The sequence below is a fragment of the Pelophylax lessonae genome, assembly GCF_965119305.1.
Source record: "Pelophylax lessonae genome assembly, chromosome: 2".
Taxonomy (NCBI): Eukaryota; Metazoa; Chordata; class Amphibia; order Anura; family Ranidae; genus Pelophylax; species Pelophylax lessonae.
The window spans coordinates 152,148,824-152,293,002 of NC_138769.1; the positions used below are offsets into that span (position 1 = coordinate 152,148,824).

The 144,179-nt window shown below is 43.7% G+C and overlaps 1 protein-coding gene across 1 annotated transcript; it reads right to left on the reverse strand.

Annotated features, from left to right (window-relative positions):
- Nucleotides 1-29,761: 29,761 nt before the first annotated feature.
- RILP (Rab interacting lysosomal protein) lies at nt 29,762-108,126 on the reverse strand. The gene is made up of 8 exons (XM_082244289.1): nt 107,713-108,126; nt 57,229-57,352; nt 54,632-54,753; nt 44,935-45,129; nt 39,968-40,128; nt 36,551-36,673; nt 31,516-31,599; nt 29,762-30,240 (listed from the first exon to the last, which is right to left on the reverse strand). The coding sequence occupies exons 1-8, from the start codon at nt 107,980-107,982 to the stop codon at nt 30,132-30,134; spliced, it is 1,188 nt and encodes a 395-aa protein (XP_082100415.1). The 5' UTR covers nt 107,983-108,126; the 3' UTR covers nt 29,762-30,131.
- Between the last annotated feature and the right edge of the window lie 36,053 nt (nt 108,127-144,179).

The following is a 144,179-nucleotide window of genomic DNA, read 5'->3' on the forward strand; positions in this document are numbered from 1 at the left end:
AGGGCTGTAATTCAGTTACAGCGGTATAAATATTTTATACTAAAGTTACAGTATATGTCATATGTGTGGTCACATTCAAACACATCACTGAAAGATGCAGATTATTATTATTTTATAACTTCAATAGTTATGGGGTTGGCCCCATACATCCTGTACAGAAAAGTTTGTTATCATCATAAATACAGTAAACCTATTCACTTGATTGTTAATAATTAACACCTACTTGTTAATGTGTAAGAACCATACTTTTTCTGTAACCTTGGGCATTGGGGAAATCCACTCATACCTTTTATTTGTTTAATGTACTAATATAAAGAAATCATTATTAAGGGGGTAATTTATAAAAAAAAATTGCTCTTTCCCAAAGAGTATACTTATTAATATTTAATATACAACGTGTATAGGGGCTGTCACTATGGGTGTGATATATACAGTGCCTTGAAAAAGTATTCATACCCCTTGAAATTTTCAACAATTAGTCCTGGTACAACCAAAAACGTGAATGTATTTTATTGGGATTTTATGTGATAGACCAACACAAAGTGGCACATAATTATGAAGAGAAAGGAATATGATAAATGGTTTTCAAATTTTTTTACAAATAAGTATCTGAAAAGTGCGGCGTGCATTTGTATTCAGTCCCTTTTGAGTCAATATTTTGTAGAACCCTTTTACTGCAATTACAGCTGCAAGTCTTTTTTGGCTATGTCTCTACCAGCTTTGCACATCTAGAGAGTGACATTTCTGGCCATTCTTCCTTGCAAAATAGCTCAAGCTCTGTCAGATTGGATTGAGAGCGTTTGTAAACAGCATTTTTCAAGTCTTGCCACAGATTCTTAATTGGATTTAGGTCTGGATTTTGACTGGGCCATTCTAACACATGAATATGCTTTGATCTAATCCATTACATTGTAGCTCTGGAAGTATGTTTAGGGTCGGTGTCCTGTTAGAAGGTGAACGTCCGCCCTGTCCCTGCTGAAGAAAAGCATCCCCACAACATGATGCTGCCATTATCATGCTTCACGGATGGTGTTTTCAAGGTGATGTGCAGTGTTAGTTTTATACCACACATAGCGTTTTGCTTTTAGGCCAAAAAGTTCTCACCAACTGAAAACAGGACTTCTTGTAGCTTGTTTTCAACAATGGCTTCCTTCTTGTCACTGTTCCATGAAGGCCAGATTTGTGGAGTGCATGACTAATAGTTGTCCTGTGGACAGATTCTCCTACCTGAGCTGTGGGTCTCTGCAGCTCCTCCAGAGTTAGCATGTGGCTCTTGGCTGCTTCTCTGATTAATGTTCTCCTTACCTGGCCTGTCAGTTTAGATGGATGGCCATGTCTGGGTAGGTTTGCAGTTGTGCCATACTCTTCCAATTTTCGGATGATGGACTGAACAGTGCTCTGTGAGATGTTCAAAGCTTGGGACATTTTTTTAAACCCTAACCCTGCTTTAAACTTCTCCGCAACTTTATCCCTGACCTGTCTGGTGTATACTTGGCCTTCATGATGTTGTTTGTTCACTAGGGTTCTCTAACAAACCTCTGAGGGCTTCACAGAACAGCTGTGTATATATACTGAGATTAAATGACACACAGGTGGACTCTATATACTGATTAGATAAGATATTTGTAAAAAAAAATTGAAAACCATTTATCATTTTCCTTCTACTTCACAATTATGTGGCACTTTGTGTTGGCCTATCACATGTAGCACCCTCCTAGTTAGGTTCTAGGAAAAGCATATTTGTGGCCCTGTCTGCTTATCAGGAGTGCCTGATCTATTCGTTTAGCCTGTTACATGTTTCCAAGTGTGATTCACTGGGTCTGAGGGAGTGTCCCCACTGCAGCCAATGAGGGAGCTCATTGGACAGTGAAGGAAACCTAGCCAGTGGCACACTCTGATATTTAAGCTCCAGTGGGAGGGCCTTCCTGCTATGCATCTTGGGATTGGACATAAATTGGAGGGGAGCATGTGACAGAGTGCCTTTTGGCGGGAGCATCAGTCCCAGGAGGAGGTGACGGCTGTCTCTCTTCCTGCTGAAGTGAGAAGATGGTCCAGGCAGTCGGCCTAGGGGCCAGAGGTTGAGATGGACTGCAGAGGATCCAGAGTGTGCTGACCGAGTGGAGCTGCTGGGCAGAGATCTTCAGGAAAAACAGTGTTGTGAGTATTTAAGATCTGCCCAGGGGTCTGCCTAGGAGAGGGGATCACTCCAGAGAAGTCAAAGGGGATCCAGGAGTCAGCTAACCAGGAGTGTACAGAACCAGTCCAGTTTCTTTGGTTTTTAGGGATTTGAGGGTCCCAATGAGCTCATTGGGACCCTCAAACCGAATATCAACAAAGACTTCTCGCACCAACATCAGCTTGAAGCATGTATTGTTCCCTTGCTAGGGATATATTTCTGTGCTGTTGTTTTTAATGTGTTGGTGAATATATGGGGGATCCCCTCCTCTTTGGCGGTCCCTCATGTACACACTATATATTTTTATATGGTTTACTCAATAAAATGTTTAATTTTTAGTTATGGTTTATTGGTTTTCCTTCTTCCAAACGGCCCTGAAAACCCATACTTTCTCTATATTTTTTTGAAATATCCCATTTACATTTTTGGCTGTAACATGACAAAATGTGGAAAATTTCAAGGGGTATGAATAGTTTTTCAAGGCATTGTATGTGTGTATAAAATTCAGAATGTAGAAGATGAAACATCATTTTCTATTTACCAACAACAATAACCTAGATACAACTGACAGTTCCTGTGTGTGCTACCTAGGTGGTATCTAGGGGTGCCTTGTCCCACTTTGGATCCTAACAATACCCCTGCTTCTACCTGTAACAAATTTCACTGGAATCTGACCCTTTGTATAGGTTGCAGAAACCCAAGGAAAAAGACAGCATTCTATTTAGGGCTACTGTCCAAAAAGTCAGCAACTGTTCCCTTCACAAATTTGTGTAAAACCCCTGCTTTGCAAAAAAAAAAATATTGAACCAGATTTGCATGCTTGTTTTTCTAACCAATACTAGAAAATGGCAGCTGGAGAGTGATTTGTAGCTATGGGCAACACAGGCACTTTTATCTTATAGTTCAAACACATATATCAGCTTCTGAGTATAATGCTTCTCACTACAAGGTTCCAGGAATGTTTAGATATTTAGGAATTTAGGCTGAATAAGCCAGTGTGTCCTTGTCTGGAGCTGACGGATGGCTGCTAGTAAATTTATGAACTTGTGTTATGTGGCCTGAACATAGTAGAGATAAGAATACAATGGAACATTTAAATTCTAAGTACAAGGCAAGGTCATTGACAGATTCATGTACTAGAATCTGAGACCAAAGGGATGCCCATAATCTTATGCAGGCTAATTGGTTAAAAGCCAGTTTATTATATGTATTGTATATGTATCGGTGTTAATCTCGCGCTGTCCTGAGAGATATAGGTGTGAATGCCCTTAATGCCGCTTGTACTTATTACTGTTAACCACACAGTTAAAAGACAAGAAAAATGGGGGGAAGTACCGCTCTTCAAGCGATATATATAAAGTGTAAAAATAGCTCAGTGATGATAAATAATAAAAAATGATTGTGGAAAGTATGTTGATAAAATTATTGAACAATAAATTGATAACGTTGATATTTCATGTGTTGTATAAGAGTATAAAAACAAATATATCTTTATACTCTTATACAACACATGAAATATCAATGTTATCAATTGTTCAATAATTTTATCAACATACTTTCCACAATTATTTTTTATTATTTATCATCACTGAGTTATTTTTACACTTTATATATATCCCTTGAAGCGCGGTACTTCCCCCCATTTTTCTTATTATATGTATTGCTTCGTTAGGAATGTGGCACCCTAAGATAACAAAACAAGCTATTCTCCTTTCAATAATATGAAGACTGGCGAATCTACCAGTCTGTGTATTACTTAAAAATTTAATATACCTGGAATGACTGAAAGAATACAAGATATTTTATCTTGTATATAACACTGTCCATTCTAATTGCCTAGGCTGCTTTTATAATTTCCCAACTAAATTAGAATCTAAAATTATATACCACTAATGAATGAAACTGTTGAATTCAATATAGATTTAATTTTCTATGAGCACTAAAATTCTTAGTTTGTATGAAATCACAAACCGGGTTAAAGAAGAAATGAAATAAAAATATGTTTGGTAACCTAACAGGGGGGTGGAAGCATACAGGAATCCAAAAGAATGGTGAATAGCTTTATCAAAGTCGCAAGAACAAATTACACTTTTCATTGTAACCATAGGTTAAGGCAGGGTGGAAGGTTGGGTGTGCTTTGCCATCTTTACCTTGGGTGGCAGAAGACCATTGGCAGTAAAGGAAACATAAAACAAGGATGTACGCACTTTCCAAGCATTCTACTAAATATGGCACCCCCCAAGAATACAATTTATGCAGACAATTCAAAGAACACATGGATCAGATTCATGTATTTATTGTAATTTTAAAAATCCATGATTTTTTGAATGTATCATAACTGCATTAAATAGTTCTTTTATATCTGCATGGAGTTCAATGGATAAGAAAAATGTTGGCACCCACCCTTTTTTTGTATTTCTCGTAAAAAAAGAAAAACTGACTCCTAAAGAATGACAATTTGTTAAGTGTTATTGTTGGAGCTTTGTCAACATCATCACCACCAAATTATCAGCTTGCTTCTAAGTAATCTAAAAAGCAGACACAAGATAGCTCCAAGTCCCATCAAACCCCTGCACTTCCCTCATTCCTATTATTGTTACAGGCTTTGCTACTCTTGGTCATATTAGGCCGGCTAGAACAGTCAGCAGTTTTGTAGGAAGCACCTTTTTCCTGAGTATATCAGCAGATCAGCCGGGCTCTTCCTGGCAGCCTCAATCTGTCCTTTAAGTTTGGAAACAGTATTCACACACAGCTTTTTCTTTAGTCTTAGGACCCATGAATGGTCTTAGGTTGGAATATCACAACCAGCAAACATATGAATTATACAAATATAATGAAAATAAATCAAAAGTCTAAATATAGCTAACCTACAAGGCAGGCGAACAATTGCCTGACTAATAGGAAATCAGGCACACATGTCTAAGGATTAAGCTCTGATGAGACAGATTGTCTTTAAGGAAAACATAGGAAGTGTGTACACAAAAGAGGAAGTGGATACCAGCTTTCTACTGGCTTGCTGGAGAATGATTCACTGGTCATTGTTTCTCAGGCTGGGGACCAACATGTAAGCCATATTAGTATTTTGGGCAGGTATAAATGTGTGGAAGGTCAGATTTATTAAATTAAGAATGAATTAATAATAGTAGTAGCTTAGTGTATTACTAGGTTAGCCAATGGTAGACGTTTGCATCTAGGCTGATACATTTATTGGCTAACTAAATAGATTGCATTGCAAGCTTTTGAGGCATTCTGACCTCCTCTGCACATCAGCATGCCTCAAAAGCGTGCACTGCAATCTATTTAGTTAACCAATAAAAGTAGCACCCCAAATCCAAGCTTCCCCTTAAAACGAAACTCTATTATCTATATATTGTGGAGATCTCCTAAATTAACAAGGTATTGGTTCGATGTACAGGCGGTCCCCAGGTTACAAACAAGATAGGGACTGTAGATTTGTTCATAAGTCAAATTTGTTTGTAAGTCGGAACAGGTACATTTTATAAGGTTAGCTCCAGCCAAAATAATCATTTTTAAGTTTTTTTGGATAGCATAGGGAAGGGTTAACACCCCTGTACCATTTTATTTTGCTGTCTGTACCCCTGTTCAGAAGATTTCACCTCACTTTCTGTTCCTATGAAAACTGGATTTTGAAAATTTCGGGTTGTTGTGGAAACAAGAATTAGTGATAAAACTTCAGTTGAGACACCTTTTTCCCATGAGAACACTTACAGGGCTAAATTTCCCTTTCTAGGGGTAGATTTCTCCTCACTTCCTGTTGTCTCCCTCCATTTGTAAGTAGGAGTCGTTTGTAAGTCGGATGTTTGTAACCTGGGGACCGCCTGTACCTGACACTATGGGGTTGATGTACTAAAACTGGAGTGTGCAAAATCTGGTGCACCTCTGGATGGAAACCAATCAGCTTCCAGTTTTTTTTTGTCAAAGCTTAATTGAAGAAGCTGAAGTTACTATCTGACTGGCCACTGTGCATGCACATCTGCACATGATTTTGCACTCTCTAGTTTTAGTAAATCAACCCCCATTTCAACTCTATTTTTCACGCCACTCTTTCTCTTGATAATCTACCATGTATGTTTGGGGTGTTAGATGAGGAACAATACCAACCAGCCATCTTTGTTACATTGTCTAGACCAGTGGTCTCCAAACTGTGGCCCCGGGGCCAGATGTGGCTCTTTGCTTGCCTTTATCCTTGGGCAAGCAAATTGGGGCAATATTCCTCCCACTAATATGAGACATTCTGCTCACTGACTTCAACAATGGTGTACCATTTCTCCCATTGACACCAACAATGGGGTACTATTCCTCCCCTAATACCAAATGCAGCAATGTTTACTCCCACTGATGTGGAAAATTTCCACTCCTGGTGGCCACAGTCCAGTCTCCCTAAAGTCTGAAGGAACATAAACTGGCCCATTGTTTAGAAAGTTTGAAGATCCCTGGTCTAGACCATTATTTATAGCATGTAAGTTGGTGGCACCCCATTTGTTATTCCCACACCCTCTGACTAGACAATTATGGATAGAATAGGTTAACTCCATGTTACTTAAAGAAAATTGGCTTACTAACACAGGGGTACCCCACAAAAAGCAGTTTGTAGAAAGACTGGTTGAAGGCTTAGGGATTAGTACCCCCACAAGTATTATTAGACCAGCTAACTTATTTTTTTAAATTTATATAATTAATACTTTTATAGCTTTTGAGTAAACATCCTCTCCCAATGTTGGAAAGAGCTAAGTAGGGGCCCACAATATCTTCAGGGAAGAATGGCAGACCTAGTGTCTGAGTCTGTAAGCCCAGCAAGAAGATGGCCGCTCACAGGATGGAGACAATAATGCAGCAGGCCAAGGGAGAAGACGTGGCCACTCCGGCGGCCTGTGTCAGAGGAAGCAGATGGACCGGGGAGCTCTCTCTCCAATCAGATAACGCGTTTTAAATCTCCAGGCTTCTTTGTCAAATCTAGTTTGATGCGGGAACAAGAAGGATAAATAGTGGTTGGAGGTCACATGTAGGGGGTGGAGGAACCGAGTCGTTTGTTTTCTTAACCCTTTAGACTCCATGCACATTACATAAGCTCAAAAAAAGCTAGAAAATGCTGATAATAGCATTTTTGTGCCGGCTTCTAGTAGCATTTTAGAAGCTTTTAGAAGCTTTAAGAGCTTTAGCATTTTATTAGCATTTTTGCAGTACATGAACAAAAAAAAAAAGCCCAAAAAAAAAAGTTGTTTGCAGCATTTTAGTAGCATTTAGAAGCAGTTAGGAGCATTTAGCGATTTTTCTGTTAGAAAAACGCTCAAAAAAACAAAAACTTTTTTCTGCTCCTAGACACTGAAGCTCACAAAATGCTAATAACCAAAAGTAGTGTGCATGGACACATAGGATAACACTATTTAGCTTCTAGGAGCAGAAAAAAATGCTAATAGCTTCTAGGAGCTTAAAAAAAATGCTAATGTGCATTGAGCCTTAGTCATCACCTCAAGCGCTGTTCATAAAGATTAATAAACCTTCTACAGAAAAAAATAATAAATGTAAGTTTTTATCCTTCACATACTGTATGGGCATTTTTCATTTTTTTTTTCCTAAACTGACATCAATGGAGATACACTCTATTCAACTATTTCGATGGGCACCTTAAAGACCACAACATACAGGGGTATACAATGTACGGTTAACAGCAAACACACACACACATCATAGGTTGAACTGGATGGACTGATGTCTTTTTTCAACCTCACTAACTATGTAACTATGTAACTCTATCTCCATTGATGTCATTGCGTTCCATGAGATCTACATGATATTTTAATAAAAGCACTTTTTATCTAATCAATTGTAAGTGTTTCTAATCTTAAATAAATTGCCGTTTTTGTATGGTTTTACACTATTTGGAGTCTCTTTATCTTTCATTGAGCCTAACTGGAGAAGATCCTATCCAGACTTTATTGTACTGGGTGGTCCTCCGATTGGATCAGTTTACATCGAAGTAGGATATCCATGTGTATTACCAACAGAGTGGAAAGTGGTGTTTACAACTCTACCATCTTCTCCTTTCCTGGATGGATGTATATATACCAATGCCTATATTGACCCACTAGGCGTATACCAAACTGGGTCCACACATTCTGGCAAATCCCCTACTGTTGTTGGTGGGGGACATTTTATTCATGGTGTTTTGAGAATTCACCTGGATTACGTATTGAAGACTCACCTCTTCAAATCACCTTGGACTTTTTCTTTACTTACTTCCTAAGTATTTTATACCAATTTTTGTCCCTTTTATATGTATCATACACATTATACACTTATATATGGTTTAGCGCTGTACATTTTTGCTTTATAATTTACACGCATTGTTTTCTGTTGTGCTGGCTGCTTTCACAATTTATTAGCGCTGTATTATTTTGTTTTTTCTTTTTAATGTTAATATATGTGTTTACTCCATGCAAAGTGGGGGGGATAATATGGAAGATTTAAATTTCACATAGCATGCCTTGGGTCTCCACTGTAATAAAAACTATTATTACTTTGATTTACAGGAGTCAGACAAAGCAGTTAATATTAATAAGAAAGCTCCCCTACACTGCAGCCTAAGGCCCCTTTCACACATACGGTCCGTTTTTCATCCGTCAACGGATGGATGAAAAATGGACAAACGGACATCAATGCATCTCTATGTAAAAATGGATGATCATCCGTTAACATCCGTTTTTATCCGCTTCCGTCAATGTCCGTTATTTGGAACGGATGAACCTATTTTTCATCCGTCAAAAAAACGGATCGGACGAAAAACTATGTAAACGGACAAATGGTCAGTTTTTCATCCGTTTTTGCATTCGTAATGGATGTAAAAAAAAAATAACGGATGAAAAATGGATGAAAAATTGAAGAAAATGGACAAAAAACGGATGAAAAACGGATGGAAAACTGATACATTTTGAGGTGACTGAACTGATGAACTGAACGGACCGTATGTGTGAAAGGGGCCTTAGTCAGACAGGCGACTGATGTGCATTGTTGGGAAGTGGGACATGACTTTAGCTACACTCTGCATCATGTGACTTGGGTATATAATCACACAATCTAGTGCACAGGGGGGACATTTATCAATTCTGTCACACAGGAGCAGTGAGACGGATTTATGATAATTGGGAAGCTTCATCCATGAATTCCCTCTCAGCTGCTCCTAAGTAGCACTGCAACAGAATAAAAGAAAATTAAGCAGTCATTGCAGTGCACACAAGCATAATGTAGTAGCTTTAATGCAAAATCACTCACAAAGGAAACCTTGTACTCCGAGCATTTCAGTAGTGCAGTCTGACTCCTGCTCACAGCCGCTCATGGCCAACACCACTGGGGTCAGGCACTGTGAAGTAGTTGATACCAGCATTCCCAGTCTACATGCCTCCGCTGCACCTTCTCTCTAAACCTATATGATGACACTCCGGAGTGCTAGGCAATGGTGTACTTAGGTTTTGTGCTGTTCTAGGCCTGACTAAACTCGTGACCCCCTAATTTAAATATGGCACACCCCCTTCCTGCCAAGGCCACACCCCTTCATGTTTAAGACCCCCCTGTCATCTGAAAACCGCACCCCTTCCTCTTTAGGCTTCACCAATGCAACGGCTGGTGTGAATGGACCCTAAGCTGTGTTGAGAGGCTTTGGCTTCCTTCAAGTAGGTTTTCCATGCTTATGCAAGTCTATTGGAATGCAAAATCTGCATTAAGCACAGGTAAATGCAGGTCAGAAGGAGGTCAAGTGCACCTGTCAATGAATTCTGAATGATCACTGAAACATCTCAAACTGATGTCAGAACAAATGCCAGTGCTAATTGATAACAAAAGCACTTCCAGTGGTGGAAGTTCTCATATTCACCTGCTAAAATACCCCTAAATGACATCACATTGGGCCAGCAGATAGGGTTGGGCTAAATTCATATTTGTGGATTATTTGACATACAATGCTGATCTGACAACACAGGTACAGCTCTTGCCTGTCAGTGCCACTTATCCCAGGAGGAACACTGTGGATGAGGACCTGCCCAAATAATGTTCCATTTGAAGGTGGTCATGTGACATGTGACACAAACCAGTTTAATAGTCAAAGCATCAGGCCAAAAATGACCCCAAAATATGTCAACACACAGACTGAAATATCTTTTACCTGTGTATGTTTAATTACAATACATTTTGCTAAATAAAACAGGATTTACTGCCATTAAGACATTCCTATAGAGAAAAACCTAAGACAAATCAGCAGGTTGAAAAAAACCATGAGCAAAAAAAGTATATGTTCCAGCTTTGCGTCTCATTCAGAAGACTATAAAAGCCTGGTATGACACAGAGGAGGGTAGGCGGAGCATTAGGCTGCTAAGGCCTGCTGCCAGTGCCACACTTACTAGTATTGGCGGCTGCCAGTTGTATTAAGTGCGGCCGCCGCCGCTCTGTCCAAACATCAGGTCAGTCATCGACCGCTGGGCAGTATTATCATACTGACAGCAGTGTGGCCGCTTTATGGGGACGCCAGACCGATATGCCTCCTAGGCCCTGCCACCCGGCCCAGTCTGGCCCATAAGATTGGCGCTACACTAAAAGTACAACGCAAGCGGTGGGGACTCTTTTCATGCAGGAGCTGGGAGGAGGCTGTTTTTTTCATGCAGGGTGGCTTTTTTGTCACCCCCCCTGCAAGTGTTTGCCTAGGCCAAGATACAGTGTTGGTGCTAGGGCTGCAATTCTGGGATATTTCCCTTTTCTGCTGGATGGACAAAGAATGCCGGATCCAACTACTCTACCCTGTCTGAACCCAGTGATAGTGGCCACAAACGACTGTGAGAAGCTAGACTGCATCACTGACTTGCTCCAAGTTCAAGGTTTCCATTTTCTATTAAAGAAGCTATTACACTATCCTGCAATATCTAGTTTATGTCTTCTAGTATAAAAAAAAACGCACTTCTCCCTTTATGTGCTAAGTAGCTCAGCAGAGATGTGAGAATATTCTTAAACTATAGATGACTTTGTATAATTGAATATATACCGTATTCCTGGACAAGTTGATCTGTTGTAGACTTTAATTATTACATTGTTTCACTGAACACAAGCAACTGCCAACAGTACTGTATATGAAAATGATTGCACATTACACATTATCATATAAGTAGCTACAATCTCTTTTTGTGTTGTTACTATTTATAATTTGTTTGCTGAAACAGAATAAAACCTGCCCCCGGTCTCTTCTTCAATCTTTAAGGTCCAGCTTGGATCAATGTAAGTATGTTTGTGGCATACATGGCCGATCGATGTGAAAGCTGGAAATCACTGTAATTGGCATTGCTACTCCAGTGTTAGCCACTTGTTTCTTGGTCCTATGTGGCTGCCCTTCTGCACAGTGGACACAGGGGGTCACTCGCTTGGCTCAGGCACCATTTACAGAACGTTTGCATACTCTCAGTAAACGATGTGTTCTTTGGTTGAATTAGGTGGAGAGGCAGGGTGGTGACATCACAATCTCCACCTTCTCCAATCAGAATATGCCTTGCATTCAATGAGAAGATGCAAGCCATTGAGTGAATGGCACTCGTGTTCACTATTGGAAGCTAGCAGCATACACTGGAGTAGCAGTGCCTCCTACAGTGATTTCCAGCTTCCACAGGGGTCTGCTAGAAATGACACATACATGCTTACATTGGTCTACACTAGACTGATGAAACTATGCCCAAAAAAAGTCTTATTTAAATTTCAGATGAAATTGTGCAGCTGTTACAAGTGAAAATCAGCCTCATCTCCAGTGGTAAATCTGATGTAGATCTGTGTAAATCTGTTTCAGTTGGCTGCTCAGTATTACAGCCACACAGGTCACAAATACACAGTAAAACTGCTACACTGACTTTGCTGACAGGAAGCCTGAGCTGTGTCCAAATTTGTTGCTAATTTGCTTGATACGTATGCCTCAGGGTCTGTAGAAATCTATATATATAAATGTAAAGATTGTAAGCTCTAACAAGAAGGGCCCTCTGATTCCTCCTGTATTGAATTGTATTGTAACTGTATTGTTCTGCCTCTCCAGTCTAAGCATTGAAAGTGTGATCTCTATAACTCACAGTTGTGATGAGATAGCAATCACCCGCAATCTTAGCTGAATTAACAAACAGTGACTCCATCCAGACGACACTTTGAAGATCTTGTGAAGTTTAATCCATATAGTGTGAGGATCTTACAACAATGAGCATCGGATAGGTCAAAAGATCATAATGTGATCACTCTATGAGACATGAACCTGAGATGCATTACTGGGAAAAATTAACAAAGGGGGTGGAGCTATCTATAAAGGATAAACTGAGCTAAGAAGAGGGGGGGAACCAGGGCAGGAGAATACATATAACATTTAAAAATGTTTCACAAAACATGTGAAACATGACATGTATTGTCTGCCCTCATGTTGTAAAGCGCTGCACAAACTGTTGGCGCTATATAAAATCCAGTATAATAATAATAATTTAGGTAAAACAATGCATACAGTTATACTGTTTGATTGCTGCGCTTGGCATGGAGACAGCATTCATGCTGTATATGTGGCTACTGTGAATATGTATGTGAAGATTTGTCAGTCCTGTATATTCATCCAAGGCCAATGAGCACGTTGCACTTTGGTTTTCTAAATGTCTTCTTCTAGATTTGTTCTGATTAACAGCTGTTTATCAGCACAGAACACGTCATACTTTGCATTTTAATGTGGTCTGTATATGATATTCTTTATCTGGATTTACAGAAATTAAAACTTTTGTTGCTAAATTGCTGACATTAACAGATGTATATAAATTGGAGAGGCGTTTTATGTGAACGGCAAGTATTTTATGTGAAAAGTGTGCCTATGGCATGTACAGGTTGAATGGTCTGTTTTTATTTTACCTTGTCACTTAAAACCATCCACATGTTTGCTATATAATGCAAGAAGTACATGACTATTTACTGTCTAAGGTGATGCCTCAAGGTGCCGCCAGATTTTCAGAACATTTATAATTATACTGTTATGTAGTACATTTAAAGAAACATCAAAGTGTAACTCAACCTTTTGAACCATGGTACAACCAAATTTAGGGTGTAATGTAATACCCCAAAGCCCCCACACCCCCATGACAGCATGCAGGAGTTCTTCTCCCTCTCAACCACTGTCGCTTTTGAAATTTGCAAAGCTGTGCAGTCAAAGATCGGTGAATTAATGATGAAGTCCCATCTTCCCCTGTGACAAATTAACTTGTAGTTTGCAATGGAATATTAGTGCTGTGATCTCCACACTCATAGTCCATTGACAGTTCCTCCAGCTGTCAAACGGAAAGCCTATAGCTCAGTATAGACATTATACTAAAGGAATGGTCTGTAGGAGATGGCATTGCACATGTGAGATACTGATTGTGAGTGCAGACTGATTTGCAAGAAAATAATAAATGTACTTTTTTGGTCTCAAATATATGTTCAATTTTTTTTTTTTAATTTTAAGATGGGCTTAGCTTATTATAAGGCCTATTGATGACTAAAGCAGTGCACAGTTAACATAATTGTTGAAAACACATGCAATACACATAAAACATGCACAAAAAAAGTGTAAATCTCCCACAAAAGACATTACTATTAGCCTAGTTAATGCAAGTTAAAGCAAAACAATAAATAAATAAATAAAAAGCCTTATTGTGAGATTTATTTTAGATTCAATAGCATTAAAACATTGAAGAATCAAGAAACTACTGTAAAAACATGTGAGAACATAAATATGGCTACCCATAATAACTGATCTGAATTCATCTTGAAAAATTGATAAACTTGCAATCAGCCAAATGCATTTTCATGGAGAATCCAACACTGCCATCTAGGGGCAACAGTAATATTTATCATAACTTTTATTACCTAACCTTTATGTACAGTACACCAACAAATTCTGCAACATTTTACAGAGTATATTGAAAATAGTTCCCACCTATGCAAAGTAACCTATTACTATAATTTTTTTTCTGGATGCAAAGTTGCACTGAGAAATGGGGTTATTTAGGCATTAATGAAATTATACAATAAAAAATATTATAATGGGCAGCACAGTGGTGTAGTGGTTAACACTTCCACCTAGCAGCAAGAGGGTCGCTGGTTCAAATCCCAACCATGACACTACCTGCCTGGAGTTTTCATGCTCTCCCTGTGCTTGCGTGGGTTTCCTCCGGGTACTCCGGTTTCCTCCCACACTCCAAAAACATGCTGGTAGGTTAATTGGATCATGTATAAAAAAAAATTGGCCTTACTATGTGTATGTATGAATGTGAGTTAGGGACCTTAGATTGTACACTCCTTGAGGGCAGGGACTGATGTGAATGTGCAATTTATATGTAAAAGCGCTGCATAAATTGACAGCGCTATATAAGTACCTGAAATAAATAAATCTGGCCACACACAAACTACAATCTAACTATGCAAACTCCTTTGGATTTTAAGCTTTTTCCAATTTCTTTATCGTTCTCTTATAACTTACAGATTGGCACCACACACATATTACATACTGATTGTACAAGCTCTTAGAACATTACCTTCAACTATGTAGCACAAGGGAATACCTGATTGGATATAGACTGAATGGTCTATTTAGAAAGACCCTCGCAGTACATACATTTAATAGACTGCAACATCTGTACAATCAGCATTTAATGTGGGTGACTGCCTTTTTTTAGGAATAGAGATTGCTAGCTTTCCTGTATTATTTTCCAATAACCTACAGAGAGTCACACATTAATTACAAACTGATTGAACAAACAATAATGTAAGGTATTTTCTATGTTTAAACAGCTGGATATGCAGTAGTTACATAAAACTATATTACGCTACCTATGGCACTAGGTACAACTTATCATAGCTAGCACTCATAGCCTCATTTTTACATTTGCAGCTGGCATCTGGGGTATGTGTGAGGGTCCAGTGATGCATGAAAGGGGGGGGGGGGGGGGATTAGAATGTATGTATAGGTCTGCACTCTGCAGTACTTGTACTCTGTATGCGACGGTTCCTTTAAATATAACAAGGTGATATTCATGTATTTATTAAAATGTTACTGAGCCAATATGTTTTGCCAGTACAGATATTGGTGATGCATTCAACTGTCTATCCCAATGAAGCAATCTTTTTTTCAGTGAAACTCGTACATTCAGTCTTCCAGCAAAACTGTATGGAAACAAGGTTATGGTGAGCTAAGATGTATACATATGAGTTTATCGTGGAAAATACAGATGAATGTCATATGTAAACACCTAAATATTTACTGGTAAAAAAAATTGATTCTTTGCTAAATGTTTTTCAGTACAAGATACTGCACATTCATGTATTATATACATTTCCTGTAAAATAAAAGGATGAAGTTTTTTTAACAGTACTAATTTACATGTGGTATCTTAAAAGTCCCACATTTATGGATGTATTTTTGGATACGATGTAGGGGATGTTGATCAGGGCCAGCTTACCGAATGGGCATGCTGGGCAGTTGCCCGGGGGCCCCACCTGCCCAGCAACCCAGCCAAGCAATAGTCACGATTCCTGTTTGCATCCCGCCGCCGAACTTAGCAGGGGGCAAGCGCCCGTCGGCCCTGTGCTGCTGTTAGGCCACTTGGGCCGTGGAGGGGGAACCCAAAACTGCAGGAATGCCTGTCTGCCCCCCACAGGAACAGGCACACACAGGACAGTCGAGTCTGACTACCGTCCATGTGCGTGGTCACTGGACCCAGCCGCTGAACTTGGAAGCTGTCATTAGCCTGGCACTGCTGTATCAACATCGCCTTATCGATAATTTGCATTTTTAGTCTCGTCAGTAATTGTGTAGGCAGGGCCCCAGTGCACTGCATTGCCCGGAGCCCTTTAATGCTCTTAAGATGGCACTGATGTTGATTGTAATGATATCCTGCACTGGATATACTAAAATCGGTCACGGGCAACCATTTTGTTCAGAGCGGCCATGACAGGCAGACCAGATATACTCAGTGATATTTTCTCCCCCCTCTCCCTACCTCAATTAACTTAAAGAATGCAGGGGGCTGGGCCCTTCAAAGGAACCGTTATCTCAGCACAGACAGGAAACCTGGCCAGATGTTGTTCTTCTAGAACAGGACGGTCGTAAAAATGAGCAAATCCATTAGGGCTGACCAGAGCGGTGTCATAAATACCACGCAACCAAGCTGTTCATTAGAAAATGTAACAATACATACACAATTCATAAATGCAGACAGGAATATGACAAATTCACAATAAGTATATATTTGTATGCGAAATGTCATACTGATCGAATTAAGACCATGCATGATCACCCTATCACATATGGAATAGAAGATAGCGATAAGATATTCCCTGTGTGATAAAGTATCCACGTTTAGTATTTTTTGGTGCCAAATGACATGCTGAATGATAAACTAGCAGTTTAAAGAATGTAACCATTACATATTTCGAGATAATAAGAGTGGTATGGCTCTGTCCACAAAGGAGGTCTTGATATTTGTCGTAAACCCAGGACAGCCCATTGCCCCTCTGTTTTAATTGGTCAGGGCTATCTGTCAACGCCCCTTTGATCCTAGAGACAAACTTTGTTATCAGAAGTTCTCATGGTAACATCAAGAAGGAACATCTATCAAGTTTGAGAACCGATCACAACTGGCTCAGCTTCTGAACTCTGGTAACACCAAGGACATTGAATGCAAGTATACTTATTTCTAGATTCTACCTTATTTTTCTAATTGCTGAATTGTGTCTCTATTTCTTTGAAACACCTTTTTCCGTAAATATTTTATTTGCACCAATTTTAACCTTGTTATTTTTAAACTTTTTTTTGAAAAGTGTTAATCTTGTCCCTAAGCTCTTAATGCAAACTAACAAAGAACCTGTCTCTTGAAGAGTGCTACTGTATAGAATAAATCCTCTAACACGCACTGTCACCACAGACAGGAATGTTCAGACGATTATTCTAAAATCATAATTAGTATTTCTAAAATTACGAGCGTCCTCTGGGCTCACAACGTAGAGGTGGTGGCAGTGAAAGGGTTAATTGCTTAATTTGTCCGGTGACAATCGCTCTCAGCCTGCTGGCATCTAGATTGTGGTCCTGCTAGCTGGAAAATCTTTGTTCAGGGTGCAGCTGAGAGTGGCATTGTTACGCAAGTGACGGCAGGGTGTGAGATTGCCTGGTCCTTGGTCACGAGTTAGTGAGAAGGGCAGGGATCTGATACCCACCACCGTCACATTGATAAGTCTAGAAAATTTTGGATTTTTATGGATCTGCTTCAACAGTAATTTATTTTTAGGACAGGATTCCAGAACAAATAAGATTAATATTCAAACCGCTATTTTCTCATATTACATTGCTATTGGTAAATTTCTGGCTGTAAAATTTCCTTTTGGGTTAACAAAAAATGGATTTTTGTAAAATCTTACCGTAAAATCCTTTTCTCTTAGCTCATTGACAGACGTAGTCCTCGGTGATACACCACCTTCGGGTTATGTTGCCTCCACAGGAGCAGGACTAGACAGGAAATTAAAAAGCTCTGGCCACACCCTAGGGGCAGTCCCAGAGGGTATATCCTCTCTCTCTCTGCCTCAGCAAATCAGTTATGTGAAAAAGCAGTCTTTAGAGATTTAACCCAACCCAACTCTAAAAAAAAAACAGAGGGGCGGGGACTACGTCTGTCAATGAGCTAAGAGAAAAGGATTTTACGGTAAGATTTTACAAAAATCCATTTTTCTCTAGCGCTCATTGACAGACGTAGTCCTCGGTGATACACCACCTTCGGGACGTCCCAGAGCAGTATCACAACTGAGGGGTGGGGAAATGAAATCAAATCCCAATCTAGAAGGCCCAACCGGCGCCAACTAGAAGTTTACAATGCTCATCCTTAATGATGAGACTCAACAAAAAAGAGAAAAAATTTTTTTTTTTTTTTTTTTTTTTTTCAAACAGAAAAAAACCCTCGAGGTAGACCACCGGTCTCCTCAAATTGCGGCCTGCAAAACCTTGCGGCCAAATGAGGCATCCGCCGATGCCGTCACATCAATTTTATAGAATTTTGTAAAGGTATGTACCGACGACCAGGTGGCCGCCTTACATACCTGGACCACTGACGCCTGATGGCGAAAGGCCCAGGAAGTACTGAGCGCTCGAGTGGAGTGCGCCGTAACAGGGAACGGAGGACTCTGACCCTTAATAGAATAAGCCTGTACCACCGTTTGTCTAATCCATTTGGCAATGGTCGTGGCAGATGCAGGCAAACCCTTTCTGGGGCCATCCGTGATCACAAAAAGTGAATCCGTCTTACGGAATGATTCCGTAGCTTTCAGGTATACCCTGATTGCCCGAACCACATCTAAGGAATGCAACGCATGTTCCCGATGATGCTTGGGCTGAGGACACAAGGAAGGTAGTACAATATCTTCATTCAGATGAAAATCTGAAACCACCTTAGGAAGAAAAGATGGCTTCGGATGAAGTACTACCTTATCCCTATTAATCACTAGGTATGGGGACTGGCATGATAATGCAGCCAGTTCTGACACCCTGCGAGCAGAAGTAATAGCCACCAAGAAGGCCACCTTCTGGGATAATGTAAGCAAGGGAATCTCCCTGATGTTTTCAAAGGGAGGTTTCTGTAGAACCGACAAAACCAAATTAAGATCCCAGGGCGGTAAGGGCGCGCGGACTGGAGGAGCCAGGTGCCGCACCCCCTGGATGAAATTCCGCACCAAGGACTTGGTAGCTAAAGGTTTCTGAAAGAAGATTGCTAATGCTGAAACTTGACCCTTGATGGTGCTCAAGGCTAGCTTCTGCTCAACCCCTTGTTGCAAAAAGGCCAATATTCGAGTCACCGAATAGGTACGTGGAGGAAATCCTAAAGATTTGCACCACGCAATATAAGTCTTCCATGTGTGATAATAGACCTTGCTGGAAGTCGCTTTCCTTGCTTTAATAAGGGTAGGAATGACTGAAGTAGACAAACCTCTGTCCTTCAGTACTTGGGTCTCAATGGCCAGGCCATTAAACCCAGCGACTGTAAAGCATGATGGTAAATTGGTCCTTGAGACCACAGACACTCCCTGAGACGAAGTTCCCACGGAACGTCTGCGACTAGCATGTCCAAGTTGGCCAGGCCGGCTTGAGGAGGCCAGCCTAGAATTTCTAGGACCACTGGCGCTGATAGAATCTGAACCAGGCGTCCCTAGAGGTATCTGGCCCCGACCATCCAAGAAAGTCTGGTCGTTTTCTGTTCCCACACATTTATCAGATACCTGATAGTTATCAGGAAGGGTGATCTTTTCTGGTTGAACCTCAGGGACCGAAGTCACCCGACTAGAGGCTACTTGGCCTATCTGGTCAACCAGATCCGATTCCTGTGAGGTATAGGGACTAATCTTAGGAAAAGGTAAAGGAAAAGATCTATTCAGGGAACGGTAACTACCGCTTCTTGTAGTACTTAAATGTTGGAAGGGAAGAATCGCACCGGTAGTAGTGGTTGATGCTCGATCTAATGTCCTGAATACCGGTGAAAACGTCCCCCCACCCTGAAACCGGGTGGGGGCGCACCTTCAGGCTGTGTACTCCTTTGCTTCGGGTTTGGCTGGGTTGGTCCTCTGCTTGTCCGACCAGCCCTTCTTGAACCCTCCTGGAGGAGTCTTGCCTTTCCCGCTAGTACCAGCCGGGCGCCCTTTATGGGCGGTAAAGAAAGGTCCTCGCTTGTTGCGAGGTCCCTTAGCTTTAGCAGCCTGTGGCAAAAAAGTGCTCTTGCCCCCAGTGGCATCCTTAATGATTTCATCTAGGTTGGCCCCAAATAGACGATTCCCCTGAAAAGGGAGATTTGTCAAGGTCTTCTTGGAACCTAGGTCAGCTGACCAGCATTTTAACCACAGCACACGTCTGAGGATCACCGCTGACATAGATGCATGCCCTAATAAGGGAGTAGTGTCCAAGGCTGCGTCACAGATAAACTGTAGCCCTTGTATAATCTGTTCCATCAGATGTCTCCTGGGGAATATCTTTTCCCCTAAGGTCTTGGCGTACCATTTTCGCCCATTCCGTAAGTGTCTGGGAAACTAGACCAATAACAATTACTGGTCTAAATGCTGACCCTATCAGAGAGAAGATGGTGCGGGACTCTGCTTCCATCTTTCGATCCACCGGATCCTTAAAGGACGAAGTGTCCTCCACTGGAATAACCGTGGCTTTATTCAGCCTGGAAATAGGTGGATCCACCACTGGTGGTACCGTCCATTTCTTAATGATGGATTCCTCAAACGGATAGCGTCTAGCAATACGCTTGGAAATAGTAAAGGTACGTTTAGAATGCTCCCATTCTCCTTTAATCTTATTACCAAAACACTTGGGTACAGGAAAAACCTTCACCGTTTTGATGGGCTTATTAGTACCAAAAGGAATCTCTGTTTCAGTTGCCTCTGCCGGTAAAGCCTCAAGTTTTAAGGTTTCCTGCACTGCCACAACTAGTGCGTCCACCAATGCTTCTTCCTGAATTATAGCAGGAGAAGAAGCGTCCTCCTCACTGTCTGAGGGGGCTTTACCTGGGATAACAGCCCTTGCAGAGGAACCTGCAACTGCAGTAACCATCTCTGAATCTGAGTCAGAGGTGTCAGATAGTATAGGGGTAGGCGGGGGTCGCTTCCTTGACCCCCGTCCCTGACAGGCCGCCTCCACCCGAGCCACCATAGACTCCAAAATTGCTGTAAATGACTCTACACTCTGTGCACCGGCGGGTCCCGTGGCCCCCTCGAGGGAAACAGGTGGGGGAATATGTGTGGCAGGGTCCATGATACTTCCAGTCACTTCCTGGATAATATAATTCAAAAATAAAAAACTTTTTTTTTTTTTTTCTTTAAGACCCCCAGCGCCACAAAAAGCCCCTTAGTGTTACCTGCTAGGGATCCCTATCGATCGAGAGAGAGAGAGAGATAGACCCCCAGGCTCACCACTTGATGCTCAGAGTTTAACTGCAACAGGTTACAGCGCTGTCTTGACAAACAGGAAGTCTTTTGGCTGGCTGCCCAGGAAGAAAGGAGGCGGCTCCGCCCCTCTGCACGCCTTCCGGCGCCTCCCCAAGCTCCACGAGGTGTTTGGATCACCTCAAACATGGCCGCCCCCATGCTGGAGACACGAGGCTACGCCAAAATGGCGGCTCGTGCGATCCAGCAAAAAAAATGGCGGCGGCCTGTACTGAATAGCGGTGTGCTGCAGGGCACACAACACTCTCTCTGCATGGGGATTTGGCGTGGTTGGCGGTACCGGCCCTGGCGGACCGCATGGCCATTCGGGAGGCCTGCTAATAGCTGGAGATCTGATTAGGAAGGCAGTCTACATGTCCGTGGCTTCTGACTGGTAGGTAGCTTATTCTTATCACCGTAAGATTCCCAGAATGCCACAGATTACAATCTTTTTAACATGTATACAATTAGATTGTTAGCTCCCAAACCAAGCCTCCTGGCTTTTTGCACGTAAAATCACACTCAAAGTAGGAGGATCTGTGACATTTATAGGATAGAGGGGGAATCTATCTTACCATACAGAGAGGGGCCCGCGTTCACCACAAGACCCGTCAGGGGAAAAGGGGGAACATACTACTCACCATACCGGAACCAGGCGGGCACCAACTCCTGACAGTACCCCTCTCCACCGGGGCGGGAGGGCTGTCGACCGATATGGACGCCGTGACTCATGGTCTTTGGCGTTTCAGCGAGACGTTTAACTCGCGGGGTCAGTCCTTTAATGGGACTTTGTCGCGGCCGACCCAGCGCGGAGCTATGGCCTGCACGCGCTCGTAGGCTGAACTGGGGTGACCACCGGATCTCAACATCCAGCCCGTCGCCCAGTTCAGCTTTCTTGCTTGAAGATCTCACAGGAACACTGGAGAAAAAAAGCTGTCTAAAAAATCCTTTAAGAAAAAATTCTTGCCAGGACCTAAGATCCCAGCAAGGTATCTAGGTCCTTACTCCTAACTAGACAGAAAATAACTGATTTGCTGAGGCAGAGAGAGAGAGGATATACCCTCTGGGACTGCCCCTAGGGTGTGGCCAGAGCTTTTTAATTTCCTGTCTAGTCCTGCTCCTGTGGAGGCAACATAACCCGAAGGTGGTGTATCACCGAGGACTACGTCTGTCAATGAGCGCTAGAGAAACTATGCATTACGAGGGCCTACATAAACAGTTCATATAATTTGTATCCAGTCAGGCAGGTCGTTGCAGTGTATTGTCATTGGTAGATCTAAAAGATAGTGAGGCCAAGTTGGTAACGTGTGATCATCCTAAAGGAGTTCTATGGTCATATCATACACTTTTTTTAGAACATCAGGATTGTAATAGCAATACAAACAATAGTTTATTTTTCACAATCCCATATAAAAAAACCTAAAAAAATCACCTCTCATGTTGTGAGTGCTGCCTGTCTGATGGTCATCTCTTTGTTAGGATACAAGTAGTCTTTTGGACCCTTCAATGCACACTGGTTCAGCAAAGCTGCTTCTCTTTTATCTTCCTCAAGCCTGCTCATAGCACCGTAATTCAGCACTCAGCATTCAGTGACCTGAACTAGGAAGTTCTAAATGGAGTTGGGCCGAACAATCCCCTGCTCTGTTTGCACCAGAACTCACGAACATGTAAAATGTTCTGACCCGAGCCATTATTACTATTAAAGTCTATGGGACCCGAATGGGAAAAATCAAAAGTCCCCATTTTGAAGGCTTATATGCAAGGTATGGGGGCCAGGTACTGCCCTGGAGGACATGTATCAATGCAAAAAAAGCATGTGATTTCACCAATCATAAGGGGGCAGTGCCACCAGGTGACATCACCAGGTGGCCCCATCCCTTACCTGTAAGAACTATCAAATTGCAGAGCAGGTAGTTGTGGTTAGCCTTCGTCGCAGGCGGATTTTTTTTTCCTTTTTCCAGGACCGACAGTGGTGAAGGGCGTCGTGATTTACAATGGATCAACATCAGGGGACATTTTTTTATTTTTAATAAAGGAATTGTCAAAAAGTGTGTTATTTTTTGACACTTCTTTTTTTTTAACCCCATGCTCATTTACACAGGGGGTCGCGGGATCTGGGGTCCCCTGCCCACAGACCCCCACCATTACAGCTTAGGGTTGTGAGGAAGAGGCCTTTGTCTCCCCCCAAAAGCACCTCCTCCCATGTTGAGGGCATGTAGCCTCCCCCCCGCACCGGAACACACATACACACACTAAAAACACACAAACACATTTTTAGGTTTTTTTCTATAAAAAAAAAAAAAATGTTATACTTGCCTGCCCTGTTGCAGTGGATTTGCACAGAGCAGCCCAGAGCCTCCTCTTCTCGGGTCCCTCTTCTGTTATCCTGGCCCCTCCCTCCTGTTGAGTGAACCCCCCCCCCCCCCACAGCAAGCAGCTTGCTATGTGGGCACCCGAGCCAAGTCACATCTCCCTATCCAATCTCTCTTCCGATTAGCTAGCGGACTTTTGATTGACAGCAGCCAATGGCGCCGCTGCTGTGTCTTAGACAATCAGGAGGAAGAATCATGGACGGCAGAGACACTTGTGGACATCACTGGACAGAGCGGGACCTCCGGTAAGTATTAGGGGGGCTGCATAGAATGCATTAAGATAAAAAGCCTTCTGTGTGTAGCACCCCTCCCAGCACCCCCGAATACTTACCTGGATTCCCATCTCTGTCTAGTAAAGTACACAAGTCCCTCGGCCGTCCGGGACTCTCCCTGCTGATTGGCTGAGACACAGCAGCAGCGCCATTGGCTCCTGCGGCTGTCAAAGTCAATTAGCTAATAAGGAGAGAGAGGGGGTGGGGCCAACCCGGCAGCTCCATGTTTGAATGGACACACAGAGCTGCAGCTCGGCTCAGGTGCCCCCATAGCAAGCAGAGAGGGAGGGGCTAGGAGCAGCAAAGAGGGACCAGAGCAGTGGATGCTTCCCTGGGCAAATACACTGCACAGAGGTGGTAAGTATAAGTAGCTATATGTTCATTTTTGTTATAAAGACTTTACAATCACTTTAACATCCAGACCCAATTTTACAACTTTGACATATACTAGTATCATTGCAACTACTTTATGTATCCAGGTGGATTATACCTTTTTTTTTTCAGGATAGATCAGGCTTTCATTTGGTGGGAAAAGGTGATGGATTGCTCCTGATATTTATTTTATTGTCAAAAGAATACGGTCCCAAAAAAAAAGAAAAAAAAAAAAAAACCCACAATAGCTCAGCGAGAGAGATCCCTGTACTAAAGTCACATAGTATAGCGAACTCCTCAGTTTTTTTTTTTTGTTCATTCCGCAGGGTTGAACCAAATGAACTTCAGGTGTGTGTACCAGGCTTAACTGACAATTACATTAACATTACCTGACACTTACAGGGCCACAAGCTGCCAATAACTGATATGTACATTGCCACTGACACCAACATTGGCATCTACACTGACACTAACATTTACTACACTAAATCAACCCGTGAACTAATTCATCTTTTTTTTCCCCTTTTTTTTTGTTCTCCAGGGAGGAAGAAAAGATATATTGTATCTTCTCCTCGAGGTAATGTATGTTATTTATCCTCTTCTGAGGAAAAACACAGGAGCAGGCTACAGATTGAATGATCACTGTGATAGCCAATCAGAAGCTATCACAATGACCATGTGATCGAAATCTGGTTCCCTCAGGGATTCTCATGGTTAGTAGAGACCCAGGGGCAGTCACCAACAGTCTAGCCTCAGTGCTGCGGGCGCCCTCTTGGCAAGAACACAAGAACATATATATGCGGTTCCCAGGTTTAAAGCCCACATCCTGGATGCTGCATATATGTGTTAAAGTGTCGTAAGGAGTTAATCAAGCAAAGTGAAATATGCTTAATGGAGGTTCACAGGTATTTTCCAGGACTGGAGGACATCATAAATATCTTTTTTTTTTATATAATCTTGATTTAAGAAAAATAAAGGACAAGAAACAATACAACAATGAAGCAGGATATACAAAGGAAACAAAAGTGGGGGAGCAACAGGAACCCCCGAAATCCGATAACGACACACATGAGCCCAAGGGAAGATGGAGAACAAAAAACAAAAAACAAAACAAAAAAAAAAAAAAAAAAAAAAAAAAAGGGGCACTCAGAATCATTGCTGAAATCTTAAACACATGAAGCTACTGCTGCGTGCACCAACGGGTGGGGCGGTGGCCCACCCACGAGTTTCCCCATCATCCGCCTCCCCCACCCCACAACTGCAGCCACAGATCTAGGCACAAAGTGAAAAAGTACTTACAGGGCAATGTGGGCGGGGAGCAAGGTGGTCTCCACCCATCCAGCATGAGGCAAGGGTAGGGAGGCTGAGGCTAGGGTAGGGCTATGGCAGGGAATGAAATAAAAAAGGAAGGGGGATGGAAGGGGGAGGGGTTGGGTGGGGAAGAAAAACCAAGGGGGGATCGGGAGGAACGTGAAGTAAAGAAGCAAACATCTCAATATTAACAAAGGCAGATGCAACTGGGCCAGGGGTCTCTATGAGTCAGGGGTAGTATAATGTATCCAGAGCGCCCACTTAGCGTAAAACTTATCATATCTGTCTTTACATTTGGCCATCCATTCCTCCGCCGACATGATATCATTCACCATCTTTACCCAGGATGCACGGGTTGGCACCGCCGATTGTTTCCAATAAATCGGTACCAAGCGGCGCGCCGCGTTCAGAAGGTGTGGCAGAACACTCTTTCTGTACTGCGACAGGGGGACGGAGGGAAGGTGAAGCAAGAAATGCTTCGGGTCGTCCGGGACGTCCACATCCAGGATCGCAGCTATCTGGGCCCGGATATCCAGCCAGAAGGGACGCAGGAGCGGGCATTCCCACCAAATGTGTAGGTAGGAGCCCCGCTCCCCACAGCCCCTCCAACAGCGGTCTGACTGGCCCGGGTAGATCTGTGCGAGCCTCGAGGGAACTCGATACCAGCGGGTGAGCAGCTTATACCCATTTTCCTGCATTCTAGTGTCTACTGTGCTGGAGTGCGTCAGCTGGTACACGTGGTCCAGCTGCTGGTCCGTGAAAGTGTGCTGCAGGTCCCTCTCCCACTCCCGAACAAACACCGGCCTCGGGACAGGACCACCCGATTGCAGAAGTTAATAAAGCAGCGCAATGGCATGAGGGATCGGGTCTTTAGATATGCACAATTTTTCATAAGACGACATCTGGGTCGGAGAGCGCACCTCGCCCAAAAGGGGGCGCAGGAAGTGGATGAGTTGGTTATACCTCCAGAAGTCCATAGGGAAGCGTCCATAACGCTCTCTTAGCTCAGGCAACGACACAATGGATCCCTCCTGGACAAACCTGCCGTAGCGGATCTCCCCACCGAGCGCCCAGGTCCCGAAGAAGGATACATCCTCCCCAGGTGGGAACCAAGTGTAGCCCCCCAGGGGAGCCAGCGGGGAGATGCGAGTGGACAACTGGAGGCGCCCATTAACCTCATCCCACACCTGTAGAGTATGCGTGGTGGCCGGGGACGCCAGGGGCGAGAGCCCTCTGTCGGGCGGCAACAACCATGGCGCGTGGGACAAGTTCCTGCCCGCCATGAATTTCTCCATGGGTACCCAGCGCTTGCCCCTAACATGGTGGTGCCAGTCGAGGATGCGTTGCAAAGCAACCGCCTTATAGTACCTACGAACCGCCGGGATCCCCAAGCCGCCCGTACGTTTAGGACGTTGCATACTCTTGAAAGCCAGTCGGGGCTGCTTACCATCCCAGATGAAGCGTATGAACAAGCTGTTGAGGCTCAAGAAAAAGGACCTGGGCAGGCGCACAGGTAGCATCTGAAAATAAAACAGGATGCGGGGTAAGATATTCATCTTAAGCACGTTCACTCTACCAATCCACGTCACAGATAGCTTAGTCCAGTCGGTCAGGTCTTTTCGGATCGTCGTCAGTAGTGGGGCATAGTTATGTTCGTAAACATTCGAGCAGCAGCTGGGCAGGAACACCCCCAAGTACTTAAGTTTAGAGCGACACCAGGTGAACGGGAACGCCGATCGCAGCGAGTCTCCCATTTCCTGTGGAACATTAAGGGGCATGATTTCCGACTTATCGAAATTTATCTTAAAGTTCGAGAGAACCTGAAAGTCCCGCAGTTCCGACATGAGGACCGGTAGAGTTGTCTGTGGCTTAGTAATGTAAAAGAGGACATCGTCCGCATAGGCGGATAGCTTGTGTTCGGTGGGGCCCACCGTGACCCCACTAATGTCCTGGTTCGCCCTGACCCTGGCAAGGAAAGGCTCCAGGGTCAGTGCGAAAATCAACGGGGACAACGGACACCCCTGGCGCGTGCCATTGCGGATCGGGAAGGGGGCCGACAGGAAGCCTCCCGCCTTGACCCTCGCTTCAGGCGATGCGTACAATGCCGCCACCCAGCTGGACATGCGCGGTCCCAACCCCAGGCGCCGCAACACCATCTCCATATACGTCCAATCCACCCTGTCGAACGCCTTTTCGGCGTCCGTAGACAGGAGGAGACAGGGCGGACAGGACGGCTGTGAGTTTACCCAGTGGATGATCTGCAGCGCCCTGTTAGAGTTGTCTCTTGCCTCCCGACCCGCAATGAATCCCGTCTGGTCAGGGTGAACGACCGACGGCAGGAGGGGTTTCAGCCGGTCAGCCAGTATTCTAGCCAGTATTTTGATGTCCGTGTTCAGGAGCAATATCGGACGGTAGCTACTGGGCAGGGTGAGGTCTTTCCCATCTTTGGGAAGAACAGTTATATGCGCGAGGAGGGTGTCCCGGGCCACAGAAGAACCCGTGGCGAGGGCGTTGAAATAGACGCACATCGGGGAGATGAGGGAAGAGCCAAATTTTGAGTAATATGCGTTTATAAAACCGTCGGGCCCCGGGCTTTTACCCTTCGGCAGTCCCTTAATCGCCGCCTCTAGTTCAAGCGCAGTAATAGGTTTTTCAAGGGACGCGGATGCCTGCCCCGCAAGCTGCGGGGTTGCGGACCCCTCCAGGTAGTCCAGGATGCGCGCGCGCCTGGCAGCCAGCGCGGACGGCGACAGAGGGTCGGTAATGTTATAAAGTTGGGCATAATATTCCCGGAACGCTTCCGCGATGCGGGAGGGATGTTGGGTGAGCGATCCACGAGCTGTCTGTAGCTTCGGGATGCGAGTGACCGCCCGCTGCCGTCGCAACGCCCGCGCCAGCATGCGCCCGCATTTGTTACCAAATTCGTAAAATTTATGAGACAAGAACCGGAGGCGTCTCCTAATCTGAGCCTCGAGCATGTCGGACAGGGCCTCCCGAAGGGCACCGAGTTCCCGGAGGGTCTCTGCTGAAAGCGTGCGCTTGTGAAGTAGCTCAGCCTGACGGAGCTTGCTGAGAAGCCGGTTCATGTCGGCCGTGCGCTCCTTGTTCAGCCTGGCCCCCTGAGAGATCAGCTCTCCCCGGACCACTGCCTTGTGGCCCTCCCAAATGGAGGAGGGGGCGACGTCATCCCCGGCATTTTCTCTGAAGTAGTTCCCCAGCGTCTCCGTCACCCTCTGGACGACCACTGCGTCGTCCAGAAGATTTTCATTCAAGCGCCACGTCCACGCCCTGTTGGCGTCAGTCAGGGGCGCGAGGGACAGGGATACAGTGGCATGGTCTGAAAGGGTGCGTGTTCCTATGTCAGCTCCCACCAAGGCGTCTAGGTACGCCTGATCAGTGAGAAGCATGTCAATGCGGGAGTAAGAGTTGTGGGTTGCTGAAAAGTAGCTGTAATCCCGGGAGGAAGGGTGGAGCAGCCTCCAACAGTCTACGAGGCCCGAGGCGTGCAACAGCCGCAATAGGCGGCGGTGGGCCGCGAAAGAATGAGCCGAGTGCCCTGCCGAGGTGTCGGTCTGGGGGTCTAGGCAGAAAATCATAAATATCTTTTGAGCCTAGCTATCCCTGGCCCAGCCCTCTCATTTATTAGACTGCAGTTCTTAATCATGGAGGCTCAGCATCACATGGGGGTTATACCTAGGAATGTCCCCTCTTCCAGAATGATATCCACTCATCAAGGTATTCTGGTACAAAGCTTCCCAAAAAACAATCAACTAGCTTGCATCAGGGTTGAGGGCTCTGAGGAGTACCAAGGCAGGGTGTGGTGAGGTTTTCAGAAACCTATTTACAGTATGTACAGCACTCTGCTGGCCCCTTCCACCAACAATGGCATGCCTGCATTGCATATGGAAGCATATAAATAAGATATGTAATTAAAATGGAAAAAGTTACTTAAAAATGACATGGGCATGTTGATGAGGAGGGTAGGGAGGAACTGATGCAAATGAAATTTCAGCTCGCTTTTTATACTTTATTTTTCATAAAGAAGGCATCCAGGACAGAGAGCATAAATACAGCTTTAACTTCAGCACTGCCTGATAATGAAATCGGATTTTGAGTCACAACCATAAACCACGGCAATTTTGCTGTTCTGCTTTCAGAGTTACTACATTGAAGGCTCCCAGTCAATTAGGGGATTTTTCATTTTTCAGGAAATCAAAGCAGAGAATTTATTTAAACAACCAGAAAACTACCAGATATCACATTGAAATATTTAATTCTGGTGTGTGGACATTACTAAACAAAAAATATACATCAGACTCAAAGTATAAATTATACAGACTATACATTTGCAAAAATAGTTTTTGTATACATATATTTATCTTTTTTTAAAAATCACATAATATGATATTTTATAAAAATGCATTTCAAATAAAATTAATGTTAGAAAAATATCAATATTCTCTTACGGGAAAGTTAATATACAGTTTAAACAGAAAGTGACACCTTGTCGAATAAAACAGATTTGTACGGTCGGTCGGTCACTTCACAAAATGTGTAGTCAGCAATCAGCACTGGACAGTTCCCAGCATTAATTACACCTTTATACAGGATAGAATATGTACAGATTCATGCATTGTTATCTGAATCTTCTTTATTGATCATGTTGATTTCTTTAGAATTGATGATTTCCCAAGGTCCTGGTTCTGTGGTTTGCTTTTCATACCACATGCCAAACCTGATAAAACAAAAATGCAAAATTAGCAAGCGTGTGCTTCAGTTTCAAAAATATTTCAGAGGCCTAAAGACATATTTTAGTGCTATCAGATTCAAACTAACATACCTTTTACCCCAGAAAAACAAAATATGGAAATTTAAAAAAAAGAAAGAAAATAAATTTATAGAATCATTAGGCTGAATAGTCGGCTCACCACTGACTGCGGGAAAAGCCTGGTAGGCCGAGGGGCTCAAAAGGTGTTTACATGGAGGCTGCCGCTGCAAGTAGGTAAATGAACCCAAGATGGTGCCACAATCCCGACTAGGAAAGGACGCTGGGGTGGGGAAGAAGGTATTGAAAGTGCTGCCCCAAGGAAGAGAGAGGGGTAGAAAAAAGAGCCTCAGATTTAATGGTCGGGTCACCATTCACCCAGACTATGGAGAAGGAAGTTTACCACCCACCCTAAATATTTGTTAGTTTACATTGGGCCTCAAATGAATTAATCATGACACAGAAACTGGTCCTGCTGATCGGGGGAACCTCGCAAGATGGAGTCGTTACCCTCTCCAGGCTGCAAGTGAGAACGAGCTCTGACTGTGCAGCGGAATTCTATTACTGTGGCAGTGACAGGGAAGGCAGAGACAGTGCAAGACCAACACAATTGTGGTAGTTTTGTAGAGAGGGCATGTCTCAACCTCCCCATGGATGACTGAGGGCAAATGGGCCCATCAGCAGGATGGGGCTCAAATGGGCCAGGAATATATGTCTTAGCAACTCTGAAACCAAGAAGTGCATACGGGCCTCAGCAGAGTCTGACAGGGCTTACAGAATTTGATCTTTGTGAACACTGGATGGTGGGTGAGGTGCAAAATATGCAATACTGCTCTGCGGTGTTTTTAAATGTAAAATTGGTACTAAATCTGTCGGTTTCTGTCTTCATTGGGTGCCATTTGGGCAAAAAGGGTAGAAATGGCCCATCCAGACCTATAATGTTACTAACCCCTGCATTCACTATATCTGATCTCCGACAGTACAAAGAACATAGAAACGCAATTATTTTCGTAAATATAAACTGCTATTAATTTAATAGAATTCACAGGCCTATTAATGCAGTATCCAAACAGCTACCACAACAGTCTTTCAAGACTTCTATCCAAACATGAACGCTCCCTCAAGCAGTGACTGCTCTATATCTGATGCACTGCAGTTATAGCAACTCAATGAACAAATATATTCTTGTAGTTAATATACCATACTTTCCCCAATGTTATTCTTATGCTTGTAAAAGTAACTTACAAACTCTTGATTTTTGATTCAGGCGGCTTGCCATCCACACAGTCAGTGGCTGTGGTTTGGGTCCATGAGCCATCTTCCTCATCACTGCAAAAGAAAAAAAAAGGAAATTAAATTTAAGGCTTGAAACTAAAAAGTGACACATAAAAACACAAAATGAAAAAGTAAGCATTATATCATGCTTGACACCGGTAATTAGTGAAAGTGTATGGTATTTTCAGCACTGAGTTATTCAGTGTTTAAGGCAACTCCTTAAATTTGTTGTAATTTGTTGTAAACCCTTACATATACAAAGTTTTTTTCCTCCCCGGGGGATAGTGATCAATTATTTTGATACTGATTGATTATGATGAGAATTGATATGTAGATACTATGTAACTTACATGTGTTTCTGTTTTTAGAACGCTTTTCCACTGTTTCTATACATGAGATAGGAGGTCCTGAGAAAGCGGGTGTCCCTGTGAAACGCGTCGACCACCCTTATCTAATCTCAAAAGACTACCTTGTTAATCTACATTCCTTCAATGAGGGATGATTGGTAGGATGAATGTTCCTGCATTTTTGATATACGATTTTATCAAACTTTTTTTATTTGAATGAAAGATTTGTATTGACTTTTAAAATTAAGTGAAGTATTTGTGTCCATTGGAGGGATAGTTCTAATCCTACCATTTATTTGTACACTATTTACCCAGTGAAGTGACTGGTCTCAGGTGACAGACCAGTGCAACTTTTGTTGGAGGATTTCTTTTAGCCCTGTGTATTTGTAGTCTTCTCTTCGCCACAGCTGTTCATACCCAGAATTTAAAAAGATTCTCTGGGCGGTCAGAAAAAAGGGGGCGGAGAGCTGAATTTACACTCTGCAGAGGCAAGTAAGGAAAGCTCTGAGATATGATTGGAGGAAAGAGACCCCCATTCACAAAACACACAGGAAGAGGCTGTCAATCAGCTGTGGATCCCCTCCCCTGTCACCTTTTTTCTCTTGGTGTCAGGAAAACTTGTCAGAAGTGACTCATTCTGATAGCAGAGGAATGACACAGCAGACAGAAATTACACTTTGTGCTCGTAATTGAGACGAGTACACATTTTAGAGAGATATGCTTTGTTCATGTTTCATGTCTGAGGTTTACAACCACTTTAAATGACTTGTGCGATTACAAGCTTGTAACTGTATGCACCATTTGCCGCAAAATCATCTACCTGTACGTCATTTTTGCTTCAAGTGGTTGCACCGTTTTTTTAGGGCCGACGGTCGGCTTTCTTGTAATAACAACCGATGCGGCTAAGCAGCCACCCGGCTGTTATTATAAGCAGCGGGAGGGACTCCTTCCCCCCCCCTACTGCTCCGCCCGGGTTCTCCTGTCCCACCGGGTGACCCGAGCAACCAGCTTGCGTGTCTGCCCGCTGGCCGGAGACACGTACAAAGCCAGAATCGGCTTTGATCGGGTTTTGGATGTAGTAACCCAGAAGCGACATCACTACGTCACTTCCAGATTACTGGACTCTTAAAGGCGCCAGTTTTAAAAAATTTGCGATCTTTGCTTTTTCAAGTGCAGAGGAGGGGTTTGGGGTCTTATAGACCCCAGATCCCTCCATAAAGGAGTACCTGTCACTGACTTACTGTCACAAGGGATGTTTATTGTGACAGCAATAGAAGTGCTAAAAATATATATATATATATATATATATATATATATATATATATATATATATATATATATATATATATATATATATATATATATATATATATATATATATATATATATATATATATATATATTTTTTTTTTTTTTTTATTATTTAAAAAAAAAAAAATAAAGTGACATAAAGGGTTCTTTAAAAATATATGTAAAAAAAAAAAAAGTAAAGTAAATTAGGAAATTAAAAAAAAATGTAAAGCGCCCCATGCTCGTGCACAGAAGCGAATGCATAGCTAAGTTGCGGAAGCAAATGTAAACAGTGTTCAAACCACACATGTGAGGTATCACCACGATCGCTAGAGTGAGAACAATAATTCTAGTTCCATACCTCTTCTATGACTCTAAACAGGTAGTTCGCATATGGAGATTTTTTTTAAGTGCCGTCGTTTTTCGCCATTCCCCCAGCATGTACAAATTTCAAGCATGACATGTTAGGTATCCATTTACTTGACATAACATCATCTTTCACATTATTCAAAAAAATTGGGCTAACTGTACTGCTTTGTTTTTTCGAAGTGTATTTTTCCCCAAATAAAATTTTGTTTGCAAGACCGCTGCACAAATATAGTATGACATAAAATATTGCAACGACCGTTATTTTTTTCTCGCAAGTCTCTGCTAAAAAATACATATATAAATGTTTGGGGGTTCCAAGTAATTTTCTAGCAAAAAATACTGATTTTAACTTGTAAGCAACAAATGTCAGAAAAAAGCCTTCAAGTGGTTAAAGGAAGAGATTTGTAGGCGCAAATTTGTGGCGCAAACAGAAAAAATATAAATAGGCATTGCTTTGTGGCAAAAAACGCGGCAAAAATTTGCATGACTTTGGAGGTCACAAAAGTGTGAAAGGGGCCTTCAGTAATCAAACTATAGTGTGCCCCCATCAATGCAGAGTGACCAAGTGACCACAGCGTGCCCCCTTCAATGCAGAGTTACCACAGCGTGCCCCCATTCAATGCAGAGTTACCACAGCGTGCCCCTTTCAAAGCAGAGTTACCGCAGCGTGCCCCCTTTCAAAGTAGAGTTACCGCAGCGTGCCCCCATTCAAAGTAGAGTTACCGCAGCGTGCCCCCATTCAATGCAGAGTTACCACAGCGTGCCCCCATTCAATGCAGAGTTACCACAGCTTGCCCCTATTCAATGCAGAGTTACCACAGCTTGCCCCCATTCAATGCAGAGTTACCACAGCGGGCCCCCTTTCAATGCAGAGAGTTACCACAGTGTGCAGAGAGACCAGCGTGCACTTACCTGATGCAGAGGCGGCTTCTCCATAATCCTCCATGTCTCCCTCCTACTCCTCCTCGGCCAATGGCAAAGGTTCGCCTTTCGGCCAATCAGGAAACGGGTCTCGGACCCGCTTCCTGATTGGCCAGGAGGAGGATCGGTGAGACAATAGCGAATATTCATATATCACAATGGATGGGCTCGGGGCGCACTGATCTGCGCCCCGGGTCCACCCTTTTCTAAAGCCTATTAGAGCCTTTGGCTCTAATCACGTGCTTCAGAAGAAAAAAAAAAACCCAATTGAACTCCATGCGTCTGGCGTGCAGATTAGGGGGCCTGACGCATGGATGGGGGGGGGGGGGGCGGCGCCCCTGCACCCCCAACGCACCGGCCACCACTGTGACAGATGTACTCACTGTAATAAGGGCCAGTAGAGCACAACCAAAACTTCATTGTGTAACACTGCAAAGTAAAATTAGCCATACACAGGCCCTGTCGGTACTGCCCGGCTCAGCAAATTTGATCTGAAAATTGAAGGAGTCAGATGGAAAATTCATGGCCAAACAGTGACTGCAGCCAATCACATGTAGTCACTGTTGAGATGTCCTGACAGCTGCCACATAAGTGGCTGTAAGAATACAATAGCTGGCAGAGGGGATTCCTCCATCCATGTCGTTTAACGTGGGTAGGGGATCAACCGATTAGCCTGCAGGGAGAGGTTATCTGTAGCAAGACTAGAGTATATCTAAAGTTAAAAAAGTTTTCCTGTTCTGGATACAGTAGGAAATGGTTAGAACCCCCTGGCAATTTTTTGTCATCTGTATCCCATTCGAAATCCTCTGTTCAATGGAACAACTGTACCCATTGGAATATTTCCCCTCTATTCCTGTTCCAGAGACAATTAAAAAAAGGTTTGGCTTGAGATGCACTTTAAAAAAGGCCGCCTATCAATTTATTAATGCCATAAACTAGTCATTAATTACTTCTGCTTTTCACAGGTTTAGTGCCAGTTCACACATATGAGATGCGGGGACCCTGCAAATCCACTGTGGGTTCCCGCATCGCACCCGCACAATCTATATGGCTGAATTCGCAATGCACATACATCGCATGTGATTTCCAGAGCAATGCGCTGCAAATCACATGCAATGTCTGACATCGCATATGTGTGAACAGGCACTTACCCCATTTTATGAGGGGTTCATGAAAGTTCTCAGCCAAGAGCAATGTTTGTTCCAAACTGCTCCTGCATATTTGGACTCCTTTGTACAAGTTCGCTCTGATGCTGCACACCATGATAGAAGGAGAAGCCAGTTACATGACTGACAGTTCACATGATCGGGCGCTCTCCTCTGCTCCATTGCTGTGGTGTCATGAAGTGCTAAACAAATTTTTAAAAAACAGTGCTAAACTTTATAAAAAGGTGCTTTTTTAATGAACTTGGTAATACCATACCGCTGCTTATTAACTTGGGCCCTCGGTGTGATATACACACTGCATTCATCCCTAGTTAAAGTGTAAGTTCACCTTTTCAGAAAGAAAAATGAAAAGGTCAACTAACACCCAACATTCACCTTCCCCACCCCGATCCCTGCTATAATTACTTCTGTGGGTGATGCGCTGTCAGTGCTGTGGGTGATGCGCTGTCAGTGCTGTGGGTGATGCGCTGTCAGTGCTGTGGGGGATGTGCCGTCAGTGCTGGTGTAGTATCAGTGTACTCCCTGTTCTTTCAATTTCCCCCATCTTTCTGCAGACGGGTCAGATTGAGTCAGTCATTCTGGTCAACACCAGCACAGAAAATTACTCAGGTCCATCCTGGAAACTCTGCAGAAAGAAGGTAGAGATATAGCGAGGGTTTCAAACCCATTGACTGCATGGACATTGACAGCTCATTGTTAGTTAGGGTTTTAGTTCATAATAATAGAATTCGTTATTTTTTCTGAAAAGGTGAACTAACCCTTTAAAATGACTACATTAACCTCTAACAAATAGTAAAACCATTACTAAAAACTCATACAAGCGATATGAAGAAAGGGAAAAAAGGAGAGTATGTTTTTTTTTTTTTCCCTGACGTAGCAAAAAAAAAAAAAAAGACAAAGCCTAAGACATACCTGCTGGTTGGAGATTCCCCTATTCCCAACATTTTGGCTTTAATCTTCCTTCTTTGTTTCCTAATGGCAGATTTCATGCCACATAATAGGAGCGTTGGGATCCTCTCATCATTCAGCATCTCCCTTTGAAACAAAAGAAAAATATATGTTCACAATTCTTCTAAAGATGTCATTAAAGCGGTTGTAAACCCTAAAAAATAAAAACAATAAAAAAAAAAACCTGCAAGACAAAGGCATAATGAGCTAGTATGCATCGCATACTAGCCCATTATGTGTAACTTACCTTAGAACGAAGCCCCGACACGGACCCCCGGACATCGCTGCGGGCGCTGCCATGATCCCTCGCCGTCTCTTCCGGGTTCGGCGGCTCCGGCGCGGTGATTGGCCGGAAGAGACGGCTCCGGAGCGATGATTGGCCGGAGCCGCGATGACGTCACTCCCGCGCATGCGCGCGGGAGTGATTTTCCGGCAAGCTCCCGGCAAACTAGTTGAAGGTCCCCCCCGGACCTTCAGAGCGCATGCGCCGCTCGCGCGAGCATGCACTGTAAATATCTCCTAAACCGTGACGGTTTAGGAGATATTATTTGTACCTACAGGTAAGCCTTATTATAGGCTTACCTGTAGGTAAAAGTGTCAAAAAGCGGGATACTACCGCTTTAAGGGTTTTTGTGAGGAATGGAACTGTTGGGAAGAAATATAGCAACTGCCATTGCCAACTTAATTTTTTTAAATTCCTGTGAGCTAGAGCCAACATTATACAGACTATACAAAATTTTTAAATGTAGTAACTGGATAGCCAGCAAAGTTAAAACATAGCTCTAGTGTACCATATTATAGCTATAGCATGCAAAAGTTACGCATAGAGTACAGCCATAACTAGAGCATAGCCATAACAAGAGTATAGCCATAACTATAACTAAGCCTATGCTATGCAATGCTTCACCTAGGCTATGCTATGCTATAGCTATACTTGGTTATGCTATAGCATAGCTTTAGCATACTGTATATAGTAAAAATATACAAAATTACCATATGGTCAATAATGTGTTTTCTTGATTGAGCTGAAGTTAATGAAACCAGGAAAATGGGTCTTATTGTCTTAGGGCTCATTCATATATGCAGACTTCCCCTGCTCATTGGGGGATCTGTTCACTGATCCTTACTGAGTAGGCAGATGACAGGTCCATGTCCGGTCCGCTTATGCAGTGCGAACACAGCCTGCTTTCCTCTATGGGCAGTTGGATGGAAACAGACTGCCTGTCCGTCTTAATCCAAATGTCATCCAATCCGCCAGACAGATGGGAAACGGATCCCCCATCCGCTTTGAGTGGATAGGATGGGATGTTGGCGGGTGTAAATAGACATGTCCGTTTACATCCGCCACTCCACAGAGGGCAATAAATGCTCTGATGGGGTCCGCCTAAAAAAACTGACAGGTGAACCCAATCGGTCCACCCGCGTGAAAGGAGCCAAAAAAAAAAAAAGGGAAGGGAAGAAGAAGAGTAGACCCCAATAGTGAAGAAGAGAAGAAAATTAGGGAGGGGAAAAGGGGAAAAATAAAATAATGTGAGCATATGGGGGGGGGGGGGTTGTCTGAGTGGTTTAGTTGCAGTATATATTCAATAGAAGACTGAGAGCAGGCAAGTGTTTATTATTGCAGCAGAGATATAGCATGTCTTTCCCAATAGAGCTGCTTGCAGTTTTTCACTGGTTTAATTAAGTTCCACTTAAAGTCAAACACCTGGAACAAGCAGGAGCACGTCAGAGACTTGGACTCCAGACAAGCAAATCTTTGTTCTAGGTCAATCACACGCTGACTATAGAAGCAACATACAAAAAAAAAACAAAGTGTACAGTATCAGAGCCTGCACCTTTAAAAAGCAAGTTAGCAATATCAGCTTCCTGTATTTCTATCCCAACAGCATTTAAAATAGGGATCGACCGATTATGGGCAAAGCTGATATATCGAGGGCCGATATGCACTTTCCCCGATATATCGGAATCAGCCCCCGGAGGTTACCGATATTTCGGGAAAGTGCTTGTTTCCGAGTGATGCCATGTCCATAGCAGACGGTCGGCTGACTTGTAATGACAACCGATGCGGCTGAGAAGCCGCTTGGCTGTCATTGGAGAGGGAGGGGACGCTCTCCCCCCTCCCTCCCCATTCAGCTCTGATCGGGTCTCCATGCAAAAACCCGGAAGTGAGTCATGAGTGACATCACTTCCGGGTACTGGCGCCAGATAAAAAAAAAAAAAAAAAAAAAAAAAGACAGCATTCAAAACAGCCAAACTTGGCGTTTTGAATGCTTTTAAGTGCAGAGGAGGGGGTGGGGTCTTTTAGAACCCCCAGAGCCCTCCACAAAAAGTACCTGTCAAAAAATAAATAAAAAATTTTAAATGTACAAAAATATCGGCCGATACTGATATGCATTGGCCAAAATATCGGTATCGGCAACCAAAAACTGATATCCGTCGATCACTAATTTATACTGTCATTATAAAACCAATATTCCCCACTCATACACTATATAGCAGAAACTAACTAATTTTTGTTTACATTTTGGCAATTTGAAACCTTTAGGCTACATTCACACCTGAGCGTAGGTAGCGTTTTCTACCGCGTTTTTACAGGCGTTTTTTGTGCAGGCGTTTTTAGATTGAATAGAAACCAATGGAAAACGCCTGTAATCTGCCCAAAAAGAAGCTCATGTACTTTTTTGAGCGTTGGGCTTACAGCGTCAAAACGCTCAGATATGAACAGGGGCCATTGAAATGAATAGGATTTGTCTTGTTGGGCGTTTTGAGAGCTGATCCTAGAGCAGAAAAACTCCCCAAAAACGCCCCAAAACGCCTAGATGTGAACGGAGCCTTAGCTTTATTTCTATTCCAAACAGACAAAAAAAAAACAACATTGCTTGGTTGGCATAGACTGCAATAGCAATGTTAAGGCCCCTTTTACACGGGCGGTTGTTCTGCTGTTGGTAAAAACATGTTTTGTTATTTTGAAATTCCAACGCTCCTGGCACAAAGATTACTCACATTTGTACACTGCGTTTACATGCGATTACTTGCATTTACATGCGGCTGCATTTAGCTGCGGTATTAAATGCTTGCCTTTTGTATAGTAACTGTTTACCTACTTTTTCTGTGTACTGCGATTAACTGTGTTTACATACAGATAGCTGTGGTACATCGCTCCTGGACGCTGTCAACTTTATTTTTCTTAAATGCACAAAAACGCATGTTATGAAAATGTTGCTAAACGCAGTGTGTGAACGGGGCCACAGGGATGCACTGTCTGCATTTAGCGGTCGTAAAAAAGTTGCGCTATCCACAGCTAAAAGTTGAAATCTAACCACTCGTGTAAAAGGGGCCTAATGTGTCAATTGTAATAAAAAGGCTGCATTTGACATTCACCTTTGATAGTAGTTTAACTCTTCATTCACCAGAAATAGGTTCGTTTTTAGCTCATTCCTCTCCTGGACAATCTGCTTAACATCTTCCTTGGTGAAGCACATCTGACTTGAAGCGGGCTCCTCATTTACAGTATTTTCCTGTGACTTACAGTCAGCTGTGTTCTGAAATAGGGATAATAGGAGTCACAAGCTGGCAGTGCATGAGTTACAAATCAGGAGCAATACAGAAAGAGAGAAAGACACCCAGACAAAATGAGGGCATTGCATGGGTTAAATAACACGCAGCTATGACAGTAGCTATCCCTGAGCTTGTTACCAGAAGACAACAAATTGCAGATGATCCTCATTATATTTCTCCTCTAAGACCCATTTGAACACTAAGGCAATCTAAACAATTGACAGTATGAATCATGTTCACAACACCCATATCATAAAACAGCCAACGGATTGGGATTGTTTACATATGTACGGTCTTAAATTACCGTATAATGAGTCATACTAAATCATCCAGCTGTGGATCTATAAATAAAATGTTGTAAAATCAGTTGGAGTGGAGTGGATGCGCTCCAAAAATTGACGAGGGATTCCTAAATACTTCTAAATCATAACTCGAGGAAAAGAATACACAAAATGCCTTTCCTTTTAGTGTTAGATGGAGTCACTTAGCATTATTCTGCAACAATGTACTGTATTGAACATGGTTTGAGCAATAAAAGTTGACCCACTGTGTGTTTTATTACCCCTCTCCTCCACTTATTCACTTGCTACTAGGGGGCTCATGAGCAGATTTTCACGGACGTCTCTTGCTAATCCATTCAGACAATTCTGCACTGCCTTCTTTGACAAAGCACTACAAAGAGCTCTGACAGAAGCACATGAAAGGTTCCTCCAAAGGACAGCCAAAGCATTTCTAGGGCCACACAATTTCTTCAGAGCTGGAGGAAAAGTTTAAATTGCTTAACCCCCAGGCCAATTCCAAATCAGCATTTTTTTGCTAGAATATTACTTGGAACCCCCAAATATAATATATTTTTCTCTAAGCAGAGACCCTGGAAAATAAAGTGGTGGGTGTTGCAATCACACAATAATTTGAAGAGCAAAAATAAGGAAAAAAAAGGGTTTTAAAAAGGTGACATTATTAACCCCAAGAAAGTGAATATTTTGTATATGTGACAAAGTCAGAAGTAATGAAACGCGCCGGGCGTGGTTACACGTCCACAGGAGACATTCTGACTGATATAAGCGGTATCCGGAGGGGAGACGACTTTGTCTATTACTGAACATGATACAGTGCCTGATGCTACATTTATAACAAAGCACGCAAATTGTTTTTAATACGGGATTGGTTTTTCAACTTTTAAATAAATAGTTTGGCATGGTTATTGTACCACTGGAAGTATCTCTCTTCTTGAATATGATATCTGGCCATTCGGCAACCTTGTGGAGGCATACAATAACACCAATATGAGGCAAGAGTCGGTGCACTGAAATAGAACATTTTTGCCAACCATGAGAATGGGAGATATGTGAATCTGGTGAGATCTTTCTATTGGGGAGAGGGATCACCGGTGCATGCGCAGAGGTGTTCTGATTTAAGGATATCCATACCAGGGAAGATCCAATCACTGTAAAACAGCAGAAGCACTTTGGTGGAGTTCCATCAGTGCAAACACTGGGTGGATTCCTATTGTGAACTCTTTGGACTTTTTTTTATGGATTTTATTGCTAACTGAACTACAGTTAGGCAGATTTAAATGGTTTCTGTATAGCATGGAGATTTTTTACATTCATATACTATATGTACATTGAAAATCATCTAAATGTATACTTATAGGCTATGGCTTAGCACAGGAGTCTTAAACAAAGGGCCAGTTTCCTGTCCTTCAAACTTTAGGAGGGGGTCGGACTGTTGCCAGAGGGAGAAGAAAATGTCCAGGCGTCGTTTGGAGTAAACAATGCTCTGTCATTGGTAATATGCCCCATCACTGGTGTCAGTAATAGGACTAGTACCCCATTGTTTGTGTCAGTGGCAAGCACTATGCCCCACTGTTGCCAACAGTGGGAGGAATTAGGCCCCAAGGGCCGGATAAAAGAAAGCAAAGGGCCGCGGTTTGGAGAACACTTAGCAGAATTAGTGCCTTTCTTAGGGAACCTCCTACATGCAATATGTAACTGCTATGGAATCTTTTTATGGATAGAGATATATCTAAGGAATTTTTGTAAACAAATAAAATTATCTTTATATTTTAAATTACCCGAGTATTCACTTTCTTGGGGTTGAGAATGGCACCTTTAACCCCTTCCCGCTGACCGCACACATACATGCGGCCTCACGGACGTGGGCTTTTTTCCATAAGGCTGCATATATCTGTATCTCCCTTTGTGCTGGAAGCACGCAGCATTGCACGCTCCCAGCACAGAGACCGGGCTCTTACTAAGAGCTCCGGGTCTTGTACTAACGATCAGAACCAGGGACTCACAGTTCTGGGTCACCCTGATTGCTGTGATGGCCTCCGATTGGCTAGAACAGTGATCAGTCACTGTGTTTACTTCCTCTTCTGAATGAAGAGATGGATGCATTGTATCTTTTTCATGCAGGAGAGGAAAATGTAAACAAGCCAAAGTGGCAAAGTGTGTAAAAAAGAAAAACAAGATCAAGGTTTGCCAGGGTTAGTGTTAGGCTCAAGTCAAAGGTCAAGGTCAGGCCAAAGGTCCTGTGGTTAGCATATTTTAAGCAGAATTTACTTTTTTTTTATTTATTTTTTTTATTAGTATCAGTGTCAGTGGGTTTTAGGCTGTACTACAGGTAAAAACAATAACATTCACATGTGGTATCCCTGCAATTGTCAGGACAATTTATTTTTGGTTGTTCTTTGGTGGTAAATTCTGATAGGCCTCTTTCACACGGCCGTTCCGATTTCTTCTTCCGCTGCGGCACTTTTTTTTTTTTGACGGACGGGGATGACACTTATGTCATACGCTCCGTATGTCCGCATATCATCCCATCCGTTTGCGGATGATATACGGACATAATGTATGTCTATAGGGATCCAATTTTGCTTCCTTTCCATTTTTTTTAACAGAAGGAAGAAAAATAGGGTTCTGTTCCGTTCCAAAAAACGGAACATAACTGAAAGGACGAAAATCGGTTGTCAGCGGATGGTCATCCCATTGACAAGCATTATGTCCATATATCACCCACAAACGGATGGGGTGATATAGGGACATACGGAGCGGCCGTGTGAAAGAGCCCTTAGTAGCAAGAAAAATAAAGCTAAATTTAAAAAAAAATTCTTTTTTTTACCATTTTGGACCAGTTTTTCTTTGACAATAATTTAAAAAAAAATTATAATCAGGAGCTATCCATTACCATTTACCACCAAATGAAAGCCCAATTTGTCCTGAAAAAAAAAAAAAAAAACAAGGTATAATTCACCTGCATACACATAGTAGTTGTGACGATTTGTAAGGTTTTACCAACACATCAAAGTTGCAAAATTGTGCTTAGGCATGTACATTTGTCTTACTCTTAGGCAAGAAGAGGTTGAAATCCTGGTTGTTTTTTTTTTTTTTTTGCTTTTCTCATATGTTAATTGATGTGGTGCCACATCAGTGAATTGTGCTTCATCTTTTTCAATCACCCAATTTTTGTGCAGAAGTTTTTCAAATGTAGTTTTTTGGAAAAAAAATACACTTTAACACAGGCAAACACAACAGAAAACCCAATTTTTTTATAAAATATAAAAGATTATGTTACACTGAGTGAATAGATACCAAACAAGTCTCACTTTAAAATTGCAATCCGAGAACAATCAGACTGCTCAGTTTGGGTAAAAACATCCAGCGTCCCTCCAAGATCGGCTGAAGTAATCACACCCCATTTTGAGGGAGCGTGGCAAACAAAATCCAAGTTTGATGTTGTTCACTATGAGAGATGCAGCAAATAGCACGGCTCGCAGATAGCACAGCTCCCAGATGGCACAGCTCCCAGATGGCACAGCTCCCAGAAAGAATATTTTAGCTCTGCATAACTCCCCTCTACATCAGGGTCAGGATTCAATAACAGAGGTGCATTAATGGGCCGATAATGAACTTCATTGCTATATTTTTAATGATTAAAGAAATCATGAATTGCATATGAAACTTTCATGGGGTTTCCTGGCACAAATGTAAACACAGATGGTCTTAAGTTGCACATTAGGTTTTGGAATAAATGTTAATTTTTGGGGTTAAGGGCAAGTATTCCGGTCAAACAGGGAAAGGTAACAGTCTGGAGTCATGGGTGCTCATAGCACAATTCACATCCCTATCAGTCTTTAGAACTAAAAACAGTTGGAAACCTATGGCAGATTACCATGAACCAACAGTAACCAATCCGTTTTTAGTTCACTTCACTCAAAACATTGAGGCTGAGGTAACACGGAGGCGGCTGACAACGGGGTTCGGTGCATCCCTGTTCTACGTTTCGGGACGAATCAGGCCTGAATTTTTGCCTGAATTCGGACCTAAAACAGAGCCAAAGATGCACAGGACCCCTGTGTAATTGGTTTCGCAGCCGCCCTGGATATGTGCTCTTGTTAGAGCCGGTCACAATCTCCTGTCATGTGAATTGGATGTGCATCTAATTGACAGAAGCGTGAACCCAGCCTAAAACATTATTTTTGACTGGTTGCTTATTGTATTGACCAAAATCTGTATAATCGCTGCTACATTTTGTGATATATCTGCTCTTCATGAAATTGAGTGGATGCTATGTTATTCCCACAAGGAAGCTCTGAATCTACTTACATTGAAACGTATAGATTATATAAAAGTTTAAATTACGCCTGCATAAAGCCCCCCTCCCTCCGCCACACACACAAACCCACAGGGTGACTCTTTTATACTTCTGAATACCATGTACATGTTTCAGTGCCAATATTGGAAAATGCCAGGAAAACTTGAACTTTAAGCAGCAGCAGAACATACCATGTTTTTATCAGGAACAGCTTGGGACGTAAACAGTTTATGAGTCAGGGAGTCTACTTCTTTTTGTTTTTCTTGTAGTAAGCCCTCCAGTTCGGTTTTCCTCTGCAGGGAGCTCTTCAGCTGGGCGTTCACTACAGACACTTTACGGCGGAGATCTTCGTTCACATTCATAACACGATTCAACTGCTCCTGGAGCTGCGAGAAAAAAAAAAAAAAAAAACATTCATATGTAGCTATGTAACTTTGCAGAGACTACTGAAATCCAAACAGTTTCCAATCTGTGAAAACACTGGAAACCAACTGAATACATGCACTGCTACCGCTTATTGATACACACTACAACCATGCAGAATAATTTACCCTAATCACTTGGCGGGGGGGGCAGGACCACCGGCGGGGGAGCCAAAAAGAAGAGGATCGGGCTGCCCTTTGCAAAACCATACCGAGTAGGTAAGCATAATATGTTTGTTATATACACATGAACCGAATATTGGTTGATTCAGCAGGAACCGCCTGATTTTCTTACATTATGTACAGCTGCCTCTTCGACAGAAGCCGGTCTCAGGCCTGTCAAATAGGCAAGCTGGAAAACCATCCATCCGGCCATTGGTTGCCAGAGCTGATCAGTGTTTTCTGGCAAGGAAGGGGGCGGGGCAGGGGGTGGAGTCCTGTCAGAACACAATAGTACAGCATGGGAGATAGCCCCACTAACATTGCTTAGTTAGTACGGTGACCTTTTTTTTCCCCATTTAGCCCTCTGGGTTGAGAGAAAAAAAAAAAGGTAAAAAGTCAGCAGCTACAAATACTGTAGCTGCTGACTTTTAATCTAAAGACACTTACCTGCCCCTGGATCCAGCATTGTCCTCACCCAAGCCAACTTTTCAATCATTTTCGTGTCCAGGTGCTGGCATCTTGACTAAGGGAACCTGACAGTGAAGCCTTGCGGCCTTATAGCCGGCTTCCAACTGCGCATGCATTTTATGAATGGTCATGCAACCTTCTGGGAACTGTAATGAGTTCCAGAAGGCTGTGGGAGAAGGAGGAACTGAACTTCTGCTCGGATCACCGCAGCAATCTGAATGAAAGTAGGTGAGTGGGTACCTGTCAAAATCAGGTACCCCCTCTCCAAAAAATAAATTGCCAAATGTAAAGGAAGAGGAAGAGCGGAACTTCCCCTTTATAGGGGAAGTTCTGTTTTAATGTGTGCACCAGGCTTTAGATGTGATGATTGCATTCACTTAATTACTTTTTTTTTTTTATCACCTTGTAATCCTGCCAACAAGTCTTTTGTTTTGCGTTTTTCAACAGAATAAGCGGTCCTGCAGATTTAGCAGTTCAAATCATTTAACACCGACAGAGAGGCTTACAATGATCAGTTTTTATTTTTGTAAAAAATGTATCGCAAAAGGAAAAAAAAAAAAAGTTTCTGTAACTGCAGTGGGAGCTGTAATTTGGCTTAAATTTGTTAGTGTATCTATATATGCTAGTACATCGAACACTCCCTCCAGACTGACATTGCCGCTGTCTAAAGGTGTCTCGGTTGCTTCCCCATCCAGAAGAGTAGGCAATCTAATACAGGAGGTGAACCCGAAGGAAAAAAGACGAAGAAAGGAAAACAAATGCATCCACTACATAGGATTGTTAAAGTGCAATCAGGGCTGGCGCTAGGCGAAACAGGCAGCCGACTAAGGCGCACTGCTGCCTAGGAAGTGCAGGAACAGACGTTGACTTCCCTACTACCCTGGCCGCGCAACATGAGGGCAGAGAAAGCAGCAGCCATGGAGAACATCTGTCACGACTGCGGAGGAGGTCAGCAGCAGCTCAGCCTGTGAGGGAGCAACACAGAGCCGGCTCCTGGGAGTTGGAGGACAACTGGGGCGGCGGAGAAGGCGGGCACCATGTCTCAGGATGTAGGAGAAGCTGCCCAGGTGAGTGATCCACTTGGGTGCATGTCTGTGATCTCCAGGCAGTACAGTTGTCTGCGTGATCACTCTGTCCCGGTCTGCTCAGCCTCTGACAATTAGTAGTTCAGCAACCGGCTGTAGGCACCCGCACCCTAGGCGAGATTATCACAAACCCCGGATAGGGGGGGGGGGGATTGATGTTAGTCTTGCCTATGACGTGCAATGGTCAAGCACCAGCCCTGGCTGCAATAGATTACATTTTTGGTTGTGGGTTTTGGTTTAAGAAAGGTCCAAGTAGGAGACTAAAACACTGAAACATGTTTGTCATGTGCTTTGGTTACCAATAAATTACTCAGAATTGCAGAAGGAGTTGTGGCAATCACGGGCACCTGGCATTTAGCATTAGAAAGGGTCTCTTGATCTACAGATCTGTGCAAAGTCTATGTTTATGCTAATGAGGTCAGGAGAAACACTGCAGGAATACAGAAATTAGCTCAAAATGTTGAACACATCTTGGTCATCTTCAAATATGGTTTAGCTGCGGGTTTTAAATCATCAGTGGGTACCCACAGTTATTGTGCCACCCAATCCAGCCATTGTTGGTTGCATTGTGTGAAGATCATGTCTGTCTGTAGTTACCTAAAACTGAAGAAAATATGTAACTCGGCACACCTAGCAAATGAAGAATGGGACATTAATAAAATATGCTATCCGCCTATTCAAAGAGATGGCACAAAAAGGGTATGCAAAGTGCCTATTTTTTTTCAAACTGCTAACAAAAAAACAAACACAAAAAACAAACAAAAAAAATACCTGACCTAATGTCCATATTGTGCAAACAGGGGAATAAAATCATGTTGCGACATGACAATTGAAGGGAAATTCTCAGCTGTAGGAAAGGTACTTTCCCATAATGATTTGTCATGTGTGTATTACAGAACTATTTTTACAGTCAATGTTCAACATATCACCTTTAAAATCATATGTAAACAGCAATAAACGTCAGATTATGTGACCTCAGGGCCAAAATCAATGTGCCAACAGGCGTGACTTCACTTTCAACATAGGTATATTCACTAGTTATTCGTTTTACATACATTGTTAGAGGATAATGTAATATAAATAAAGCAAAACCTTGACTTTCCGGACACTGGAGTTGTTCAAAAACTCTACATTTCTGACATAAAAAAAAACAAAAAAAACACAAACACACACACACACAGAAAACCAAACACCACTGTATAGATACATACACATGCCAGTTTATAAACTTTAAAGAAATATATGAAAATAAAATAGAATAAAAAAGGAATGATCTCCCCGAAACCATTATGGTTTCCTTTAAAAGGTCAAGCCTTTTCTTGGAATGGCTACATATAAAAAGCCCAAATTTAATTTTCTTTTTCCAGATTGCATAGGAATAAGTTTTAAAACTTTTGTTCCCAGTGACATGTCCCAAACATCATGGCCTTAAAAAGTGTTGTGTTAAAATTATTCAGACAGCTTCTGGCTAGAATGTAGAAGTGATTTTGGCCTCTGCATAGCAATTTCAAAATTTTGTCTGATCTGCTGGGTTAGAGAGTAGGATAGGGCATTAAACAGAAAAACATTTCCAAAGGTATTACATATGGGGACTTGGCAGCCAACTTGGGATAGCAAAGTTTATTGAAAAAAAACAAAAAAAAAAAAAAAAACAGAACAGGCACGGATTAACATATACTAAAGCTCCTCCCACACAGCCACGTCATTCATTTTCAAGAATCTGTGAATAAATAAACTACAAGTCCCACCTTCCACTGCAGCAGACAAACATGTCGTAACAATGAACGGCGAGCGCGCTGATCAGCATGCATGTAGTTCATTCACACTGCCTATAGCTCAGGACCAGTCTGCTTATACAGAGGTATGGGCAGCGAGCTCTAGGCAGTGTGTGCAGGAGCTGGACCATGATCTTCTGCTTTCTAATGGAGTAGAATCATATGCAAACCCTTCATGAACATTAAACTTCCTCATATACACTGCCCGGCCAAAAAAAAAAAAAAGTGCCACCAAAAAAAAAAAAGGTCACCCACACAAATATTTTGTTGGCTTTGATTACGGCATGCATTCGCTGTGGCATAGTTTTGCGATAAACTTCTGCAATGTCACAAGATTTATTTCAGTCCAGTGTTGCATTATTTGTCACCAAGATCTTGTATTGATGATGGGAGAGTCTGACCACTGCGCAAAGCCTTCTCCAGCACATCCCAAAGATTCTCAATGGGATTAAGTTCTGGACTCTGTGAAAGCCAATCCATGTGTGAAAATGAGGTCTCATGCTCCCTGAACCACTCTTTCATAATTTGAGCCCGATGAATCCTGACATTGTTAGCGTGGAATATGCCCGTGCCATCAGGGAAGAAAAAATCCATTGATGGAAAAACCTGGTCATTCTGTATATTCAGGTAGTCAGCTGACCTCATTCTTCGGGCACATGCAGTAACTCTCCAATAGGAGAGTTACTGCATGCTTAGTTTAGTTAGTTGCTTAGTTAATTCCAGGTGCCGACTTGGCACCAGGCAGTGTAAAATGCTTCCAACTCCTTTAAAATAACTCCCTTACTTTGCACTCTCCTCGAAAATATTTCAGTGTATCCAACTTGGTTGACTCCTTTCAAAAGAAGGTGCAAAAATTCCTCTCATGCCAGTAGCTTGATCTTCCCCTTATACTCAGCCCTATTCTCCTCCCCACAAGACCCTAAATCCGTGTTTCTCAACCATTTTTTCAGTCAAAAGCACCCCATTCTAAAATGTAAAAAAATCTAACTAATGGTTTTACATAACGCAGCAGCATACACACGTGTAGGACCCCCAACATTAGAGGTGATTTATTCTTCCAAAGCAAATACAACTTTGCGCACTGGTACTGAATAGTATTCCTAGGTTTCTCTTCTCTCTCAGTTTCTCTTCCTCACTCCACTGAAGTGATCCCAGTGCTGATAGAGAGGAGCAAAAAAGAAAGCTGTGCAGGTGCCCAATGTCCTTCTTTTGACTTGATGACATCATTGGTTGTTCAGACACTGGCAGCTGGAAGGTAGTAGTTGTGCACAATGAAAGTCTGTGGCTTTTTGGAACTAAAATGCAAGCTTTATCCACCCGCTGGCTGGTATACAATTTTTGGGCAGTTTTTAGGCATTTTGCCAAGGCCTCCCTGATAAATCCTGAAGGCACCCTGGTTTAAAAGGCTATTCTAAACCATAATATAAAAAATGGGGGGCATGATCTGGGGGAGGAGCTCGACATTTCTGAATGGAACTAAATCTGGTTGCCTGCTGTTGCCACAAGCTCCACAAAAATATTAGCACAGTAGAATGCCCATAAAGCAATGTTTAGAGGGTGCAAGACCCCAGAACGAGTTAGCCATATTCACACCGTCAGCTTCTCCTTTATGCTTCTGTGTATGCAATACCCAGGCTAATCACGCACAAAGTCTGGTGGCAGTGTCCATAGATCCAACGGCTTGGATACAGACATATAACTTGATTTGTTCAGTTCCTAATGCCGATTTACTTTGCAATCCCTGGGAGGCATTGCTTCATGAGCCCATTTGTAACCTTACTCAAGTTGACCGTAAATTGATTTTATTTATATTCCTAGCCACTCGCCAACTATAGCAAGAGCACGATGTCCACAAACTTAGAATTTCATGGAAGCGAAACAGCGGATAATGGGCATTATGGTCCACGAAAAGCTCACCTCTATATTGAAGTGACATGCATACAAATTTCGTCAAAATATACTCTCCTTGGCTAAATTACCACCAAGATCTCAATCTTTTCTTCCATCGAACAGACAAGAGAGATAGATCCAGTTGCTCGATATAGCAATCCCTGGTCAGGTCCTCATTACCTCCCCATTTCCCCGTACCTCCCTAGCCATCTTTGGCCTCTTTTACAGGGGCGATGCGCCCGACAGATTCCGTTTTGCTCAGCGGGGATCAATCCGCCAATCCCCGTTGAGCAGGTGGATGACAGGTCCGTCTCCGCTTGAGAGACTGAGCTGTCAGAGCCCCGCTCTCCTCTATGAGAGATTGGATGAAAACGGACCACCTGACCGTTTTCATCCCATCCGATCCTCTAGATGAATGGAAAATAGGGTTTCCATCTGTCCGAATTTCACAGACCGGATCGGGTAGCGACGGGTGTCTGCGGAGAGGTCTCCACTGACATCCGCTGCTCCATAGGACTGCATGGAGCACCCGATCAGGTCCGCCTGAAAAAATTGACAAGGGGCCTTACATTCATATGCTTGTTCTCTTAGCATTCTCTCTCTCTCTCTCCCCCCCATTCTCTTTTCACCATTGTAGCGCCATCTGTTTGTTTGTTTCCAGTAGCTTGGTTTTCTTTTTCCCCTTCTTCCCATCCACACACGTTTTGTTTTCGTTTTTTTGCAGGCCATTGCCATTTTTGATCAACACACACAAACTTTCTTCATATCTAATAGCAGTTTGCCAACCATATCTAGGATTGAAATCGCTTTTTTTGTGATGCCTTCTTCAGCCCTCTAGTGAAATGCTGAATTTCACTTTGCCATTAATTAACCTTGATTGCTTTGTTTATTGCCTGATTTGCACTGTATTTCTGTGTCAAAATGTCTAATAAAATCTTTGAAAAACAAAAGTTGAGCCAACATCACTCAACATGATAATGTAAAAGATTTAAAATGGCTTTTTCCTATGTAGGTTCTAAGGTTTAAAGTAATTTAAAGTGTAACTAAAAAGGTAAAACTTTTTTTTTTTAGTTTTGGATACTGCTGTTTGTGTTCCCTAGATTCACCCTCTCTATTTGTCTTGTTTATCATTATTATAGAAAATGAAAGTAAAAGAAAATCCTCAAATTTGGGGTTGACATTGGAAATACAGGGGAAATCTTCCAATCAGGACGCTACTTCTGGTGACACTTAGGGATTCTCTCACTTCCTATTTTGGCTATAGAACAGGAAAAAAAGGGGAATCTATGGCAAAAAAAATAAAAATCTGATGGGCTATAACCCTCTCTTGATCTATTCAAAATTAAAAAACCCAAAAAAAAAACATTTTGTTTCATACTTTATACTACAGGTTCTAAGGTTTTACATTATTTAAGTAATTGTCGAGACTTAAATGCATGTTTTAACACTTTGCTTAAAAAAAAAAAAAAAAAAAAAAAATGGAAAAAAAATAGAAATATATGGAAAAGAAATGCTCTGGCAGTAAAAAGGGTTATTAGAAGTTGGAGCATCCAACGGAGATAAAAGACTGCACTCCACAGACTATATCAGGACCTTCATCACACCATTGCCTCTTCTACAATGAATTCTTTGACTCAGAACTATAGTTTTCCTTGTCTCTCTGGTCTCTGCCTAGACCTTATATCATACCCTGCTCAGATGTTTTACATAGCATACAATGAATAGAGATTTCTCATATCAAATTAGCTTTAGTCATGTGAAGAGAGACCAACAGTCCATCCATAGAGGAATTCCTATTGATGTGCTGTAGGTGGAAATATAATCAGCATCCTTATGAAACCCTGAGACAGGAAGTTAATGTTTGCAAAAAGAATATTTCTGTTCTTACGCAAGAAAAAAAAAGTGAAAGCGATAAGAAAACCAGTCTGGCATGTGACTTGTTATGACAATTCATCCTCCAAAGGTGATTTTTATGACCTTCCTACAGTAATCCCCTCCCTTCTACTTGCAGTAACACACGCACACAGGATTGTCCACAGTAACACACGCACACAGGATTGTCCACAGTAACACACGCACACAGGATTGTCCAGATATATCAAGACTAACTTCCTCAAGTGTACTTCCACAGTCTCCATCCTTCTCTGGCTCCGCTACTAGCTAGCCTTGCTTATGCACTTGTTTTTAAATTCGATAATACTGACCAGGCAGCCAATTTTAGTCAAATCCTACACAAGTTTCTTCTGCCTGCCCAATATTATAATGGTATATGGGCTCAAATGAAGGTTGGGGACATTAGATTGTGAGTGGTAAAAAAGAAAGTTATGCCAGTATTTTATTAGGATGCACTGCAGAATATGATGGCATTTTAACACAATAAATATGTATTTTTAACTTACCTTTGCAAAACAGAGGACCGAAGATTTGACGTAAAGCTCAAATGAATTGAGAGATGTTGTACCAACCACCTCAATTTTTCTAGTTTTACTTCCACTTTCCTGCTACATCAGTTGTGTAGGGAGTATGACTATCACTGTGCAGTTTTAATAGACAGCAGAGTTATGCCTAGTACACACGGCTGAATGTCAGGCTACATTGACCGGTTCCAAAAAAAAAAAAAAGGCTAACATTCAGCCCATGTGTATGTCAGCCAGTCCAACAGAAGCCAGCCCGCTTCTGTCTAGCGAGCATGCTGGAAAACCAGCAGCCAACTGGCTCCTGATCAGCGCTCTCAGCCATTGGACATCAGTTGGGCTTTAAAGTGCATCTAAACCCAAAAATTAAAGTGATCTAAATCAGCTTAGGAATTCTTAGATATATTGTCTACATTAGTTTTATTTTTTTCCCCCATATTTTCACCTGGTGATCTGGCCATTAACACACTTCCTGTCTTAGGCTGTTTCCACTTTGCAACAGCAACAGAGACCACCTTGGACAGCAGCATCATCAATCTGGGGAAAGAGTAGTGTTAAGCCCCGTTCCCATTAGGTCGCTCTGACTTTGGGGGCGACCTGTGAAGTCGCGTGCAGCGGGACTTCGGCGCGACTTGCACGGGCTTCATAACATGAATGTCTATGCAAGTCGCCTCCAGGTCGCCCCGAAGTAGTACAGGAGCCTTTTTCTAAGTCGGAGCGACTTGTGTCGCTCCTGTTAGAACGGCTCCTGTACTACACTATGGCAGCGATGGTGCACGACTTGTCAGGCTGACCAAGTCGCCTGACAAGTTGTACCAGTGTGAATGGACACTTAGGCTAACAGATTTATATGGAAATTAAAAGGTACCTTTTGGGATAAAGGTTTTACGTAAATGATTAAGAGTGGACCATGGTAAGCGCTCCTGCCAGTGATAACTGGTTCGTCTAAACCCTGACACTAAGACTTACTATCAGGTTCACCAGGTGAAAATAAAAGTAAAAAAACCCAAAAAAAATAAGTTGATTAATGCAGCCAACATATCTACGGTCTGGTAAGTTGCAATGTATTACATTTTTTGCTTTTGAGTTTAGGTACACTTTTATTTGCAACATAGTTATTGCTACGAGTGCCGCATGTTGTATTGGCATTACCTGTTCACAGGCCGTAATATATAATTGCATTTCAGCAGCTTAGTGCTGACAAACTCATTCAGGACATTTTCCATTTGGTCGGAATTCATGAATGCGTAGAGTAATTATGTTATTAAAAGCGAACCTGTTAGAAAACGGATGACTCCTTTTGAAGGTGTGCTGGCTCTGGGATTGTCACCATTATCCTTGCTTTACAGTAAGTGACTCTCCTAAGCATCTTAGCTTGAAAACAATATATTGAAGGATGTCCATTTTAACGAGTTTGACCTAACACAAAATATTAGTAAATAGGTTACCAGTCCCAGGTAACATGATGGCAGTTGGCTATGCATTTAGTGTATGTGAATATGATCTTAGGTAAAGCCTCTTTGCACTGTGTGAACTAGACATAGCTTAGCAGATAAGCCTATTTATTGTTAGAAGCCAGTGTTACAGCTTTGCAATAAATATGAAAAAAAAATTGCAGATTTTCCAACATAATAATAATAATGAGGATAAAGACTTAACGTAACTGACTTACAGCCTCTGTGTCTTTGTTCCTCTGATGGTTCTCACGTGTGAGTGACCGAATCTCATCTCTTTGTCTGTCCACCACAACCTTCAACTTCAGCATCAGATCCCGTTCCTCCCTTGCGGCACATTCTTAACACAAATGTAATCCATTAGAACATCATTTTTTACATCTCAGAAATCACAAAAGGTGCACTGAAAATCTTTAAATGTACCTAAAGTAGACATATCAGAACTACTAGGAGAGCCACATGTGGCCTGTCTGACAAGGCATACACATTTTAATGGTTTAGTCTAGCCTTTTTCAACCAGGGTGCCCGGGCTCCCTGGGGTGCCTTGAGGTTTACTAAGGGGTGCCTGGGCAAAATGCCTAAAAATTGCCAAAAAAAAAAAAAAAAATTGTACACAAGCCAGTGGGTGGATCAAGCCTGCCTTTCAGTTACACAAAGCCACAGGTTTTCATTATATACCATTACAAACTTCAACAACCTTCTAGCCGCCTGCGTCCTAATAATCAATGATGTCAACTGATGAGGATGCCGGGTGCCTGAACAGCATCCTTGTTTGCTTCACCCCTTCCCCTCTCCATCAGCACATTAGATGAGTGAGGGAGAGAAACTGAGGGAGAAGATAAACACTGGATACTAGTCTGTACCAGCATGCAACAGGTGTGTTTGCTTTGGAAGAATAAATTACCTAATTACCTCTAATGTTGGTTGTCCTAGATTTTTGAATGAGAGTGCCTCGCGATTAAAATTTTATGCACAAAGGGTGCCTTGAAAGAAAAGAGGTTGAGAAACACTGGTTTAGCCTACGTGTACATTTAGACTAGGAATTAATGTGCAAAGGAAGCTTGTTGTTACAGAGAAACTGTCATCAGTAGTGGGCTGGTAAACCACACAAGTATTTTAAAGTGTAACTGTTGCAGGTGTTAAAATCTGGACTTCCGCCGTGTTTCAGCACACCGCTTCAGTTTTTGGATTTTTTTTTTTTTTTTTACATAACCCTGGGAGCCCCAAATCTCAAAAAACTATTATAAAAAAATAGAATCAGAGATCAGATTATCAAGTTCTTGCATGCCCCCTCCTCATCCATACTGATTAGCAAACAATAAGGGAGACCCAACTGACCAATGGAGAAGTGTGGAAGTTAAGCTGACCTTTCAAACTCCTTGGACAATCTAAAAACAAACTGAAGCTGCATGCCTATAACAGTTGGCGATCTGGAGTCCAGGAGAAAACCTCTTTAAAAAGAGTTAGTTCACCTTTATACAAAAAAAATTAAAAAAACACTGGACATCCTGTGCACCTCCCCAGTGCCCGATATACTTGCCTCCGCGTTTAAATAGCGGTCAGAACCCTCGTAGCAGATCCAGCAGTCCAGAAATTTGAAATCCCCGCTTTTTGTCTGTGCTATGGCTTCTACTGTGATGGTGATGAGCAATCAGAATCAATCCTGCCTGTCACAAAAGTGCTGCACGGAGCAGAGGGAGAAAAGCGGGGATTTCAAATCCCTGGCCTCCTGGACTGTTGCGTGGATGCTGACAGCTTAGCAACTTCAGGTATAAGTACAGCGGGGACTTGAGAGCAGGTGGGGAGGGCGGCCAGTGTTAAATCATCTTTACATTTTTTATGTAAAAAGGTGAACACTTTAAAGTCGCCATAGAATAGTTTTAACGTCTTTCCTCTGAACAGTATTAGGATAGGGACAGAAATTAAACTTCATGCAACAATATATCAGATACTACATTTTTTTTCACAAAGTAGACATTTCACTATAACAGGTTATGGCTACATCTTAAAAAAAAAAAAAAAAAAAGGAAGGGGTGGCTTTTTTACATAAAGTTGAAGTTAATTAAAAATTATAAAACAGCTGAACAGATCAGATGCAGTCACTGTTTGGGTACTCGGCAGTCACAGGTGCTACAGCTGTCTGAATATAATAGCAGCAGTGGAGATTCCTCCATCCATACTAAAGAGAGAATCACCTGATCGACTGGCTAGTATTACTGGACAACAAGTAGGTGCCATTGTTTGCTCTCAAAATGAATATATTTTTTCTGACCGGTGTACTACAAGCTGCGCTTTCCCACATATTAAAATAAAAATTCTTCCTCTAAAGCCCCGTAAACACGAGTCGAAATTCGACCGTGAATTTTCGTCCGACGACCGATCTGCCGATTTTCGGCTTATTAGTATGATGCTTTTGACACAGACTCCGACTTTTCGGCCGAAAATAATCTGGTGTGCAGGCTATAAAATTTCTGATTTTCGTGCAGTCAGTACAGATTTCGACAGGGAAAAATCTTATGAGCAAGACTGGGCATGCTCAGAGATGAAAGAACACAAAGAAAGCAACCCAACACATGACATCACTTCTGAAGTAGAATTTTGTCGTGCGGGAAAATTCGTGTGCAGTCTAGGCACATTCCAACCAACAAAACACCACTCTGGACAAAAGACGACGACCGGTCGGCGGAAATTCGTTGCGTGTGTACTAGGCTTAAGACACGCAGGCTACAGAATGTCTAAAAGATTTGCATTAGTTAGAATATTTGCAGCAGATAGAAATGCAGCATTATGACAAGAGTTATAGAATTGTTCCTACCTCCCTGGGATTTGGTCTCTGTCAATTGACCCAAGAGCTTCTGATTTTCCTCGGTGAGATGGGACAACTGGTTCTGAAGATCATGCTCCTTCCTTTGAGCCTCCAATAGCTTCTGCTCCAGATCCTGTGTAACAATACAAATGAAACAGATGAATGTATAGTTTACTTCAGAATTTATACGCTTGATTATTGACACAAGCACCAGATGTTTGATGTCTTTGTGGGATTGGTGGGATAGTGATGACAAACACTTTGCGCAGGAGACCCTCGTTGCCTTTTATTTTCTCCCTCAATGTGGACTTGTAAAGTTACTAGCATATTTAGATGCATTTGTCCAATGGTCCCCTTTCTTTGCTATTATCTTTTTTAAAGTCCAGTCTAAACCTATCTAATCTTAAACCTACTCCCACCCCCATCCTAACACCTATACTTACTAGCCTCTATAGGAAAGATGTGTATATCTGCCTTTTCCCTAGACTGGTCACATGATCAGCTCCCAGTGGTCGGCTTCAGGGTAGAGAAGGGACGGCCAACAGATGCCCCATAGTAAGCCTATGAGTGATGTCACCGGCCAGCCATTGTAGCCGTTGTCGGCGATCTCTCCTATCCCTGAAGCCGGCTGCTGGGGAAATCACGTGACTAAAAATCTGAAGGTGACCTGCGCTAATACAATATACCTTAAAGTAACACAAATGTGCTTGAAGCGGTAGTAAAACTAAATTTTTAAAAAATTGCTGACAGGTAGGGTATTTATGACAGAACAGACTATCATTCTCTTCTGTCAAAGGTTTCCTGCTGCCTGTCAGCTGTAATGTACACGAGGCTGCATGCAAGGCTCAGTGGACATTTAGGACCCCAATCTGTGCTGCGGCGATGTGACTCCCATGAGCGTGCGTGGGGGGGGTAACAGGATTACAGCCTGGCCATTCAAACGGCCGAAGGCATGGAACATGGAAGAAGGACCGGGCAAAGATGGACGTGTCAGGAGCCCACTGAATCCATCACAGCAGCGCAGGAGGGCACAGTTTGACAGGCAAGTCTTCCATAATGTGCTAAATATGCTGTGCATACTAGCACATTATCGCATAACCCACCTGGCAGCCCCTGGCAAGAAAAAAAATTTTGTAGCAGAGCCAACTACCGCTTCAAGTAATGTTTTCCGTTTAGTGTAATAAAAACTAGTCAAAATATATATGAAAAAAAAAAAAAACACACACCTGATCACCTCCCCAGAGTAGTAGTATTACTATGGAATAATAATAATAAAAAAGTAATCAATGATCAGGGACACCAGTGAGTCGCCACACCAACGACAGCATGTAAATAAAAAAAAAAAAAAAACAATTTAAAAGAAAATACATTATTATTTCTTCATTTTCCAAAAACTTGTAACAAAACAAAAAAAAAATTTCAAATTCAAAAAAAACTCGCAATGCCTCTTACTAAATACCTTAAACTGCCTAATTTCCAAAAAGGAGTCATACACACCATAGTTTGTAGACTTCGTTTCCTACAGACTTAATACACTGATTTGGGGTATTTTTACCAAAGAATTGTAGCCGAATTTATGAAGAAAGAATATTTATTGGCAAAATGTTATAACAGAAACAAGGAAAAATGTTTTTTTTTTCATTTATTTAGAAAAAAAAAAAAAAAAAAAACCCAGTGGTGATTAAATGCCCCCAAATGAAAGCTCTATGTGTGAATAAATAAAAAAAAATGCCAATTGGGTAAAGCGTTGCCTGACCGCCCAATGGTCATTCAAAGTGCGACTGCACTGAAAGCTGAAAATTGGCCTGGGCAGGAAAGGGGTGAAATTGCCCAGTAATAAAATCGTTATTTAGGTGATGACCAACTCAAAGTTCATTGCTGTGATTAATAATATCTCCAGAGCCATAGACTATTTCCCCTCCTTATCAAAAAGATATGCAACTGAAAACCACAGTGAAATTTGTATTCCTATAGAAGTAAACATTACAACACAATAGAATAAAGATAAGGATAACAGGATGCAAAAAAAGCATACCCTCATTTAACCCTCATAAGCTTAGGAGTGCCATAGCTGGCAAAGCAAATCACATCATAGTCAGACAGATGACATTTTTGCTCAGCGTGGCCAACAAGCATTCTGTGTCATTGGTCCCCAAACCAAACAGACTGCTTAAGTACTTCACCATCTGCTATTACCCTTTATGTAACCATTTTATTAAAATTACAGGAACAGCTGTCAACCCAAAATCAGAAGCAAATCCTTATTTTTGATGGCTGGGTCAGAGTATTGGTAACAATTCTACTTCCTCCAGATTAAACAGCTGACACTGAGCGGCTAAATTGGATGAATGATTGACTTTAACAAGCCACCAACCTACGTGAGTAAATCTCTGAAAAGGAGATTGCTGAATCACTGTCCAAATTGTGTAAATATGGTGACCATTTTCACTGAGTAATACAATGAAAGGTGTTAAAAAAACCATGGTGACTAAAGTTAAAATGTATGGCAAACAGCATAATTTGCAGATGAAATGTCCACATTTAAACTGCATTACCTGCCAAATCCTAATCCAGCCACACTACTCAGACAGCTAGATTGTGACCTTCTCGAATGCAGTTAAAGCAAAGCAATAAAGCTCAGTTAAGGACCAACCAGTGTGTATGGTGTATGTATATATATATATATATATAAAATAAAATGCCAGGCTCTCTTCAGCAGCACCCCCACTGCTCTTGATACTGGACCTCAGACCATCTCACCATCTTTGCTCTCTGAACTCTTTTCTGGCTAACTCAGCCTATAGTCACAGCTCCCTGCTGTATGGCCCTACTCTTGAACCCTCGATAGAGGGTTCTCCTGACACCCTGGTCTCTCACTCGTCTAAGAGTTACAGATTCCCACAGTCACCTGGACTCACCTAGATGTCCCGACTTTCTCAGTCTCCTAGATTCTCTCTTAGCCCCCTTGCAGACAGAGCAGACTCTGCCAAGTAGATCCGCCTGCTCAGCAGGCAATCTATCCACTGGTCCCCACTTAACAGGCAGATGGCAGGTCAGTGTCTGCTCCGCTATGCAGAGCAGACATGGACACAGCCTGTTGTTCTCCATGGGGCAGTCAAATGGAAACGGGCTGCCTGTCTCTTTCAATCTGACTGTCATCCGATCCACCAGACAAATAGGAAACATATTTCCCATTTTTCTGTTTTTAGCGGATCGGATGCCACGGGTGTCAGCGGACATCTGTGGCTTATTAAATAAAGCACACACCACCCTATGGATCAGAGCTCAAGCGTCTCCAAAAATAGCAATTATAATGAATAAATCATGCTAAACGACAACTGTTGTACACCTTATCAATGAATGGAACAGTGCGTTTGATTCAATCCCTATGAGTAAGTCATCATCTTTAATTGCATATAAATTTAAAACATTGACAAACATTCATACTCCACAACATATATGGTTAAAAACCACATGCCCACCATTGGCTCCCCCTTAGCCCCAGATTAGATTATATATAAAGAACAATTTCCATCATTTATAGAATTTTGATATTTGTTGATAATAAGTAATCAACCAGTAATAGATCAGTGGACTAAGGGTCCTATGTTGAAGGATTGGCTGAATCAGAAATGTAATCCTAAAACCAGGATGGTCCCATTGGTAAGGAGTATTTCTAATTGGTGAATGAATGTCCATGCTAGTACAAGCGAAAACAGAGAAAATTTTAAATTTAAATTCCATGGTCTAGAAGACAGTCATGTCCCCCGATATGCCAACCAGGTAGTGCTTCCGTCTCCCATACACAGACATACATTTTGTATTTGTAGATCAACTCCTTAAAGCTTACAGACTTCAATTTATTCATGTAAATGGTCCCATCAAGGCAAACAATTGCAACATAGAGAATGGCGTTGCCTCAGCGGAAACCTTCCTGTCCCGCAATTGTGCATGATCTAGCACACTCGTATGCCCTTTATCCCATGCAGTTCATTGCCGCCTTGTTATATTGCTCCCATAGATATGCATCAGCGGTACAGTCTCCTCCAAAAGGGAACACAACCATCAGTAAATAGAATATAAGCTCCTTCCATGTAAGTGTCCATATATTGAGCTATAATGCATAGTTAAAATATTGGAAAAGTATTTATCCTTCAAAGGGGTCACTCCTGTTGAGTACTTCCAGATGTAGTCTCCCTCTTGTTCTCAACTCCCTCTGCCCAACAACCCCCCCCCCCTCCCTTCCCTTGTCTAGAAGGCAGAGGAGCAGGGGAAAGCCCCGGATGTGCATTGCAGCTCCCGGAAATTAGAGGGAACCCAGGCACCTAACCATGCTGAAGGGAGGTCTGGCCTGATGAGAAGGGGCACTGAGTTTCGGTAGCTGAACAGTGCTAGCAAGGGGAACCATGGCCTAATTGGCCAACAAGGCATCACTGCCACTACCTCCACAACTTCTGTTCAGGGTTTATGTAGAAACCCGAGCATGACCAGGACTTGAAGAAAAGCACAGGACCCGCTGCATTTCCAATGATCCGTCAGGGCTTCTGTGCCTGAAAAACCTCCACATGTAGAAAACCATTCATTGTTGTCCAACTGAGAAAGAAAGTCTGTTAGAATATTCTGGACTGCGGGGAAATAGCCAAGTTGTCTGTGACATAAGGGGGCGGGGGCTCCCGATGACGTCATTGGGTGACCACGCCCCTAATGGCTATATAATAAGCTGCAGAGACCGGCATAATCACTGGAGACATCGTCTGAGGAGGACCAGAGAAAGAAGAAGAGCCAAGGGCAAAAGAGCAGACAGCAGAAGAGCGGACAGCAGAAGAGCAGAAGAGCGGAGGGAGGGAAGACCAAAGTGGAGAAGACCGGATGAAGATTTTTAATAAACTTTCCAAAACGTCTCCTGTCGTTATTTACATACACTGCCTTTTATGGGGTGAATGGGTAGGGGTACAGTGTACCCCATTCACATAGGGAGGGGGTGCGGGATCTGGGGGCCCCCTTGTTAAAGGGGGGCTTCCAGATACCCATAAGCCCCCTGCCCGCAGACCCCCACAACCACCGTCCAGGGTTGTGGGGATGAGGCCCTTGTCCTCATCACCATGGGGGCAAGGTGCTTTGGTGTGGGGGGGGCAGAGCCCCCCCTGCCCCAAAGCACCAACACCCCCCATGTTGAGGGTATGTGGCCTAGTGTGGTCCAGGGGGGGTGGGGCCGCTCGCTCGTCCCCTCCCCTTTCCTGGCCTGCCGGGCTGCATGCTCGGATAAGGGTCTGGTATGGATTTTGGGGGGGACCCCACGCCGTTTTTTCGGCGTGGGGCTACCCTCAAATTCCATACCAGACCCCACGCAGTTTTTTCCCATTTTGGCGTGGAGTTCCCCCTCAAGATTCTCACAGCGCAAGTCGCGCCACAAGTCGGATCATCCTGATCCGACTTGCGGTGCGCCTTCCATTCAAATCAATAGGCTCCCATAGGGAATTGATGTTGAATGGAAGAAAAAACGTGTAACGTGGCTTGACGCACGTTATGCAACGTTATAGCAACGTTATTCAGCCTTTAGCAGCGTCAAACGTTTTTACAGCTGTAAGGCTGGTCCTCAGAACGTGCAGGCCGAGGGTTCTTCTTGCAGCTTAAAAACGCCTAGGCCACTTACAGCTCAAAAACTTCTGTGTGTGCATGAGGCCATAGAATAACATGGAGGGGCGTTTTTAAGCTGCAAAAAAAAAATAAATAAATAAAACGCCTGACGCTGCTTACAGCAGCTGTAAAAACGCCCCGTGTGTATGGGGCCTTAGTATTAGTGCTTTCTAAAGGGTCAGTGCCTAAAGCTAGAGGTCTATTCCAACCATTTATTACCATGGAAGGGGAGCCTATACTTTACTCATGTATTACCTGCTACATACAGTATGTGCCATTTAAAAGCATCTAAAACATGCTTGTGAATTAAGTAGTTGGCATGGCTGTATATCTCAGATCTATGTTTCCCCTTTGCAGACAATGAGGAATATCAGCGAGTGTAGCTGATGAATGTCCCTGGGTTGTCACTCCTACATTCATTTTTAGAATGCTTCAGCTTTTCGGTTACATTATTGTTCCACTCAGTCAAAGGCAGACAGAGGTGGAACAATGCCAAACACATTTTTGTTTCATAACAGCAACTTATTTGTGAGAGAAAAAAAGTTTCTGGCAAACAGGCTGTTTTCAGGAAGGTATTTATAGAACGATTGAATTTTTCCTTTCTGTTCCTGTGCATGTTCTTTTACATATATGGACTATTCATTGCTTCGAAGACTTGACCTACCCACAAGCTTTTGAAAGTGGCCAATATCGATCTGTTTTATAAAAATTTCACCTTTCAATTTTCCTGCTAATGGACATGTTGTACCAAGAAAAATATAAAGGCTAAAATCTTTTGGAATCCTGAAAATGCTAGTTTAGCGAGTTGTTCACCTTTAACCACTTACCGCAAAGCGACAGAGACATACATTGGCTGCAATAAGTGGTTGTACCGGGGTGATGCCTACAGCTACAGGCATCATCCTGGTACCATTTTTTTTTATAGGCGGCGGTCGGCTTTCAGGTGGTAACGACCGATGCGGCTCGGGAGCCACTCGATGGTTCCCTAGCGAGCGGGAGAGGGACGCCCCTCCCGCGGCTCTGCCCGGGTCTCCCGTCCCACCGGGAGATTTGAGCAACCAGCCGGCACGTCTGGATGCGGCTTTGATCGGGTCTCCAAAGACGTAACCCGGAGGGGGCGTCCATAATGTCATGTCCAGGTTACTCAGCTGCTAAAGGCGCCGAATTTAAAAAGTGACTGTATTCAAAAATGCTGTTTTTGGCATTTTGAATACATGGAAGTGTAGTGGAGGGGTCTAGGGTCTTTTAGACCCCCGATCCCTCCATAAAGAGTACCTGTCACTGCCTATTGCTGTCACAAGAGAGGTTTACATTGCTTGTGACAGCAATAAAAAGTGATCAGATTTTTTTTCAAAAACTGTGCTAAAATTTAAAAAATAAATAAAACAAACAGGAAAAAAAAAAAAAAAGTTAACCGCCCCCATCGCCATGAGCTTGCGCACAAAAGAATACTTATACGGAAGTCACGCCCACAAATTAAATCACTGTTCAAACCACACGTGAGGTATTGCCAAGATCGTCAAAGCAAGAGCAATAATTTAAAAAGAAAGAGCTACTCTCTAACTCGAAACTGGTAACCATTAAAACATGTTAAATTGTCGCCTATGGAGATTTTTTATTTACCGTAGTTTTTCGCCATTCCGTGGGTGTGTACAATTTTAAACCGTAACATGTTCAGTATCTATTTACTCGGCGTGACTTAATCTTTCACAATATACAAAAAAAAAATGGGCTAACTTTACGGTTTCATTTTTTTTTTTAAATGCAGTGAAATGTTATTTTTCCCCCAAAAAAAAATGGTGTTTGAAAAAAAGACTGCTGCACAAATACTGCGTGACAAAAAATATTGCAATTACCGCCATATTATTCTCCAGAGTCTTTGCTAAAAAAAAAAAATGAAATATAATTTATATATATATATATATATATATATATATATATATATATATATATATATATATATATATATATATATATATATATATATATATATATATATATATATATATATATATAATGTTTGGGGGGTTCTAAGTAGTTTTCTAGCAAAAAATACTGATTTTAACTTGTAAACAACATGTGTCAAAAATGGGCTTGGTCCTTAATACAATTCAAGAAACTCAAAGTCAGGTTCCTGCACAATTGTGAATGGAAGAAAGGTGCGCAAACCAATGTGACTAGGTGTAAAAGCAGCACTGTGAATAATTAAGAATGCAAAAGAATATGTACCATATAAAATACGTTACAAAAGTGTGCTAATACAAAAAAGAGAACAAAAATGACCATATATGTGCAATCAAATTAAATCAACAATATAAATAAAGTATTTTTCATCCAGAAGAAAGTGTTCCAAAAGTGATGCAGGAAAACCAACTGATGAATGATGAGTGTTGGGAAATAAGTGATGAGGGGTGGGTGAATTAGCCTCTTCCCAAAAACCAATCCATAAACGTGACTTGAAACAAAAATACAATTTTGTGATGACACCCGGTGATGTGAGTGGACTCTTACCACATTTGAGAGAGATTGAAGCGTATGCTGCGTTACCAAGGAATCCAATTGTCAGCCAGATGGAATGGAATCCCAAATGGGATGGATGGATCGTCAGCTTCCCAGTTAGGGGGATCTATAGGCTTGTAGTAAATGATCACCGTGTGTCTCCCTGCTGCAAACCGCGGCTCCGGCGTCTTATGGTAACGGCTAGTTCCTGGCCAGTGAAAGGACCCCAGTGATGTCAGCAGACCAGTGACATGTCACTGGTCTGCTGACGTCACTGGGGTCCTTTTACTGGCCAGGAACTAGCCGTTACCATAAGACCACTCACATCACCGGGTGTCATCACAAAATTGTATTTTTGTTTCAAGTCACGTTTATGGATAGGTTTTTGGGAAGAGGCTAATTCACCCACCCCTCATCACTTATTTTCCAACACTCATCATTCATCAGTTGGTTTTCCTGCATCACTTTGGCAACACTTTCTTCTGGATGAAAAATACTTTATTTATATTGTTGATTTAGTTTGATTGCACATATATGGACATTTTTGTTTTCTTGTTTTGTATTAGTGCACTTTTGTAACGTATTTTATATGGTGCGGGTTCCTGCACAAGCCATACCATTAGGCTCCAAGGCCGAGCCATAACCCAGCAAAGCTCCAGCTCTTCCTGATAATGTCAAAGCCACCCTGCCCCCTTCCACACCTTCCTTCTGGCCAATGTGGCAAATCATCATAGTGATAAGTCATTAGGTATGTGTGGAAAGCAGGAGGGAAGCCAAGCATTCAGCCATGGTTTTGAGGCACCTCTAGGTGCCTGCATGTTATACTTGGCAACAGCCTTCCACCCCATGACAAGATGCTACATTCCCACCAGGTCTGTATGAAGTGTGCATAATCTGCCTAAACCAGATCCTAGAAAACGGAGGTATTATATGATCCAGTGCAATCCATCTGACTTTAGCACAGTGTTTCCTAGGTAGGATCGGCACGTTAAGGCTCGGAGGGGCTGGGTGCGTGCTTGAATATCAGTAAATGGAGTGCTGCACCCAAAGTAGTGAATACTCTACTTAAAGCGGAGTTCCGGCCTCGGGGTCAATTTTAGCTAAAAATACCCCGGGACAGTCAGGGATAGTACATTCCACAATGTATAGCCTCTGAACTGTCCCGGGTCACACTTACCTGTAAGAAGAAATACTTACCTTGAAAAGTTCTTCTCCAGCGCTGCCATCTCAGGTGTGGGCAGATGAAGCCGCAGCGTCCCTCTTCGCGTCCTCTTCCGTGACGTCGGAGTCCCACAATGCACTGCACCGGCCCCGCTCGTCACTTCCAATGCAGGCACGGCATCCCTGCACAGCTTCTGGGCATGTAAAGTGTTACTAAACCCAGGACCCTGCATTCACTATATCCGATCTCCCACAGTACACAGAACATGGAAATGCAATAGTTTTAATAAACTGCTTAATACCTTTTCTCATCAGCAGTATATAGCAGTCTTGTGACTTCTATCAGTGCCTGGTTAAAGCTAGCAGGAGTTTTCATTCTCCCATGATTGTCCAATGAGACTGCTGGACCCCAACCCTCTGTCTGGATGGTGCCGATTGGCCCTGTGCTGATCACATGCACTCCCCCAAGAAAAAAAAAAAACACACACCACCACGCTCTCTAGCAATACACACCAAACTGAGCATATGCAGCTTGCCCCCTAGGCACAGAGATAGCCTTTTTACACAATGCAGGGGCTTAACCCCTTAGGTTCCACAGGGAGTATAACAAGCATGCTTTACTGCGTATACAGACTGATTTTACTGTTGTGGGTTTAGTAACACTTTAGGAGAATCAGACTTCAACTCAGATGACTTTGAATTTTAACAACTGGTTAACTGTAGCATACACAGTAGGGCAAAAAGTGGTGGTCAGACATCACCAAACGGCCACACATAAAATTCACTAAGGCTTCATTCACATGTCAGCGTAGCTTTTGCGGGCAGAATCACCGCGATTCTGCCCGCGATCCGGAAATCATTGCAAATCGCGGGACGCCTGTGCGTTGCCCGTGATTTGCAATAGCACCCCAAACACTGTGCGATGTTGCCGCGATTTGCACCTGCCGAATCACGGTAACATCGCAGAAAAAAAATTGCGGGACTCATGACGCCCCAAAGAAGCTCTTGTACCTTTTTTGGGCGTAATGCGTCCCGTGATTTTTTTGCGAGATGTTAGCGCGATTCGGCAGGTGCAAATCGCGGCAACATCACACAGCATTTGGGGTGCTATTGCAAATCACAGGCAACGCACAGGCGTCCCGCGATTTGCAATGATTTCCAGATCGCGGGCAGAATCGCGGTGATTCTGCCCGCGATCCATACGCTGACATGTGAATGAAGCCTTAATATTCAGGGTTAGAGACAGCAGACACACAGTAGGATATAGTCAGAGACTGGAAACAATGCAGGAGCTGGTCAAAGCCTGGACATGCTGCAGGAGACTTTCAGGGACTGAGAACACGCTGTAGGAGTAACTGGGGACGGGATTCAGGAAACAGTCAGACTGGGGCTTCTATTGGGCGTGCATGCTGGAAAACCAGCATCCGACTGACTACTGATCGGATGCTGTCCTCGTCAGAACACAATAGCTTAGTGGTGGAGATCGCTGAACTAACATTGAATTGTTAGTACAGTACACCAGGCTTAAGCCTACTAGAAATCACTACTAAAAACAGGACAATAGGGAAACACAGGATTAGTGTCTGCAGGGGCCTCAAGGGAAGCACAAAAAGTGCCATAAAGGGCTGCATGCGGCTCCTGGGCCCAAAGGCTGGGCAACAGGAAGGTACAACATGGTTTTCTAGAATTCCTCCAGGTTTATTTCATGCTACTGCATTGATCCTTGCTCTTAGTATCAGAATAGTTTCTTATAGGTCTTAATCCTTTTCAAGAATTAGCTCAGAAACCTTTTCCTCCTGCTAACAAAACAACGCTCCCTTGGCAGCAGAAAGCCACAGCAAGAGAAAAAACAAATTAGTTTAACAGAAAGGAAAGTGAAACTTCACAAAAAGGGCAAACCAAGAAACTCTGCCAGCAGTGAACACAATGTATTATAATGTATTTAGTAATCCTAAGTATTTGGACAACGCAGCAACCTATGAAAACCCAGAATTATTTTATTGGCACATCAGATGATGTATACAGTTTTAATTATACTAGATCTTTTTTTTTTTGCCTTGTATGCAAAAGGACACACTTGCTAATTTGATTTTTTTTCTAGAAATAGATTATTTTGCTCATCTCTAAATAAAATCGTAGTTAACATGGAAAATATAATTACACACACACACACACACACACACACCTCAAAAAAAAAACACACACACACTTTGAAAAACACATCAGATCTCTATGGGGAAAAATATCATGCTGGATATCTATACTGATATGGACTGGGTAATGTGTTAGGAATGAAAGGATGCCACATCGTTCAATAGGAAATTAAAATTAACCTACAGAGGCAGGTCCGCTGATGGCCTGCCTGCTTCTGATCCCCCCCCCCCCTATATGCGCTTTTTTCACTGTGACGTCTCCCCCCCCCCCCCCCCCACCGCTGCGCTGCAGGCATCCCTGTCCTGTAAAAATTGAAAAAAAATAAAATAAATAATAATAATAATAATAAACATTGTTATAAGATTGTTTTTTTTTTTTTAATTGTAACATTAAATAGTTGTAAACATTAAAAAAAATATATATATATATTTTTTTTTAAATGTAAAAAACAAATAAAAAGGGCTAATTCACACAGGTTCTCTGTTAGGTTTGTATCTCCTAATATTGATTTTAGTTTATTTTTTGTGAAAATATGGTCTTGTTATATTGGGTGGGGGGGGGGCCCTGTCAGGTAGGCTGTATGGGGCCGCATGATTTTTAACAGCCCTGTACAGAGGTGTATAATTCAAAGATACCCCGAACATGAAAGTGAAAAAATTATGCAGCAGGCTAGTCCATTTTGCTGAAATTTCATTGCGGGAACTCGAAATGGTAGTCAGTAGTTTGTATGGCCCCCAAGTGCTTGTATACGTGCCTGACAATGTCAGGGCATGCTCTTAATGAGATGACGGATGGTGTACTGGGGTATTTCCCCCAGATCTGGACCAGGGCATCACTGAGCTCCTGAACAGACTGAGGTGCAACCTGGCTAGTCAGATGGATCGAAACAGAACGTCCCAGAAGTGTTCTATTGGAGTTAGGTCAGGCGAGCATGGGGGCCATTCAATGGTATCAATTCCTTCATCCTCCAGGAACTGGCTACATACTTTTGCCACATGAGGCTGGGAATTGTAGTGCACCAGGAGAAACCCAGGACCCACTGCACCAGCGTAGGGTCTGACAATGGGTCCAAGGATTTCATCCCGTTACCTAATGACAGTCAGGGTGCCATTGTGTAGCCTGTAGAGGTCTGTGCGTCTCTCCATGGATATGCCTCCCCAGACCAACACTGACCCACCACCAAACTGGTCATGCTGAACAATGTTACAGGCAGCATAACGTTCTCCAAACCCTTTCACGTCTGTCACATGTGCTGAGGGTGAACCTGCTCTCATCTGTGAAAAGCACAGGGCGCCAGTGGCGGACCTGCCAATTCTGGTGTTCAATGGCTAATGCCAATCGAGCTCCACGTTGCCGGACAGTGAGCACAAGGCCCACTAGAGGAGGTTGGGCCCTCAGGCCACCCTCACAAAGTCAGTTTCTGATTGTTTGGTCAGAGACATTCACACCAGTAGCCTGCTGGAGATAATTTTGTAGGGCTCTGGCAGTGCTCATTCTGTTTCTCCTTGCACAAAGAGGCAGATACTGGTCCTGCTAATGGGTTAGGGACTTTCTACGGCCCTGTCCACCTCTCCTAAAGTTACTGCCTGTCTCCTGGAATCTCCTCCATGCTCTTGAGACTATGCTGAGAGACACAGCAAACCTTTTGACAATGGCACGTTCTGATGTGCCATCCTGCAGGAGTTGAGATGCCTGTGAAACCTCTATAGGGCCAAGGTATTGTCTCATACTTCCAGTAATGACACTGACCCTAGCCAAATGCAAAACTAGTGAAAAACAGACAGAAAAGAGGAGTAGAGAAAAAAATGGCTATTGCCTCCACCTGTAAAACCATTCCCGTTTTGGAGTCTCACTGTTGCCCATCAAGTGCACCTGTTCATTTCATTAACACCAAAGCAGCTGAAACTGATTAACAACCCCCTCTGCTAGTTAACTGATCAGATCAATATCCCAGGAGTTTACCTGACTTGATGATATACTCTAATTAAAAAGTGATGATACTTTAATTTTTTTGAGCAGTGTATATTTAGTTAAAAGGAAAGTCTATCCTTGGACTTGACCCATTAGGTTATATAGTCCCCTACAGCCAAATGCTAATACCTCACTTGAGCGAATGACAAACTACAGCTGGAGGTGACATTTTTAGCCACCTGGAATTACCGGATCAATTCCTGTATATTCTACCGCTTCTGGATTTGTGGCGCCACAAGCACATTTAAAGAGGAGGCTTATGCTGGCCATACACTATATGAAAAATCGCCCAAAAGTTCATTCTTTTTTCGACCAGTTAATGGGCACAAATCGGTAAATCGGTTGTAACGTTTTGGAGCCGAAAAAACGAAGGACAAGTTTGTAAATTTTCTGCTGGATGAATGATAAATTGTTATTGTGTTTCTCGTCCGAACTGTTTGCACTGGGTATATGTAAAAGAACAAACAAAATTGAACGGTTTATCCGTCATTACACGATGGCATGATCGTGGGTTCTCATGGCTGAGTGTTCCTTTTTCAAAAAATGAGTCATGAGTAATGAGCCAGCATTAATCTGCTTATATTTTGCCTTTCTCCAACACCCCCTTTTTTATTTAATTCTCTTTTTTCTTTCCTGTCCGCTTCCTTTCCCTTTCTATCGTTACCCATCTCCGTCTTCTTCCTTTATAGCACCTCAGTTTGCTTTAACTCGGGCTATCAGCATTTAATTGAGCGTTGCTTGTAACATCATCGAAGGATTACATCCAACATTCCCTCACCCACTTAGGTGTGTTACATTTTGTCTCATTTATGCTTATTATCAACTGTGAGATTCGCATCAAGTGTAGAGCGTTTAACCACTTAAGCCCCGGAAGATTTGGCTGCTCAAAGACCAGGCCCTATTTTGTGATTCGGCACTGTGTGACTTTAACGGACAATTGCGCAGTCGTGCGACGCTGTACCCAAACAAAATTGACATCCTTTTTTCCCCCCACAAATAGAGATTTCTTTTGGTGGCATTTGATCACCTGTGCGATTTTTATTTTTTGCGCTATAAACGAAAAAATAGCGACAATTTTGAAAAAATTATATTTTTTACATTTTTTTTATATGAAATTCTCAAAAAAAAAAAATGGAAAAAAAAAATCAACATTTTAACATTTTAGGCCAATTTGTTTTCTGCTACATATGTTTGGTAAAAATAAAAAAAACACAATAAGCGTATTTTGATTGGTTTGTGCAAAAGTTATTGCGTTTACTAACTACGGGAAAGTCATTTTTATTGTTTTTTTTTTTTTTACTAGTAATGGCGGTGATGTGCGATTTTTTTTGCGGGACTGCGACATTGTGGCGGACAGAACGAACCCCTGACTGACATTTTTGACACTTTTGGGAGTACCAGTGACATTACTACATTAAAGCGGTAGTATCCCGCTTTTTGACACTTTTACCTACAGGTAAGCCTATAATAAGGCTTACCTATAGGTACAAATAATATCTCCTAAACCGGCTCGGTTTTGGAGATATTTGCAGTGCATGCAGCCGCTCACGCGAGCAGGGCATGCGCTCTGAAGGTCTGGGGGGACCTTCAATTTTGTTTGTCGTGAGCTTGCCGGAAAATCACTCCTGCGCGCATGCGCGGGAGTGATGTCATCGCGGCTCCGGCCAATCATCGTGCCGAAGCCGTCTCTTCCGGCCAATCACCACGCCGGAGGCGCCGAACCCGGAAGAGACGGCGAGGGATCATGGCAGCGCCCGCAGCGATGTCCGGGGGTCCGTGTCGGGGCTTCGTTCTAAGGTAAGTTACACATAATGGGCTAGTATGCGATGCATACTAGCTCATTATGCCTTTGTCTTGCAGTTTTTTTGTTTTTTTTTAGGGTTTACACAACCGCTTTAATCAGTGCTATAAATAAATATGCACCGTTACTATCAAAATGACACTGGCAGGGAAGGGGTTAACTTTATTGGTGATCAAGGGGTTAAGTTTGTCCCTAGGGGCGTGATTCTAACTGTGGGGGGGCGTGGCTTGTGATGTAATCACAGAGACATACGATCCTACATAGCAGGATCGTATAGTCTCTGCACTTACATCAGGGAGAATGACAGATGGCTGTGTTTACATCAGCCGTCTGCCTTTCTCTCTCTCCTGCGGGAGATCGCGAGTGGCCGGCGGACATCGGAGCCACCGGTCACTCACGCGGGGATCTCAGTGAGCGAGCAGGGGCGTGCCTCCGGCGGCGCGCGCTCGCCCCCCTACAGGCGGCTGAGCGAGTGACGTACCCCTACGTCACTTTGCCCAGCAGCGGCTGCCTGCCGCAGTATATCTGCGGTGGGCGGTCGTTATGTGGTTAAAGGACACCGCCACTCGCTTTTTCTTTCTTTTAAGGGCTTTCCTCACCCATGTTTATTAAAGGAAAGTTCATCAAGCAGAAAAATAACATAGGCTTCCCTCGCAGGGGTTTCAGCATTTCAATCCTCAGCAAAAATAAATGATCATTCAGCCCTCCTGGCTTGTACTTGCAGCGCTGCTGCTCTGGCCTCAAACTCCAGGCCCTTGTCTGTCTCCCACAGACTTCACTCACCCAACAGGGTGCACACGGATAGCAGCCTCATGCTGCACTGACTCCCAGGCCAGACCTCCTGTCTGCCGGGGTGGAACTGTGTCCAACTGGGAGCCCTCAGTGTTAACCAGGTGTGCAATCAGCAGGCCTGTCTTAGGCCCCTTTCACACAGGCGGACCGTTCAGATCCGCCTGTTCGTTTTTTTGTTGGATCTGAACGGTCCCCCCATGCATTCCTATGGGGCATCGAATGGCAGCGGAGACATGTCCGCTGACATCCGACCCGATCCGATCCGTCAAATCTGGACGGATGGAAACCCTATTTTCCATCCGTCCAGCGGATCGGATCGGATGAGAACGGACCGACGGTCCGTTCCCATCCGATTTCCCCCATAGAGATGCATGGGGAACTGACAGCTGTGTCTCCGCACACAGCGCGGAGACACAGCTGTCATCCTTCTGCTCAGCGGGGGAATCGGCGGATCGATCCCCCGCTGAGAAAAGCGGAGTCCGTTTGACGGACATAGTGTGTGAAAGGAGCCTTAGGCCCCTTTCACACATATGGTCCGTTCAGTTCATCAGTTCAGTCACGTCAAAATGTATCAGTTTTCCATCCGATCCGTTTTTTTGACGGATGAAAAATAGGGCATTCATCCGTTCAAAAGAAAAAATGGACATTGACGGAAGCGGATGAAAAGGGATGTTAACTGATGATCATCCGTTGTCATCCGTTTTTACATAGAGATACATTGATGTCCGTTTTTCATCCGTCAACGGATGGATGAAAAACGGACAAACGGACAGCATGTGTGAAAGGGGCCGTAAGCTGGATACACACTATACAACTTTTGTGGTTAGATTTCCCTTCAACTATGTAGTGCAGGGGCCTGCCTGACTGCATACAAATTAAAAGTGTTTAGATTTGACCTCATATTATATGTTTTTGGTAAATCTAAAGGAAAAAATCTAAAGACAATTGTATAGTGTGTATGGCCCTTTAATCAAAACCAGGCGTAGATTGCTAACACACACAGTGACCCGGGGTCACCTTCCTACACAACATATTATACAAAAGGTATGTCATGTATCCAGGCAGTCCTTGGCTAGACCCATGTGCTTGCATTATGTAGGAGGTATCCTTTAAGCACAATGGCTACCTTGCTCCTAAGAATGGCCAGCAAAGGTCTATGGATACCAGTTTGTTAATTTCATGTGCATCCCAAACGCTAGGTTTTGTTTACTCCACTATAAAATATTTTATATGCAACAAACACAGCTATGCAACTCATTTTAAGGCCAGATAGTTTTTTTTTTTTTAGCAAATGTTTAAGTTGTATCTAACAGAAAATCTGTGTTATTTCCAAGGTATATAATAAAGTTGGTAAGCACAATGATTAAAAGAAAATATCCCTGATGGAAAAAATATTATATTTGGTACCTTCTTTGCAGCCATGGTGTGTCTCCACAAACTGTAGAGCGATATTAGACCCGACTATAAATACGGATAGTCTGAAGGACATCCTCTCCCGGCAGCAGCCATTTCACTATGTTTCACCTTGGCAGAATACATAACAGGTGTGCAATGCTGTATAAAGGTTTTTGGCCTTATTAACATCAGGAACTTATTTATTTTTATTGCCCTGTAAATTCAAGCAGACAGAACTTCCCACAACCAGATAGGACGCTAATGGAGAAGTTAATTATTTAAATATTGTGTTGTCTTGCTTGACAGACCACGAACATTCAGCCAATCAGATGTTCTCAGCTTACATTGAATTAATAAAAAGGAACAGAAACCAAGAATGCTATTGATAAAATGAGAAGTTGTAGAAGACACTTTTTTAGCATTTGGGAACAATGCACAGAATAAAAATGTCCAGTGAATGACAAATTGTCAGATACAAGCAAATTTATTTACAGTGATAGAGAGGAGCCCAGCTGCTAAATGGAGGCTTACTAAGATAAGATTAGAAAGTTTAGCATGGAGTCACATTTAACAAATTACATAAAACCTGCAAAGAAAAATAAAAAAAATTATATAAAAATAACTCAACACAAGGTTATATTGAAAGATGGGAGGAAGGTTCTGTAAACTGGGTTAAAGCGATTGTATCCCAAAAAAACAAAACAAACAAACCCTGCAGGAGAATGGCATAATGTGCTAGTATGCATCTCAATCACTTAGATTGAAGCCCCGACGCAGTCACCCGGACACCACTGAGGAAGCTGACATGTTCCCTCGGCGTCTCTTCCGGGTTCGGCGGCTCCAGCGCTGTGAGTGGAAGGACACGCGATGACGTCACTCCCACGCATGCGCGTGGGAGTTCGCTTTCTGGCAAGGAGCTCTGAAGGTCCGGCAAGATACGCCGGACCTTCAGGGCACATGCGCTGCTGGTGTCAGCGGCTGTATGTAGGGTGAATATCTCCTAAACTGTGCAGGTTTAGGAGATAATTTTACCAACAAGTAAGCCTTATTATAGGCTTAACTGTAGGTAAAAGTTAAAAAAGTGGAGTATACTGCCGCTTTAATTAACAGCAGTTATGAGCCCCACAAGGTCACAAAGTATATCAATGTGAAAACCACTTAAAAGGAGGCAGAGGAGATGGAATTCAGCAAAGCTTGACTTGACATAGTTAAAATATTAGGTTTTCACTGCTGCTCAAGGCCCTAGGTTTGCCCTCACTTCTTGTGGGGCAAAATCTCCAAAGGGGATGCAGACCACAATTAAAAGCGTTACTTCAATTGAGTAACTGACCGATTTTTTTTCATCTTCATACCAGTTCTAGGGCAGTGGCTCAAAGTACTTAAAGGGTAACTCCACTTTCATAGGGAAAAAAAATAGCAAATAAATAAAGAAAAAACAATATAGCGTATACAATTGCGACACAAATATTGTATTTGAAGGTTATTAAAAATTACCTTTTCTTTTTCAATCTGCAGCTGTTGTATTTTCTGAAAATGCAATGCAATATGGCTACCTGGAGGTGTTCTGTATACAGAATGTTTACTGACCACACCCCAGAAACATAATTTCCTGCTTGTGTGATTGGCTCACCAATTTTCCCAGAAGTTTGCCTAACATACAAGTCAGATTTCTGGCATCCCCTGCAATAAAAATGTCATTTTTGGTGAGATACTCCCAATAGGAACACGTCTAAAGGGATGCAGACCCAGCAGATTTCCTTAGAGCTCTGCAGCTGCCACAGCTGATAAATAATTATGAAACCACTCCTATTTGACGCACAGAAGCACAGAGGAACAAACAATGATTTCTTCAGAATAACAAAAAAGTTAGGAATCTGAAATAAAGTTTGTTAAAATCCTTGTAATGTACATAGATCACCCAGAGGGAAATGTTTTTTTCTCCACAAAAGTGGAGCTAAGCTTTAAAGTGATTGTAAAGTCTCTTTACAATCATGACCCCCCCCCCCCCCCCCATGACCACCAATGTAAGATGGTCCTTATCCTATTGACCACCAAGCAGCAGGGTCCCATCATCACTGATCATCAATGTAGAACGCATTTTTCCACAGACCACCAAGGAAACAGATATACATTTTCTGCCTAAATTACCATTTCATTTCATTAGCACTACTAAAAATAATGGTCATATTCAGTATTTTTACACCAAGACACATTCTTTAGTCTCTAATTAAATCTTAGATCAGCTTACTGTTCATGCTAACGTACTGTGATCTGTAGCTCCCTGGGATCAGAAAGAGATTTCATTGTTCCTCTGGGTTTAAAAGGTTGAGAAAGGCTTATCTACTTTATTTCCCTTGCTGTGGACATTATACAGTATCTTACAAAAGTGAGTACACCCCTCACATTTTTGTAAATATTTTATTATATCCTTTCATGTGACAACACCAAAGAAATGACACTTTGCTACAATGTAAAGTAGTGAGTGTACAGCTTTTAAAACAGAGTAAATTTGCTGTCCCCTTAAAATAACTCAACACACAGCCATTAATGTCTAAACCACTGGCAACAAAATGGAGTACACCCCTAAGTGGAAATGTCCAAATTGGACCAAATTAGCCATTTTCCCTCCCCGTAGTCATGGGACTCATTAGTGTTACAAGGTCTCAGGTGTGAATGGGGAGTAGGTGTGTTTAATATGGTGTCATTGCTCTCACTCTCTCATACTGGACAGTGGAAGTTCAACATGGCACCTCATGGCAAAGAACTCTCTAAGGATCAAAAAATTTGTATTTTTGTACTTACCATAAAATCCATTTCTCTCAGTTCATAAATGGACACAGCGCTCCATAAATCATAACTAGTGGGTTATATTGCCTCCTCCAGGAGTAGGACTAGGCAGAAGAAAAAAAAAAAACACACCTGGCTATGCCCATGGGCCATCCTCAGCTTGGTATATAACCCCCCCCCCCCACCTCTCTGCTCTAGGCAAGCAGTATTAGAAGTATCAGAACTACATAGAGGCGTGGGTGCTGTGTCTGTCGATGAACTCTGAGAAATAGATTTTACGGCGAGTACAAAAGTCCCATTATCTCTTTCGTTCATCGACAGACACAGCGCTCCATAAAATCATAACTACTGGGACGTCCAAAAGCAGTGCCAAAAAGAAAATGAGGGGTGGGGAAAACAACCCAAGGCTAAAACAGAAGAGCCTTTTACCAGGACACAGGAGGCCCATCTGAAAATAAAAGTTTAAAGAAAAACACCCCTCAAGAGGGAACAGCCCCTCTTAAACAGCAGCTTGCAAAAAACTTTGCAGCCAAAAGAAGCATCCTCAGATGCCAAAGTATCTACCTTATAGAATTTTGTGAAGGTTTGCACCGAAGACCAAGTGGACGCCTTGCAAACTTGCGATATTGATGCCTGATGACGGAAGGCCCAAGAAGCACTCAGCTCCCAAGTAGAATGTGCCGTGACAGGAAAAAGGTGGAACCTGACGTTTAATGGAATAGGCTTTAGTCACCGTCTGTCTGATCCATTTAGAGATGGTAGCCAAAGAAGCTGCCAGCCCTTTTCTTGGTCTATCCATTACCACAAAAAGGGAGTCTGACCCCAAAATGCAGAAATGCAGAAACCACATCCAAGGTATGCAAAGCAAATTCCTTGGGATGAGCCAGCTTGGGACACAAGGAAGGCAACACAATGTCCTCATTCAAATGGAAGTCAGAGACAACCTTGGGCAGTAATGATGGAAAGGGACGAAGAACCACTTTATCCCTATGGACCACTAAATAGGGACTGTGACAGGATAATTCCGCCAATTCCATAACCCTGCGGGCCGAGGTAATAGCCACCAAGAATGCAACCTTCTGGGATACCGTAGACAAGGGAATCTCCCAAATTTTCTCAAATGGAGGTTTCTGGAGAACCAAAAGTATTAAATTTAAATCCCATGGCGGCAAAAGAGACCGTACAGGTGGGGCCACATGTCAAACCCCCTGAATGAAGGTACGAACTAAAAAGTGCATGGCTAGGGGTCGCGGAAAGAAGATTGCCAGGGCAGACACCTGGCCCTTGATGGTACTGAAGGCCAAATTTCTGATTAACGCCCTGTTGAAGAAAGGTTGAGATCCAAATCACAGAAAAGGATCAAGGAGGAGCGCCAATCGACTCACACCAAGAAATGTACGCTTCCCACATACGATGGTATATCTTGCTGGAAGATCGACTTCACCATAGTAGGGATCACTGATCAAGACAGACCTCTAGCCCTCAGTACCTGGCTTTCAATAGCTAAGCTAATAAAACCAGTGACTGTAAAGCAGTATGGTAGATCAGCCCTTGGGACAACTGGTATTTTCGGAGAGAAAGCCCCCAAGGGATGTTTATGGCCACCAGACTGATTGGAGGATCCTCACCCTTGATTTCTTGCAGGAATTGCGAAAGAAGCCTGAGCCGAGGATGATACTGGCCTTACCGTGGCCCTTGGACGCCTGCAGCGCCTGCCAAGGGAACCTGTGATCTCGCCAGGAACCTCGGTATCCTCCTGTGGAGCCGAACCTGCTAAAGGAGCTGCATCTAGGACTGTGCAAACAGAAATGTCTTGAAGGTAGATACCACCAGACTCAGAACCTTTATGCAAAAGAGGAGCAAGAACTATCCGTGTGACAGCAGCCGGTGAGCCTGTGGTTCCTGAAGTTTGTCCAGAGGAAGGACCACCCTGGTCAGAAATAGAATCAGACCTAGGTAAATCAATCAATCAATTCCCTGAAAAGAGATAGGGGGGACATTAGGTAGTTCAGACATCAGCTGAACCTTTGCAGAAATTAAATCCGCACAAGGAAACTCAGGACCTAAAAAGACCTGAAAAGGACAAGCTTGGTCCCCCTTTCTGGGTACCCTCAAAAGAATCATTTCTTGGATCCCCTGAACGCTCATTAAAGAGGTCCACAAGGCCGGAAACCAGCAAAGATGTCCCCCCCACCCCAATAATGGGTGAGGGCAGACTTTCATGCTGATTAGGTCTAGTCTGTGGGTCCAGAGAAGCTAGCTCTAGGCTTACCAAACCAAGGATGCTTGGAACCTCCCGGGAAGATTTGAAAGATCTATTTCCCTTATTCTCCGTCCCAGAAGCACAAAATAATTTTCTATGTGCTAAGAAGGAGGGCCCCCGTCTGCAACGAGGCTTCATCCCTTTCCTAGACTATGGCAGGAAGGTACTCTTCCCCTCCCTCCCCCCCCCCCGTGATCCCCTAATGATGTCATCCAGGGTAGCCCCAAACAGGCGATCGCCTTGAAAGGGCAGATCAATGAGAGCTTTATTAGAGGCTTGGACTGTGGATAAATTCTTAAGCCACAGCACGTGTCTAATCACCCCCACTGGAATAGAAAGTTTGGACAGCACAGAGCTATATTCAAAGCTACATCACAAATAAACTGCAGCCCATGGACCAACTGGTGCGCTAAATCAACATAAGCAGTGGGGACCTGCTCACTCCCCAGGCCCTGGCGCAAAAGCTTGGCCCATTCAGATAGAGTTTAAGACACCAGGGCTGAGGCAAAGACTGGCCGCAATGTCAGAAAACCAACCATAGTAAACATGCTGCGTGCCACAGCCTCCACTTTCCTGTCAGCCGGGTCCTTAAAGGATGACAGGACTTCCTGCAGAAGTGGTAGCTGCAAATACAGTGAAGGAGTTTAAGCATGCATGGGATAGCCATAAGGCTATCCTTCATATAAGATAGGGCCAGGGACTATTCATAGGATTCAGATATATTGGGCAGACTAGATGGGCCAAATGGTTCTTATCTGCCGATACATTCTATGTTTCTATGTTTCTATGATGGGGATTCCTCTACTGGGATCATGGTAGCTTTGTTCAACCTGGAAACAGGAGGGTGCACCACTGGTGGACTAGTCCACTTTTTTAAAATGGGACTCCTCAAAAGGATAACATACAGCAAAATGTTTAGGTTGTTCCAATTTCTTACAGGAAAACCAGTCAAAATAAGGCATATAAAAAAGGAAACACCTTTCAAGTGCGAGGTGACTTATGCGTACCAAACGACGCAGCCACATCCGTGGCTACATCAGCCACATCCTCCATTTTTAAAGTTCACGCACTGCAGTGATAAATGCATCTACTAGCACTTTTTAATTCGCTGCTGCGACCATGGAAGAATCATCCTCACTATCGGAATGGATTTGGTGATGTGATATTAAGCCCCCCCTGGATGGGCCACGTCCACATCATGCTCAGAATCAGAGGAGATGGACTGAACAGTGAAAGGCAGGGAACACTTCCCTCCTAGGCCTTTGCCAACACGCCACTTTAACCCTGGACACGAAGGACTGCAGGACCACCGTCAGTGCAACCATGGGAATCTTGGGTTCCGAGGGACCTGCCACCTCCTTGAGGGGGTCAGTGGGGGTGATGTGATCCTGAGGCGCCATAAGGAAAAGAAGCCCTTGTACCTTGCAGTACAAAAAATATCTTCTTTTGGAACCACTAAAAGGATCCCTCCAAGGCTCAGGGTACCTATCAGCAGAGAGAGATAACAGGGACCCCCAAGGATTCGCCCTACCGATCGGAGGAGCGCCGAGAACTCAGACCCAGCATCATCATAGACGCCATCCCTGTTCATATGTCCCGGGCACAGGAAGAGGAAGCTGAGGAGGAACAGGATGGGGAGGAGCTTCGGCAACCCCACGAGGCTTCGGTCATCTCCAGCATCTCCCAGACTAAGGGAAAATGGCCCTAGTGACATTCTCGCACTACACAAATATGGCCACCAAATGGAGACCAGCCAGACTAAGGGAAAATGGCCCTGGTGACATCATTGGGCTAGACAAACATGGCCGCCAACTAGAGACCAGCCAGACTAAGGGAAAATGGCCCCCATTAGCTACAGCATGATGCCAGGATCTTCCCTGTGTCCTCTGCAACACTGCACCTTCTACAAGGGGACCCCCTCCTGAAGGTAGGATACACATTAGGGGAGACTCCGCTGCGCATTCTGCACCGGTCTTTGCACTGGGGCCCCCTGCACTATACCCACACTGCAAACAGTGGGGCATGCAGCTAGGGGTCTCCTACACTGGGACCCCTCCAGACTACCAGGGCAGGACACACTATCCCAGGACCCTTACAGAGTGGGGATAGCGGAGGAGACCCGTGGGGTCTCCACTGCATTCTCTGCCCTGGGACCCCCACCAGACAGGTGGGAAAGGGAGTGGGGGAAGCCCAGCTCACTGAGGAATTTTTAGGGATGGGAGGTTACCCGCGTTCTCCCCCCCCCCCCCCCCAAAAAAAAAAAAAAAAAAACGCCAAAAGGGGAGAGGGGGGACTGTACTTACCCTTCCATGGTGTGGGTAATGCTCCAGACAGAATCCTCGCTACCGAAGTAGGGGAGCTGTCAGCCAAGGGACCGCTGCGACTCAGACCCAAGCCTGGTCATATGCGACCCTGTGAGACGTTTAACTCGCGGGTCAGCCTCTGTCCGTGAGGCTTTGCCCTGGCCGACCTAGCATGTAGCAGTGGTCTGCACACGCTCGCTTGCTGCACGCACTCACTGGCTGCGCTGGGGGGGACCACTGGATCTAGATTATCCAGCCCGTCACCCAGCCCAGCAGTTGATTGTAGATCTCCCGAGAGAAAAAAAAAAGGATGTAAGGAAGGAGAAAAAAAAAAAAAATTGCTAGGACCAGAGATCCCAGCCAGGAGCCTAGGTCCTTACTCCTGACTAGACAGATTAAAATCGATTACCTAAAGCAGAAAGGGGGGTTATATACCAAGCTGAGGATGGCTCATGGGCATAGCCAGGTGTTCTTTGTTCTGCCTAGTCCTACTTCTGGAGGAGGCAATATAACCCAGTAGTTATGAAGGAAAAAGGAAAAAAAAAAAGCATTGTTGCTCTACATAAAGATGGCCTAGGCTATAAGAAGATTGTCAAGACCCTGAAACTAAGCTGCAGTACGGAGGCCAAGACCATACAGCGGTTTAACAGGACAGGTTCCACTCAGAACAGGACTCGCCATGGTCGACCAAAGAAGCTGAGTGCACGTGCTCAGCGTCATATCCAGAGGTTGTCTTTGGGAAATAGACGTATGAGTGCTGCCAGCCTGAAGGGGTGGGGGGGGGGGGGGGGTCAGCCTGTCAGTGCTCAGACCATATGCCACAAACTGCATCAAATTGGTCTGTATGGCTGTCGTCCCAGAAGGAAGCCTCTTCTAAAGATGATGCACAAGAAATCCCGCAAACAGCTTGCTGAAGACAAGCAGACTAAGGACATGAATTACAGGAACAATGTCCTGTGGTCCGAGACCAAGATAAACGTATTTGGTTCAGATGGTGTCAAGAGTGTGTGGTGGCAACCAGGTGAGGAGTACAAAGACAAGCGTGTCTTGCCTACAGTCAAGCATGGTGGTGGGAAATTCATGGTCTGGGGCTGCATGAGTGCTGCCAGCACTTGGGAGCTACAGTTCATTGAGGGAACCATGAATGGGAACATGTTCTGTGACATACTGGAGCAGAGCATGATCCCCTCCCTCCCTTGAAAAATAACGATGGCCACACAAAATGTTGACACTTTGGGCCCAATTTGGACATTTTGACTTAGGGGTGTACTCACTTTTGACATTAACCACTTCCCGACCACCTGCCGCCTTTTTACTGCAGCAGGGTGACTCTCCTGCGCAAACCGACCTAAGTCGGTTTGCGCAGGAGAGTCACCCTGCGCACACCACCACTCGGCAGCGGGGAAGCCGATGCACGGGTCAGGCTGCTCCGATTGCCGCCTGACACCCACGATCACGCCCCACTGAGAGAGGAGGACGGTCGGCTGTTGTACACACAGCAGACCGTCCTTCTCCCTGAAATGATGACAGAGCTCAGGTGATCCTTCTATATAGCATCACATGTCTCTATGGTCATCTCAGAAGTCACCCCGCCTACAGTTAGAATCACTCCCCTAGGGTCACATTTAACCCCTTGATCACCTATACTGTTAACACCTTCCTTGCCAGTGTCATTATTACAGTAACAGTGCATATTTTTATCACCGATTACTGTAGTGATGTCATTGGTACCCCCAAAAGTGTTAAAAATTTCAGTTAGGGGTCCGATCTGTCCGCCACAATGTCACAGTCCTGCAAAAAAAAAAAAAAAAATAATAAAATCGCAGATAGCCAGCCACCATTACTAGTAAAAAAATAAAGGGGGTGTCAATTAAAAGTTAACGACACCCCCAGTTGCGATCGCATATCGCAGTGCGATCTGCAAGTTCGAACAGAATCGGATCACACTAGTGTGAACCACTATGCAATCCGATTCTGCTGCGGATAAAAAAAAAAAAGCCTCATGTGCGTGTTTATTGCGGATGCGGTGCGAATTCAGCCATGCAAAGTGTATGACTGAAATTCGCACCACACATGAGATCGCATGTAATTTAAGAGCAGTGTGCTCCGAATTACATGCGATCTCTGCAATCGCACAAATGGGAACTGGCACTTATACATAGTATGTGCTCACTAGCATTGCACATTCATTTCACACTGCCTTTTGTTTCTATTACAAACATGCACATAAAACTATTAAAAAAAAAAAAAAAAAACACATCAGTCTGGTGTGTTCAATTTTCCTAGTGACTATATATGTCCTTTAGCCAATAACCCAACCTAAGACTTTTATTGGCTTTGAAGATTACTGAAAATGGTCCTCATTTTGAAGTCAAAATCTATTAAAGGTAAGCTGTCACAAGCAACTACCTGCGTAAGAAAAGTATTTTTTGGACGCATGCCTCCCTAATGAACCAAGACATAAGTAACATCTAGTGTAGACTTTCTTTGGCTGTGGCCATCATAAATCAGAAGTGCTGTTTTAACCCGCTAAGCATGCCCTACATGGCTGCAGATTAACAATTTACCAAAGTAGAACTGCCTTTATACAGGTTATGTGTGTTAACCAACATTGCACTTTCACGTCGTCTTTTGTTTTCTATTACAAACATGCACATAAAACTATAAAAACATCAGAAGTCAGGGGAGGGCAAGATTTCTAGTGACTGTATATGTTCTTTAGCCAGTAACCCAACCTAAGACTTTTATTGCCTTTGTAGATTGCAAAATAAGTCCCAATTTCAGTAATCAAAAGTCATTAAAAAGGTAAGCAAGTCACCAAGGCACAACCTGAGTATTATTTTTCCAACAGTACCTCCTTTATGAATCAAAACAATTATACCGTATGTAAATATATAGAATTTTCCAGCTTTCCATACCACATTTCCGTAGCTTTTAACCACTTAAGCCCCAGAGGATTTTCCTGCTCAAAGACCAGAGCCCTTTTTCAACTTGGCACTGCGTGATTTTAACTGACAATTGCGCGGTCATGCAATGCTGTACCCAAACTAAATTTACGTCCTTTTTCTCCCACAAACAGAGCTTTCTTTTGGTGGCATTTGATCACCTCTGCGCTTTTTATTTTTTGCGATATTAATAAAAAAAATAGCGAAAATTTTGAGAAAAAAAATGACATTTTCAACTTTGTCTTTCAAAAAATATCAAATATACTCAATTTATGTCATATTTTTTGGCCAAAATGTATTTAGCTACAGGTCTTTGACAAAAAAAATCTCAATGAGCGTATTTTTATTGGTTTGCGCAAAAGTTATAGCGTCTACAATCTATGGTGTAAATACTGGAATTTACGTAGCTTTAATTTCTGACTGCCTATCTCATTTCATGAAGTGCTAAAGTGGCAGGGCAATACAAACCCCCCACTTTTTGGAAAGTAGACATCCTACAGAAGGTCCTGAGAGGCATGTTGAGCTCATTGAATATTTCATTTTTTTGTCACAGGTGTTTGAATAATGACAATTTTTTTTTTTTTTTTTTTTTTTTTTTTTTACACAAAGTTGACATTAAAATGATATTATTGCTCACACATACCATGGGTATATGTGTAATTACATCCCAACATATATTTTGCTGCTTCTCCTGAGTACAGAGATACCACATATGTGAGACTTTTTGGGAGCCTAGCTGTGTATGGGACCCCGAAAACCAATCCCCACCATCAGAATTTCAAAGGGCGTGCATTTTTCATTGCATTTTCTCACTACCTATAACGGTTTAGGAGGCCCTGAAATGTCAAGATACCACAAAACCCCCTCAAATGACCCCATTTTGGAAAGTAGACACCCCAAGCTATTTGCTGAGAGGCATGGTGAGTCCATGGAATATTTTATATTTTGCCACAAGTTTTGGGAAAATTACATTTTTTTTTTAACACAAAGTTGTCACTTAAAGATAAATTGCTCACACATGCCATAGGTATATGTGGAATGACACCCCAAAATACATTCTACTGCTTACCCTGAGTACAGGGATACCACATGTGTGAGACTTTTTGGGAGCATAGCTGTGTACAGGACCCCGAAAACCAATCAACACTCTCAGGTTTTCTAATGGCGTAAATTATTGATTTCTCTCCTGACTACCTATCACAGTTTCGGAGGCCATTAAATGCCAAGACAGCACAAACCCCCCCCCCCCCCCAAATGACCCCTTTTCGGAAAGCAGACACCCTAAGCTATTTGCAGAGAGGCATGTTGAGTGTTTTGCAGATCTCACTTCTTGTCACAAAGTTTTGGAAATTGAAAATAGAGGGGAAAAAAAATGCATTTTTCTGTTTTTTCTTCATTTTCCAAAACAAATGAGAGCTGCAAAATACTCACCATGCCTCTCAACAAATAGATTGGAGTGTCTACTTTGCAAAATGGGGTAATTTGGGGGGGGGGGGGGGGTTTGTGCCATCTTGGCATTTCATGGCCTTCAAAAGTGTGATAGGTAGTAAGGAGTGAGATCAACAATTTACGCCCTTAGAAAGCCGGAAGGTGCGGATTGGGTTTCGGGGTCCTGTAAGCGGCTAGACTGCCAAAAATGTATTTTGCATATACCCATGGCATGTGTAAGCATTATATCATTTACTGACAACTAATAATTTTCCTAAAACTTGTGGCAAAATATAAACTACGGTATTCCATGGACTCACCATGCCTCTCAGCTAATAGCTTGGAGTGTCTACTTTGCAAATTGGAGTCATTTGGGGGGGGGGGGGGGGGGGTTGTGCTATCTTGAAATTTCAGGGCCTCTGAAACTGTGACAGGTAGTGCAGAGGTAAAATAAGCAATTTACGCCATTATAAAACCTAAAGATGGGGATTGGTTTTCGGGTCCCGTACACAGCTAGGCTCCCAAAAAGTCTCACACATGTGGTATCTCTGTACTCAGGAGAAGCAGCAGAATGTATTTTGGGGTGTCATTTCACATATACCCATGGCATGCGTGACCAATATATCACTTAGTGACAACTTTCTGTAAAAAAAAAAAAAAAATTGTCACCTTCCTGAAACTTAAGCCTCGTACACACGCGTCGAAATTCGGCAGGGAATTTTCGTCAGACGACCAATCTGCCGATTTTTGGCTTGTTAGTATGATGCTTCCGACAACCGACTCCGACTTTTCGGCCGAAAAAAATCTGATGTGCAGGCTATAAAATTTTTGTCCGCCGTCAACAGCCGGTTTTCGTGCAGTCAGTACAGATTTTGACAGGGAAAAATCTTATGAGCAAGACTGGGCATGCTCAGAGAAGAAAGAACACAAAGAAACCAAACCAACACATGACATCACTTACTTCTGAAGTAGAATTTTGTTGGGCGAGAAAATTCGTGTGCAGTCTAGGCACATTCCAAGCAACAAAACACCACTCTGGACAAAAGACGGACGACCGATCGGCGGAAAATCGTTGCGTGTGTACTAGGCTTTAGGGCAAAATATAAAATACTCCATGGACTCACCATGCCTCTAAGCAAATAGCTTTGGGTGTCTACTTTTCAAAAAGGGGTCATTTGGGGGGTGTTTGAGCATAAAATGCCGGGACAGTTCAATCTTAGCCACACATCACCAACTCTTCTAACCACTTGAAAACCAAGCCTTTTCTGTGACTTTTTGTTTACATGAAAAAAATATATATATTTTTTTTTTTTACTAGAAAATTACTTTGAACCCCCCAAACCGCCAAACAATATATATTTCTTTAAAGCAGAGGCCCTATAGAACAAAATGGTGGATGTTGCAAATTTTTTTGTCACACGGTATTTGCGCACAGATTTTCCAAACGCAATTTCTGTGAAAAAAATTATTTTTTTTTAAATTTAATGCACAAATACACTATATAATTCCAAATTGTTTGGTAAAATGTAAAAGATGATCTTATGCCGAGTACATAGATACCAAACATGACATGCTTTAAAAATTGCGCACGCCTGTGCAACGGCAACAAAGTACGTATATTTTTAAAAGCCTTTAAAAGTCTTTACAGGTTACCACTTTAGACTTACAGAGGAGGTCTACTGCAAGAATTACTGCCCTCAACCTGGCGTTCACGGCGATATCTCACATACATGCTGCAATTGCAGTTTACATATGACACTAGACCAACGCTTGCGTGCACCTTTGCGCGCAAGCACGGGGACAGGAGGGGCTTGATTTTTTTTATTTTGCTTTTTTATATTATTTTGACACCTTTCCATTTTTTTTTTTTTTTTTTTTAAATCATTTTTAATGTTATCACAGTGAATTTAAATATCCCCTATGATAGCTATCTGTAGTAACAGGTACTTTTTAAAAAGAAAATTGGGGTCTTTTAGACTCTAGATCTCTCCTCTGACCTTAACGCATCTGACCACCCCAAAATTGGTGTGATAAAATACTTTCCCAATTGCGCTGTTTATTTCTGGCAAAACAGAAGTCATAAAATGCTCGTAGCTTCCGGTATCTTAGGCCATAGAGATGATTGGAGCCATTCTCATCTCCAATCAGCTCTATGGTTAGATAACTGAACCACCGGCTGCACTCTCGGGTTAACCGGTGGGACAGGAGAGCCGGAGGAAAACCGGCGGGAGGGGGGGGGGCAGTCCCCTCCCACTGCATGTAAAAGCAGTCTAGAGGCCAATTATCCGCTAGGATTGCTTTTTTATGTAAGCCGACCGCTGGCTGCGAAAAAAAACGATACCAAGATGATGCCTAAATCTGCAGCATCATCCTAGTATAACCACTCAAAGTCCAGCAACGTACCAGTACATTGCTGGTCCTTGTTTGGCATATAGTGTAGGTTTTTTTTTTTTTCATGAAGCCTGTGGGTTGAACAAAAAAAAAAAAGAGAACCTAACAGAAATCACCACAGGAATATTGTGTAGTATTACACACCATTAACTGCCCAACAGCCAAACCAACTGATTTAATGGTGGGTATACATGACAATATTCCACATATACCTAAAGGTATTTTAACTGCAGTGGTGAAATCAGCCTACCACAGCTGCTGTCATCAGAGGTATCCATATATGCTGAGCGCAAACGCAGTTTGTGTCAGAATATATAAAATCAATGTGGCAGCCGACGGGTACCTGCAAGAGGAACAGGTTAACAAAAGAATGAAAAACAAAATACAGTAAAAGTACAGTAAGAAGAGTAGAAGAACATAAAAATAACTGACACGAAAACTGTTTTTGGTTTTTTATTTCAGATTTTTTTTTTTTTTCTTTATGGTGGACTGCAATTTTCCAGTTTGGGTCTCTCAAAATGTTGATAGCCATCGAACATCTTTCGAGACCCTGTGTTTGTGTGCCCTACACTGTGTCGTGCTGTACCCTACACTAAAACTCCACTAGTGTATGGTAGTGACGGATACATTCCCAAATGTAGAGACCAGGTTGGTCAGGACAGGTGGGACAATAATAACGGGTGTCACAACTAAATCCGCGCCTGCTACAGACACGACATCTTCTTTGGGGTGTGTTTGGGTAGGGGTACGCGGGAGGACATTCAGAAAATGCCTCTCATGCAGCCAGCTCACTGCATCTGGAAGGGGAAGTTGGGCAGGCATGCCTCCTGGGTACAGGTAGGCTTCGATGATAGCTTCCTGGAATTCTCAGAAGGATCCAGTTCGTCCTGACGCCCTGTATAGGACAAAGGCGTTCAGCATAGCCAATTGGAAAAAAATAAACAGAGACTTTTGTACCAGCATCTGGCTTTACGGGCAACTAAATAAGGCGCCAAAAGCTGGTCATTAAGGTCCACCCCTCCCATATTAAGGTTGTAGTCGTGGACAGAGAGGGGTTTCTCCATAACGCCAGTTGCCGTAGAAATTTGGATTGTCGTGTCTGGGTGAATGGAGGACAGAACGAAAAAATCCTGTGTATCCCTCCACTTCAGTGCAAGCAATTTGTCTGTTTTCAAGCAGGCTCTCACCCCCCGACTAAGACAGCGACTAGGTCGCACGGTGCCACATGTGCCAATTTGTAAATCGAGAAGGTGACTAAATAGTGGCACGCTTGTGTAAAAGTTGTCCATGTACAAATGGTACCCCTTTCCGGATAAGGGTGACACTAAGTCCCAAACTATCTTGCTGCTGCTCCCTATGTAGTCTGAGCAGTTGGGGGGTTACACACAGCTAGCTTTTCCCTTAATAGACCCGGAAACTAACTGTATAGCCTGTGGCCCTGTCACAGAGCTTGTACAGCTTGACCCCGTACTTGGCACGCTTGCTGGGGAGGTACTGTTTCATAGCAAGGCAGCTAGTAAATTTAATCAGGGACTCGTCAGCGCAGACAACTTGTTCGGGCGTAAACAAGGCTGCAAACCGCTGATTGAAGTGGTCTATGAGTGGCCGAATTTTGTGGAGTCGATCATATTCAGGGTCTCCCCGAGGACAACAGATTTCATTGTAGCTGAAATGCATAAATCGCAGAATTTGCTCGTATCTCGCCCTGAACATGGAGGCAGAGTACACGTGCATATGGTGAAGTGGGCTATTGGACCAATATAGCCGCAATTCACTCTTTTTGGTTATGCCCATGTTGAGGGAAAGGCCCAGAAAGATTTAAAAAAAAAAAAAAAAAAAAAAAAAAAAAAATCGGGAACCCTTATAGGTTTCAAGGCAAATTGTCTGTCAAGGGGCGAATTTGGGTTGGCGGTGATGAATTGTTGTGCATATAAATTTGATTGATCCACAATAGATCTGAAAAGATCTTCCGTGAAGAACAGCTCAAAAAAGTTCAGGGGCGTAAAACCAGCTGTCTCCAATTGGATTCCAGGATGGGCAGTGAATGGGGGAAGTACTGGCGCTGTAGAATCAGTGGGTTGCCAATTGGGATATGCCAGCGCATCAGGGAGGGCACTATGGGCTCTACGGGCCTGTCTTCGAATACGCGGTGGCTGCGGGCCACTACTCGTGCTAGCCACCGCAGCAGCTTCAACTGCACTTATGGGACTCGCCACGTCACCAAGTGTTACTGCAGTGCTGGTTGTACTAGGTCCAGGGTGTACTAGGCCGCTGTCACTTGCCAGGCCGCCAGAAGGATGAGTGGCACTAGTAACCACACTCTGCTCCATACGAGCACCCTGCGATTCCTGCATCTCAACAACTCCAGAATGGGGTCGGGTACACCTGGGTCTAACAGGGACCCATCCGTCGTCGGAGCTATCTGTCAGAGAGCCGCTGCCGTCTTCTGGTTCGTATACTGACCCTGATTCTGCCAGTGAGGCTTCCCCATCGCTCTCATCTGACATGGTCAGTATACTGTAAGCCTCTGCACTACCGTACCAACCTTTGGACATTTTGGTAACTAAGTTTACCGGGTAAAGTAGTGTGACTCACAGGTGATAAAAGCACCTGGTTGTCAAGGACTATTTCAACCGCTACCAAAAAAAAAAAAAAAAAACCTGCTAATGCTAGCAGGGATCAGGCCTGACTCTGCTAACACAGCGGTTTTGTGTGTTGTGTTTTTTGTAAGTGACAGTAATCTATTGATTACTACACTTGCCTGGGTGGGGTTAAACGCAGGTGCTGGCAGGAATCAGTGCTGATAATGCAAACACCGCGTTTTGGGAACCCTAAACTATGGGGACGCTAATATACAGTGGGTACGGAAAGTATTCAGACCCCCTTAAATTTTTCACTCTTTGTTATATTGCAGCCATTTGCTAAAATCATTTAAGTTCATTCTTCTTCCTCATGAATGTACACATAGCACCCCATACTGACAGAAAAACACAGAATTGTTGACATTGTTGCAGATTTATTAAAAAAGAAAAACTGAAATATCACATGGTCCTAAGTATTCAGACCCTTTGCTGTGACACTCATATATTTAACTCAGGTGCTTTCCATTTCTTCTGATCATCCTTGAGATGGTTCTACACCTTCATTTGAGTCCAGCAGTGTTTGATTATACTGATTGGACTTGATTTGGAAAGCCACACACCTGTTTATATAAGACCTTCCAGATCACAATGCATGTCAGAGCAAATGAGAATCATGAGGTCAAAGGAACTGCCTGAAGAGCTCAGAGACAGAATTGTGGCAAGGCACAGATCTGGCCAAGGTTACAAAAAGATTTCTGCTGCACTTAAGGTTCCTAAGAGCACAGTGGCCTCCATAATCCTCAAATGGAAGACGTTTGGGACGACCGGAACCCTTCCTAGAGCTGGCCGTCTGGCCAAATTGAGCTATTGGGGGAGAAGAGCCTTGGTGAGAGAGGTAAAGAAGAACCCAAAGATCACTGTGGCTGAGCTCCAGAGATGCAGTCAGGAGATGGGAGAAAGTTGTAGAAAGTCAACCATCACTGCAGCCCTCCACCAGTCGGGGCTTTATGGCAGAGTGGCCCGACGGAAGCCTCTCCTCAGTGTAAGACACATGAAAGCCCGCAAGATGGTGAGAAATAAGATTCTCTGGTCTGATGAGACCAAAATAGAACTTTTTGGCCTTAATTCTAAGCGGTATGTGTGGAGAAAACCAGGCACTGCTCATCACCTGTCCAATACAGTCCCAACAGTGAAGCATGGTGGTGGCAGCATCATGCTGTGGGGGTGTTTTTCAGCTGCAGGGACAGGACAACTGGTTGCAATCGAGGGAAAGATGAATGCGGCCAAGTACAGGGATATCCTGGACAAAAACCTTCTCCAGAGTGCTCTGGACCTCAGACTGGGCCGAAGGTTTACCTTCCAACAAGACAATGACCCTAAGCACACAGCTAAAATAACTAGGAGTGGCTTCACAACAACTCCGTGACTGTTCTTGAATGGCCCAGCCAGAGCCCTGACTTAAACCCAATTGAGCATCTCTGGAGAGACCTAAAAATGGCTGTCCACCAACGTTTACCATCCAACCTGACAGAACTGGAGAGGATCTGCAAGGAGGATTGGCAGAGGATCCCCAAATCCAGGTGTGAAAGACTTGTTGCATCTTTCCCAAAAAGACTCCTGGCTGTATTAGATCAAAAGGGGGCTTCTACTAAATACTGAGCAAAGGGTCTGAATACTTAGGACCATGTGATATTTCAGTTTTTCTTTTTTAATAAATCTGCAACAATGTCAACAATTCTGTGTTTTTCTGTCAGTATGGGGTGCTATGTGTACATTCATGAGGAAGAAGAATGAACTTAAATGATTTTAGCAAATGGCTGCAATATAACAAAGAGTGAAAAATTTAAGGGGGTCTGAATACTTTCCGTACCCACTGTAGTTCTGATCAGATGTGTGAACCGGCTCCATTGAGAGGCAGTCACAGTCTCATGTCATGTGAATTCGCATAAGTGTGAACCCAGCGTGAGGGCTCATTCAGACAGGAGATCAGGCTCATCCTTTGACCTGAGCTGTGCATTCAGAACCGTGCACCGCCAACCGCAAGTCAGATATGGACATACAACTGTGTGCAGCTGATGCGTCTGCATGCACTTCTATGGACTGCCTGCAAGCAGCGCCGGGGTGGATTCACAAACAGCAGAAAGGGTCCATTCGCCGACAAAACGTTAACAGTAGAATGTATAACTGTAGGTACATTTCACATTGCAAAATTAGGCAAAAGCCAAGCACAATAGTCTTTCCATATCCCATCTGTTCCTATTCAGGGATACAGAATGAGCCACACAGTAGATTGCTGGGTGAAAAGCCTCAGGTGAAAAGCTTGCTGTTCCCCATTGGCATTCCATGTTAAAGAAAACAATACAGGACTCATCCAAGGAGAAACTGCCATGTATTATTTACAGGTCACTTACTCACATTGGAAAGAGTATAAAAAGAAGTGTCCCAATAACCTCTTTTATCTGTTGGCATGATACCAAGTGCTCAGTTCAACAATGTCAGCAATGACAGGATCGTGTCATAGAAAGGAATGGGTTGGGGCCATTTCTAGGTCGTGTTTAGTTTCCCCAAGTATCAGTTCCCTTTACTTCCAGTCACAAACAGGATATTTTTGTACTTAACCCCTTGGATGATTTCACAAAAAGCTCTTCTTAAACGCAAATACATACATATTCCCCAACACACCAAGGATCTTGCACAGCATTCAGAAGAAACATTTTATTTCAAAAGGATCACATCAAGATAGGTGCAATGTTTCGGAGTCACACAGGACCCCTTCATCAGGCATGTTCACATACCTGACGAAGGGATCCTGCGTGACCCCGAAACGTTGCACCTATCTTGATGTGATCCTTTTGAAATAAAATGTTTCTTCTGACTGCTGTGCAAGATCCTTGGTGTGCTGGGGAATATGTATGTATCTGGGATAGATCCAGTGTCCAACTGGTGATCGCTGCAGCACCCACAACTGATGTGCCTATATCCAGGAAGGTGTGCAATGGATATATGAACTATTCTTCTTAAACGCAACAATTGGGTGCAATAACCTAAACTAAGCAACCAAGCAGAATTCTCAGAACGCTACAATATGAATTCCTATCAGTTACTGAAAACAAAAATTAGATCTGTACTATGTGTTGTACTGAGGACATCTCAATTATAATAAAAATAGAAAACCCCATTTAGACCATGGTTGTGTTAGAACTCAGTTCTGACTAGGGCATAAACCTCACATAATACAAATGAGAATAAAGAATAGCAACATTCCCCAGGAACCAGCACAGCTAGCAATCAGATCAGTGTTTGCGGTTAGTTGTAGGAGTCAGTTTATAAAATTGGTTTCAGAAATGGTTTCCACTTCTGCCTAAACTAAGTAAGCAACTTATGGCAGACATATTTAACCACTTGCCGACCGCCGCACGACTATCTACGTCGGCGGTCAGCCCCTCACAGGCAAACTAACGTAGGGCTACGTTGCTTGCTTGTGAGGGTCTAGGGAGCGAGCGCGCGCCCCCGGAGGCGCGCTCCCGCGTGGTCACGGACCCCCCCGCGCGTGTGACCAGCGGACCCGATGTCCGCCGGCCACTCGGCGGGGGAGAGGGAGAATGTCAGGCAGCTTGTGTAAACAAGCCACCTGTCATTCTCCTCGCTGTAAAGACACTGATCACATGGATCTACTATGTAGATCCGTTGATCAGTGTCCTTACAGCTCAAGCCACAGCCAATCACAGTAGAAAGCACGCCCCTAGGGACACACACAGCCCCTCCCTCCCAAATAAAGTTAACCCCTTCACTACCAGTGTATTTTTACAGTAACAGTGCATATATATAGCACTGATTACTGTAGAAATGTCACTAGTAACCCCAAAAGTGTCAAAAATGTCAGTCAAGGGTCCGATCTGTCCGCCGCAATGTCGCAGTACAGCAAAAGATAAAAAAAAAACAAAAATGACCAAAATCTTTCCCTTTGTTAGTAAACGCGATAACTTTTGCGCAAACCAATCAAAATACGCTTTTTGCGATTTTTTTTTACCAAACATAGGTAGCATAAAACAAATTGGCCGAAAATGTTAAAAAATTTTGATTTTTACATTTTTTTGGGGGGGAATTTCATATAAAAAAATTTGAAAAATATTGCTATTTTTGCAAAATTGACGCTCTTTTTTTGTTTATAGCGCGTGATAAAAAAAAAAAAAAAAAAAAAAAAAATCGCACAGGTGATCAAATACCACCAAAAGAAAGCTCTGTTTGTGGGAAAAAAAGGACGCCAAATTCGTTTAGGTACAGCGTCGCACGACCGCGCAATTGTCCGTTAAAGTCACGCAGTGCCGAATCGCAAAATACCCCCTGGTCGGAATGGGGGTAAAATCTTCCGGGGCTTAAGTGGTTAAAAAGGAATAGCCAATTTAAGAACATGGAATGAATGACTTCTTTCAGAAAGTTGGTATTTGCATGGCATTTTTTTTGGGCTTTAGGTGCGCATTATTATGCAGGAAGTGAGGACCGCTTCTGTATGCTTCAAAGTCTTAGTGCTCGCTTACACTAGAACAGGGATCCTCAAACTACGGCTCTCCAGCTGTTGCAGAACTACACATCCCATGAGGCATTGTAAAACTCTGAAATTCACAGACATGACTAGGCATGATGGGAATTGTAGTTCCTGAACAACTGGAGGGCCGTAGTTTGAAGACCCCTGCACTAGAAGCAAACATGCTTTGAAACGCAGCAGTAATGTTTAAAATAGTACAACGCGCTGCATTTCCCCCCCCCCCCCATATAATGTACCACAACCACATGTGCAACTCCGTATGAAAAAAAAAAAAAAAAAGACGCCTAAAAAATGCACTGTAGGTGTTTTATTCTACAACAGAGGTTTTATTGATAGAGCTCTTCTCCCATATAGACTTTTTTACGGCTGAAAGCTTGCCCATGCAGGGCTGGGTCGCTATGACTATGTAACCTATGTGTGACGCTTGGACTCTCAGGTACTGTGTTGTACTTTTTGATATAACATCTGTGTCCTAGATTTTATTTGTTCTGTTTTTCATTGGACATTACAGTATTGTTCTTTGTTGTGCTGTGAAATATTTTTCCTCGAATAGCTTATGGGAAAAAAAAAAAAAAAAAAATGTCATCACAAATACAAAGCACTACAAAAAGTACAGCAAACGTGTTACCAATGCACATCAATGCATATGCAGAACTCACACTAACCATGGGGACTGCAGTGTAAATGAGCCATTACTGTAAAGGCTAATGTACACAGGCACTGACCCCAGCAGAATGTCAAATTCAGGGTGGTTTGAATTGCTTTTGACTTGCTTCCAAGTTTCATTTGCATACACTGACTTGTATATGTAAGCAAAGCAGCCCAGAAGCAAACATGCATATACAGGCGCTTCCATTTTCCTTGTGCGAACCAAGCACATTACAAGGAGTAATCCACAACAACCACCTAGCATGCCCTCTACTTACAGCACCCCAATACCGGTGGATTATCATCAGTAGCTATGTTACTACACTTATGAACTTCATTATTCCTTCTTTTATAGGGCCAATACTGCATAATACATCGTGCTGCTGCGGGATGTTAACACAAGTGAGAGTTACACGACACATTAACATTCTTTGTCTTAAAGCAGCCTATTCCCAACGAATGGCACTGCCACACACCACATGTAAAGTCATGCACGTAAGCGTGTTGCATCACTGCAATGCAATAGTCTGAATGAGCCCTTAAATTAAACTGGTCATGCAATACACAGACTACTCTTGCTGACCTCCATCTGAAAATGCTAACTGTCAGGCTGTTAGCCTAAGACCGGCCATAGATTGTTTGAATCTCGGTTGGTTCAGCAGGGACCAGCTGAGATTTTAACCATGTATGAGCAGGCTAAATATACCAAAGTTGATCGATTGACTTGGGTACAACTAACCTGTTGGATTTGACACGTGATTTTTGTTAGCGGCTGTTGTAGCCCCTAGCAGTAATAACTGTGTTCTCCCGGCGGGGGTGATTTCCCCTGCCGGGAGAACACAATGGCTCCACAGGACGGATTCCCCCATAAACACTGACTGTGTTGATGGGGGAAATTAGCAATTTTCTTTCCTTCTTGGGGTCACTGACCTGGAGTGATAAGCAGATCAGAAGTCTTTGGGCCCCATTGACACAGACTGTGTCCATTCAGTCCCAGCAGAGACTCATCCCCAGCGGAGTCAGCTCAGAATGATACAGATGTAACATTTGTATTATCCATGTCCATTCATATTTTTCCTCCAGAGTAAAAAGGGACCCATGTAATCCCTATAGGTGGGTGGATGTAAGCACACTTGCATTCAACTACTGTATATCCACCCACCCCTGCTCCGGTCATTAAAACAAACTAATTATACTTGGCCTGGTGGATCTAGACAAACCCAGAGGTGGGTGGGTGGATGTAAGTGGACGCAAAACTGCTTATGTCTGCCCATGTGTATTGCTGTCTGTTTTTGTCCATGTCATCATCTCTCTAAGGCCCGGTTTATGCTTCTGTGGTGCAGGAAGAGCATGCGATTTGAACTGGAATTGCACCACATACCTGTTCAAATCACATGTGATTCTGCAGCAGTGTCATTTGAGCCATTGATTCTGTATGGCTCAAATTGCACCACATCTTCCACCAAAATTCTGCAGGACCCCTTTTTTTGCCACACGAGAATCACATCCAAACAATCTGATTCTGCAAATCGCACTGCGTTTTGTGAACCGATTTCAGGGTGTCGTTAACGTATACACCACTGGGAGCGGTCTGCATGAATTCAGTGTGTTTTTTGTGGAATTTTCTGCAAATTCTGCACCGCATCAGTGTAAACTGGCCCTTTAATGCCAAGTTCCCCTTTAAGTAAAAAAATTATAAATGCATTTTTTTTTCACCCCGCAAAAAAAAAAAAAAAAAAAAAAGTGCATTTATTATTTTTTTTACCCAGGCGCCTGAAAGGCATTGCACATGTGACCCACTGGTCATGCTCCTACAGACACGTCCTTCAGCTTTCTTGCCCATACCTCTGTACAAGAGGAAGTGTCAGGACCATGAGAGTGCCCATCAGTGCCCTCACAGTTTATTGAGAACTACAAACATCTGCTGCGATGGAAGAGTGGCATTTTAGTTTATTTTTTTCACAGATCGCTGTAAATGAATAACGTGGCTGTGCTTGAGGAGCAGATTTTATATGTGACAGTGGCTGTAGGGGAGAGGATCCCTACGTCAATGATAGCAGAGATTGGGGGCTGCAGCTGGAGGTGCTGGAGCATGTAACATGTCAAAAGTTAACTTAGCCTTTAGCCCCTTCCTATCCATCCCTGTAAAATGGTCTTAATGCCTAGAGGGCAGGACAGATTGCCCAACCATGTACCTACTGTCCCAATGGTCACATGATTGGGAGCCCATCCTGCCTGCTCCTGATCATTAATAGAGACCAGAAGCTGTCTATCACAGCTCGATCATTGTGCTGGGAGTTGTAGTGAGCGCACAGTAACTTTGGTCATCCACGAATGCATATGTGTGGCTTGTGGGCATTAAAGCCCAGTCTCTTTACCACCATTCATATGTGATTTGTGGGCAGCATGAGGTTTAAAAATGGACAGACTGCCTGTGTGAAAGAGCCCTTACATGTTCTGGGTCAGTGACAAATAAATTAAAAGAGTCAGCATGACAGCCAGATAATATTTATTTAATACTAATAAACTCAAAACCAAAAATCAAATATATAGTAGCTTACCAATCAGACGTGGCGGCTGTATTCGTTTTCTTTTTTCCAGCCCCTCACCTGGTGATCTGACCAGTATTGCACCTCCTGTAATTAGAGTGCCCCCACTCTGGTTGAAGGAGTACAGGGGGCACCTTTGAACAGCAGGATTGTTAATGGGGGGGGGGGGGGCTTGGGGAGTGTTAGGGCTCTTTCACACGATCCGCCTCCGTAGACGGATCCCCGATGAGCCCGGGATGACAGCTCCGTCTCCGCTTGCAGTGCGGAGAGGGAGGTGTCACAGCCCCCGCTGCTCTCTATGGGGGATTGGATGGGAGCGGACTGCCTGTCTGCTCTCATCCGATCCCCAGAACGGATGGAAAATAGGGTTTCCATCCGGCCGGATTTCACGGACAGGATCGGATGCGGATGGCAGCAGATCCACCTAAAAAACTGACAGGCAGATCAGATCTGATCGGAACGCCCGTGTGAAAGAGCCCTTAGATATACGAGCAGATTTAGATACACTGATAAGTTGAAGCCGAACTCCAGCTAACACTTTATAAGCAGGTACAGCAATTTTTATTTTTTCTCTCATTATAAGCACACCAGTCATTGGTAAAATGCTACATTTACAGGACAGCTTGTTCTGTTGAAAAACAACAGACCTACTGACTGGATTACCAAATGAAAAAAAAGGAAAGAAAAACTAAAAACAGAAAACGAATGCAGCCATCACATCTAAGAATTAGTAGACCACAATACAATAAAAAGGTCGCTTTTGGGTTTAATACTGCTTATGAATTCAGGGTCAGCAAAGTCAATGTGTGTATTTTTCCTGTGGTGGGTCTATGAAGGTTCTCATGTATCCTGATCATGGTAGATCTAGTAGTAGTCATCACATTCATCTGGATTTGTCCTAGAATGTTGAAGACATTCCCTAGCAGGTTTTCTAGGCAATATTTTGGGGTGTGCACCCCGAACCTGGTGCTGTAACATGAGACAACTTCCCACCAAACTTCTTCATCATCATCCAGGGGCGTTGCTAGGCGGGAAAAAGACCAGGGGCTTCAGCCCGAAGGTAAATTTGATAACCCCTCCCACATTTTAAAGGAAGTCCCGCCCAAGCTCCTCCCACATTTAAAAGTACCGCCCAAGCTCCACCCAATGCCCCCCCTCAGTCAAGGGTCAGTCAAGGGGTGGTATGGAGAGGAGTACAGGGGGTCAGACATGGGGTGGGATGGAGAGGGTCAGACATGGAGAGGAGAAGGTCAGACATGGAGAGGAGAAGAGAGGAGAGAAGAGAGGGTCAGACATGGAGAGGAGAAGAGAGGAGAAGAGAGGGTCAGACGTGGAGAGGAGAAGAGAGGGTCAGACATGGAGGAGAGGAGAAGAGAAGAGAGGGTCAGACATGGAGGAGAGGAGAAGAGAGGAGAAGAGAGGGTCAGACATGGAGAGGAGAAGAGAGGGTCAGACATGGAGAGGAGAAGAGAGGGTCAGACATGGAGAGGAGAAGAGAGGAGAGGAGGTCAGACATGGAGCGGAGAAGAGAGGGTCAGACATGGAGAGGAGAAGAGAGGAGAGGAGAGGGTCAGACATGGAGAGGAGAGGAGAGGGTCAGACATGGAGAGGAGAGGAGAGGGTCAGACATGGAGAGGAGAGGAGAGGATCAGACATGGAGAGGAGAGGATCAGACATGGAGAGGAGAGGGTCAGACATGGAGAGGAGAGGGTCAGACATGGAGAGAAGAGGATCAGACATGGAGAGGAGAGGATCAGACATAGAGAGGAGAAGAGAGGAGAGGGTCAGACATGGAGGAGAGGGTCAGACATGGAGAGGAGAGGGTCAGACATGGAGAAGAGAGGAGAGGGTCAGACATGGAGAAGAGAGGAGAGGGTCAGACATGGAGAAGAGAGGAGAGGGTCAGACATGGAGAGGAGATGGTCAGACATGGAGAGGAGAGGAGAGGAGAGGAGAGGAGAGGAGAGGAGAGGAGAGGAGAGGAGAGGAGAGGAGAGGAGAGGGTGAGACATGGAGAGGAGAGGGTCAGACAAGGAGAGGAGAGGGTCAGACAAGGAGAGGAGAGGGTCAGACAAGGAGAGGGTCAGACATGGAGAGGAGAGGGTCAGACATGGAGAGGAGAAGGTCAGACATGGAGAGGAGAGGGTCAGACATGGAGGAGAGGAGAAGAGAGGAGAGGGTCAGACATGGAGAAGAGAGGGTCAGACAAGGAGAGGAGAGGGTCAGACATGGAGAGGAGAGGGTCAGACATGGAGAGGAGAGGGTCAGACATGGAGAGGAGAGGGTCAGACATGGAGAGGAAAGGGTCAGACATGGAGGAGAGGAGAAGAGAGGAGAAGAGAGGGTCAGACATGGAGAGGAGAAGAGAGGGTCAGACATGGAGGAGAGGAGAAGAGAAGAGAAGAGAGGGTCAGACATGGAGAGGAGAAGAGAGGGTCAGACATGGAGAGGAGAAGAGAGGAGAGGAGGTCAGACATGGAGCGGAGAAGAGAGGGTCAGACATGGAGAGGAGAAGAGAGGAGAGGGTCAGACATGGAGAGGAGAGGAGAGGAGAGGGTCAGACATGGAGAGGAGAGGGTCAGACATGGAGAGGAGAGGAGAGGATCAGACATGGAGAGGAGAGGATCAGACATGGAGAGGAGAGGGTCAGACATGTAGAGGAGAGGGTCAGACATGGAGAGAAGAGGATCAGACATGGAGAGGAGAGGATCAGACATGGAGAGGATAAGAGAGGAGAGGGTCAGACATGGAGGAGAGGGTCAGACATGGAGAGGAGAGGGTCAGACATGGAGAAGAGAGGAGAGGGTCAGACATGGAGAAGAGAGGAGAGGGTCAGACATGGAGAAGAGAGGAGAGGGTCAGACATGGAGAAGAGAGATGAGAGGAGAGGGTCAGACATGGAGAGGAGAGGGTCAGACAAGGAGAGGAGAGGGTCAGACAAGGAGAGGAGAGGGTCAGACATGGAGAGGAGAGGGTCAGACATGGAGAGGAGAGGGTCAGACATGGAGAGGAGAGGGTCAGACATGGAGAGGAGAGGGTCAGACATGGAGAGGAGAAGGTCAGACATGGAGAGGAGAGGGTCAGACATGGAGGAGAGGAGAAGAGAGGAGAGGGTCAGACATGGAGAGGAGAGGGTCAGACAAGGAGAGGAGAGGGTCAGACAAGGAGAGGAGAGGGTCAGACATGGAGAGGAGAGGGTCAGACATGGAGAGGAGAGGGTCAGACATGGAGAGGGTCAGAATTAGAGAGGAGAGGGTCAGACATGGAGAGGAGAGGGTCAGACATGGAGAGGAGAGGGTCAGACATGGAGAGGAGAGGGTCAGACATGGAGAGGAGAGGGTCAGACATGGAGAGGAGAGGGTCAGACATGGAGAGGAGAGGGTCAGACATGGAGGAGAGGAGAAGAGAGGAGAGGGTCAGACATGAAGAGGAGAGGGTCAGACATGAAGAGGAGAGGGTCAGACATGAAGAGGAGAGGGTCAAACATGGAGGAGAGGGTCAGACATGGAGAGGAGAGGAGAGGAGAGGAGAGGAGAAGAGAAGAGAAGAGAAGAGAAGAGAAGAGAAGAGAAGAGAAGAGAAGAGAAGAGAAGAGAAGAGAAGAGAAGAGAAGAGAAGAGAAGAGAAGAGAAGAGAAGAGAAGAGAAGAGAAGAGAAGAGAAGAGAAGAGAAGAGAAGAGAAGAGAAGAGAAGAGAAGAGAGGAGAGGGTCAGACATGGAGAGGAGAAGAGAGGGTCAGACATGGAGGAGAGGAGAAGAGAAGAGAAGAGAAGAGAGGGTCAGACATGGAGAGGAGAAGAGAGGGTCAGACATGGAGAGGAGAAGAGAGGAGAGGAGGTCAGACATGGAGCGGAGAAGAGAGGGTCAGACATGGAGAGGAGAAGAGAGGAGAGGAGAGAGTCAGACATGGAGAGGAGATGAGAGGGTCAGACATGGAGAGGAGAGGGTCAGACATGGAGAGGAGAGGAGAGGAGAGGGTCAGACATGGAGAGGAGAGGGTCAGACATGGAGAGGAGAGGAGAGGATCAGACATGGAGAGGAGAGGAGAGGGTCAGACATGGAGAGGAGAGGGTCAGACATGGAGAGGAGAGGGTCAGACATGGAGAGGAGAGGGTCAGACATGGAGAGGAGAGGGTCAGACATGGAGAGGAGAGGGTCAGACATGGAGAGGAGAGGATCAGACATGGAGAGGAGAGGATCAGACATGGAGAGGAGAAGAGAGGAGAGGGTCAGACATGGAGAGGAGAGGGTCAGACATGGAGAAGAGAGGAGAGGGTCAGACATGGAGAAGAGAGGAGAGGGTCAGACATGGAGAGGAGAGGGTCAGACAAGGAGAGGAGAGGGTCAGACAAGGAGAGGAGAGGGTCAGACAAGGAGAGGAGAGGGTCAGACATGGAGAGGAGAGGGTCAGACATGGAGAGGAGAGGGTCAGACATGGAGAGGAGAGGGTCAGACATGGAGGGGAGAGGGTCAGACATGGAGGGGAGAGGGTCAGACATGGAGGAGAGGAGAAGAGAGGAGAGGGTCAGACATGGAGAAAAGAGGGTCAGACAAGGAGAGGAGAGGGTCAGACAAGGAGAGGAGAGGGTCAGACATGGAGAGGGTCAGAATTGGAGAGGAGAGGGTCAGACATGGAGAGGAGAGGGTCAGACATGGAGAGGAGAGGGTCAGACATGGAGAGGGTCAGAATTGGAGAGGAGAGGGTCAGACATGGAGAGGAGAGGGTCAGACATGGAGAGGAGAGGGTCAGACATGGAGGAGAGGAGAAGAGAGGAGAGGGTCAGACATGGAGAGGAGAGGAGGAGAGGGTCAGACATGGAGAGGAGAAGAGAGGAGAGGCTCAGACATGGAGAGGCGAGGGTCAGACATGGAGAGGAGAGGAGAAGAGAGGAGAGGATCAGACATGGAGAGGAGAGGGTCAGACATGGAGAGGAGATGAGAGGGTCAGACATGGAGAGGAGAAGAGAGGGTCAGACATGGAGAGGAGAAGAGAGGGTCAGACATGGAGAGGAGAAGAGAGGGTCAGACATGGAGAGGAAAAAAGAGAGGAGAAGAGAGGGTCAGACATGGAGAGGAGAAGAGAGGAGAGGGTCAGACATGGAGAGGAGAAGAGAGGAGAGGGTCAGACATGAGGGGAAAGGGTCAGACATGGAGATGAGAGGAAAAGGTCAGACATGGAGATGAGAGGAGAGGGTCAGACATGGAGAGGAGAGGGTCAGACATGGAGAGGAGAGGGTCAGACATGGAGAGGAGAGGGTCAGACATGAAGAGGAGAGGGTCAGACATGAAGAGGAGAGGGTCAGACATGAAGAGGAGAGGAGAAGAGAGGAGAGGGTCAGCCATGGAGAGGAGAGGGTCAGACATGGAGAGGAGAGGAGGAGAAAGAGGGTCAGACATGGAGAGGAGAGGGTCAGACATGGAGGAGAGGGTCAGACATGGAGAGGAGAAGAGAAGAGAGGAGAGGGTCAGACATGGAGAGGAGAAGAGAAGAGAGGAGAGGGTCAGACATGGAGAGGAGAAGAGAGGAGAGGGTCAGACATGGAGAGGGTCAGAATTGGAGAGGAGAGGGTCAGACATGGAGAGGAGAGGGTCAGACATGGAGAGGAGAGGGTCAGAAATAGAGGAGAGGGTCAGACATGGAGGAGAGGAGAAGAGAGGAGAGGGTCAGACATGGAGAGAAGAAGAGAGGAGAGGGTCAGACATGGAGAGGAGAAGAGAGGAGATGGTCAGACATGGAGAGGAGAAGAGGAGAGAGGAGGAGAAGAGAGGGTCAGACATGGAGTGCTGGCGGGTACTGCTGGTGGTTACCGCTGGTGGGTAGTGCTGGGGGTTACTGCTGGCAGGTAGTGCTGGCAGTTACTGCTGGTGGTTACTGCTGGTGGTTACTGCTGGTGGGTAATGCTTTCGGGTACTGCTGGTGAGTAATGCTGGTGGGTAGTGCTGGCAGTTAGTGCTGGCGGGTAATGCTGGCGGTTACCGCTGGTGGATAGTGCTGGCGGTTACTGCTGGCAGGTAGTGCTGGTGGTTACTGCTGGTGGGTAAAGCTGGTGGGTAAAGCTTTCGGGTACTACTGGTGAGTAATGCTGGTGGGTAGTGCTGGTAGTTACTGCTGGTGGTTACTGCTGGTGGGTAATGCTTTCGGGTACTGCTGGTGAGTAATGCTGGTGGGTAGTGCTGGTAGTTAGTGCTGGCGGGTAATGCTAGCAGGTAATGCTGGTGGTTACCGCTGATGGCTAAAGCTGGTGGGTAGTGCTGGCGGTTACTGCTGGTGATTACCGCTGGTGGGTAGTGCTGGGGGTTACTGCTGGCAGGTAGTGCTGGCGGGTACTGCTGGTGATTACTGCTGGTGGGTAGTGCTGGTGGGTGTTGCTGTCAGTTTTTTAGGTGGATCTGATCGGATGCCCCATTCAGCCCTATGGAGCAGCGGATGTCAGCGGTGACATGTCCGCTGACACCAGCTGCCATCCGCATCCGATCCTGTCCGTGAAATCCAGACGGATGGAAACCCTATTTTCCATCCGTCCTGGGGATCGGATGAGAGTGGTCCGCTGTCATCCGATTCCCCATAGAGAGCAGCGGGGCTCTGACACCTCCCTCTCCGCACACAGTGCCGAGACGGAGCTGTCATCCGCCGGCTCAGCGGGGATCGGCGGATCGATCCCCGCTGAGCAGAGCACGGTCCACAACGGAATTCGGACCGTGTGAAAGGGGCCTAACATGCAAGTATAAAAGCAGAAAAGAGAGGCCTGTGCGCTGCCAGACGGTATTTGTAGTCAAGTAGAAGATAGGGTACAGACAGGAGATGGAAAATATAAATAATATATATATATATAGGCAATATTAAGTGCCGGTTCACACTTCTGCGGATGCGCTCATCGCATGTAATTCGGAGCGCACTGCTCCTTCATTACATGCGATCTCCTGTGCGGATGCGAGTTCAGCCATACACTTTGTATGGCTGAATTCGCAGCGCATCCGCAGCAAACACGCACATGAGGCATTTTTTGAGCCGCCTCAGAATCGGATCGCACAGTGGTTCACACTTGTGCGATCCGATTCTGTGCGAACTTCCAGAACGCACTGCGATATGCGATCGCAACTGGGGGTGTCGTTAACTTTTAATTGACACCCCCTGCATATCGCATATGGCAGTGTGAACTGCCAGATGTGCGAATGCGATGCGGGAACACACTGCATATTCGCAGCCTTCCCGCATCGCACAAGTGTGAACCGGCACTGTGGAGTTTCAGCAGCCAAACATTTTCTTTTAATTTTAGGTTTGTATTGCTGACAGTATTTTGGTTGGAACTTGGCAGGACTTTCTTTAATGGCTGGTGTGTGTGTCACTGGGACAGGAAGATGGGAGAAATCTCTGTAAAGGACGCACGGGGAGCAAAGAAAGCTTGCCAAAGGTTCTATGCTTCTTTACTTGAGTAGAAAAAAAATGTTACTAGTAGTACTTAACAGCTAAGCTCATACAGAACTGGGCCTGGTTGAAATATTCAATATATATATTTCAACCAGGCCCAGTTCTGTATGAGCTCAGCTGTTAAGTACTACTAGTAACATTTTTTTTTCTACTCAAGTAAAGAAGCATAGAACCTTTGGCAAGCTTTCTTTGCTCCCTGTGCGTCCTTTACAGAGATTTCTCCCATCTTCCTGTCCCAGTGACACACACACCAGCCATTAAAGAAAGTCCTGCCAAGTTCCAACAGTGGTAAATTAATGCACATGTATGTTACTGGGTCTCCTACTATAATTTCTACGCTAAGCCATCACCTGGTCCCTCACAAAACAATCCTCTTCTCTTCCCCAACGATCGCCGGCTTCTGGCAAGCTTTCGCCTGCCCGCCCTGCCGCCTACCTGGTCCTGGCTGGTGGTCACCACATGTCCTCTCTTCTTCCTCTCTGACTGGAAACGGCACCAGTGCCAGAAGAGGGAGGTGGCCGGTGGGTGGAGTCAGTTCATGGCGCGGAGGCGGAATTCTCGGGGCCGCCGCGCGCTCTGCTGCTGCTGTCACGTGACCTGACCTGACGCTCCTGTACTGACGTCACTGGTTGCTAGATGCTAAGCGGCAGGCTAGCAACCAGTGTGTCAGCGGCTCCACGGCTTGCAGGCGAAAAGGAAGGAAGAACGACCGAAGGCAGCGAAGGAGTACACAGCGGCAGTCAGCCAGCCAGGTGAGGGGGTGGAGGAGGCTCGGGGCTAACAGTTTTCTAACTTGAAGAGGAGACTCGGGGCTTTTCAAAGGGACACTCGGGGCTATAGCCCCTGTCAGCCCCCCCCTGCCGACGCCACTGTCATCATCACAGATCATGTTCAATGGTATGTGACTAAACTACTACGAGCTTTCCCTGTGACACCCAGTGATCACTAATAATAATAACACTTGTAGTAAATGGCTCTCAGTCAGGATAATGTAGATGATCGGGATTTATTCTACAGAGCCATGATTGGACAGGGTGGGCACCCCAGACCTCCGATGATTTACTATGGAGGAGATCACACAGCTGTACATTGTACTGTACGCCTGCCTAATGCAGCGCCATGTCTAGAAGAGGTCATGCAGTGGCTGTGAATGCACAATGCGGTCTCTGGGACTTGTAGTCCCCCTAGGATCGTACAAGTCAGTATACACACCGGGGACTGTCGCTCCTCTCTGCCCATACTCTGCACGGCTCTGATCAGCAGCTCCTCCTCCGTATAGCTCCGTTCTCTCCCGGTGGCGGCGAAACTCTCCAGCAGCTCCAACACCCGAACCACTTGCGGGACCACCCCGGACACGGACTCCGGGCCGTACTGCTCGGTGAGGCTCTGCAGCTCGGAGCCCAGGCTCTTAGCCATGCTGTACACATCATCCAAGGACAGAGCAGCAGGAGCCCGCCGCCATACAGTCCCCACCGACTCCATGATCCCCCCCGACCTACTATGCACAATCCGTCACCGCTGTCATGAGTGAGAGAAAACACCGCCCACTGAAACACGGAGGGACCGCCCACGGCACACATGAGAAAGAGTGAGACCGCGTAAACCCCGCCCTAAGCACAAAGGGACCGCCCACTGCCTGAAACAACACACTGCCCTCACACTAACTACACGAAGCCCCGCCCAAACACGAAGCTGCCTCTAGGAAACCTCGCCCACACACAAGGGCTACCGGAGCTCCGCCCATACATCGAGCTGTCACAAGCTATTGGAAGCCCCCGCCCACACACAGTGCTGTCACCGCCTACTATACGAGGCCATGCCTAAACAACAGAGAGCTGGTATAGCAGTGGCTGCAGGAAGCCACGCGGTTTCACCGCTCCGACTACACGAAGTCCTGCCCACATAGGAGCTGTCACAGCGCTGTCTATACAGAGCCCCGCCCATACACGGAGCTGTCACCACTCTGACCACAGGAAGCCCCGCCCAAGTGCCATAGCTTTTTTGCTATGATTTGGGCTAACATTAGACGTTCCATCTACCCTACTCATCCTTTAGTGCCCATGCACATCTACTGAGGGCTGGGACAGGGTCATCCAGAGCCCAGGGCAAGGATGCAGAATTGCGCCCCCAACTATTAATACATGCCGTAGAATGGGTGTACCACCATGCATCCATTTATTGCCCCTGTGCATGACTGTGCCCAGGGCAACTGTCCCTCCTGCCCACCCCTTGTCCTGACATTGCATCTACTGTGTGTTGTTTCTTTGCACGCATGCATTTGATGTGTGTTTTTATGCACATTTACATGCAGACGCATGTTTTTCTATCTGCATTTGTCCTAACATTTGAGGCCAATTTGTTTTCTGCTACCTATGTTTGGTAAAAAAAAAAAATCGCAAAAAGCGTATTTTGATTGGTTTGCGCAAAAGTTATTGCGTTTACTAACTAAGGGAAAGATTTTTGTAATTTTTATTGTTTTTTTTTTAACGAATAATGGCGGCGATCTGCGATTTTTTTTTTTTTTTTTTGCGGGACTGCGACATTGCGGCAGACAGATCGGATCCTTGACTGACATTTTTGACACTTTTGGGGGTACCAGTGACATTTCTACAGTAATCAGTGCTATGCATATGTAATTCTTCCAAATTCTTAATTCTTCCAAACTTTTCTGGTGTCTGATCTCTGGAGCGGAATTACACAGTTGTATGCCCTATATTCTCATCTTTCTGGTAAGAAGCTACGCTGGTGGTAGGATATTGAATAGAGTCACAAGATCTTCACCTCTTCAGTTTGAAGGCTTCATCACATCACAATTTATTTGGACTTCTTTTTGGATAATATTTGGGACTTTATGTAGCACCATGCACAATTGAGACACACATCAGTGTTTTCACTGTAAACACTGTGATTCAAGTTTGTGTTTTATTTATCCTCTCATAAGTTCAACACATCTGATGCACACCTATTTTTTGATATCAGTAGCACATTGTTGGTTTGTATACATCATTTCTGTGTTTTCACTGCTAAGGATGTGGTAACATCACCTGATTGATTAGCGCACCTGATACACTCACTCCTATCTACTTCACTAATTAGCTCTAAGGTAGCAGCTTCTCAACATGTAATCAGCGCACTTTTCATTTTTTCATACCTTTCACTGATTGTTACACTGTATTTATTTGAGCCCATTAATTGCTTCATTTTATGCTCATTTATTTATTTATATACTTTTGCACATACCTGTTTATTTATTTAATCACTTATTTATTTACACATCATTGTGCATACATTCCTGTCTAATTATTACATACCATATTGTAGGCAGCGCCATTCCCTTACCTTGATCCCATAAATTAAAGGATGATCATGCAGCACCTGGCAGTAGCACCCTTATGTAAAAAAAAAATGCTGTTTCCTGACAGACTCCATGGCAGCATACGTATCGGGTTTGGCCCCGCCTCCAAACCTACCCATAGGACATCACTCCCATAAATCTTTGCACCTGTTAAGCACACGTGTTCCTTTTTTGTCCTCCAAAGGATTACCTGTATCCTACCTGAAGATGGATCCCGGGAGATGGATTTCTCTACCAGTCGGGTATTGAGTTCGCCAATAAGCCCCAGCTGCTGCGGGGTATGGAGTAGGGGCGAAGATGCATGCAGCCTTTGGCCAAAAAGCCCAGCTGCTGCGGGTGGCCGGTACCCTAAGAGTGACTAAGTCCGGTGTGTGTTCATCCATCCCTGGTGGCCAGCGGTTCGTGAGTATCTCTTTTTTGATATCTCCATGGCAGCTATATTTGTCTTTTGCTAATAAATTGCCTTTTGTATGTATTACCTTTGTTTTCCATGTTCCCTGGTGGCTAGCGGTCCGGGGCCGGTCAGCGAGTACTTCCTGATCGGCCGCCGGTTCGGTGCTACTGCGCATGTGCGGGCGCTTCGGGAACAAGGCTTGGTTCTCGCGCATGCACAGTAGGTTTTTCATGCAGCGATCGCTGATGACGTCACGGGGTGCCATATTTAAATCCCCAAAGCTGTCAGCAGAATCTGTGTGTTACACACTGCTGATGAGAAGATGTCTGTGGTGTTTGCCAGCTGGTTTTCTCGCTTGGAAGGAATACTTATTGCTGCTTCGCTGCCGCTCTGCTCTGTTCCTTACCTGGTTTCCTGGTGAGTAACTGGTCCTCAGTTTGGGAGCCCCCCCCCCATATTTGCTTCCTTTCTGACATCATTGTCCTGCTCATCCCTGTAGGTAAGCGCCAGAAATGGAAGCCTCTCTGCCCTCTGGTGGTCAGCCCGCCCTTAACAGGTATTAGGGCTTTTCGGGTTGGGGTGCGGGTTACGGGGGGGATTGGAACACATGTGTTCCTAGCTTCCTGTTTGTCTTTTCTTTGTTTTCTTTTTGTTTCAGCCCTTCTCGTTCAGAGACTCGGCACTCCTCTCAAAGGAGTGAAAGGTGTTCAAGTTCCCACCACTGGCACTCTTCGCTGAGGTCCCCATCGGTATCCCAACCTCATAAGAGAGCGTCCACATCATCCAGTCACTCACGAAGACCTGAAAAAGCAGGTTGTTGGGGCTGTTAACTTCATGTACAAGGGATATAGTTGTTTAATATACTACCATCTTGTGGTCATTTTCGGTTACTGCATCTTTTTCGGTGTTCCCTCCTATTCTATGATGTATTTCCTTTTCCTGTTTAGTTAGTGTGGATGAGAAAATAAAGTACCGAGTGGAGAACCACGTCGTGTCTGTGGAGTTTATCAATGGTAGCAGAGGATGGTTTCCAACTATAGAGTACCACCTAAGTTTGACGAAATCAGTCCATACGAGTGCTGGAAAAATGAAATTAGTATTTGGAAACTTGTTACGGATTTGGACAAGAAGAAGCAGGCACTAGTGGTGGTGTTAGGGCTCGAGGGGGGAGCCAGAGAGACCGCTTTGGAAATACCCGCGAGCGATCTGAATGAAGACAATGGTATGGAAACCTTGTTAGCTAAGCTGGACTCTGTATTCTTGAGAAAAGAAAAAGACCGCGCTTATGAAGCGTACTCTCATTTCGACTCGATTTCCAAAGACAGCGCGATGTCCATGGCAGACTACATCATAGACTTTGAGCAGAGATACAACCGCATGAAGAAATACAACATGACCTTGCCTGACGCTGTGTTAGCGTTTAAACTACTGGACACGGCTTGTCTTGAAGAGAAGAGTAGGCAGCTAGCACTTACAGCGTGCACGGATTTAACATTTGCATCCATGAAGTCAGCGTTAAAACGGATTTTCGGAGGAAAAACCAGTGGAGCAAGTGGAGGCAGCTTGACTCAAGATGCGGCGTTTTTCACGGAGCAGAGGCCACCAGGTAAATTCAGACGCAACAACAGCCAGTCACAGAATAGACAGTGGCAGCCACAGCAAGGTACAAACCCGCTCGACAAATATGGTAAGCGAACAAAATGCGTAATTTGTCAGAGCACGTACCATTGGGCCAAAGACTGTCCTCATCAGAGAAATGAAGTAAAGCTAGCAGAAGATGAAAATGTCGAAGAGTGTAACATTACACTGTTTACAAAAGTTATGACGGACTCGGAGATCTTCCTAACTGAATCACTGGGATCAGCTATCATTGACACAGCATGCACACGTACTGTTTGTGGTGAAAAGTGGCTGGATAGTTACATGAAAGACCTGAGCCAAAGCCAAATAAACAAACTGATGCAAACAGAATCTTCAAGCTGTAGACCTTTCAGAGTTGGTGATGGTCAGGTGGTACACTCCTACAGAAAGGTAAAGCTTCCCGCTAAGATTGGACCAACAAAGTGTCACATTGAAACGGAGGTTGTTCCTGTTGATATCCCTTTACTGCTGAGCAAAATGGCTCTAAAGAGAGCAGGAACTGTTTAAAACATGGAGAATGACAAAGTTGTCATGTTCAAGCAACCAGTGCCTCTTGAGCTCACTAGTTCGGGACACTACTGTGTCGACATTAGAGATGGTAATACTGAAGTGGACACCAATGAAAGTGAAGTTCTTGTCATCACAGCAGAGATGTCTACAAAAGAGAAGCGTAAAGTTCTCCTGAAGCTTCACAAACAGTTTGGCCATGCCTCTGCAGACCGGCTGCAGAGGCTTATCCTCCGCTCTGGAAATACTGACAAAGACTATCCAGTTATTCTGCAAGAGATTATCCGTGACTGTGAGGTATGTCAAAGATATAATAGGACCAAGCCCAGGCCTGCTGTGGGTTTGCCTTTAGCCTCAGAGTACAATGAGACGGTGGCAATGGATTTACATGAGCTGGAACCTGGCATATGGTACCTCCACATCATCGACCATTTCACACGCTTCAGCGGTGGAAACATTGTGAGAACAAAGAAAGCCTCTGAAATTGTCAACTCTTTCATTCACTCGTGGATAAGTGTTCATGGTGCCCCAAAACGGATATACACTGACAACGGTGGTGAGTTCAATAATGAGGAGATAAGAGAGATGGCAGAAAAATTCAACATCGAGATGAAGACCACAGCGGCATACAGTCCTTGGAGCAACGGGTTGCTGGAGAGACACAACATGACTCTGACTGAGATTCTTCTGAAGGTGAAAAGGGAAAACGGGTGTGGCTGGCAGACTGCTCTAGACTGGGCTTTAATGGCCAAGAACAGTATGATTAATGTGCATGGTTATAGTTCACACCAGCTGGTGTTTGGTCACAGTCCCAATCTTCCCTCCATTTTGGTTAATAAACTGCCTGCTCTAGAAGGCACTTCTATGAGTACTAGAGTAGGACAGCACCTAGCAGCATTGCATGCTTCCAGAAGAGCATTCACAGAGGTGGAATGCTCAGAAAGAATAAAAAGAGCTTTACGAAAGCAGCTTAGGCCTACAGATGAAAAGTATGAGACAGGAGACAGAGTGTACTACAAACGAGCAGACAGTACAGAGTGGAAAGGTCCTGCTGTAGTTATCGGTCAAGATGGCTCTGTAGTGTTTGTCAGACATGGTGGTATCCTTGTCAGAGTACACCAGTCCAGGCTGAATAAAGTTAATGCACAGGATGGGGATACACTTGTACTATCTGATATTCCTGGAGATACAGAAAAAGAAAATGTAATACACACTGATATGTCAGAAAATTCAGATGATGAAATGAGTGTTAATAGAGAAGTGCAAATCCATGAAAACACAGAAACAGATGATAGAGAAGATGTGAGACAAACTAATGAGAGGGATGCTACTAATACAGTGGGTTCCACGGGTGTCAAACTGAAAACAGGTCAGACAGTGACATTTACAAACAGAAATGATGAGACAAAAAACATGGCCAGAGTTTTAGGCAGAGCAGGGAAAGCAAAAGGGCAATATAGAAACTGGTACAATGTGCAGTATCTTGAACCAAATGGCAACGAGGGTCAAAAGGAAGCTTTAGACATGTCACAAGTTGATGATCTTCTCACTGAATGTGAGAACACCGATGGCGATGTACTTATTACCAAAGACATCTCTTTTGATGCTGCTAAACAGCAAGAGATTGACAACTGGCAAAATAATAATGTTTACGAAGAAGTCACAGACAAAGGTCAGAAATGTATCTCTACTAGATGGGTCTGTACGTTAAAGGAAACTTCTAGTGGTGTTGTTCCCAAAGCCCGCCTTGTGGCGAGAGGTTTTGAAGAAGTCAATATGCATGAATTACAGAAAGATTCTCCCACATGTGCATCAGAATCACTCAGGCTACTGTTAGCTGTTATTTGTCAAAACAAATGGCAAGTGAACTCTATGGATATTAAGTCTGCTTTTTTGCAGGGAATGGAACTCTCAACATTCGTCCCCCACCAGAAGCGAGCGTGGACAATGTGTTGTGGAAACTAAAGAAATGTGTGTATGGACTTGCAGATGCTTCCCTCTACTGGTACAACAAGGTCAAAGAACTCATGCTGAAAAGTGGGGGTAAAATGTCACGGGTTGATCCTGCAGTGTTTTATTGGCAGAATGAGCAGTCTGAGGTAACAGGAGTACTGGCATGCCATGTGGATGATTTTTTTTGGGCAGGTTCAGAGCATTTTGTAACCAATGTCATCCCTGTGCTTAAATCTGCATTTCACGTGGGTAGTGAAGAGTGTGAGAGTTTTTCATATGTGGGGATGAACATTGCTACTGTGGGTGGTGTAGTACAGGTGCATCAGCACAGTTATATTGAAAAACTACAACCAATTAATTTGCAGGCAACACGTGCTGTACAGAGAGAGGCCCCACTGAATGAGAAAGAAAGAGAACTCAGATCCAAAATAGGAAAGGTTCTGTGGGTTGCTAAACAAACAAGACCAGATGTTATGTTTGACACATGTAGCCTAGCATCCAACATTAAGAATGCTACTGTTCAGTCCATACATGAAGTGAACAAAGTGATCCGTAAACTTAAGTCAGAGAAGGTAACACTTAAGTTTCAATACTTGGGCAACAGTGATGATTTGGCGGTACACAGGGTGGGGCTCTAATTGCCCTCATGGAAAAATCAGGAAAGTTCTCCCCACTGTTTTGGCAATCTAAAAAAATTAGACGTGTGGTAAGAAGCACACTGGCAGGAGAAACCCTTGCCATGTCAGATGGTATTGACAATGCTATGTTCTTGGCTATGCTCTACTCTGAACTCACTACTGGTAAAGCTGATCTTAATGCTCTTCCTCTTATCTGTGTTACTGATAACCATTCCCTGTTTGACGCTCTTAAGTCTACAAAACAGGTCACAGAGAAGAGACTAAGATTAGAAATAAGCGGTGTCAAAGAGCTCATACATGCTAATAAAATCAAAGAAGTGCGTTGGTCAACAGCCAAGTCACAACTTGCTGACTGTTTGACAAAAAAAGGTGCTTCCTCTCTTATGCTTCTTAAAGCGCTGTATGAGGGTGTATGGAAACTGTAAAATCTGGTCCATTAAGCATATATCTTGGTATTTTTTTGTTTGTTTAAATACGCAAACTCACTTGAATGCTACTGTGTTCTGAAAATCATTTTTGTGTGACAATGTTTTATGTCAAACTCACCCGTTCTTTTTTTTTTTATCTTAAGAAGAGAGTGAGATTGTTAACTTCATGTACAAGGGATATAGTTGTTTAATATACTGCCATCTTGTGGTCATTTTCGGTTACTGCATCTTTTTCAGTGTTCCCTCCTATTCTATGATGTATTTCCTTTTCCTGTTTAGTTAGTGTGGATGAGAAAATAAAGTACCGAGTGGAGAACCACGTCGTGTCTGTGGAGTTTATCAGGGGCTGTGGCGCTCGTGTCCCTGAAAAGAAGTTCCTGTGTGACAATTGTTTTTCCCAGGCTGCGGGAGAAAGGGATACTTCTGACCAGTGTATTGAAGCCCTTGTCAAAAGGGTAGTGAAGGACTCTTTGGCCGAATTGGGTGTCAGTCAACCCCAAGGCTCTGTAACAGCTCCTCCAAGCCCTTCCCCTGCGACGCTTCAACCGCAGGAAGACTTTGAGTCTGCTCATACAAGCCATCAATCGGCAATCTTGTCGGATAGCGACTCTGAAGTGGCGGACCCCTGTCTGGGGTTTGAGTACACCTTGGTTCCTTCCCTAGTAAAGGCGGTCAGGGAGACCTTAAGTTGGGAAGAGTCAGCTGTTCCTCCTCCCAAACAAAAGAAATATTTTAAACAGCTCAATAAGGAGCGTGTTAATTTTCCCTTCCTGGGGGAGTTGGGAGACATCATATCAGAGGAATGGAGTAAGGTGGAAAGAAAAAACTCTTTGGTCTCCAAGATGTCCAGATTGTACCCATTCAGGGAGGAAGACGTCAAAAACCTTGAGTCTCCACCTCAAGTGGATGCAGCAGTGATGAGGCTGGTTAAGCATGTAACCCTCCCCTTAGAGGATACGGTCTCTTTTAAAGATCCGCTTGACCGCAGGATGGATTTGGATCTGAAGAGGATCTATCTGACGGCAGGTATGGCCTGCAAACCGGCTCTGGCTTTAGCTGCTCTATCCAAGGCTATGGAATCATGGGCTGATGTAGTAGATGAGTCCGTCAGATCAGTGTCAGAAGAAGTGGCCAGGAGTTCCCCGATCCAGGAACTTAGGTTGGCTTCCTCGTTTCTTGGGGAGGCTTCCATAGATCTGATCCGTCTGTTGGCCAGAGTTATGCTGTCCTCAGTCACGGCAAAAAGGGCTTTATGGCTTCGTGCTTGGGTCGCTGATCCGGCATCCAAACAGGTTTGGTGCCTTATTCCCTTTGAGGGGTCCTCCCTTTTTGGGAACAAGCTTGATGAGGCCATAACTCGGGCTACGAGCGGGAAGTCTGGGTTTCTTCCCCAGGATCGGCGCCAGTTCAACGTGAAGAAAGGGCAGCCTAACAGAAAATTTGTCCCAGATCGGGCCAGGGAGGCTCGTACATACAGACCTGGACGGGAATTTAACCGTAATTGGAGGTCCAGACAATCCTCCAGGAAGACTTCAAAGAATGTCTCCTCTGGTGACCACGAGCCCACTAAGTCCTTTTGAAGTTGGGCCCGCTCAGGCATGCCGAGTGTGAGCACGTCTACTCTCCTTCCGTCATGTCTGGGCGGCTTCGATTCGAGACCCCTGGACCGTCAGGACGGTGTCTTCAGGTCACAAGTGGGTCTTCAAAGAGATGCCAGGTTCAAGATTCCCGCCTACTGCTCTACCATCCCTTCTAGAAAGATGTCAAATTTTACTTTCTTACGTAGAGTCTCTCGTTGCTCAAGGGGCTGTCATATCCGTTCCAGAGTCCGAGCGAGGCCAGGGAATATACTCTCCGCTTTTTCTGGTTCAAAATAAAAACGGGTCATGGAGGCCAGTCATAGATCTGACTTTCTTAAACCAGTTTATAAAGAAAGATAAAGAGATTCAAAATGGAGACCCTGCTATCCATACAACAAGCAGTTCAGCCGGCCGATTGGATGGTGTCCATCGACCTGAAGGACGCCTATTTTCAAGTCCCTGTGGCAGAAGATTTTCAGAAGTATCTCCGGTTCGCAGTGGGCGACTCACATCTGCAATTTATCTGTCTCCCATTCGGGCTTTCCACATCTCCACGGACCTTTTCAAAAATCTTGTTGGCCGTGGTAGCCCTGTTGAGAACGAGGTATTCGGCTCCATCATTATTTGGACGACCTCCTCCTGTTGTCTCAAAACAGAGATCAACTCATAGATCACCTAAAACAGGTCGTATCTACTCTCCAGAGCTTCGGTTGGCTACTGAACGAAGAGAAAAGCCGCTTGACTCCAACACAGTCCCTTGTTTACCTCGGTGCCCTGTTCGATACAGCGAGGGCGACAATCTCTCTTCCAGAAGAGAAAATAGGTATAGTCCGAGACAGAGTTCGCTTCGCCCTTTTATCTTCTCATCTTCAAGCACATCAATGCCTGAAGGTGATTGGGACTATGGTCGCAGTATTCCCCATGGTGAAGTGGGCCCTGTGGAGGGATTCCCTGTGGAATTCCCTGTGGAGGGATTCCTGCAACAATGGGACGCATGGCACCTGGATCAGCCTATCTTTCTGACTCCAGCCATGAGAGCGAGTCTCCCTTGGTGGTTGTGCAAAGATCACCTGCTGAATTGCCATTCACTGAGACCAACTCCGTGGGTAGTGATCACCTCAGACGCCAGCAATATAGGCTGGGGCGCCCACTGTCTTTCGGAAGTGGCTCAGGGCAGGTGGAGTTTTCCTACTCAAGGGATAGTATCCAACGCCCTGGAACTTCGGGCAGCATTTCAAGCTCTACGGGCGTTCTCCCATCTTACAAAGGGCCTACCTGTTATGCTAAGGCTGGACAACACCTCAGCGGTAGTGTATTTGAGGAGGCAGGGAGGAACGCGCAGCTGGTCCCTATTGAGGGAAGTGGAGCCGATCATGTCATGGGCACAGAGAAATCTTTCAGATCTGTCGGCAGTTTACGTCCCAGGAATCCAGAATGTCCAAGCGGATTTTCTGTCCGGAGTAAACCTGGACAACAATGAATGGTCCCTCCACAGGGAAGTATTCAGCTGGATTCTGTCGTTGGGGTTCTCCCCAGAAGTCGACCTCTTCGCCTCCCCCTGCAACCACAGCTAGAGAAATATTACACAAGGTTCAGGGATCCCCAGGCATTCGGGGTGGACGTCCTCTCGGATCAGTGGAGATTTCACAGAGCGTATGCATTCCCACCAGTTCCAATAATATTACAATTCCTTCGGAGACTCAGGTCGGAGCCAGTAGAAATAGTGGTGATTCCCTTACATAGTTACATAGTAGGTGAGGTTGAATAAAGACAATAGTCCATCCAGTTCAACCTGTGTAGGTGTGTGTGGCTGTAATCATCTCACATAGCCCTTAATGTCCTGATCCTTGAGATGTAAGTCTAAGAGTCTTTTGAAAGCCACCATACTTCCCGCAGAAACCACCCCTTGTGGTAGAGAATTCCACAATCTTGTAGCCCTAACAGTAAAGAACCCCCCTTGTTGCCTGAGGTTAAAACGCTTCTCCTATAATCGCATTGTATGTCCTCGAGTCCTCATGCAATCCCTTCGAATGAACAGGCCATGGTTTTCCCTTCTGACTCTTCTCAGTGTCCAAGACCCAATTCCACTGCCCATCAGACCGGATCTGTTGTCCCAGAGGTCTGTGCTCCATCCATGTCCTGCTCGTCTACATCAGAGGGTATGGATGTTGAGAGGAGGAGGTTGCAGACATTAGGTTGTCCTGAAGATGCAATTTCTATGCTCCTCAGTGCCAGAAGAGACTCGACAAATAGGGTCTACCAAAGAATCTGGTCAAAATTTTCTTCACAGTTGGCTGCAAGACCTGATCCTCAGTCTTCCATCAAAATCCAGGATGTGCTGAGCTTCCTGCAATCAGGTTTGGATCTCCCACTTTCTGTGAGTTCCCTCAGAGTCCAAGTATCGGCTATCTCAGCCTTCACGGGTATTTCCTGGGCTAGTCATACCTTGATACACCAGTTCTTTAAGGGAGCAGTTAGAATTAGGCCGCAAAGAAAGCCTAGATTTCCCAAGTGTGACCTTCCTCTGGTGCTGGATTTCCTATCAAATTTTATTCAGGACATGTCTGAGTCCATTACCATCAAAGAGCTTACTCTGATGACGGTCTTCCTAGTAGCCGTGACTTCGGCAAAGAGGGTATCAGAGATTGGGGCCCTCGGGGCACAAGAGCCCTTTTTGACATTCTTTCCCGATAGAGTGGTTCTTATTCCCATGTTGGATGCGAGACCAAAAGTAACATCGGTCTTCCATGAAAACGTTGAAATTGTGTTACCTACTTTCAGACAAGAGGAAGACTCTCCGGTTCATCCACTGGATGTTGGTAATTGCATCAGAAAGTATCTGGAAGCCACATCTTCTTTCAGGAAGTCGGAATATCCTTTTTGTCGCCTTTCATGGCAAAAATAAAGGCTCAAGGGCCTCTACAAGATCTATCTCCTCGTGGATTATTCAAACTATCCAGTGGGCTTATAGGGCTAAGGGCTTGACCCCTCCAGCAGCAGTTACGGCTCACTCGACGCAAAGCGTTTCTACCTCATGGGCAGTTTCCAGACACGTAGCTCCTGATGTAATCTGCAAAGCAGCAGCGTGGTCTTCCATTAATACCTTTTTGTCCCACTACTGTGTTGAGCCGGCGGCTCTTTCCTCTTTAAATTTTGGTTTGCAAGTCTTGTCTGTTGACAAAGTTAATTAAACTTTTTTTCTGTTCAGCACCTGCCCACCCTGTGTGTACGGCGAGTTATTTCCCGATACGTATGCTGCCATGGAGTCTGTCAGGAAAACGGAAAATTTATATCAAATACTTACCGTAATTTTCCTTTCCTGATGGACTCCATGGCAGCAGGAGTTCCCTCCCGGATTCTGTGGAGGATAGTTACAGAACACGTGTGCTGAACAGGTGTAAAGATTTATGGGAGTGATGTCCTATGGGTAGGTTTGGAGGCGGGGCCAAACCCGATACGTATGCTGCCATGGAGTCCATCAGGAAAGGAAAATTATGGTAAGTACTTGATATAAATTTTCAGTTTTTCTTCTTTTTTTTTTCCCTGGTGATCCGGCCAGTGACACACTTCCTGTTCTAGGATGTCTCCGTTCTGGATAGAAGAGCATAGAAAACACATTTGGAAAGCAGAATTGCTTCTCTGGGGAGAGGATGGTGATATACTAGCAGATTTAAATGGAATTGACTAATACATTAAAGCTGAACTCCAGCTAACACTTTATAAGCAGTTACAGCAACCATTTTTTCTTTTTTACATAAAGGGAAAAAAGTTGACCATTGTAAGCACTCTGTGTTAAAGCGGTAGTAAAGTCGATAATGTTATAATTTTTTTTAAATGGGTCCCCCGGCAGCTTTAAGCCATATTATACTAGTATGCACTGCATGCTAGTACATTATGACAGACTTACCTACAAATTCATCCCTCCAGAGCTGTGCTCTCACCACTCTCCCTTGTCTCCGGCCGCTTTTTCCTCCACCTGGTCTTTCTTCCAGGTTTGTGATGTTCAGCCGCTTGATTGGCATGTGCACAGGAGTCACATCACAGCGGCACACAGAGCGGGCCGTAAATGTTGTCTGAGCTGCGCATGTGCGGCTCAGATCACATTACTTACTGATAGGCAGAGGGTTGATTTATGACAGAAGAGACCTCTAGGGACTGTTCTATAGTAAAAACTCTACCTGTCAGCTAGTTTTGTAAGAACTGACTTTGCTACCACTTTAAAAGGTTTGTGTCAGCCCTCTAACTGCCACTTTTGCTGAACAGCTTGGTCTGTTAAAGGAAATTTAAAAATAACAGACTTACTAGCTGGATCATCAAGTAAAAATAAAGGGAAAAAACCTAAAAAAGAAAACAAACCCAATCATTACATATTACATCAAATGTTGCCCATACACTATACAAAAAATCCTTTGAAAATCTATCATTTGGACAGTTTGTTCGTTTTTTGTCCAGGTAATGGGCACAAATCGAGAATTGAGAAAAGTTTGGAAAAGATCTGGCGAACGGCAGATAAATTGCAAAGTTAATGTGTTTGTCGCCCATTAAAAACGTTACTGTTGGTACTGCACATATGTGACCCAGAAGCAAAAAACAAACGAGAAACGGATTCATTTATGTCCATTGAACCATTTATCGTTCTAAATTTGGTCATTACATGATGGCAATATTGTTTGCTCTTACAACTGTGTGTTCGTTTTTCGAAAAAGTGTTCTAATGATTTTCCAGCTGGTGTATGGCTAGCTTAATAATTGATTAGCTGTGATTTATTACATTTTAATTTTGGGGTTTCTGTATTTGTTTGCAATACTCGATGTATGTATTGCAGTATATTAGACTCGGGCTAAGCAGGATGTATTTATAGCTGTAAAGGCAGCAGATGGTTGGAGATTATGAAGAGCAACGGAAGTCAGATCCTGTGTGTTTTATTCTGGAGAGCATACATTGGCAATGTGACTTGGGTTGCTTACTCTAAACACTGGTTAACACAAATGACTCCAGTCAGTGCAATCAGAACATATCACTACAGATCATACACTGATGTTTTTATTTTCCTCATAGCCAACACCCCAGGGGGCCAGCCAAAGCTTAGACTTTTTTTAATTTTTACAAAAAAGTGCTTTCATACACATTACTTTCAGGCAGCAATTTGTTACATTGCTGTGAATAGGCTGTAATTTGATTTCCCACTGTTCGGAACACCCAAATGAAGCTGAAAACAAAAATCTGAGGATCCCCACCAAGAGTATTGAAGAGTGCAATGGTTTATGTGTAATTTACATGCCCCTGCAATTGCATCCCTTCCATGGTAAGTAAAGGACACGTTCCCCGGCTATTACAAGATAAATTGGGGGAATAAAAAAAGAAAATCTTTTCACCACTTTTCTGGCCGTGGGCCCTTACAGCTAGCTACATCTAATTCAGGCAAGCCTTTGGAACATTTTTGGTAACATTTACAACATGTGCGACAAATTCATGTCGTTCTTACTACCACAACTTTAGGAACCTGTTGCTATGGCTGCAACAAATTCAAAAATAATTACAACTTAAAGTGTTCCTAAACCCACAACAGTAAAATCAGTCTGTATATGCAGTCAAGCATGCTTGTTCTACTCACAGTGGAACCTAAGGGGTTAATCCTCTGCATTGTGTAAAAAGAGCCTCCCTTTCCAACCCATTTCCAGATAGTACAGGGCCTTGGGGGCACTCTGCACATGCTCAGTTTTGTGTGTATTGCTATAGAGGTTTTTTTTTTTTTTTTTTTGGGAGGTGCATGTGATCAGCACAGGGCCAATCAGCACTGTCCAGATAGAGGGTTAGTAGTAATGCAGCATCATAGGACAGTCAGAGGAGATGGGAAACTCCTCCTACAAGTTTTAACCAGTGCTCAGACAGACACTGATAGAAGTCACAAGACTGCTATATACTGCTGATGAGAAAAAGTATTTAGCAGTTTATATTTACTAAAATAATTGCATTTCAATGTTCTGTGTACTGTGGGAGACCAGATATTGTGAATGCAGCGTCCTGGGTTTAGTAACACTTTAAGGCCCCTTTCACCCATACGGTCCGTTCAGTTCATCAGTTCAGTCACATTAAAATGTAAATGTATCAGTTTTTCATCTGTTTTTGCATCCATTTTTTCGACATTACTTCTGGGGTTTTTTACATGGAGACCCGATCAGAGTTGAATGCGGCTTTGATCGGGTCTTCTGTTCGGCGGCCGTGCAGGTAGGATGCCCGGGTCTCCAGGTGGGACAGGAGACCCGGGCGAGACACAGAAGGCTGCAGGAGGGGGGGCGTCCCCTACCACTCCTTGTAATGACAGCCAAGCGATTTCTCAGACAGCCAACCGTCGGCTATGGACGCCGGTACAAGGGTGATGCTCCTAGCTGCAGGCATCACTCTGTTACAGCACTTTCCCTAAATATCGGCAATATCGGTAACCTCAGGGGCCGATTCCGATATATCAGGGAAAGTGCATATCGGCCCCCGATATATTGGCATTGCCGATAATTGGTCTATCCCTAGTTTAAATACGTTTTATATCTCCTGAACTACAGAAAATCCTGAAGCTCACCCATGCCTCCTTCATCAGCACTAGAACACAGGAATCCGCCTGTCTGCTCTCATCCGATCCAAATCCGATCTGATCCGCTGGACGGATGGAAAATAGGGTTTCCATCCATCCGAATTTCACGGACAGGATCGGATGTGGATGGCAGCGGGTGTCAGCGGACATGTCTCCGCTGACATCCTCTGCCCCATAGGGATGCATGGGGGATCCGATCAGATCCGCTAAAAAACTGACAGGTGGATCTGTTTGGATCGCTCGTGTGAAAGGGCCCTTACAAATATCTTTTGAGAACGGTATAAAATATCCCAGGGTTTGTCAAGAATTTTCCCGGGAGTGGATTCTAGGTGCTGGAGAGGCTGCCTCCAAGAAGACACATTTCTACATCTTTGGTGCTATTGCCCTAAGATTCAGCAATTTTGGAAGAAACATTCCCCTTAGATGCTAAAAACTACATTACAACATATTAATTTGAATCACATGCAGTGCTTTATTCATGCTACCCATACTTCCCTGAAAGCATACAAATGCAGTGTCACCCCATATCTATTAAATGTAGCAAAGGGTTCAATACCTAGGTTTTGGAAACAAAGTCAATATCCAACTTTACGAGATTGGCAAAGGGAAGTAGATAGGACAATGAAGGCAGAAAGATGGGTCCTTGTTGCTAATAATACAGGGGAATGTTTTTAAAACATCTGGTCTGCTTGGATGTACTACTCGTTAGAGATTAATAAACTTTTTTGATTAACCTCCTCCCTTATTCATTCTCATTCAGTCGTCTTAACTTACAGAGCCCCTGCAAGGGCTCTGCCCCTTTAGAAATGTTCATGCCTTGTGCCCACTGTACTTTGATATGTTACCCTTTTTTTTTGGTATCCGATACCTTACAATAATTGCAAGACCAATTACTCTCATGTACTATTTTGATATCAGAAGTTTTCTTTCATTTTTTAATGGTTTTTGTGTTTTTTGATTTTTTTTTTTTCAGGATCTGCAGTCACCCATTTATATTTATTTTTGGACTACCAATAGTGATTATAGTTCTATGGAGCCATGCAATGTCTAATGTGCTGTACTCGTAGTGTCGCGCCTCGCTCAATATGGTTTTTTAAAATTATACTTATGTATTTGTGCAAACCTTGGGACTTCCACCCCCAAGGTCCATATGGGAGTGGAATTTGGTAAAAGCTACGTAGTTATTACTGGCTATCTGTTTTCTGTATCTTTAGGTGCACTAAAGAAGATGTTTTTAATATTTAGGGAATACACAATTACTTTTCTGTTTTTGGGGTTCCAAAGATGTATGTTTTTGCACCTTTTTTTTTGTATATGCAAAATCTTAATAAATGCAGATGATATAAAAAAAAAAAAAATCACCAGGAATTCACTCTGCGCAGGTAAGAATGCAGACTAAGATTTTTTTAAGTGTAACCAATGAACATTTGTCGATATAAATAATGCTTTGCAATGTAACATTTTGTTTAATGCCATCTGACATTGACCTTGTTTGTAAACCGTAATTCTGAAACACCAGAGACATTGACATATTTGGCTACAAGCTGTTACAAGAGTAGCATCAGCAGGCATTAGGTTTCAGGTCAGTGCAACAAAAATAGATCTTTGAAAAGGTCTCTTGGTTGGGAATATGTTAGCTTCACTTTCATTCTAACTGAAAAGTCAAAGATAGCAAGGTCTAGTAATGTTACAGTATAATCCACTCAGCAAAAATGGTCATTACAGATGTGTTTGTATAGAAATACATGGGAACAATACAAGCTCACCTTTATTTGTTTCAATAACATACTGTACATGTGCTTTTTTTTTTTTTCGTAGTGTCCTAGCCAAAAAACATCCTAATAATATTTCCAATATCCAAGACTCCTTTCTCTCCTTTAAGGCCACATTTGACCCAGAGAGGGTCTTCATTTCTGGTGAGTAGGGATGCAGGAGGGGAGGGGAGTGGGGCACCTTTCTTACCGATGAGTACCTTCTCTTACTAAGGAAATCAGCACAGTTTTTGAGCACATTGGCACAATTTTTGGAACATTTATATGGTCTGTCCATTAGATGAATTCACTTGAGTTTTTTGGCACTTTATATATTTATATATTCTTATTAGTAATATTGCATCCAGCACTTTATTTACAGCAATTTAGGCACTTTGGGCCTGATTCATAGTACGGCGAATTGGCGTTTCGGCGTGATTTTGCGAAGCGGCGATTATTTAAGTCTGAAATTGGCATTCAAAGAACGGCGGGCGGAAAATAGCGCCTAGTGTGAGATTCATTAAGATGCAATATGGTCAGAGCGCGACTTAAAACCACGCCAGCTAAAAGCTCGACTAAAGTTTAGCCAAATTTTCCCCTGTACCCCCAAAAATCCCAAATCACTGTGGAAGGTGTGGAAGTCAATTTGGAGATGACTTGCGTTTAAAAAATCTCAAAAACTGACTTAGAAAGAGAGATATCTGCGAAAGTGTGGAAAGGTTAAACAGCTCCTCCAGCCGCGAGCTGCGAACTCGCGAATGTGCGCATGCGCAACGTCAAATTGGCTCAAAAAATTTCGCCAGCGCGATTTTGGGTCAATTTTTTTTTGAATACCGCTTGCAAATCCGCTGTCTCGCCCATAGAAAATGGCAAAAACCGGCGGAATTGGAAAAACATGCACACTTCCAACAAGGGATCCTTTAGTAAACACCATCACATTCCATACACCTTTCCTGCTAACTCCGAAATCATAGCAGTCAAATCTACAGTGTTTATATAGAACCTCCACATTCTCTGAAAAAACCCACAAAATATTACATTGGGGAATTGGTCGTCAGATAGAAAAAAAATAGATGTAAAACATATTTCAAAGAAAGATTATTAGCATTTCACACATATCAAGGAAATGTCACAATTTTGACAATATTTTATGTGTTTCCAAAGAATGTTTTTAGAAATATATTGCAAATACTACCTTTTCTTCCATATGGGTATGGCCAAGTGTTACCATTTTACTACACATTTAACTGAAGGTATATATATATATATCCCTTATACTTGGCTAATTAGCAAAGTATGCCCAACAAACAAATAGAGCTTTAGCTCACAATATTGCTACATATTGACTTTATGGGGCATCTTTTGTATTTTGTTCATGTCTTTGGATTAAAAGTTTGCTGATACACATGCCTTTTTCAAACATGAACAAAATTAATGATGTCAACATTTGGAGGATTGGAGATATCCAAGTGTTGCCCATACAGAGGGCACCTTCCGGATTCGAACTTACAAACCTACAGCAGGAAGGCAGACTCCCTAATCATTGTGCTATTTCTCAGTGAGCGTTGGGTGTTTTCCTCATGCCGTCAAAATGCTCACATGGGAACAGGGGCCATTGAACTGAATAGGATTGGATTTTTTGCCTGTTTTGGGAGCTGATCCTTGAGCTGGACAAATCCCCCTCAAACGCCCCCAAACGGGCTACGTTCACATGTACGTGTTTGTGGTCTGTTTTTGGGGCTTTTGTAGGTGATTTCATATAACAATGCCTGCCCAAAAAATGCATGTCAAAACGCCTGTGAAAACGCCAGCCAAAATGCACATAAGAACGCCTGATATAATTGCCACGCCAAATTTAGGGATGTTCATGAGTGATGAGTCAGATTGTTGGCTTACATATCTGGTCAATCGTCACAATCTCACTTCTCAAATCCCAAAAGGTGTGTTTCAATTGTTTCCCTAAATATATATTTCTCTCTCTCTCACGTAATTGTATATATATGTATGTATTCCTGTATCTAAACATTCTAAATAATGACTAGCAAACTTCAAGAGAGAATTTTTTCAATTCACATATACTATACACACCTACATACATTTCTATTCCTCATTTCTATTTCCCTTGTTTTGGCAACTGAGCATGCTCCAAAACACACAGGATACACACAGTTAATTTTTGGACTGGGCGTTACCATTCTGGGTGTGTTTGCTTGGATTATATATAGCTCACTCAGACATCAGGAAAGATTTGACCTACGAAGAGGTCCAATATATTTGTGTGTCACATGTTTTATGGGTAACATTTTTGGCCCTTTGTTATTTATGGAGGTGAGATTTGGCTGTGTTGTGTGTTGACTCTCTGTAAGTATTTATTGCTGTTAACATAATTCTGTCAATCTGCACATGCATCTGTTGATTATGGGCTCTTTGTCGATGTATATGGTCTAAATGTTGTACAAAGGTTGTTTTGGTTTGAAAAATACAAATGTAATAAACAGCATGTTTCCAATTTTTTTTTTAAAATGTCTTCATGTGTCTAAATAAAGTTTTCTGGTGTCCACAAATGTATGTATTTGTATTTCTTTTTCTAAGTTAAATCTGCTTAATGGTTGTGTATGTTCACTATTCGCGAATTCGCGAATATACAAAACCGCGTTCTCACATTTATACATGAAACCGGAAACGAAACTTTTGCTGCGTGCACACGTTTCCGGAAATTGTCCAGGCCCTGTCGTAAGTGTGCATCATGGCTCCTGCACTGTTTACAGCCGAAATCGTGGCATTTGTGTGTAAGGTAAGGAGGGGGTGTGAGTGTGCAGGGTGCGGGATGGGGGATGGGGGATGGTGGCTGGGTGGGTCGCTTATCTAGCGGGTGTGCAAGAAACTTTTGGTCTGCTGATCTGCGCATGCACTTTCTGCCTATTAGACGTGATCTAGAAGCTTCCTGTTATAGAAACTTCCTAGATGTGAACCTGTTCCCTATATATATATATATATATATATGTATGTGTGTGTATATATATATATATATGTGTGTATATATATATATATGTGTGTATATATATATATATATATATATATATATATATATATATATATATATATATATATATATATATATATATATATATATGTATATGTATATATATATATATGTATATGTATATGTATATATGTATATATATTATATGTATATATATTATATGTATATATATTATATGTATATATATATATTATATGTATATATATTATATGTATATATATTATATGTATATATATATATTATATGTATATATATATATATATATATATATATATATATTATATGTGTATATATATATATATATATATTATATGTGTATATATATATATATATATTATATGTGTATATATATATATAGATGTATGTATGTGTATCTAAAAAATATATATATTAGACAATATATATACTATGTATATATTATATACAATATATATACATTAGATACATTATAGAATATGTTATATACCATATATTAGTGGATATAATAGGGAACAGGTTCACATCTCTGAACTTTCTATATAGATATAGATAGGCATACCCTGCTTTAAGTACACTCACTTTATATACAATCGTGAGTAAGGACACCGCTTGTTCAGCTTGCCATGACACTGCTCACAAACCATAAGTGACAGGGATAACAAACTTAGGGAGCAACGACAGGGTACCCAGGTACCCAGGACTACACCATATCCATTTTGTGGCTGGCCAGCTTGCCTAGGTAATCTATCATGTCATAGTCCTGGATCCCCTTAACATGCTCCCACATGGTTTGGGAGTAAGGCTATGTCAATGTGGCCAAAATTTACAATGGAGCTGGTGTATTTTCATGCATCGAGAAAAGAAAAAAGGGATTGCTTCACTTTAAGTACATTTTCAGTTTCCATACATGCCCTGGTCCCATTGTGTACTTAAAGTGGGCTATGCCTGTATATAGATAGATTTGATTCGTTTCAACTTTTACACAAAATGAAACCCAATTATCTGTGACAGATTGCTCTGACGCTTTGGAATCTATCTAGATAAAGACAAATGTATTGACCCTTTTCATATATGCAAGATTAGAAACATTATATTCCCTAAATGCATAATGCCAAAAATTATTGCCTTACATACATCCATACACACTGCAAGCTCGGCCCCGTTTGTCTTGTCTGACACTCTTACCATCATAAGCTGGATCTGCACACAGCAGCTAATTGGTTCACCTGAGATGGAATCAGTGATCACAAAAATCTGGAATGGTCATGTCTTCAAAGGATTGCCTTGAACAAATCACCTCTAAAAGAAACACATGAGTGTATAATCACTTGTCTCAATGGATCACATTCCCAACAGACCCATCTCACACTGCCATATGATAATGAATGGGGGTGTCCATTGCAAGTTAAATACACCCCCAGATCCCATTGCTTTGTTAATTGACAGATCTAACTGGAATATGATGGCACTGCTGTGAACCACTATGCCATCAAATTCTGCTGGTGACCTTTAAAAAGGATTATGTGTGATTGTGTGGATAATTATGCCACCTTAAATTTGCATCTCCCACATACCATGTGCAACTCTTGCAGGAATTGTGAATCAAGGATAATTCAGCACAGCTTAATGAACAGACACATTGAGGAGTGTAGGAACACACCGTCAGATTACCCGATCACACTATGGGGTTTTAACTCCTCCATAATTTTGCCACTTTGGAAACCAAGTGCTTACTTTATGTATACTTTTTAGACGGAACTACAATTTCTAGTAGGGTGATATCATTGCATGAGATTTTCCCTCACTTCCTGTCTTAGTGTCACCAAGACAGGAAGTGAGGGGAATATCACTGTGGGGAAATAGCTTGCAATTGTTGCCTTATAATGTCCATAGTATATATAAAAGGAAAGAATTGCTGGCTGTATCCCCACGGGAGATTCCCTCACTTCCTGTCCTGGTGACACCAAGACAGGAAGTGAAGGGAAATCTCCTGCAATGATATAACACTGTTACATGTTCTAGTTATGTAGCAAACTTAAGAATATACAAAGCAAACATCTTTTTTTTTCCATTTTGGCAAAATCATGGATTCATTAAAAAAATATCTTTGTTTGTCCCGTGGCTTGCAGGAAAAACATTTTGCCTTGATTCCACCATCAACACAGACAGGGGAAACCCTCCTGCGGAGCCATTGTGTTCTCCTGGTGCTGCCCCTGCCAGGAAAACACAGTGATTATTGCTAGTGGCTACAAGAGATGCTAGCGATAAGTGTGTGTAAAATCTGACAGACTGGTTGTACGTTGTCCTCCAGGTGATCGACCAATCAACTTGGGTACCTTCAGCCTGGCCATACACAGTTTAAATCTGCATCTCAAATGAAGCAATCCCATTTACATATAACACTCCATAAAGGAGAATTGAGGGGCTTATCAGGTCTGCGTCAAAAATTAACAGCCACACCCAATCAGACAGCTCGTGTTAAAAGGGACCTGAAAAGCAATCTGCATGGCTTGCTTTTCCAAGCATTGGCTAGTTTATTGAGCCTGGACTAATAACAGTCACTGTAATGCTACCCATACTGCTGTCCTTTTAACATGGTGACAAAAGTTGATACCTATGCTACATGTGTGTAAAGTTACTTGCACCCTGCTAAATGGACAGCAATAAGGTTGTAAATACAGTGACTGCCTGTCCCCCCCTGATGGCGGCCCTGGGTGTGTCATGAAAGGCCAATTGAGAAAATGGCTATATCATGTAGAGGAAATCACCAGTGTGGGGCAACCTATGTCATGGAGGTAGATTTGGACATCGATGTATATGTATCACCAGAAATGGAATTCTTTGTTCTACAATATCTCAAAGACGACCTAGCATGTTATTTGAAGACTGTACTATTTTGGACATACTTGGACTCAAACATACACTGCTCTTTCCACAGCTCCTCCTCCTCTGGGGGTATGATAAAGTTTATACGCATCTTCACCAAAAGCACAAGATGATGTGTCGTCTCCGGATGAGGCTGCAGCGGAGATTTCAGTTCCTGCCTGAGATAGTGGATCTGCAGCGGGCCTGGAGTGATGCCAAAAGGCGCTCACCCAGGCTCCTGCTAAAGGCTGTGGAGCAAATCTCCGGTAAGTAAAAATATACATTACATGTGACCAGATAGGTTACAATTTTTTGGGTAGGTGGACATGTGTTTAGCTATGCAACAACACTAATACCAACACCCCCCCCCCCCCTCCCTCTCGCTCCTACCTTTCCTACCTCCATCAAGTGTCTCTTCACAACCTTTAATACTACTATGTACATTCGTATTTTTTATGTTTTTTTTTTTTCTTCTGCTTCTAGCCAAAGCGGACGGACGGCACCCTCTTGTGCTTTTGGTGAAGAAGGGGAGGAGGAGGACGGCCACACTCCAATATGCAGTCAGAGGCAGCGAGCCATTTGAGCAGCTGAAAATTGTGGATCGTAAGTAGAAAATAAAAATGTTAGAAATTTCTAATCTCTAATCACATTTTACAGAGCCCCCTTTACATCGGAGTCTCCAGACTTACTACACTGTAAGAGGGAAGTGTGAAGACTCTGATATAAGGAGAGTTTGGGAACCATTATTTGAGGGGGGAAGCTGGGGACTCTGGTGTAAAAGGGAACTCTGTGTTCCCCAAAGCTCCCCCATACATCTGAGCTTACAGAGACCCTCTTACACTTCCCTTCCTCAGTCCACCACAGTCAAGGGCACAACAAGTCCCACTGCAGAAGGCTACCTGCTTGGACTTGTAATCCTCTCTGTAGGGGAATGAGGAAATACTGCCTGCTATGCTAAGACTTGTAGTGCCCTCTGTTAGGGACTAAGGATTCCTCAGTCCTCAACATTCTAGGGCACTATAAGTCTCAGCATAGTGGGCTGTCATACCTCAGTCCCTCACAGCTCGGGTCAAAAACAACACAGTTAAACATCTAAAGGACAACTCCAAACAAAACTACCAATAATGGACAGAGTCCATATGCTCTATAATGTCAAAGACCCGCTACCACTCACCTTCCACCTCTGGTGCTGTCATTGTGTAGGGCAAAGGGCTCCATCTACACCATGTTTGGCTTTCATGTCAGATAGGCAGGACTTGCTCAGCTCCACTCTCTTCCTTGGCAATTGACTCTGGCGTCATTGTGGATCTTTCCTCCTCTAGAAAACCCCCAGGGGCCCTCTCCTTGTCCCCCAGCCACCCAGGGCCTTCTTCTCCTCCTCCTCCACCAACCATTTTCAGACTCTTCCAACTTCCCTGGGGCTACTCAACCACTTTGCATAGTGGACACAACAAATCTATGACCAGCCTGCAAAATATCAAGTCTGGGCCTGGTTACCTGTATGTTCCGGGTCCAGGGCGGAGCTCTCCTCCCAGAGCAACAACTGATGATAGCAGAGTGAGTTGACCGGCCAGTCACTTCCTACTGGTGCAGGTACACACCTACCGATTCCTCCACATCTTAGGATAACATGATCAGACGGCCAATCCCCAGGCAGAGAAGGAGGAGTAAGTGTCAGCGGACAACAGACACCTGGCAGACGCAGTGAAGGGACTGCAGCACACTGCTGCAACTTTTTGATCCGAGGATTGAAAGCAATCTTTTACTTGGGAGATTTCCCTGACTGCGCCCTTCGAAATGTTGGTGCTCCGCCACTGGCCGCAAGGCCCCTGTAGGTGCGAGGCCTTAGGCGCCCGCTTAATTTGCATGGTGCCCTCCTGTTTTAAAACATGGTCAATGCATCTCATTGGTGTAAGTGCACTTCTATGTTCTGAATTGTAGGGGCATTGAGTATGGTGCTAGCATGATGAGAGGTTACTGCCTATTTGTGTCCATAAATAATATATAATGTTTTTCTTTTATTTTAGAAACCAGTGATCAGGATGTGGAGGCTCAGCCTTCTCAGGCCCCCTGTAAGTAATGTGGATGTGCTGGTGTGTTGTGTATTAGGTCGAACTTGGAGGAATGATTGTTTGTTTTGTTTTCTTTTGTGGTTGATGTAACTTCAGCAAGAGAGGAGCCTCAGGCAGGGCCAAGTCGCCTGGATCCGGGCCAGGAACAAACTGTTGGCCAAGAAGAGGCCAATTGGTCCGACTCGGATTTGGACCTGGGCTCTCCTCAAAGGGGAAGTAAGTATTCTACATGTGTTTGTGTGTTCAATGTGTCCTGGTAAATATAAGGGCTGTAATATATATATTTTGACATTGGGGTTTTGTAGCAGCTGACATTGAGGATGTTTGTTGTGGAGGACTGGGGAAGAGGGGCCACTGCTTACCCAGTCCACTGTAACTACTACCTTCAATGTTTCCAGACTACTTTCTGTGTGCCTTTATCAAATAGCTTTTGTTCAAGGATTGTATTTGTGTCTTTGTGTTTCTAGGAGATACAACGCCATCCCCCCATGAAGGGACACCATCCCCCCATGTAGGGTCTTCCCCATCCTCCCCCACTCCAGGCTCCCCTGAACTAGTCTGTAAGTACCTAAAATTAGATTCTCACATGAATTGTGTGTGCTAGGATGATGTGTATCTAGGATAATCTAAGTTGGAGTCAAAGCAAGTGTAGTTTTGCTATATGTGACAGGAAGGTTGGTCATGAAACACTCTTGCTTAACCTTCATGTTTGAAAGGTGGTTTTGGGGAGCTTTACAGGACATGTTATCTTTTGTAAGTTATCTCAAGCCACCCTATTCTAAATTGGTGTTAGTTTCTCTACATTGGAAATGGTGTGCTTTGTACTTGTAAATTTTTAGGGGACATTGTAATTTAATCATGTCCTGATTTAGTCAACACTGAAAATGTGTGTTTGTCAATCTTTCATAAATACTCTTCCTCGGTAATGTACCACATTCCAGTTCACAATTTGTGTTCTTTTTGTGCAGTTTCTCCAGAGCCAGCCACGCCATCCACTTCAGGGGCCCCAAAAAAACCTGATGATGGTAAGTTGTGTGCTTTTCCAGTAATGTGTCTACTTAGTAAGTGGAGAAATGCTAACTGTGTATGTCCCCGCTCAGGCTTCAAGTTGTTCTAAAGGCAGCGGGTTCTTTATGTGAATGCATTCTATGCATTAGTATTCCAAGTGATAGGTGTGCATATTCCCCCTAAGACTTACTGGGACCATTTTTTACGGTCCAAATTTTTGCACTAATACTTGTCTGGAACAGACTCCCCCTCCTCCTTAACTGAGGTGACAGCATGCCAATATTGCCTCCTGATGCTGTCACTCCTAATCATTGAGACCATTGGAAGGGAGGGGGGCAAGGCTGGCTCACAGCCTAGTGCCTGAACAGGCACAGGGTGCTTGGCTTCATCTCATGTGCCTCCATAGCAAGCTGCCTGCTGTGGGGTCAAACAACAGGAGGGAGGTGCCTAGAGGTGTGTACAGGGGCCATGTAAAAAGGAGGATTGTTATTTCTCTTGTCCCCAAAAACCTAGAGAGTGTAAGTCTAACCTGATTAGTTTTCCGCAGCCCTCCCAAAATGATATGTTTCCAACACTTAGAACAGGCAGGGCTGAGGCACCAAAAACATCAGAAAAACACAATCAGCACAAAAGCAGGGAGTACGTATCCTTAACGCTACAAGCTTCACCCAGAAGAATGACGCTTGCACTGTACAAATCTGCATCACCACCATATCAATGTCTAAATAAAACTTTCAGGGAAATGTGGAGGGGTAATGAGTGGGTGTTAGAGCGTTTTCATGACTGCGTAACCTACAGTTAGCGTGAGTCCATTTGTTGATAAACTTTTTCTTCTCTCTTAACACAGCTGGGATGGCGGAAAGGAGATCAGGGGAGCAGACACATCTGCTCCGTCCAGAACTGGCCCTCAAAATTCCTAAGGGTGAGTCTCTACTATGTGTCAGGTTCAATCTATAGACAGTAAGAGTGAGAGAGAACGCTCCACAGATTCCAATGGTGATAGAGATAAATGTGTGCACATGTATCGTGTTGACCAATTGAACCCAAAACACCTTACATTCTTCAAAATGATTGCTTGTGTTTACATGCAGAAAAGCATTTTACTTAGCTTTGGTGGAACTGCTACTAACATTCCAAGCCATCTTATGTAACCTTTTGAACAATTTGCTGTGAAAGTTTGAGTTTAAGGTTTACAACAGCAATTTAGCATATTTGCTTCAGAGTGTTGATAAAAGCCAACCAATAGACTCCTAAGCATATTTGTTGAGGCACATTAATTACAATCCTTGTTTGGATCATTTTGCCTAAAACTAATTGTCATGTTTTTTTCTACCCAGGGCACACCCACCTCACCTACGAGGTCCTCCTGGATTATATGAGGTGGTGCGGAGACCGAATTCTATATTTGGAACACCTTTGTGGCGTGGATCCAGACCCTAAGGAGCCATTCGTTAGGAATGTCACACCTTTAAAAAGATCCTAGTATTTTTTTTTTGTGGTTTGTTTACTTATGTTGCACGTTGCAACACAAAGAAATGTCACATTTGTAATTGTTGCCCATTATAAACAAAAATCTAACAAAAAAATCAAAAACAGTTTAAAAAAAAACCCTTTTTTTGGGACCCAAAAAAAAAAAAAAACAAAAAAAGCCTTGTTTTTGGCAACCAAAAAAAATATAAAAATTTATAAAAAACCCTTTTTTTGGGGACCCAAAAACAAAAAAAGCCTTGTTTTTGGCAACCAAAAAAAATATAAAAATTTATAAAAAACCCTTTTTTTGGGGACCCAAAAAAAAAAAAAAAAAAAAAGCCTTGTTTTTGGCAACCAAAAAAAATATAAAAATTTATAAAAAACCCTTTTTTTGGGGACCCAAAAAAAAAAAAAAAAAAAAAAAGCCTTGTTTTTGGCAACCAAAAAAAAAATGTTTACAAAAAAGCCTTGTTGTTTTTATGGCAACCGACAAAACCAAAAATGTTTACAAATAAGTCTTGTTGTTTTTATGGCAACCGACAAAACCAAAAATGTTTACAAAAAAGCCTTGTTGTTTTTGGTAACAAACTAAACCACAAATGTTTACAAATAAGCCTTGTTGTTTTTATGGCAACGGACAAAACCACAAATGTTTACAAAAAAGCCTTGTTGTTTTTATGGCAACGGACAAAACCACAAATGTTTACAAAAAAGCCTTGTTGTTTTTATGGCAACCGACAAAACCACAAATGTTTACAAAAAAGCCTTGTTGTTTTTATGGCAACGGACAAAACCACAAATGTTTACAAAAAAGCCTTGTTGTTTTTATGGCAACCGACAAAACCACAAATGTTTACAAAAAAGCCTTGTTGTTTTTATGGCAACGGACAAAACCACAAATGTTTACAAATAAGCCTTGTTGTTTTTATGGCAACGGACAAAACCACAAATGTTTACAAAAAAGCCTTGTTGTTTTTATGGCAACCGACAAAACCACAAATGTTTACAAAAAAGCCTTGTTGTTTTTATGGCAACCGACAAAACCAAAAATGTTTACAAAAAAGCCTTGTTGTTTTTGGTAACAAACTAAACCACAAATGTTTACAAATAAGCCTTGTTGTTTTTATGGCAACCGACAAAACCACAAATGTTTACAAAAAAGCCTTGTTGTTTTTATGGCAACGGACAAAACCACAAATGTTTACAAAAAAGCCTTGTTGTTTTTATGGCAACCGACAAAACCACAAATGTTTACACAAAAGCCTTGTTGTTTTTATGGCAACGGACAAAACCACAAATGTTTACAAAAAAGCCTTGTTGTTTTTATGGCAACCGACAAAACCACAAATGTTTACAAAAAAGCCTTGTTGTTTTTATGGCAACGGACAAAACCACAAATGTTTACAAATAAGCCTTGTTGTTTTTATGGCAACGGACAAAACCACAAATGTTTACAAAAAAGCCTTGTTGTTTTTATGGCAACCGACAAAACCACAAATGTTTACAAAAAAGCCTTGTTGTTTTTATGGCAACCGACAAAACCAAAAATGTTTACAAAAAAGCCTTGTTGTTTTTGGTAACAAACTAAACCACAAATGTTTACAAATAAGCCTTGTTGTTTTTATGGCAACCGACAAAACCAAAAATGTTTACAAATAAGCCTTGTTGTTTTTATGGCAACGGAAAAAACCACAAATGTTTACAAAAAAGAATTGTTTTTGTGAAAACCTTCCAAAAAATGATGTCAAAACATAAAAAATGTTTAAAATGTTTATCTAAATTAAATTTAAGTATGTTGCTCTTTGCAACACAAATGTTACATTGGCAATTTAGTTCATTCTATTATATATTGTAATATATTTTTTGTACGCTACAGTTGGTAGACACCCACATGTGTTATTAAAACATTTATTTTATTACCCAAGTTTTCTTTTTGGTGTACACATCGAATGTCTTTTGTGTTGTATTTGTTTACTTGAGTGGTGTGGTCTGTAATTGTTAGTATGTTGGCTTTGGTTTATGTTAGCCTTGAGACTTGTTTTGAAGCTACATTTGAAGGGAGACCTTTTCTTGGGTCGTTATGTGAACATTGAGTTATCTAAATTTACATGAAATCATATGTTTGGAGATCGAGAAGCACGTGTGTATAAATGCCTACATTAACCAGGGCCATTACTTGGCCACCAACACTCCTAAAAAACCAAAGAGCAAACACAAACTAATCATTTTGCATAAAATTTTATTTCATCCCCAAAAAAAGCACTATAATAAATCATATTGTGCCACCCTCAAATTTAAAAAAAAAATGGCCCCACAAATTGGCCAATGTAACAATCATTAACAAAACCCAAAAAAAAAAAAAAAAAGAAATTAAGTTGGTGGTGGTGGTGGTGACTGAAGCAGTGTGGTGAGCAATGGAAAGGTTCCTGCCATCAAATGGTGGGCCAATAGTCCCATCTGCTCTGGGGTTAGCCTTAGAGTTCTGGTAAAGTGGCCCATTAGAATCAGATCTTGTGTCTGAGGCTGCTGCTGATGCAGGGTGTTGAACCCTGGAAATGTCCCAGACTGAAGATCTTGTGCCAATAGTCCCATCTGCTCTGTGCTCAGCCTAAGAATTTGGGTAACGTGTGCCATTACCATGAGATGGGATCGTTGCTGCTCCAAGGCTATTTGATGCTGCTGGTGGTGCAAGGGTTGTGAAGATGTGTGGGGAGTGGTGGTTGATTGGTTGTTGTGGTCCACGGTGCGGGGGCAAACGACATGTCGCATTGGTGACAAAAAAGAAGAACGGCCTGGGGAGGAGTGAAGTGATAAAGGTGTGGAGGGAATGTAGTCAGGTGGAAGGGGTACTGTGGAACCAGTGCGCATTGAGGTTGTGCAGGAGGATTGCTCATTGAGGGGTGTGGGAGTCCGAACGGAGTGTGAAGTGCTAGGAGTGGCTACAGGAGGAATTGTCCCATCCCCAGCTGCCTGACAAGTGGCCAACACTGGCATTACCCTCCCACTACCACAACCTGCAGTAGCAGGTGAGTGAGATGTTTGGGAGGGCTCTGCCAATGGGGCATCTTCAGATCCAAACAGGCATTGGCGTGTGGCCAGCACCTGAGTGTCAACACTTTGCCGATCCCGTTGATGCTGGTCTGCTAAACTTACCAAGCTGTTACGCATATCCTGTTGAACCTGTAACATATCCTGGTGAACCTGTACCATTGTTGCTACAGATTCCTGTATGAGCCCGAGCAGACGTACTGCCTCAGTAGATTGCTGAGTACGCCTCCTTAACTCATTTTGGACCTGATACTCATCAAGCAGCCTCTCGGCTACATCCAGCATAGATGGACGAAGTTGGGTAGGTGACAATCCCTCTGCATCTAAGGCTACCTGAAAGCAGAAGAAATAGACCAAATCATTATCAAACATCATGACTAAATATTTCAGATTAGTTTGACAACTTAACACCCCAAGCAGAACGTTGAAAAGTTTGATGTGCTTCTAATGAGTACTTGTTCATTGTAAGATTATCCAAGCTAGCAACACTTCTGATAATGGGTACATATTATATTGGTAGGACTAATATGACAAAGGCAAAAAAGATTCAACATGAAGGTGTTCCCAATTAACCCTGGTGTGGTAGGTTGTTTATGCTTTTGGTAAATCTGTTACTACACCAATGACTTTATACATCTACGTATGTTGTCTAAAATCTTGCCATCAATCGGCTAGAGGACAACCCAACCAAACGATACCCATGAATTTGGACCTGGAAAATCAAAGACGGGCCGGACTTTAAAGATCCTGGATGTTTTTGGAACATTAGTGGCACACCAAATTATAACATAATTCCCTGATGTTCAAGATAGAACTCTTGTTGTGCTGATGCATCGTCAGAATGTCATAGCACTAATTTAACACACACAATGTAAGCCACATCTAGTCCAAAATCAATGCTACCATTGAAATGTTACATGTGCACCTTGTTCCCTTATATCACATACCACAGCACTGGATGCAGAATCGTCGCCAGCTCCTGATCCAACTCCAGCTGCAACGTCAAGAGGGGCCTGATGTTCTTTTAAAAACAAAAAAAAAAAACATGTTTAGTACATAACCTTAGTCAGTAATGATTATGGCCAGATTGCCCTCCTAGCTTCATGAATGAAGCATTGAGGCCAAACATTCAAAAGTGCTTTCCTGGGCTCATAGGACACTTGCTAAACCCTCCCAAAGGTTAAGAAGGCTTGGTCTGCCTACTAATGACGGCACCCATTAATGCTGTCAACTGTGTTTTGCAGGGTAAACATCTAAAAGGCAACACTCTTTCCTAAGAAAAAACATGTGTGTTAATGGGGTTAATAAGATTAAAAAAAACATTATTTGACTAGACATACCAACACCTTCCTCCAGGCCTAGCTGCACTGGGTGTGTTCCCTGCTGCGGATCTTCTGTAAAGGACATAGCAATATGAGCTATCTTGGCAAAAAAAAAACATCTACATTGTTTGGCACAGTATGATATTGGACCTACCAGGAGGAGGGTCAGCACTGATGTCAACACCTGTGAGTCCGTCTGGTTCGCCAAGCTGCATGGGCTGTGGAGGGGCTGAGATCCGTGCTACAGATGAACAAATTGCAGGTTGGGGAAAACAAAAAAAGGACAATTGGAAGGGCAAGTATCACATTCTCTTAATGTCACACATAGGATAGTAGTTAATCTTTTCCAAACAACTCACACAATTGACATCCAAGATAATATCCTACCTCGGTGCAAAGCATCCGAATCTAAGTCCTCTCTGGGAAAGATGGTATCGGGTCCTATGATGTTCAAGAAAGGTAATTGATAATCCCAGAGAGAACTTCGTGCACGTTCATCCAGCCGACCTTGACGGTCATAAAGACCCTCCGCAGCCCATGCAATTAGCTTCTTCCGAACGGACCCACAGATGTCGTTGACCTTCTTCCGCACACTGTCACGGTGGCGAGGTGCTTCACCCAGTGCATTTACAGCATCCCGGATTTCATCCCACAATCTGTTCTTCTCTGTTACTGAGTAAGACGCGGCCCTGGTCCCATGTATCGCCTGATATCTGGCCATATAGGCGTGGACCAGGGCACAGCACTGATTGTGGGTGAAACGGGGAAGCCGGGGTAATGTGGACAAGCTGACTCTGGTGGACGGACCCGCTCCAGGACTACTGTCAGAAGAGCCAGCTTGTCCACTTGGTGTGTTAACACCTCCCCCGGCTTCCTCCTCCGGGATGGGGATGGTGGACTCCCTCATGGATACAGCTGGAGCCTCCCTCACACCAGAGCCAGACGATCTGCCCACCCTGCCCCCCCTGCCCCCCCTGGCCCCCCTGGCCCCCCTGGCCCCCCTGGCCCTTCTCATCCTTCCAGTGGGTGGGGCCATGGGAGCACGAGGTGGGCAGAGAATCTGGCTGTCCAGCAGCAGCAAAGAGCCCCAAACTCCTAAATCTGAAATGACAAAAGAGAAAACAGAAAAAACAGGATTTGCAGATTGCTCTTCATATACAGTATAATTAGTGAACAGTTACAGAACACACTTACCTAATGGCACAAACAGACTTGGTCGTGGTGGTGGTGGTAGTAGTGGGCAAAGAGCAGAAGAGGCTGCAAAGAAAAGGAAAAAAAAAAAACACATAAGAAAACGCATATGGGTACAAATCACACGAGGCCCTCCAAACACTTACCTAATGGCACAAACACGGTGGTGGTGGTGGTGGTGGCAAAAAAAGCAGAAGAGGTTGCAAAGAAATGTACAAAAAAAACACATAAGAAAACGCATAGGGGTACAAATCACACGAGGCCCTCCAAACACTTACCTAATGGCACAAACACAGTGGTGGTGGTGGTGGTGGTGGTGGTGGTGGTGGCAAAGAGCAGAAGAGGCTGCAAAGAAATGTAAAAAAAAAACACATAAGAAAACGCATAGGGGTACAAATCACACGAGGCCCTCCAAACACTTACCTAATGGCACAAACACAGTGGTGGTGGTGGTGGTGGTGGTGGTGGTGGTGGCAAAGAGCAGAAGAGGCTGCAAAGAAATGTAAAAAAAAAACACATAAGAAAACGCATAGGGGTACAAATCACACGAGGCCCTCCAAACACTTACCTAATGGCACAAACACAGTGGTGGTGGTGGTGGTGGTGGTGGTGGTGGTGGTGTTAAAGAGCAGAAGAGGCTGCAAAGAAATGTAAAAAAAAAACACATAAGAAAACGCATAGGGGTACAAATCACACGAGGCCCTCCAAACACTTACCTAATGGCACAAACACAGTGGTGGTGGTGGTGGTGGTGGTGGTGGTGGTGGTGGCAAAGAGCAGAAGAGGCTGCAAAGAAATGTACAAAAAATACACATAAGAAAACGCATAGGGGTACAAATCACACGAGGCCCTCCAAACACTTACCTAATGGCACAAACACAGTGGTGGTGGTGGTGGTGGTGGTGGTGGTGGTGGCAAAGAGCAGAAGAGGCTGCAAAGAAATGTACAAAAAATACACATAAGAAAACGCATAGGGGTACAAATCACACGAGGCCCTCCAAACACTTACCTAATGGCACAAACACAGTGGTGGTGGTGGTGGTGGTGGTGGTGGTGGCAAAGAGCAGAAGAGGCTGCAAAGAAATGTAAAAAAAAAACACATAAGAAAACGCATAGGGGTACAAATCACACGAGGCCCTCCAAACACTTACCTAATGGCACAAACACAGTGGTGGTGGTGGTGGTGGTGGTGGTGGCAAAGAGCAGAAGAGGCTGCAAAGAAATGTACAAAAAATACACATAAGAAAACTCATAGGGGTACAAATCACACGAGGCCCTCCAAACACTTACCTAATGGCACAAACACAGTGGTGGTGGTGGTGGTGGTGGTGGTGGTGGTGGCAAAGAGCAGAAGAGGCTGCAAAGAAATGTAAAAAAAAAACACATAAGAAAACTCATAGGGGTACAAATCACACGAGGCCCTCCAAACACTTACCTAATGGCACAAACACAGTGGTGGTGGTGGTGGTGGTGTAATCCTTTATAGGCAAAAGGAGGCTGCAAACATTAAACATACATGAGAAATCGCATGACCTACATACGTGCACATAATAAATTACAGTTATCAGGAAAGCAAAAATGGTGTCTTTGGAAGCTGGGAAGGTAAGGGGGCAGGTTTAGATGCCAAATCTAGACTGCACACCTTTAACAAACATGAGAAAACACATGTCCAAACCACATGCACATGGGGCCAACTGCCAATGATTAAAAGACACTTGAGGGGTTCCCAAGCTATTGTGGGTTGGAGGGGATTCACCATAGACAACTTAAGCACACCCAAGATAAGTACAAATTGTCTCCTTCCTTTTTTTTGGGAGAGAGAGATACAATTGTCTTACCTCCAGATAATGTAGGTTGTGGGTCACAGGGTCTTGCTAGCACATAAGAAACATCGATCTATAACATCCAGCAGCCATATTGGCCATGTGCTCCTTTTATAGCTGGCTCACAGGTGTGATAATTAGCGGCCGTTTCTATATATATCTGCGCATTCGCGAATTTGCGCGTTCAAAATGGAGGACGATATCCCAGACGCATTAGATGGTGCAATGCTGGCATTTATTGGTGCCTTGTTTGAGGAGGCCCTGGCACAGGAGGCAGCAGAAGGTGGGGAAGCTGCAGCAGCAGCAGCAGCAGCACCTCCAGCAGCAGCACCTCCAGTCCGTGTGCCCTTACCTCGCCAGCCACGCATTTTTGCTCCAAGGATCTATTTGGACAAGCTGCGGGATTCTGATGTCAGGAGGAAGTTCCGGCTCGAGCGAGGAACTATTCTACACCTCTACCAGCTCATAGCAGAGAAAATTGACCCGGACACACAGCGCGGCCATGCGGTGCCCGGCATGGCCAGATTGCTGGCCACTTTGTATATTTTAGGGCGTGGCAGCTTCCAAGCCACTTCGGGAAGTATCATGGGCATTAGCCAGCCCACAGTTTCAAGGGTGTTCATGTTGGTCATTAATGCCATAGTGGATATAGTGCCCAATTTTATCCACTGGCCACAGAATGAAAATGAGTGGAATGAAGTCAAGTTGGGTTTCTACCGGCGGGCACACATGCCGCAAATCCTAGGGGCAATCGATGGCACCCACATAGCCATTAGGCCCCCAAGGAGCCACGAAAGTGAATACCGGAACCGCAAGCAGTACCACTCTGTGAACGTCCAATTAGTGTGTGACGCCAAACAGCGCATCATGAGTGTCAACACTGGTCACCCAGGGTCGTGCCATGATTCCAGTATGTTAAGAACAAGTACTCTGTACGAGGTGTTTGAAAGTGGACAAATGCCCGAAGGGTGGCTTATTGGTAAAGTATTTTGTCTTAACAACATAAACTGTAAGATTACATA

Bases quoted from the DNA above. Each gene is read 5' to 3' on its own strand.
- RILP (XM_082244289.1), bottom strand. From the start codon at position 107,982: ATGGAGTCGGTGGGGACTGTATGGCGGCGGGCTCCTGCTGCTCTGTCC. The intron at 54,754-57,228 runs GTAGGAACAATT...ATTTGTGTTAAG, and splicing joins AGAGACCAAATCCCAGGGAG to AATGTGCCGCAAGGGAGGAA. The intron at 30,241-31,515 runs GTAAGTTACTTT...TTGTTTTATCAG, and splicing joins GAATCAAAAATCAAGAGTTT to GTTTGGCATGTGGTATGAAA.